Source organism: Scylla paramamosain, chromosome 6 (assembly GCF_035594125.1).
Source record: "Scylla paramamosain isolate STU-SP2022 chromosome 6, ASM3559412v1, whole genome shotgun sequence".
Taxonomy (NCBI): domain Eukaryota; kingdom Metazoa; phylum Arthropoda; class Malacostraca; order Decapoda; family Portunidae; genus Scylla; species Scylla paramamosain.
Window position 1 is genome coordinate 13499497 of NC_087156.1, and position 110000 is coordinate 13609496.

Here is a 110000-nt window from a genome sequence, read left to right on the forward strand (position 1 = left end):
GGTGATAGTGTCTGGCATGGAAGCATACATTCCTCACTCTTTTTCTCGTCGTAAACCTTCTAAACCTTGGTTTAACACAGCTTGTTCTCGTGCTATACATGATAGAGAGGTGGCCCACAAAAGGTACTTAAGCCTTCCATCAACAGAATCTCATGCACTTTATATTTCTGCCCGGAACCATGCCAAGTCTGTTCTCCAACTAGCCAAAAACTCCTTCATTAACAGAAAATGTCAAAACCTTTCAAGATCTAACTCCCCTCGTGATTTCTGGCATCTAGCCAAAAATATCTCTAATAACTTTGCTTCTTCTTCTTTCCCTCCTCTATTTCAACCAGATGGCACCACTGCTATCACATCTATTTCTAAAGCTGAACTCTTTGCTCAAACCTTTGCTAAAAACTCTACCTTCGACGATTCTGGGCTTGTTCCTCCCTCTCCTCCACCCTCTGACTACTTCATGCCACCTATTAAAATTCTTCGCAATGATGTTTTCCATGCCCTCGCTGGCCTAAACCCTCGGAAGGCTTATGGACCTGATGGGGTCCCTCCTATTGTTCTCCGAAACTGTGCCTCCGTGCTTGCACCTTGCCTAGTCAAACTCTTTCAGCTCTGTCTGTCAACATCTACCTTTCCTTCTTGCTGGAAGTTTGCCTACATTCAACCTGTTCCTAAAAAGGGTGACCGTTCTAATCCCTCAAACTACCGTCCTATTGCTTTAATTTCCTGCCTATCTAAAGTTTTTGAATCTATCCTCAACAGGAAGATTCTTAAACATCTATCACTTCACAACCTTCTATCTGATTGCCAGTATAGGTTCCGTCAAGGCCGCTCTACTGGTGATCTTCTGGCTTTCCTTACTGAGTCTTGGTCATCCTCTTTTAGAGATTTTGGTGAAACTTTTGCTGTTGCCTTGGACATATCAAAAGCTTTTGATAGAGTCTGGCACAAAGCTTTGATTTCCAAACTACCCTCCTACGGTTTCTATCCTTCTCTCTGTAACTTCATCTCAAGTTTCCTTTCTGACCGTTCTATTGCTGCTGTGGTAGACGGTCACTGTTCTTCTCCTAAATCTATTAACAGTGGTGTTCCTCAGGGTTCTGTCCTGTCACCCACTCTCTTCTTATTATTCATTAATGATCTTCTAAACCAAACTTCTTGTCCTATCCACTCCTACGCTGATGATAAGACCCTGCACTTTTCCACGTCTTTTCATAGACGTCCAACCCTTCAGGAGGTAAACATATCACGCAGGGAAGCCACAGAACGCTTGACTTCTGATCTTTCTAAAATTTCTGATTGGGGCAGAGCAAACTTGGTATTGTTCAATGCCTCAAAAACTCAATTCCTCCATCTATCAACTCGACACAACCTTCCAGACAACTATCCCCTCTTCTTCAATGACACTCAACTGTCCCCCTCTTCTACACTGAACATCCTCGGTCTGTCCTTTACTTATAATCTGAACTGGAAACTTCACATCTCATCTCTAGCTAAAATAGCTTCTATGAAGTTAGGTGTTCTGAGACGTCTCCGCCAGTTTTTCTCACCCCCCCCAACTGCTAACTCTGTACAAGGGCCTTATCCGTCCATGTATGGAGTATGCTTCACATGTCTGGGGGGGTTCCACTCATACTGCTCTTCTAGACAGGGTGGAATCAAAAGCTTTTCGTCTCATCAACTCCTCTCCTCTAACTGACTGTCTTCAGCCTCTCTCTCACCGCCGCAATGTTGCATATCTAGCTGTCTTGTACCGCTATTTTCATGCTAACTGCTCTTCTGATCTTGCTAACTACATGCTTCCCCTCCTTCCGCGGCCTTGCTGCACAAGACTTTCTTCTTTCTCTCACCCCTATTCTGTCCACCTCTCTAACGCAAGAGTTAACCAGTATTCTCAATCATTCATCCCTTTCTCTGGTAAACTCTGGAACTCCCTGCCTGCTTCTGTATTTCCACCTTCCTATGACTTGAATTCCTTCAAGAGGGAGGTTTCAAGACACTTATTCATCAATTTTTGACCACTGCTTTGACCCTTTTATGGGACTGGCATTTCAGTGGGCATTTTATTTATTAGATTTTTGTTGCCCTTGGCCAGTGCCCTTCCTACATAAAAAAAAAAAAAAAAAATATATATATATATATATATATATATATATATATATATATATATATATATATATATATATATATATATATATATATATATATATATATATATATATATATATATATATATATATATATATATATATATATATATATATATATATATATATATATATATATATATATATATATATATATATATATATATATATATATATATATATATATATATATATATATATATATATATATATATATATATATATATATATATATATATATATATATATATATATATATATATATATATATATATATATATATATATATCACATGAATACAGCATACTCGCATACAAACATACACATGCACACACATAAACTCTTACACAGTTGCACTCATACACATATATCTTATACTTTTTTTTATTTTTCTTTATTTTTTTTTTCTTTAGGCTACTCGGCACTGGCGCGCTTTATATACACCGCAAATCGTTAAAACTAGTTCCTTCTCCCCAATTACACACCACTTTATTTTTAATACATCTCTAAAAGTTTTTAGCTTTTGTCTTTACTCAGGCTGATCTTGAAGATTTTAGGTAGTTATCTAGTTAGTTTTCGGGTTTCAAAACAATAACACAGATTTTCTGTATAATTACAACAATTAACATTTCATATAGCTCTACAATTTATCTTCAACATTTTGAGAGAGGGAATTTTTACATGGCTTGTATAAAAAATCCTTGAGCAACCTTCGTTTCTTTATCCAAGAATCAGCAGCGTCAACGGGAATGAAATATGCCTCCGCGCCAAGGGGAGATTTTTAATATATATATATATATATATATATATATATATATATATATATATATATATATATATATATATATATATATATATATATATATAGATAGATAGATAGATAGATAGATAGATAGATAGATAGATAGATATACACAATGATCCATTTCAATGGGTCGTCAAGGATATGTGCACAGTTTTATTCCCAACATACCTAGCAAAATGTTATCAAAGTACCAATCCTGTGTATAGAATATCTAGCACATTAACATCTAAGGCTAAGCAAATCATAAAGACAGACAATTTAATTGAGGTAAAAAAAAAAAAGTCTACATCTGCTCTTGTCTTTCAAATATAATTTAAACTTTAAATAAAAGAGCGCTTATGAAGGAATATAGGTCGGCATGGTCAATCTGGACAGGAATTTGGGTCAGCCAAAAAAAAAAAAAAAGCGGTTAAGAACCACTCCTTTAAGACAATCCCTTGTTTTGTTTTTTTTTGTGATTGTTATAAAATGGAGTTTTTATATTTTTTTAAATTTAATTCTGTTTCTTTACTTTTTTTGTTCCATATATATATATATATATATATATATATATATATATATATATATATATATATATATATATATATATATATATATATATATATATATATATATATATATATATAGTCCTTGGTAGTAGTAATAGACGGTAAGGATGAATTGAAATCCCACACGATCCTCCATTCAAAACTCGCGCCCTCTAGACCATCAAGCAAGAAGCGACAGTGTCAAATGTGATAATGATGGATGGTGTAGTATGGATGTGTGCGTCCGTCAATCATTCGTAACTACGTCTTTCCGTGAGGCGGCTGAAGCAGGAAATCGCCGAGCCGTGCTGCAGAGAGGTGAGTACATCCTGACCAGGGTGAGGACGAGGCAGTGACGTGTGCAGTGTGCTGTGCTGCAGAATCAAGGGATGCGGCGGGAGGGTCAGGCTGTTATGGCGGTAACCTCTCGCGGTCTTGGGTACTATGACCAGGCCACAAAGTTTCATATCCCATATCGTAGTTTCCGGGGGTTGATATGCATGATGGAAACGTGGAATGTAACTTGTGATGATCAGTGGAGCTTTCATGGCGATACTACTACCATGACTGAAAATTAGGGAACTAGGATTGCCCGATTAATCCTCTCTCTCTCTCTCTCTCTCTCTGGAAGCTTATTTGTGCTCACTTACCTGATGGACTGAGTTTGATTGAATGACCGCAGTGAGGGCAGTCACAGATAATAGTGATGATGAGCCGTGGCTCCACACAGTTCATGGAGGATAAAACACGTATTTTTGGCCAGGCAACCCCAACCACCCATGCCATCCTGGTGCGTCCTCCCTGTCGGCTGGGTTGTGGGCACGTGTGTGTGTGTGTGTGTGTGTGTTAGAGTTTCATTAGAGTATGAGTAAGTGTAGTGCATAAATTTCGTTTGGTGCAAAGAGCGAGATTTTCGAATTGGAATCGTAGCTCATTGCGACTCAGGTGCAGAATACTGCGTGACGAGACGAAGCTGCTGATAGTTTCTTGTGTAACAGCTTTTGTTTTTGTAACACATCTTATTCTGTTTTTATTACGTTCTTCTTCCTTAAGCAATTAACTTCGTGTTATTTACGTCCAAACATCGAAAATTCAAGCCCCAACTTTAAGCATAATTTATAATGATGAACAGAATGTATTAAATTCTTTTAACCAGAACCTTTCAGATCAAGATATTGATTGACAGCTGCCAGGTACTGCAGGCCACTTATGTGAATGCTCTCAAAAATAATTTTAATTTTATTTTTAGTAGTTTTAATAGGTGAATAATAAATAACTTGATATAATATTAAAGTTTTATTTATATTAGTAGTATAACAGTAGGTATTCTGAAATGTTAACAAGTATGTGCTGCTTATAAAACATGGAAAACAGTACAACACATTAGGTGTGTAACACAGGGCAGAAAATAAAACCAAGGCATTACCATGAAAGACAGCAACATTCATAAGAGTTTTTTTTTTTTTTCCCACACATGCACAGACATTTGGCAACATCAAGGTGTTTATCAAACACTAACGCCTTACAAGACAGAACACATGGTTAGTTGCATTAAGAGATCACACAAAAGTCATCACTGTCCTATAGCATACATATATAATATACAGCAGCATCAAGAGACATTGCAATATTAAAAACATAGAAAATAAGGGAAGCTGCAAGAAGCGACCAGGCTTACACGTGGCAGTCCCTGTATGAAATATACCTACCTTTTTCCACCTATCATCCCCATCCATAAACTTGTCTAATCTTCTCGTAAAGCTCCCTAATGTCTTAACACTAAACATGATTACTGATTCTTTTCCACTCATTTACGACTCTATTTGAGAGCCAATTTATTCCTGCCTCTTTCTTAAACCAAAAATTTTCAAGCTTGAACCCGTTATTTCTTGTTCTATCCTAGTTGCTGATCCTAAGAATTTTGCTTACATCCCCCTTGTTATAACCCTTATACCACTTCAAGACTTCTGTGAGGTCCCCGCTTAATCCACTTCTCTCTAAAGAATGTAAATTTAACAGCTTCAGTCTTGCCTCGTAAGGAATACTCCTCATCCCCTTTTAGTCATTGTCCTCTGTACTGATTCTAATATACCTATATCTTTCCTGTAATGTGGGGACCAGAACTGCACAATGTAGTCTAGATGAGGTCTGACCAGCACCAAATATAACTTTAATATTACTTCAGGCCTTCTACTTTTAACACTCCCAAAAATGAATCCTAATACCCTATTTGCCCTGTTTTTGGCCTCTGCATTGCTTTCCTAGATGGAGTTCAGAGCTAACTATAACTCCTAAATCTTTTTTGTATCCTGAACCTACCAGAGTTTCCTTGTTTATTGTGTACCTACTGTGTGGGTTTCCTCTACCTATGCTAAGTACTTTGTATTTGTTGATATTAAACTGCATTTGCCATCTGTCCGTCCATTCATTCATCCTATGTAAATCTGCCTGCAAGGCGATGGCATCCGATTCTGACCTAATTAATCTACCTATCTTTGTGTCATCTGCAAATTTACTAACATTACTACTAATTCCACTATCCAAGTCAGTGATATATTTTAAAAACAACAGTGGCCCTAGTATTGATCCCTGTGGCATCCCAGTAATTACATGACCTCACTTAGATGTAGAGCCATTTATTATAACTCTTTGTCACCTGTCGCTTAGCCATGACCTTATCTAGCCTAACTCTTTCCCATCCATCCCATGTGCCCTAACCTTTCTCTGTAGCCTCTGATGGGGTACCTTGTCAAAAGCTTTACTAAAGTTCAGATATAAGATGTCATAACTATCACCATTATCTAGTGCCTTGTACACTTTACTGTAAAAACTTAATGAGTTTGTTAGGCAAGACTTCTTCGTGAAGCCATGCTGTGACTGATTTATCAAGTTATGTTTTGTCTAAATGCTCCCTTATGTTCCTTGCTGTTATTGACTCCAATATTTTACCCACAACTGAAGTTAAACTGACAGTTCTATAATTAGATGCTAAACTTTTATCCCCTTTCTTAAAGATGGGTACTACATTAGCCTGCCTCCACATTACTGGTACCTCACCTGACTCAAGTGATTTCCTAAAGACAGAGACTAACGGCTCACTAATAACCTCTGCAATCCTTAAGTACTCTGGGATATATTTCATCTGGTCCTGGTGTCTTGAACTTTTTAGCCTATCTATCTCCTGTTCCACTATCTCCTTAGTTATGGAAATATCTGTCAGCTTCTCATTCTCATCTGCTCTAAACATCTGTTCACTATTTGGCATATCCTGCATGTTTTCCTGGGTGAAGAAAGTTAAAAAATACTCATTCAGAATTTTACTTATCTCCTCCCCAGAACTAACTAGCTCCCCATCTGCTGTCTTTAATGGACCTATAGTATCCTTATTCTTTGTCCTGTATACCTGATAAAATCCCTTGGGATCTGTCTTCACCTGGGTGACTACCTTTAATTCATAATTGCCCTTGTTAACCTCCAGACTGTTCTAACTAATTCATTATATTGTGGCCTTAAAACCTCTCCACCTGCCCTTAATCTCTTATATATAATTCTCTTCCACCCTATATAATGTTTTAACCTAGTAGTCATCCATTTAGGGTAATTTTTCTGTGATCTTATTGCTCTATATGGGATGCTTGCTAACTGACATGTATGGAATTTATCTACAAAATATTTATACATCATTTACTTCGCCTAATCCCCACATTTCGGCCCCTTCCATCCTCTCCACTCTCTCATCTACTCGCCTCGACCTCACCTCTCCCATTTCAGCATGACCTGACCCTCCAACATACTCACACCTATCTCACCCTCTCTCTCTCCTCTGCCCCTTCCGGACACATCTTCCCTCTCTTGTCCTACACCCTCACACCTCACCTCACCTCTCTCATTCTGCCTTCTCTCTCTCAGCTCGGTTCTGGACCTGACCTCACCCTGCATCCGTTGCCAGTCCACTCCTTGGAGGTACCTTTTTAATTCCTCAAAATCTGCTCTCCTAAAGTCAGGTATTTTACTAGTGTTTTTGCTTCTAAAAATTTCTTCTCATTTTAATTTGTACCTAATTTCTCAATGGTCATTGTTACCTGGCTGTCTTCCAGCCTCTATCTGCATGACTGCTTCCTCCCTGTTAGTAAGAATTAAATCTATGGTATTGTTCCCCCTTGTGGGCTCTATGACTACCTGTTTTAAAAAATTGTCCTGAGTTACCTTAAGAAATTCCTCTGCTTCCTTGTTACCCACCATCAGGCTCCAGTTGATATTTATAAAATTAAAATCTCCTACCACACATACCTGACTGTACCTTCCTGCTCTGTTCATTTCCTGCCACAGTGAGGTGTTAATTTCCTTTGTACTGTTCAGTAGCCTGTACACTACTCCCAGTACTACTGACTGTGATCCTTCCTTAATATCTACCCATATCAACTCTGTTTTGAATGTACATGAGGAGGTAACGGAGTCAGCATAGCAAGGCTACACCACCTAACAGAGAACACAAAGACTTCCATATCAGAACAAATAACATGGCAACTCAATACTGCTTACAACAACAGCAACAACAACAACAACAACAACATTAAAGTAAGGATATACAGTGGGCATATGCCAGCTAAAGATAACCAAAGAAAATTTCAGAGAAGAGAAGCATTTATGTCCTGCATATGCTATAACAAAGAACACAAACCTGATGGAATGATGCATTACATGAAAAAAATAAGAGGACTGATATCAAATGCTACTGTAAGATATATCTAAAATTACACATATTGTGAGAAAGTATATTGTGATAGATATCTTTTATATATATATATATATATATATATATATATATATATATATATATATATATATATATATATATATATATATATATATATATATATATATATATATATATATATATATGAATAATGCATCATGATAAAGTGAAGAAAACATTATATGCAGGACAAAATACAGCATCCAGAGCTTGGACATGGGACATGCAATGAGACAGTAGGACAAGAGCAGAATAGTTTGCAAGAATACAGTGAAAAGAAAAACAAAAACCATTTGAAAGAAATTTTGTTGGCATATCTGTGTACTGTATGGAAATTTACTATTCAACTTTCCATATTTATTTCTTCTTCCTATTTCCTATTTAAGGATATAAAATAGTCCAAGTTTGATTAAACTAAAGCTTTTGGTTAATTGCTGAAACACATGCAAAGGCAACATAAACTTATGACTGGTAAAGAAAATACACTTTTTTCCTCATTGGGGAATTAAAAGGCCACCTAAATAAAAAATCTAATCTGCTTCACTGCTGCTGTCTAACTGATGGCTTGTATCTGACAAATTATCCTTGTCATGTGACATTTATGAGACTCAAAAATCTTCTTCAGGCACAGTCAGTTACATGGAAAAGATTGTGAGCTAGAAGTAGTCTGATGCCATCACTATATCTTCACATTTAGAGTTAGGAACAGAAGTCAATGGGTAATCCAAGTCTTAATCTTGTCAAGGAAGTATGTTTCATCCAATTAATAACTAAGGTAAGGGAACTGAACAAAGACCAGTCGTGCTACATCACCTGAAGTGCTGTTTTGTTAGAGTGTGTGTATGGCACAGTTTCCATGATGTCCTTGAATTCCTTGCAAATTTTACAGATTTAGCAATAAACATCATTAAAATGAAGAGTAACTAAACTATTTCAATAATGAAAAGGATCTATGCACCTGATATACATGCCTATACTGCAATAAAGACAGCTTCTTGTGGCAGTAAGCCTACCATGGAATGTGTGTCTATTCTGTTCATTACTTGAAAATCCTACACATGTTGAATTTACCAGTTAGGAGCAAGTCTCATATTTTTTAGCTGATGATCATTCAAAATTAAATGTTCAGCATTTAATTATATTACCTTGTATGTACTTTACTTTTCTCCTTCAAAATAGTGTTACTGAGTCTCTTCAAAAGCTTTGGTGAATCATATGAGAAACAGATCCATTCACCATTGACGGCAAACATGCCAAGATTCTAAGAGAAGAACATTGTATTCCCTCTTGGTCAGAGAAAGAAAAAAAGTGCAATTTAGTTACTCTAGTATCAATGTCTTAAACTTGATGAACATGTCATTATTCTCACACTCTGTATAATATCAGTCTTTCCCAGATAAAAGGAATAGCCTAAAAAAACATTTCATTTCTCAGTTCTTTAATCACAAACAAAAATTCATGGTTTCCAAGTTTCAAACTTTTGTCATGTTCACCAATATCCTTACCTCCAATAATGGAATCAGAAACCTGAACAAAATTAAACAAATCTTTGATGATACTCATTACATAAGATATATTGCCTTAAAGTAGCTTTCTTTACAGGACTGCCAGAGTTTGTTGCTCCTGCTAATAAAATGTTTCTCAGTAAGAAATGTAGTGCTTACTATAATCCTTTTAGGACTGTGATCATTTACTGCTACAGCAAGCTGCCTCCTCCACTGTCACACTCCTCCACTGTCAAAGCATATCACTGATGTCCATTGAAAAATTACAGCATCCTGGGAGGCAGAAAATCTGCTGGTCTTTGCATCAATTGCTGTAGTATTGTGCTGGTCTTCCTTCCAGATTGCTGGACTGTCTTGTGTGGTGTGGATGGTGTCCCTGTAAATATGGAAATATAGAATATGTTTGCATACTTTGTATTATTTTTATTAGCATACTAGTATATATATGCATTTATTTTCTTGAATAATGCTATTACCTCTGTTAGTAACAGAATAGGTTAACAGCTTTTCTGTTTCTATCTCACCTCTGCCATCTTAAACTTTTCCCATACCCACAACAATTGTCCTCTTCAAGTAAGTGATTAACAGCAATTATAAACCTTATATGCAGTCATTATTCCCACCACATCTTTTCCTAGCCAAAAACATCTTATAATACTTGTTCACATTGCTCATCACGTCAGTTAACATGCTTGACTCAGATGAGCCAGTTGTGTCTCCTTTCCTGCTGTAAGCCACTTTACCGCAATACAGTCTGTAAAAAGAAGCATTTTGTTAACTAGAAAGCAAAGATTGGACAAAATAAAGTTATAAATATTGTGAAATATTAGCATATAAAGAAATGTATGATTGTGTATGGACAAATGGTGAAAGAAGATAGGACTTGTTAGTAGTGGAGGCAGAAGTTGGTTTATTATATCCTCTTTATTCATATTTATATTCATATTCATATTTATATTCATATTGCTATTTATTCTTATTTATTTATTTATTTATTTTTTGGAGAAAATAACCACATGATTTCTTCCCATCTCTGTTTTTAATTCAAGCTTGATCAAGTTAGATTTAAAGAGAGGAAGGAAGTGGTTCTTAATCAGAGTGGTAGATGATGGGAGTAGGCTCTGTAATTAGGTTGTTTGTACAGAGTCAACAGGGAGCTTGAAAAGAAGATTAGACAGATTTATGAATGGGGATGATAGGTGGAAATAGATATATTTCATACAGGGACAGCTATGTGTAGCCTTGACGGCTTTTTGCAGATTCCCTTATTTTCTCACGTTCTTAGAAAATGGGTTAGATAATAGTGAAAATTATGAGATTGCTGAATGTTATCTGCTAGCAAATATGTATATACTGAAATGAAAGCTCTTCATATAATGTAATATAGTACATACAGTGTATAGGGTTCAGCAAGGTTGTGAATGTTATTAATCAATATTTAGGATGTGTTGTTTATAACCTATTTCATCATGAATGTCATTTAACCACATTTACCACAACTAAATTAAACATTACCAGTTATAACAGTTGTGTAGTCACAAAAATGGTGTGGTATGTGCCTGAAGTTCATTTATCTGCAGGAATTGGAGCTGCATTGTTCAGCAGATGTGTTGTGCTGCTGGTATGCTTGAGCTCAGAATTTTTCTTGTGAACAGACTGCTTGTGCTCCACACATAGCTTTCCCAAGACTTGGAGCCACTGCAATCACCTGGAATCATATTTAAACTGGTAAATTCTTATTTAAATTCTGAAAGTATAATGAAATTATTTTCTATAAGATAAAAAAATCATGAAAACTTGGTTCATATTCATATTCTTACTTAAATTCTGAAAGTATAATGAAAATATTTTCTATAAGATAAAGAAATAATGAAAACGTGGTTCATATTCATATTTCAAGAACCAGTAAGGGAAAAGAATTTGCAGCCCGACAGATGCCCAGAAATAGTTTTACCTACTCATAGGCTATGTTGGGGTACACATATATATTGACACCAGCTCCCACATAACAAGTTTGCTTATTCATGTAATGCCAGTCATACACAGTCACATACAACACGAATTAATATACACAAAGTACTTCCATCCTGCCTCACTAAGAATGGACATTTACCAGGTGCTCTGTACTTGTATTTCACACCACATTTTACTTGAAATTTTTTTTTACATGTTAGATATCTTACCATGTAAGACATTCCTGTTATATACAATTATTACACACGCCACAGTGTTTTAATCATCAAGCAATAGTTGTGGCTGGCAGCATCAGCTCAGTAATCGCTTCCTTAAAGACATTTGTATTTTCTGCTAATGACCAAAATATCTGCCCCACCACCCCCCCAAAAAAAAAAAAAACTACCGTCTGGCACCTCTGAGGAATAAATATAGCCGAGCCCATGGGAGTGTACAGCTTTTCTTGCCCCACACAGCAACAGAGGTGAGAGGCATTACAGAGCGGCATGTATGTACGAACACAGGCGTGGGCAGCGTTGTGATGGGCTCGGGTTTTGTTTACATGCTTTGAGCTGAGCGTTGCTGCCCTTTCCAGTTTCTGCCACGAACATACCAGGGATCGGGTCCCCCCAGTTGGGTATCCTTCCTTCCCTCCAGAACACAGATCTCTCTTTTGCATCACAGAGCGGCATGTACAGTACAGTGTACACACAGGCGTGGGCAGTGGTACGGTGGGCAAGGATTGGGTTCCTATCTTCCCCCCCCCCCAACATTAGGTAACCCTCCCCATTCTCTCCAGTGTACAACTCTCTCTTGTATTTTCAAAATAATCAATCAAAACCGTGTGTGACAACAGCTGTTTGGAGAAGTTCATCTTATCCCCATATAAGTAAAAGAGTATCAGAAAGATGCTACCACACACACACACACACACACACATCCACACACCATAATGATTCCTTCCATGTGCATCACCTGTTGTTACTCTTCCCTCCTACTGAAACTACGCAGTCTGAAACGAAACTGAATAAAGTGAAAAAGATATAAGAAAAAAGTATTAGGGGATAAAAATTAAATCTGCATGAGCTGTTAAGCTGCCTGATGCTGTGAATGAATGAATGAATGAATGAATGAATGAATGAACGCAGTGCTGCTCATCACTCCCCCCCTACACACACACACACACACACCTACACACACCATTTTTCGTGCCGTGAACGTACATACATTCCACATGAATTTTTCCACCCATTGTATACTGTTTGTGTGTATGTGTGTGTGCATTACTTGCCATGACAATAGAGTAGACAAAAAAGGGAATATAACAAAAGGTGAGGTGTCAATCCACCTTACATAAAGTATATATTTTAAAGTGTTGAATATTACCTTGCATTTCTTGACTTTACTGATTCTTGTTGAGAGACAAGGGAATGGCAAAGACCAAGAAGGGTGAGGAATCACCGTAAAAAAAATCACATTATGTATTTCCTTTTGTATAATTATCACCAATATTTCAAATGGAGCAGATTTTAAAAGGAGACTCGAATGTACACCATAGTATTCAGAAAATAGATGAAAGTTAGGTATTGTTTGTCACGACTGAGAAACACATCAAGATTACTTATGTTATTCGGTATTCTCATCTTCCTCCTCGTCTTTGTTGTCATCTTTACTAATCTTGCCCTCGTCCTCATTTTTGTTACCTTGGTTATTCTTATCATTCTTCTATTCCCTGTTCGCAGTCTTTTTTTTTTTTTTTTTGTCTTGATTTTTACTTCACTTCCTCCTTTTTCTTGCTTATGGTCTCATTTCCATTAATGGTAATGCTTCTATTGTTCGTTCTTCTTCTTGTCCTTCTTCTTCTTCTTCTTCTTCTTCTTCTTCTTCTTCTTCTTCTTCTTCTTCTTCTTCTTCTTCTTCTTCTTCTTCTTCTTCTTCTTCTTCTTCTTCTCTTTCCATCTTTTTTTCATTTTTATCTCCTTTTCTCCTGTTGTTGTTGTTGTTGTTGTGGACGTCTTGTTAGTGGCAGATGTTTCCATTGTTCTTTTTTTTTCTTCTTGTTTTTCTTGTTCTTTTTGTTCTTTGTTTTCTTTGTATTCTTTTTGTTGTCGTCGTTGACCTTTTACATATTTCATCATCATCATCATCATCATCATCAGTGTTTTTCTTCCATGGCCAAGACTGTTGATTTACATACTGTGTTTATATTGTTCAAAGTTTTATTGTCTTACCCTCAGGAAAGTTTTCCTGGGAGCTATAATTAATTTTTGTTTGTGATTCTCTCTCTCTCTCTCTCTCTCTCTCTCTCTCTCTCTCTCTCTCTCTCTCTCTCTCTCTCTCTCTCTCTCTCTCTCTCTCTCTCTCTCTCTCTCTCTCTCTCTCTCTCTCTCTCTCTCTCTCTCTCTCTCTCTCTCTCTCTCTCTCGTAGAGAGTTATCAAACTTCAACATCAAACATATCAAAAAGTTAGTAACTTTTTGATATGTAAATGTTGTATTGAAATGCATTTCATGAATTTGCAATTACAGTTAGGATCTTTTACTTTATTTCAACTTATATTCAATTCCTTTATAGTGTATGACGATAATACATAACTTCAAAACAATATGTTATCCAAGAATCCTCTTGAAATTTAGAGCACATTTCGTACTATTTTTCTGTTACAGTTTTGTGTACATGCATTTTTTTTTATCATAGGAAATGAAAATTTCTCTGCTAATATAAATATTACATGTTTTAAATATTAAAACGTGCACAACACCCACGACTCTGGGAAATCCAAATGTTTAATTTTTTTGTATTTACAAGCCCATTTATTGTAAAAATTAAATGAAGAAGGACTCCTAAACATGTGGGAAGTGCCTGACAACCTACTATGGAGGGTGTGCTGCGTAAATCATGATTGTATAGGAGTGTGATGTAACCTGTTCACACTAATATCACTTACAGACAAGCCTTCAAGTACCTTGGTATTTCGTAGTAGTGTTTTAAATAATGTTTTGATTTGTTTAGATAATCATCAGAGAGAGAGAGAGAGAGAGAGAGCGGACAGGTAGACAGGAAGGCAGATGGTCAAACAAACAGGCAGGGAGGCAAGCAAGCAAGCAAGCAAGCAAGGAGGCAGACAGACTAACGGGCGGGGAAAGAGGTGGATGGACATACAAAAAAGAAAAAGAAAGCAGGCAGACAGACAGGGTGACAGGCAAATAGTCAGCCTAACTTGAAGAGGATAGGCAGGCAAAGAAGCAGGCAGACAGGCAGGCAGGCAAAAATAGAAGGCAAGCAAGCAGACAGAGAAACAGACAAATAGACAGAGGGACAGATGGATGTGCGGGCAGACACAGACATGGACAAAGTAGTTTTAAATAGCGGCAGAAACTGGTATATTTCATTCTAAAGAATATATTTGCACAATTTTTTTGTAAAGCACTTTAATAAATATTTTACCATGCCCTGCAGCAACTACTTAACCAAAAGTCCAACTGAATTAGTCAGTGGGATATTAATACAGTACAATGTTTGCATAATATAAACGTACGAGTATGCCTCTTCTGTTACTCATATATTCTTTCATGATAACAATTACTGTAAGCAAAGGAAATGCATTCATAGTGACCTAACTATATTTTTTCTCTCATGGCCTCGTATTTACGGTATGTAATTTTTCAGGCACAATACGTAGTTGTCATTGATCTCCTAAAACTACTAAATATACCAGAAGACAGAGCTACTGACCCATACTCGTAAATATTGTTCCACTCGCAGTGTTACACCAGACACACACACACACACACACACACACACACACACACACACACACACACACACACACACACACACACACACACACACACACACACACACACACACACACACCATTAATATAAATAGATGCGCTGCAACAAAGCAACTGAGATTGGGATACTCATTCTTACAGAACATTATAGTGAACATGTGAGGCAGAGATAAACAGACAGACGCAGACAGACAGATTGATTTAAAACAGTAACATGTTCTTGCTATAAGCAATTCTTAGTGACCATTAATTTTCTGTTCATTCCCATTCATTCAAGCATTTCAGTGTTGAGACGCAAAGGTAGTGTAAGTGTTAAGGCAGCGGTGGTAGTGGTCCCTTCACCTTGCAGCGAGGCAGGAAGGTGAGGCGAGGGACACCAGCAGTGACTGGCCTGAAGGCGCTTTGCGTCCCGCCTCCTCTGTGCGACACTCTCCCTAGATTGCCTTCATCCGTCAGTCGCAACATGACTTGTGCTCCTCCTCTTCAGTCTCACTTAACTACCACCTTCATATTCTAGACACACTTTACTTTTTCTCCTGGCTTCAGCTCAAGGTTTTCCAAGGTCAGTTGAATTGCTCATCTTCTCAGACTGATGCTAACAGAGGTAATCCGTGCATGGCTTAGCAGTGTATCCTTTGGACTGTCGGCTTTTCTCTCATCCTGGTACACACGGCGATGGTACCAAGGGAATCATTGCCTTGGCGGAGTGTTAGGGAGGGTGAGGCGAGGCATCTCTTGACTGGAAACCTTAAGTAGGGTAATCGAAGCAAAGTTGAACTGGATGGTTTGCAATAAAATTAGTGTTGCTACTCAAGCTGAAGAGGATTGTTAGGATGTTACTTCTTAGAAAATAGCTTTACTTACTGAAATATAGTAAAGATGGGTAAAAGAGAGGTGAATTCTACTTGGGAGCGAGATATGGTTTGAGAGAGAGAGAGAGAGAGAGAGAGAGAGAGAGAGAGAGAGAGAGAGAGAGAGAGAGAGAGAGAGAGAGAGAGAGAGAGAGTCCTAACAGTGAAAGCTTTAAGTTCAGTGAAATACGCGTAGCATCATTATTCTTCATTGACACTCTTAAGCTGCAGACGCTAGAAAGAACTCAGACACAACCCAGAAGACATGATATAGAAAAGTAGATCCAACTGTTTCCATATTTTCGCTTGAATATAAAGAACAGATAATAGATTGACAATAACGAAATGACAAATTATGTATGGTAAAATGAAGCAGGTTAAACAGAGAGGTAGTTGTAGAATTGATTTACTCATAAGAGGCTTTACTGGGGTGGCTTGGGATGAGAGGAGATTAGGGAGTCCTGTTCTGGAGTGAAGCCATAAACACTGGTGATGTAGAACTGAAATAAGAATTTGTCTCATTGTTCTCTCGTCAACAGCATTCAGTAACGTTCCTTTATAAACTTAATGAAATCCCACTCTTGTTTTAATACTAAGTAGGATAAACAGAAGCATAAAGTAGAACCATTCATCTAAATATTTCAAATAAAAATGAAGTCTCATACATATTAGTCTAAGTGGACCCAAGTTGAAAGTAACTGATCTGTATGACTGTATAAAGAACTTTTCAGCCAATGAATGTACAGTATCTCCGAAAACTATCTTTAAGGTGTGGTGCGAACTGTGGGCATAATGAACATAAGAAACCCGCTGCCTGATCACGTGTCGCGTCGGTAAGGTTGGTATGCATGGCTTGACGTGATGCTGAGAAACCTCTCTATTTGTTAGGTCATATGTAATATACCGGAACCATCCTTAGTGTGCAGGGCTACCACCAATTGTCACTGGCGTTATCACTAAATGTGTCAAATAATATAGTCCATTGTGTCAGAATGTAGATCTCTTAATTTTATAGATAATTTGGTAAGTACTGTACAATATCTGCTTGGAGAGAGAAAGGGACAGATACCGTCAAAACATCCATCCCACCACATTCTCAGCTCCAGTTAATGCTCTGCCACCTTGAGCAGCAGCCACGCAGATTTACAGATTGCTGGGAAAAAAAAAAAGAAAGAAAATAGGTAATTGTGGTAGATGTACCTTTGGTATTCCTTTAGTGCAGAGCCGCGTGTGGTGACTGTAGTCTCCTGTATGCCCTTAAGAGGATCCTAGCTATGAATAATTTGGTAAAGCTGATGGACATAGTCAAACAACTTTTCTTGGATACTGTGTGTGTGTGTGTATTTGTCTGTTAGTCAGTCATTGCATGTGCTGATGGCACCTTCATTAACAACCAAAGGCTCATTGTCATAAAATATTATTGCAGAGAAGCACATCAACATAAAAGCACTCGCACAGTCTGATTGGGCCAAGTCTTACGGCCACAGAATGCCTCGAACCTGCTATTTTCTATATTGATAGTTCTGGAGAGAGAGAGAGAGAGAGAGAGAGAGAGAGATGTACATTGAAAGTGTATTTGCATAAAAAGTCGATAAGTGGCATAAATATTCCAAGGGCTCGCTAGTCTCAAGTGTGAGTAGCAAATAAAGGGGCTTGGTGTTCATTAGCATGCCTTCATCAGACGTGTGATTACTGGTGTGGTCAGACGACGGGAGATTGAATTACACATAGTAAATGCTTTTAATGAGGATATTTACTTATATATTTGTTTATTAGCTGGTCTTTAGATGAGAGAGAGAGAGAGAGAGAGAGAGAGAGAGAGAGAGAGAGAGAGAGAGAGAGAGAGAGAGAGAGATTAGTAATTAGGAGAATAATATCTGCAATTTTTTCTTTTATAATGCAAAGCTTTTAAGAATATCAAAGTGTTCATTAATTAACCTGCACTCTTTTCAGTTACACGTTTTCGTATAAATTGTTTTTGCTTTGAAGAGAGCAATGGTGATAGGATCTAAGCAGATGCTGTCATGTTTGTTGTTTTGCTGCTAAAATTTTTTCTATATGTATGTGTAGTGTTGAAGTAGCAGAGACATCGTAGAAAACACTAACATCTAGAGCTTCATCACTATGTTTTCAGCGAAAATATGAGAAAATCTTGCTGTAGTAGGAAAGACGGCCTCCTGCGGGACCTTATCAAAAGAGCGTCTGGCATTGGTTTGGTAAGCGGTGGGACTAAAAAAAATAGGATGCCTTTGGTAATGCTTATATAGGAATATTATTGCCAGCGAAACACTACCTTGGCTTTGCAGTGAAGCTTTGTAGACACAACTATACTAGGCAGGTCCAGTGAAAGGTATCACACTAAATGTATTACTTCATCCAGACGAGTTAGCAGCACAAGCATGAAGGAGGGTGATCTCACAGGTGTTCACTTTTGTTGAGATCCTTACCAAGAAGTGGTGACATCCAGAACCAACAGCAACTACGATATCTTTGTGGTCTCTGGAATCTTTGTTGTTGTTGTTGTTTTGTTGTGTAAGACATTATAGGGAACATCATGTGTCCTTGCAGTAACCACACGAAAAGGCAGGTATCTAACTAGGAGTGGTCAGTGTTGTTGTTATCAGAACCACAAATGGATGAAGGTGGATGTGTTGTATTACTGAACCACAATAAAGAAAGAAGATTAGATAAGTCAGGTCACCTTGGCAGAAATACTCAAAAGGGATTTTCATGTTTTGTGCCATGAATACTTTTTATGGCTAGACTGAAGTGGTACTTATTATTTTCTAAGTATATCCTTGCTGTTGTTTTCAGGTTTGTACCACTAAATGTTGGGAAGCTTTGCATTTATTATTTTTGCTTCTTTTTTTTCTTATTTGATCTTGTTATATATGTAATAGTGTTTGTTCGTTTTATTTTGTTGCAGCTGTTGTGTATATTTAACATTCTTAGCATTTCAAGTGTGTTCTGTTTTCAGTGTTGTTTTTCATGCATCCATGTGTTCTTGCTTTGAGGAATTTGGCACGTTTTATTGATGACATTTCATGTTTTTCTTCAGTATTTATTCTTTCCTTTTTTGTTCATGTGTATGTTGTAACTCATGCAGTAAAGGATTTGTGGTGATTCTGTTTATGATGCTTCATTTTTAGCTCTTTTTAGAATAGTCAAGCTGCATCACTTTTTTATGTGGATGTTTTGATATTTTCAGGAAAGGATGGCAGGTGGTGCCACGGTGAACACTGCCAACACGTGCAGGAGGAAAGTGAGTACCTGCTTCATTACATCATGTGCACTCTGTTTTGGAACTCGCTGTTAAACTTTTTTTTTTTTTTCCATGTCAACTGAAACCTGTCACTGTTGCCTGCCTTTCTCCTGTCAGCTTCCCACGAATCTTTGAAGGAAAGAAAGGATGTGCTTCCATGGTATCGTGTCAGTAGTATTATCCATTGAAGGATTAGTTTAAATATTTTTCCAAAGCGTTGTTTTGTCTCCCATTTTTCTGCCTTCCTAGGGTATATATATGAAAGAAGAAAGAATGTAAATTTAGTCTATAATGTTCATTGCAACATCTCACAGGGAAAAAGTCTTTAGTGGATTAACCGAGAATCTTTTTCAAAACTATAATTTTTGTATTCCAGTCTTCGTGTGCTTATTTAAGTGTATGCATAGAAAAAAGAAGGATACGAAATCATATATTTTCTATAAAGGTGTCATCTTGTTGGTATAAATATTTACTTGGAGATTCAGTTGAAACCTAACAATTAGCTATCATTTTTGCGTTCATTTTTTTTTTTTTTTGCTCATATATATCTTTTTTTTATGTACGAATATAATAATAATAATAATAATAATAATAATAATAATAATAATAATAATAATACTTTATTGCTCTTACAGAGAATTTGTCTTGTGCTTGCCAAAGTATAAAAGAGAAATATAGAAGTATAAAAATTCTTAAAACTATCAGTTACATCTATTAAATTCTCAATCATAAACTATCAAAAATAGACCACATTAAAATATTAAAAAAACATTAAAAGTATTGCTGATGTCCCTGAGTGCTGCCTTCTTTTACAACTGTTGATTCCCATTCAATATCCTGATACTAGATGGAACATACGACTCCCTATACCGAGATGTTCGGCCCTGCACAGATCTCCATCTTCTGCCAGATGGTAACAATTTGTAACATGTGTGCAATGGGTGACTGGGGTCTTTTATTATGATATTGCTTCTCTGAATAACCGCTCGTTTATACAGTTCCAACAATGGTTTTGTATTTTTTACTTTTAATCGGCTACATTTCTTTATTATCTTGCTTAGTTTACTTTTAGATTCCACAGTACTATTTCCATACCAGCAACATATAGCAAATGAAAAAACTGATTGTAGTATACTACTGTAGAACAAATCCATTATCTTACTACCAACTTTTAACTTGCATAGTTTCCTAACAAAAAACATCCTTGAGTTTGCCTTCTTATATATTTTATCTATGTGAGAGGAAAAGTTGAGTTTATTGTCTATGATCATTCCTAAGTATTTGTATTCTTCTACTACTTCAACAGTTTCATCATTGATTTCCAAAGGTTCATGTTGTACGGGAGTCTTACTAAAATCAATAATCATCTCCTTATTTTTGTTAGCATTTAATTCTAAAAAATTATCCCTGCACCATGTACTAAAATTGTTAATTTCTTCTCTATAAATAACATCATTATTTACACAGAGACAATGGCAGTGTCATTTGCATATTTGAATATCTTAGTACACTCATTTTGACTTCTACAGTCATTTGTATAAAGAGAAAACAGTAGTGGTGACAATACGCAACCCTGGGGCGCACCTGTGTTTGTTACAATTGAGTCAGAGATCTGGTCCTTAAGCTTTACATATTGCACCCTTCCTACCAAAAACTCGCGTATCCATAGAACAAGTGGTGGACTCACGTTAAGACTTATAAGTTTTTCCATCAACACATGAGGTTGTATTGTGTTGAAAGCACTTGAAAAATCAACGAACAACACCTTAGCAAAGTGTTTACTGGATTTGTTGTTTACATTTTCCAGAAATTGAAGTATATGATTTATAATTGATAACATAGCATCTTCCACGCACCTATCTTTCTTATAGGCAAACTGATAAACATCCATTTGGTCTTTCACTTCAAGAAACAGGAATTTTTTAATAACACTTTCTAAACATTTCATAAATATACATGTCAAGGCTACAGGTCTGTAATCATTATAACCTTTAGGGGTTTGATGTTTTGGCACTGGAATAATTTCAGATGTCTTCCACAGTTTAGGTATATAAGATTGATCCAAGGAACTCTGAAAAATTCTGCATAAAACTGGAACCAACTCGTATTTACAAATGCTTACTACCTTAGCACTTACTCTATCAGGCCCTGCTGCTTTATTGCTCTTAACTCTTTTCAAACTTTCTAGTACATCCTCACACGTTACAGTAAATATTCCATGTTCCTTGTTATATAAAAACTCAGTAAGGCTGTTCTGTTCTGAAGAATAATCCTGGACATCAAATCTACAATAAAACTTATTTAATTCATTGCAATAATCCTTTACATTTGTAATATCTGGACACACGGATTTCTTAGTCATCCCAGTAATGTTACGCAAACCTTGCCAAGCAGCCTTTGTATCTTTCTCAAACCAATGTTCTATTTTCCTTTTGTATTTTTCTTTTTCCATACTAATCATATCATCAATTTTCTTCTGAATGATTCTTAAGTTGACTCTATCATTTCGTAACCTACATTGTCTTTTCTCATGTAGCAAATTTTTCACACTTTTCATAAACCAGGGCTTATTGTTAGGGTAGCACTTAACACTCTTGACAGGCAAAATGTTTTCCACACAAAAAGATAAATAGCAATTTAAGACATCCACATTCTCGTCAATACTAGCATTTCCATCATACAGTATGTTCCATTCTGTCAATTCCATACAGCCTCTCAGAGTATCGCTCACTTTGTCATCCCACTCATTTATTTTCTTAATGACAGGTTTACAAGTTTTCAATTTTTGTCTATAAATAGGTGTTAAGAGGCACATTTCATGGTCTGACAAACCGAGGGGCTTCATTTTACTTGCCTTATAACTATTCTTTATGTTACAATAATAATGATCTAATATTTTCTCCTCTCTTGTAGCAAAGTCAATATACTGTTGATAATGAGGAACATAACTGAAATTTAGAACCATTGAAATCTCCTGTTATTAATTTAACTGCTTCAGGTGACATATTTTCAGTCTTACACACAGCATCATATAACAGACTTTCTGCATTTTTTATATCCACATTTGGAGGAATATAAACTACTATTATAAAAATCTTGTTAAATTCTCTTGGTAAATAGTAAGGTCTCACGGAAAGTGTCATGTATGTTCCATTCTGTCAATTCCATACAGCCTCTCAGAGTATCGCTCACTTTGTCATCCCACTCATATATATATATGAGTGAAGAAAGGAAAGATGCAGTTATGAAACTTTCCACAATACCAGGAATATTCACTTGAGGACTTTTTAAGGTAACAAATATCAGATCTTTTAATTTATCTGTTTATTTATCTTTTACTGCTTTTTACCATTATGTAGATTAATAATATTTTGCATATTATGATAAAGTGTCCTTGGAAACTATTACTGTAACAATTTATATTTAGTGTGAATTTGGTTTTCATGTAAAAAAAAAAATATCCTTGTCTGGAGAAAACATTTACATTTTCTTTGTTCAATTGGTATTGATATTATTTTTAACTCTGATTTCCTGGAAAGCGTTACCACCATGATATTTGCGACCTAACCTAAGGTAACTTTTTATTGTCATAACCTTTGTTGCAGTTTTATTCAAGTAAAATCAAAGAGAGGAAAGCTTGTATTGTTCTGTGAAGTGTTGTTATTTGTCTCTGTGTGTGTTGATTGTCACCTTGAAAAGTCAAGGTGACGTGGGCCTTGATGACTAGAGCCAGCCCACGCTATTTGTCTCCCTTTTTTTAGAGGCTCGTCATTGTAGATTTCTGAAAATATTTGTTTCATCACGTTTTTATTTTCCTTGTCTGGGAATGAAAGAAAATTTATAATATTCTTTATCATTTAGTAAAGTATTAAATATCTTTTGAAGGATTATTCCCCTAGCAGAGTGAGGGGTTTATATTTTTGTTACCGCACATCTCTACACCCCACTGCTCCCGCCTGGTCTTGGAGGGTACAACGATGATTTGGCCAGGACCACCATTTGGTTTCCATCGCACATAAAAATTTTTATTTCAGTTTTGGAAACACTTCTTGGTTGGTAACTTTTGAATGCGTATCTTATTTTATGTAATTTCTTCGTCAGACTCACCTTTTTTTGCTGTATTTTGCACATTTCAATTTATAGGCATGTGGGCGAAGATTTCTGCCTCACAACTCTCACAACTATCATCTCATCACTACAGATTGAGCTCTAGCGTGAAAATGAGTGAATTATTTGCCATAACTCACTTCTTATACGGGATAGCTAGTCTTGGTTGACACCATCAGACTCAGCAGTGACTGTAGAATGGAGATGTGTTGGAAAAAAAAATTGACAAAACAAAAAAGAAAATGGTATTACAATGAGTTGACCTGTGAAGATGTTAAAAAAAATGTTCATAACATGTTTTACTTGTGCCTGCTATTTTCAAATGTTAATCAGTGAATTGAATACAGATAGCAAAACAGAGTCGATATGGGTAGATATTAAGGAATGATCACAGTCAGTAGTAATGGGAATAGTAACAAGCCACCGAACAGTACAAAGGAAATTAACACCTCACCGTGGTAGGAAATAAATAGAGCAGGAAGGTACAGGCAGGTATGTGTGGTAGGAAATTTTACTTTTTAGGAATATTGACTGGAGCCTGATGGTGGGTAACATGGAAGTAGAGGAATTTCTGAAGGTAATTCAGGATAATTTTTTAAAATAGGTAATCGTAGAACCCACAAGGGAGAACAATATTCTAGATATAATTCTTACTAACAGGGAGGAAGCAGTCACATAGATAGAGGTTAGAGGACAGCTAGGTAATAGTGACCATTGGGAAATTAGGTACAAATTAAAATGGGAAGAAACTTTTAGAAGCAAAAACACTAGTAAAATACCTGACTTTAGGAGAGCAGATTTTGAGGAATTAAAAAGGCACCTCCAAGGAATTGACTGGCAATGGATGCAGGGTGAGGTCTGGTCAGGGATGGAGTTGAGAGAGATAAGGAAGGATGAGAGAGGTGAGGTGTGAAGGTGTATGACAATAGGAGGGAAGATTTGTCCATAAGGGGTGAAAGAGACAGAGATGGGGAGAAGGTGAACGGTCGAGGTGAGTAGAATAGAGAGTGGAGAGGATGGAACTGGCTGAGATGAGGGGACTAGGTGAAGTAAATGTAGATGAGTTGTATAAATATTTTGTAGATAAATTCCATACATGTCAGTTAGCAAACATCCCTATAGAGCAATAAGATCGCAGAAAAATAACACTAAATGGATGACTGCTACAGTCGGCGCGAAAAAAATGTCCCCACCTGCTAACAATAACAATAATAACACAACAACATTAACAATTCTACCATTCTTTACCTTATCATTTTTTAGGGATAATAAAACACTAATATTACGGCATTTATGCGACTTGGCATACTGTCAGATAATTTTTTGAAATAATCCAAGTCAGTTTCATCCCACAGCACACGAAGTTTTTCCGTTATAGCGCCGACAGTGTTCACTGAGAGTTTGCCAATTTTTCTTTTTAGTTCATTCCACAAGTTTTCTATTGGATTTAAGTCTGGACTGTGCCCTGGCCACTCAATTAACGAAACATTGTTCTCTGTAAGCCACTCCATCACACGCTTTGCCCGATGGCATGGAGCACCGTCCTGGAGGAAATGAGCGTTCTCGTGGGATTCATAAAATGGGAGCATGTGATCTGTCAGCACGTTCATATACAGCGCAGCATTCATGTTCATGTTTTTGTCTAAAAAGTACAAGCCCCCACTACCTTTCTCACCACTGAAGCAACCCCACACCATCACACCTGCTGGAAACTTAACCGTCTTTACCGTGTACTTGCTGTCAAAACGATTCGCACCCACAGGACGTCGCACGGTTCTCTGTCCTTTTGAAATAGTTTTGAAGGCAGATTCATCACTGAACACAACTTTTCGCCAGTCTGCTGAAGTCCAGTGCTTGTAGCGTCCGCAGAAATCAAGCCGCTGTTTTCTCATTTTTTCGGTGAGGAGAGGTTTGTGAGCTGCCCGACGACACGGTAGCTTGAAATCTTTCTGTAGCCGCTGTTGAAGTGTTCTCACTGCCACATCTCCCAGCACATCTCTATGCATTCCTTTTAATTCCTTGGCGGTGATGATAGGGTTCTTCAGCACCTCACGTCGCAACAGCATGTCTGTCCTCTGGCCTGTCTTTCGTTTCCTCCCTGACCCCTGCTTTCTCTTTTGAATAACACCGCCGTGGGCACTGGTTGCTTTGATGACATTACGGACACACTTCGCTGATCTTCTTGTCCTTCTTGCCACTTCTCTTTTGCTGAGGCCTTCGCGAAATAGAGCCAGTATAGCACCTTTCTCCTCCATTCTTAGCTTGGCAGGCCCCATTCTGAAGCAAAGGGTGACCGATATCACGAGGAGAGGCGAGCGATATGTGAGGAAACGGGAGCAGAAGCGGGAAGTACCTCTCCGTGACAGGAGGGAGTAAACACCCTCCCTCACACACTGCCTGGCGGTTACTGAATCTCGTTAATCTGTCACATTATTAAATTGAAAGCATGGAGATGCCAGATGTTCATTATTGGCCGTGACAAGTGTTTTCGTGTCCGCTGGTGGCTAAATAAACCTAAATAAACAAGAACGTAATGTTGTGTTGTTAAAACTTAATGATACAGCAGGTGGGGACATTTTTTTCGCGCCGACTGTAGGTTAAAACATTATATAGGGCAGAAGAGAATTATATATAAGACATTAAGGGCAGGTGAAGCTGTTTTAAGGTCATAATATAATGAATTAGTTAAAACAGTCAGGAGGTCAACAAGGGTAATTATGAATTAAAGGTAGCCAGCCAGGCGAAGACGGACCCCAAAGGATTTTATCAGGTATACAGGACAAAGAATAAGGATACTATAGGTCCATTAAAGGCAGCAGATGGGGAGCTGGTTAGTTATGGGAGGAGATTAGCAAAATTCTGAATGAGTATTTTTAACTGAATGAGTATTTATTAAACATGCAGGATATGCCAAATAGTGAACAGATGTTTACAGCAGATGAGAATGAGAAGCTGACAGATATTTCCATAACTAAGGAGATAGTGGAACAGGAGATAGATAGGCTAAAAAAGTTCAAGGCACCAGGACCAGATGAAATATATCCCAGAGTACTTAAGAAATGCAAAGAGGTTATTAGTGAGCTGTTAGTCTCTGTCTTTAGGAAATAATTTGAGTCAGGGGAGGTACCAGTAATGTGGAGGCAGGCTAATGTAGTACCCATCTTTAAGAAAGGAGATAAAACTTTAGCATCTAATTATAGACCTGTCAGCTTAACTTCAGTTGTGAGTAAAATATTGGAGTCAATAATAGCGAGGAACATAAGGGAGCATTTCGACAAACATAACCTGATAAATCAGTCACAGCATGGTTTCACGAAGAAGTCTTGCCTGACGAACTTGTTAAGTATTTACAGCAAAGTGTAGGGGGCAGTAGATAATGATGATAGTTATGATATCTTATATCTGGACTTTAGTAAAGCTTTTGACAAGGTACCTTATCAGAGGCTCCTCAGAAATGTTAGGGCACACGGGATAGATGAGAAGGTGTTAGGATGTATAAGGTCATGGCTTAGCGACAGGCGACAAAGAGCTGTAATAAACAGCTCTAAATCTGAGTGGGGTCTTGTAATTAGTGCGGTGCCACAGGGATCAGTATTAGGGCCATTGTCGTTTTTAATATATATCAATGACTTGGATAGTGGAATTAGTAGTGATGTTAGTAAATTTGCAGATGACACAAAGATAGATTAATTAGGTCAGAATCGGATGCCATCACCTTGCAGGCAGATTTAGAGAAGATGAATGAATGGACGGACAGATGGCAAATGCAGTTTAATATCAACAAATGCAAAGTACTTAGGGTAGGTAGAGGAAACCCATACAGTAGATACACAATGTTTTAAACAACGAAACTCTGATAGGTACAGGGTATGAGAAAGATTTAGGAGTTATAGTTAGTTCTGAACTCTGTCTAGGAAAGCAATGCATAGAGGCCAGAAACGGCAAATAGTGTATTAGGATTAATTTTTTAGGAGTGATGAAAGAAGATGGCCCGAAGTAATATTAAAGTTATATTTGGTGCTGGTCAGATCTTATCAAGGCTACACTGTGCAGTTTTGGTCCCCACATTACAGGAAAGATATAGGTCTATTAGAATCAGTACAGAGGAGAATGACTAAAAGGATACAGGGGATGAGGAGCATTCCTTATGAGGCAAGATTAAAGCTGTTAAATTTGCATTCTTTAGAGAGATGTAGGTTAAGAGGGGGACCTGATAGAAGTTTTTAAGTGGTATAAGGGTTATGACAAGGGGGATTTAAGCAAAATTCTTAGGATCAGTAACCAGGATAGAACAAGTAATAATGGGCTCAAGCTTGAAAATTTTTCTGAAAAAGTTCTCAAATAGAGTGGGAGATGAGTGGAATGGACTCAGTAATCATGTTGTTAGTACAAAGACATTAGGGAGCTTTAAGAGAAGATTAGACAGGTTTATGAATGGGGATGATTGGTGGAAATAGATAGGTATATTTCATACAGGGACTGCCATGTGTAAGCCTGGCCGCTTCTTGCAGCTTCTCTTATTTCTTATGTTCTTATGTTCTTATATACTGAAATATATTATTACTTTAAGTGGAAAAACCCTCATGAATAAGGTAGCTTGATCAGAATGCAGATAAAGCTCAACATATTGAAAACACAGAATCATTTATAGCATTACGTCACTCACCGCAACCTTCACAGCGGTGCGACGTTATGCTTGGCATGTGCAGCTGGGCTCTGTATGACGATGTCTGTGACGCATCTGAAAATTAGAACCAGCCACTGGAGGAAGGTCCTTTAAGTTGCTCTGCAACTTAAAGCACCTATTACCTGGTTATTTATTTTATGAGAAGTCAAACTTCCTATTGTCATTTTTAAAAAAATCAAACATTTGTCTCCAAATAATCTTGCGCATTTCATTGCATGCATTGTTATTATTCATTTATTTTCTTCTCATATGAAACCCTCACTTTGTATGGTTTTTAAGTTCTCTTCACTATATTATCTCAGGTATTTTATTCCTTTCAAAAATTGCGATTGATGCACAATTTATATACTGTACAAAAAAATTAAATTAATAATTTATCAAAAAAATACACACGAACACTAATTTGATAATCTAATTACATATTCATATTTGCGTCCTCTTTAATAAATCATCCACAGTAATGTTTTTTCTTGATGCCTCATCCTCTCAGAATCCTCACACTCACATCACACTCCCCTCATGCTTACCTCTCTGCATCTCAAACATATTTCTTTCAAGGTTAGCATTCCAGTGAAGGTTATGCATGTCTGTGTGCCTGTATGTACGTATCTGTGTATTGTTGTTGCTATTCATGGTCTTCTTGTTCTTCTCCACATTTTTCTTCTTTCTATTATTGTTCATGTTGCTAATTTGTTGTTGTTGCTCCTGCAGTTTTTTCTCTATGCTGGTGTAATCTGGTAAGTTTTCTTTCTTTTATTTGATCATCATGAACAATATTTTGATTTCATTAGAAGTAGAAATGCACTTTTTTCATCTCAGAGTAATGCCTTATATCTTCTTTTGCTCTCTCTCTCTCTCTCTCTCTCTCTCTCTCTCTCTCTCTCTCTCTCTCTCTCTCTCTCTCTCTCTCTCTCTCTCTCTCTCTCTCTCTCTCTCTCTCTCTCTCTCTCTCTCTCTCTCTCTCTCTCTCTCTCTCTCTCTCTCTCTCTCTCTCTCTCTCTCTCTCTCTCTCTCTCTCTCTCTCTCTCTCTCTCTCTCTCTCTCTCTCTCTCTCTCTCTCTCTCTCTCTCTAGAGAGAGAGCATTTTTACTTCTAATGAAATCAAAATATTGTTCATGATGATCAAATAAAAGAAAGAAAACTTACCAGATTACACCAGCATAGAGAAAAAACTGCAGTAGCAACAACAACAAATTAGCAACATGAACAACAACAGAAAGAAGAAAAATGAGGAGAAGAACAAGAATAAGAAGAATAAGAATAGCAGCAACAGTAACTGCAATAACAACAACAATAGCATCATCAACAACAATAACAACAAAGGGAATAAATCTCTTTGTATCCAACAGGAGCAGAAAACATCATGGCTTTACCATCCAAGAAGTGTGGATGTCTCAAGTTACAGAAATATTAATATAAAAGAAACATTTTTAAAGAAATAGTAAATATAAGTAATTATTCATACGATAAACACAAAAATGGAAATTAATGATTCAAAGTAAATATTATGAAGAGATTAGATAAAGATATGAATAGGTGTAAGAGAGAAATTTGAACAACAAAAGTGAAAAACAAGTAATTCAGTTAAGCATAACAAAATAATCAAAATTTGAACAACAAAAGCAAAAAATAAGTAATTCAGTTAAGCATAACAAAATAATCAAAGCGTCAGCAAATATAGAGAGATGTAAATAATAAAGGGGAGAAATAAGCATACATTATTATTACTATTATTTTTTAGTTAACAATTTAATACAGGAGCATCATATCATTTGAGAGAGAGAGAGAGAGAGAGAGAGAGAGCGTCGCAGTGTTCGTTCATCTTGCATATTAACGAAGAGCTCAAGGGCATGATGGCGGATTACAGGGAGAGAGGCGAGGGAGAACAAGGGTGAGAGGAGAGAGAGAAGAGGAGAGAGAGGGAGAGGTAGGCTGAGGACAGAGTGAGTGCAGGGTGTGGAGAGATGGGGAAGAGTAAGTGAGAAATAAGGTGAGAGCAGCGTATATGAGAGAGAGAGAGAGAGAGAGAGAGAGAGAGAGAGAGAGAGAGAGAGAGAGAGAGAGAGAGAGAGAGAAAGGGTGATGGTTACTATAAAGACAACAGAAAAAGAATGAAGGAAAAAATAGAGTGAGGAAAGAGTGAGGGAAAGTGAGAGGAACATTAAGGTGTAGAGACAAAGGGTGAGGGAAGGCACGGGAGATCAGGAAGACTGATGCAAATGAAGAACAGGAAAAGAAAAGTAAAGAAAGGGAGGTAAGACTCTTGTTTAAGTCATGCTGATACAGTTTGGTCTGGCTGGACAAAGCCTGTGATAACTTGTACTGTACAGAAAATGAATGAGTCAGGCATGACTTTCCCTCCTTTATTTCAGTTAGATGGCACCACTGCTATCACATCTATTTCTAAAGCTGAACTCTTCACTCAGACCTTTGCTAAAAACTCTACCTTGGACGATTCTGGGCTTGTTCCTCCCTCTCCTCCACCCTCTGACTACTTCATTCTACCTGTTAAAAATTTTCACAATGATGTTTTCCATGCCCTCACTGGCCTAAACCCTGGGAAGGCTTATGGACCTGATGGGGTTCCTCCTATTGTTCTCCAAAACTGTGCCTCTGTGCACAGTTTCACCTTACCTAGTCAAACTCTTTCAGCTCTGTCTGTCAACATCTACTTTTCCTTTTTGTTGGAAGTTTGCCTATATTCAGCCTGTTCTTAAAAAGGGTGACCGTTCTAATCCCTCAAACTACCGTCCTATTGCTTTAATTTACTGCCTATCTAAAGTTTTTGAATCTGTCCTCAACAGGAAGATTCTTAAACATCTATCACTTCACAACCTTCTATCTGATCGTCAGTATCGGTTCCGTCAAGGCCGCTCTACTGGTGATCTTCTAGCTTTCCTTACTGAGTCTTGGTCATCCTCTTTTAGAGATTTTGGTGAAACTTTTGCTGTTGCCTTGGAGATATCAAAAGTTTTTGACAGAGTCTGGCACAAACCCTTGATTTCCAAACTACCGTCCTACAGCTTCTATCCTTCTCTCTGCAATGTAATATCAATAAATGCAAAGTACTTAGCCTAGGTAGAGAAAGCCCACACTGTAGGTACACATTAAACAACCAAACTCTGGTAGGTACAGGGTACGAGAAAGATTTAGGAGTTATAGTTAGCTCAGAATTCCGTCTAGGAAAACAATGCATAGAAACCAGAAACAGAACAAATAGGGTACTAGGATTAATTTTTAGGAGTGTTAAAAGTAGAAGGCTGGAAGTAATATTAAAGTTATACTTGGCGCTGGTCAGGCCTCATCTAGACTATGCTATGCAGTTCTGGTCCCCACATTACAGGAAAGATATAGGTCTATTAGAATCAGTACAGAGAAGAATGACTAAAAGAATACAGGGGATGAGGAGTATTCCTTACGAGGCGAGATTTAAGTTGTTAAATTTACATTCTTTAGAGAGATGTAGGTTAAGAGGGGACCTGATAGAAGTCTTTAAGTGGTATAAGAGTTATAACAAGGGGGATGTAAGCAAAATTCTTAGGATCAGCAACCAGGGTAGAACAAGAAATAACGGGTTCAAGCTTAAAAAATTTAGGTTTAGGAAGGAAATAGGATAAAATTGGTTCTCAAAGAGTGGTAGATGAGTGGAATGGACTCAGTAATCATGTTGTTAGTGCTAGGACATTAGAGAGCCTTAAGAGAGGATTTGACAGGTTTATGGATGGGGATAATAGATGGAAATAGTTAGGTATATTTCATACAGGGACTGCCACGTTTAAGCCTGGTCGCTTCTTGCAGCTTCCCTTATTTCTTATGTTCTTATGTTCTCTGTAACTTCATCATCACCTGGTATTGTTCAGTGCCTCGAAAACTCAATTCCTCCATATATCAACTTGACACAACCTTCCAGACAACTATCCCCTCTTCTTCATTGACACTCAACAGTCTCCCTCTTCTACACTGAACATCCTCGGTCTGTCCTTTACTTATAATCTGAACTGGAAACTTCTCATCTCATCTCTAGCTAAAACTACTTCAATGAAGTTAGGTGTTCTGAGACGTTTCTGCCAGTTTTTCTCACCCCCCCCCCCCTAGCTGCTAATTGTACAAGGGCCTTATCCGTCTATGTATAGAGTATGCTTCACATGTCAGGGGGTTCCACTCATACCGCTCTTCTAGACAGGATGGAATCAAAAGCTTTTCTCCTCATCAATTCCTCTCCTCTAACTGACTGTCTTTAGCCTTTCTCTCATCACCGCAATGTTGCATCTCTAGCTGTCTTCCACCGCTATTTTCATGCTAACTGCTCTTCTGATCTTGCTAACTGCATACCTCCCCTCCTCCCGTGGCCTCGCTGCACAAGACTTTCTTCTTTCACCCCTATTCTGTCCACCTCTCTAATGCAAGAGTTAACCTGTATTCTCAATCATTCATCCCTTTCTCTGGTAAACTCTGGAACACCCTGCCTACTTCTGTATTTCCACCTTCCTATGACTTGAATTCCTTCAAGAGGGAGGTTTCAAGACACTTATCCTTCAATTTTTTATTACTGCTTTGGACCCTTTTCTGGGACTGGCATCTCATTTTTTCATTTTTTTTTATTTTTTTTTTATTTTTGCCCTTGGGTAGTCCCTTCTACATAAAAAAATATAAATATGGTATAGAACTAAATTTTAATATGTAATATATATATATATATATATATATATATATATATATATATATATATATATATATATATATATATATATATATATATATATATATATATATATATATATATATATATATATATATATATATATAACCCACTTAGGCTTTTTTTTTATGCTAACCCTGAGTCAGGATGATAACCATGACCAGAATTATTTTTAGTTGGTGTTGACTGTTGTGCCACTACACTTATTGAACACCATTTGCTCCTATCGAAGAAAACTTAATATGAGATCATCGATTATGAACTGATGCTAAGAGTTTTGTTTTCTAACTTGCCTCGATCTATAGAATTGTTCAAATTTTCTAAAGTTACAAAATTTACTGAGGCCTGTGAGATTTTCAGTTTTTTTTTGGAGGGGTATTTAATAATTCTAACAAAAACATTAAAATATAAAGTATTGACAATTTTTTTCTAGTCGCCTGTTTTAAGAATTTCAACATACGTTAAAGTGAAATATACCAGTCATTTGGTTACTTTATGCAACTAACAATTGTAATAAAAAAAATCAAACTGGCATTATCCAACTAGGTTGACTTTAGAAAACAGATTGAGAAGAATTTATGAGTAAATGCCATTGGTTGATTGACAGTCATTGACCTCTCGTTAATTACAGGGAAGGGAATTTTTTTATTTTTATTTTACTGATCATGGCGAGTAATAGTAGAAAAGTTTGGCTTAATATAAATGTATTCATGTGTTTTCTTGTTGCCATTATAAGTTAATTTGTTAATTGCTTCAGTCTCTCTCTCTCTCTCTCTCTCTCTCTCTCTCTCTCTCTCTCTCTCTCTCTCTCTCTCTCTCTCTCTCTCTCTCTCTCTCTCTCTCTCTCTCTCTCTCTCTCTCTCTCTCTCTCTCTCTCTAAAGCATTACTGTGTGTGGTATAATAAATATTAATATTTTGCTAAGATGTATAGGCATATGTATGTAACCAGTGATTAAATCAATGTATAAATAATAAGCAAATAAATAGATTAATAAACTAGAAAATGATATGGTTATATATATATACAGTATTTACAATAGAGGTCATATGTATCTATATGTTAAGTTCACTGGAGGTCAGACACGACCATATTTTTGTGTCTTTCTTATGGAGGGTTGAGAGTCTGAAGGCGTAACCACTTGTGTGTGGACACTTTTGTCTGCTGTGTGGATAGACGTCGTACGTCCACCACAGCTGTGAGGGTGTTCCACCACACTACAGTGGCGGAGGAGAAGGCCCGTTGGTGGGTGCTGGAGCGAGACCCTGCCACCTCCAAGAGGAGATTGTTGCTCAATACCATTCTTGTATTGCGCTCAGATCTCCTCCAGCTAGCCCTCAGGTCTGCTAGGAGAGGAACATTCTGGATTTGCGCCTTATGAAGCACTGTCAGCACTGCAACTTTCTGGCAATGATCCAGAGTGTCCCTCAGCACCGGCCCATCCTCCTGTATCTGCTGCTGCTGCTGCTGTTGTCCCTGCCGCTACGGTTGCTGGCGAGGCTGCATCTGTTTGGCGCCACTGATGAGGCACTCTGCCCTCCTTTGCACTTTGTCCAGCAAGTTGAGATGACATCGGGCACTGGACATCCACGTGAGCGGCACCTACTCCATGATGGGCCTGACCTGAGCCTTGTACAGGGTCAGGAGGCCATCGGAGTCAAGGAGGTGCCTCAGACTCCGCAAAAGTGTCACCTTCTGAGACGCTTTTCTGGCCACGTTCTCGAGGTGACGGTTAAAGAGCAGCCGCGAGTCCACCTCCACACCAAGGATGTTTACGCTGTCCTGTAGAGGGATGTTGTTGTCTCCCACCTTCAGCCTTCCACGCACCTCACGCATGTCCTCGTGAGAGTGGGATACCACCATGGCCTGAGTCTTTTCGGGGGCAAACTTGACTTGCCACCGGTCACCCCAGGCCATGATGTCTGAGAGCAGTGCATTAGCAGACTGCACTGCGGCCTGCGCCTCCCCTCTGTCGTAGGTCAAAGAGAGGGTGCAGTTGTCTACGTACGCACTGGCTGAAGGAACACTCTGCAGGAGGTCATTGAAGTAAATGTTCCACAGTATGTGTTACTGTATGCAAAACATATGTACCTCACGTCATTATTCCTCGGCATTTATAAGTGAAATGTTCAATAGTTTTCTATTTGCATGAAAACATGTAATATGTGTAAGTATCAGTATTCAATGCTATATTAAGCACCGAAGCCGATGCTCACTTGTTGGTAGTGTGGGGTTAACCTGCTGGTCGCCTGCGGGCATCACTCACGGCCAAGTCACGCTCAGACAAAGACGGGCAGGATGGTGACCGAGGTAAATACTTTAATTTTGCAGTAAAAACTGATTGTCATAGTGCCAAGTTAATTGCATGTATTGTTAATGAATATTGTAATATGTTGAAAGTGTTTAATATCAGTGTATAATGTTATTTTGTAAGAAATTGAGACCAAAAACTTGTTCGCAGTTCTTACGGTATTGCCTACCTCATCAATAAATGTATCAGGGAGAACTGCCTTTCCTCGACCCTATGATGATGGGTGTGATCAGTAAAACAGATCACCTGAGAGCCAATTGATGCCCAGCCGGTGCGGCTACAGTAAGAACTCGACCTACAAGCAAGAAATTGGCTCCATGTGAAACCGTAGCAAGAGTGAGTCACAGGACGAGGGGACGCTGACGTAAGCCTATAGGTAGACCTCTGAGGCCCGGGGCCAGCTCTACCCTTGACGACAACCACTCCCTTCTACCCACTGTGCCTCGCCACCATTTTGTAGAACCCATGGTCACAGGCAAGAAAGTATAATAGTATGTTTGTGCACTGAATTGAGTAGCCTAAGTGAAAATTACCCACAATTAGCTAGTATTAAGAGTGGTAATTTTAATTGCTCTTTCAGTGTCTCAGTATTGACACAATTAAGTTGTTAGATACATATGTCTGATACTGGGGAAATTAATGCCGTAGATGGCCTTAGGGAAGGTGAGGGTGAGCAAGTGGACAAGGATCAAACTTGTAATGAAGAAGTTAGTGTCAGGGAGCGAGTGCTGACTGACAAAGGAAGAGAATATCAAGTCATTGTAACCAAAGGAAGAGCAGAGTCCTGTAGCGTAAATGGAGCAGTGTTACCAGCAAAATTAAAAAAGGACTAAAAATTGTAATTAGCCCCTTTGAATTAGAGCCCACGTCAAGTGAAGTAATAGAGGCATTTCATCAGTATTATGTGGAATACACAAAACTGGTGGAACTAGAGCCAGAAAAGTCAGAGGAGCTAAATGAAGAGCTGGAACGCAATCAACGAGTTCACCATGAAATATTAGAAAGTAGAGAATGTAAAAGAAAAGAGTTAAAGAATGACAAAGGATCAATTTGTTCTAGCAAACGGTCTAGACACTCTAGAGTCTCATCTACTTCATCACATTCATCAGCACAAAGAAAGCAAGAAGCAGCAGCAAAGGTAGCCAGACTTAGAAAGGAAATGGAATATCATGATAGTTTAGCAGAGGCAGAAGTTAGGTTAGCTAGAGACCAGGCAATGTTTGCAAAGAAAAAGAAAGAGAGAGATTTAGCAGTTGCTAGTGCAGAACTTAATGCTCTTAGCTTAGTTGAAGAAGTAAAAATGCTTCCAGGTAATGATGAAAGTGTAGAGAAGCAAAGTTATCTTCAACAATACATAGAGTCACAAAATGAAATGAAAGCACAAGTAATTGCAAATCAACAAAGTGACAATGCCATGCCTCATAAATATGTTACATTCCATGACCCACAGGAACCTTCTTGTAATAGAGATAATGAATTGATGACAAATGAAGTAGATGGACAAATATTTAGTGAACCTCAGGTAATAAATCTCAACCCTACAGCTCAAAGTCTTGTACCAAGCTCTCGTAGACACACTCATAATGTCAACATGCCTAATAATGTGAGACAGAATCATCAATCCTTTTCCCATCCTGGGGGAACCTTTGCAATCAACATACCTAATCCCAAGTGGAGCCTCCCTCCAATAGAACCTAACACTTTTAATGGAGAACCCATGGAATTTCCAAGTTGGTTGAAAAACTTTGAAACTTATGTAGAGTCTAAAACTTCTATTGGTAGAGAGAGACTTGCCTACTTAGACAGGTATACAACTGGTGAGGCAAAGGATGCCATTAAAATGTTAATGCACTTTAACTCTGATGCTGACTATGTGCAAGCAAAGAAAATTCTTAGGGACAGATTTGGAAACAAAAGTATCATAGCTGATGCTTACACAAAAAAATTAATGAATTGGCTACCAATCTCTCCACATAATGGTCCAGCATTAACAGCATTCTCAGATTTTTTGAAGTGCTGCTTAGCTGCAATGAAACACACTTCTTATTTGTCATTTCTGAATGACCCTAGAGAGCAGAGAAAGGTGCTAGCAAAACTCCCTGAACATATTGTTCATGACTGGAGAAAGCAAGTAATGATATATCTTGATACTAACAGTAATATCAACACCTAGTAGCAATGAAGAGCACCACCCACCCTTTGAAATGTTATGTGAATTTGTCCAGAAAGAAGCAAAAGGAGCAAGCAATCCATTTGTTTCCTGGAATTCAGTAAGTAGGGAAGTAAATGACTGGATCAAAACTCAAACAAAGGCAACCAATTGGAAGCCAAGGGAATCAAACATCATGACAAAGAATAGAGGGAGTAGAACTTTCATGGGTAAAGCAATTGAGGAAAAACCAATGTGGTCATTCCAAAGTAAAGTAAATGTACAAGCCAACAAACAGTATCCCAAGGACCTGGAAAGGAAAGGACAATTCTGTCACTACTGTACAAAGGATCATGATTTAGATGATTGCAAGGAATTTGCCAAACTTGATGGTAATACCAGGTACAAATTTGCTAAAGAAAAATGATTATGTACAGGGTGTCTAAAAATGGGTCACAAAGGAAAGGATTGTAGAAGAAGGAAAGTTTGTAAAGTATGTCAGAGATACCATCCCACAGGTCTTCACAATGATGATATGACAAGAACTGAGAGCCAAAATGTAGCCGCACCGGCTGGGCATCAATTGGCTCTCAGGTGATCTGTTTTACTGATCACACCCATCATCGTAGGGTCGAGGAAAGGCAGTTCTCCCTGACACGTTTATTGATGAGGTAGGCATGACCGTAAGAACTGCAAACAAGTTCTCGGTCTCAATTTCTTACAAAATAACATTATACACTGATATTAAACACTTTCAACATATTACAATATTCATTAACAATACATGCAATTGACTTGGCACTGTGACAATCAGTTTTTACTACAAAATTAAAGTATTTACCTCGGTCACCATCCTGCCCGTCTTTGTCTGAGCGCGACTTGGCCGTGAGTGATGCCCGCAGGCGACTAGCAGGTTAACCCCACACTGCCAACAAGTGAGTATCGGCTTCGGTGCTTAATATAGCATTGAATACTGATACTCACACATATTACACGTTTTCATGCAAATAGAAAACTATTAAACATTTCACTTATATATGCCGAGGAATAATCACATGAGGTACATACGCTTTACATACAGTAACATGGCTCCCCTAAATTGTGTAACAATTTACCTTAAATTAAAATTAGCATGTACCTTAAAACTAGGATTAGCACATAATATGTTTTGTTACACTGGCTCCTTGGCGGGGATGCTCCGGTCTATTATTATGCATTACCTTCTAACAGCAATACTAGACTATGTATTGGCCTCTCTATGATGGTCCTGTTTGCCTTTATGTGTCTTCCCTGGTTGTCGAGATTACAGTCTGAAACCAGGACCTTAACCTTTCTTACTAGGCCATCATGATCAGGAGATACTTCTGTTACTCTTCCCAGTTTCCACTGGTTCCTTGCTAAATTCTGATCTTTGATGATAACTATATCATTTACACTGAGATTCCTCTTTGGTGTTGTCCACTTATTTCTAAGTTGTAGGAATTGCACATACTCCTTTTTCCACCTGGACCAGAACTGGTTGGCCCGGTATTGTGCTCTGCGCCATCTCTTTATGCAGTACAGGTCCTTCTTAATGAAAATGCTTGGAGGAGGCAGTACTACCTTTGTTTTCATAGTTAACAAATTACTGGGTGTCAACGGTGTAAGACTTTCTGGGGAGTTAAGATGGTCCACAGTTAGGGGACGACCATTAACTATATTTTCTGCTTCAACTAGGAAGGTTCTCAGATCTTGGTCATCTAACTGGGTACCATGCTGATCAAGCAACACGGAAAGTACATTTCTCACTGTGTGTATCTACCTCTCCCAAACACCTCCCATGTGACTGGAATTGGGTACATTCATGTTAAAAACAATCCAGTCACACTGATCTTTCATGAGTTCTTGTCTGACTTTATTGTTATTTAATTCTTTTAAGCATTTCTCATACTCTGATTTGGCTCCTACAAAGTTAGTTACTTGGTCACATCTCAACTGTCTTACGGGCCCTCTTCGTCCTACAAAGCGACGGTATGCACTTAGGAAGGAACTTGTATCCATGCTGTTGGCTATCTCTATGTGCACAGCTCTACATGCCATGCAAGTAAAGAGCACTCCATATCTTTTAAGCTCTTTACGCCCCTCTTTGACACAGAAAGAGCCAAAGAAATCTACTGCTGAGTATGTAAAAGGAGGTGATGGTTCTAGTCTGTCAATAGGCAGGTCTGCCATCTTCTGTCCCTGTGTTGTACTTCTAACTTTACGACAGATAATGCACTTTGAAATGTGCCTTGATACTAGGAATGATCCTCCTACTATCCAGTATTCACATGACCTGATTTCATTTAAAGTTATGCCCCTGCCTTGATGATTTGTCCTTTTGTGATGGTGGCATATTATCAGCTGGGTTATGTGAGATGTTTTGGGGAGGATGACTGGATGTTTGGATTCATATGTCAGATTAGAAAGCCTCAATCTTCCTCCTACTCTCATGATACCATTTTTGTCAATGAAGGGATCTAACTTATAGAGGGAACTGGTCTTGTCTATCACTTTTGTTCCCTTGCCATTGTCTCCTTTAATTAAAGAATTATGGTTAGCAGATGATTCCAGTACATCTATCTCCTTTTGGAATGCCTTTGATTGCAGTTGTTTTATAATTACATTTTCAGCTTCTGACACTTCTGCTACATTTACTGGCTTATATGTGTTTCCCTTTACTTTAGTAGTGCCATCACCTTTTCCTCTGAAGCTGTTCAGAAGCTTGAGGCATACAGCAATCTGAAAAATACTCAAGTCTTTCTAGTATATCTGTGGGCTGTTGTGTACCTACAGCATGGCATACAACTTTCTTCACTTCTGGATCATTCTCATTTATGACCTTGTACTGGGAATGGCTATCCATTTTGCTATGTTGCCAAAGGAATTCTGGGCCATTCCATCAGATCTTGCTATTGCACAATTCATCTGCTGTCATGCCTCTAGATGCATGATCTGCTGGGTTATACTGCATCTCTACAAATTTCCACTGATCTGGTGAAGTGTGATCTCTTATTGTTTCTACTCTATTTGCAACATATACATGGAATCTCTTTGCTTCATTTGCAATGTAACCAAGGACTACTTTGCTGTCTGTCCAAAATACTTCTTCCACATTATTATACTCAAGTTCTCCCTTCAAGAGTTTATGGATTCTAACTGACACCACTGCTGGTGCTAGTTCTAGTCTGGGAATTGTCATGGTTTTTAGAGGTGTGACACGTGACTTTGCCATTACTAATGCACAATGAATTTGACCAGTCTTGCTAATTAATCTAATATATGAGCATTGGCCATATCCCTCTTGACAGGCATCTGAAAAGTGATGGAGTTCAACCTTTTCTACTTCCCCAAAGTCATCAGGTTTGTAGCATCTAGGTACCTTTAACTGATCTAGTTTGTGCAGCTCATCCTTCCATTTTAACCATTTAGGTTTGACATAATCTGGCACCTCATCATCCCATTCAACTGCATTCTTACATAATTCTTGTAAAATTTGCTTTCCAGTCAGTATGAGAGGTGACACTAGACCTAATGGATCATATATAGAGCTCACTGTTGACAGAATGCCTCTCCTGGTGAGTGGCTTGTCTTTCAGCTTTATTCTAAATTGAAATGTGTCAGATTCTATGCACCACTCAACTCCCAAAGTTCTTTCTATAGGCAGTGTGTCTTCATTCTTACTAAAATCCAAACTTTTAATTCCATCTGCTCTCTCATGAGGAGAAATTGCAGCTAATACATCTTTGTTGTTTGACAAGAACTTGTGAAGGTTAAAACCTCCCTTGTAACATAATTCTTTGCTCTGCTGAATAAGAGTGACAGCTTCATCCATTGTAGCTACTGACTTCAAAACATCATCAACATAAAAGTTGTTTCTTACAAAATTGGCTGCATCAGATCCACATCCATAGTCATCTGCAGCTTTCTTAAGAGCAAAGTTGGCTACACTTGGAGATGAAGTAGCTCCAAACAGGTGACCTGTCATCCTGTATTCAGCTATCTCATTATTAAGGTCACCATTTTCCCACCAAAGGAATCTTAACATGTCTCTGTGTTCTGGGTTGACCTTCACTTGATGGTACATTGCTTCTATATCACATACAAGTGCAATCCTTTCTTGCCTAAACCTACACAACACTCCAATAAGTTTGTTGGTAAGGTCTGGGCCTTGTAACAGGTGACTGTTTTATGATTGGTTCCTGTAGTTTGCACTACAGTCAAAGACAACTCTCAACTTCTTTGGCTTTCTTGGATGATAGACTCCATGATGTGGAATGTACCAGACCTTGCCATCATTGCTAACTAAATCCTTTGTCGGTACAACCTCTGCATAACCTTTTGTAATCATATCATCCATGAACACTTTGTAATCACCTTTGTGTTGATTATCCTTCTCAAGTTTAGCTCTTAACTTCTTGAGTCTCTGCTCTGCTAATAGTTTGTTGTTTGGAAGCTTGACGTTATCATCTTTAAGAGGAAGGGGCAACTCATAATGGCCATCCTTCAGCTGATGTATTCCTTCTTTCATCTTACTCATAAACCTTTTATCTTCATATGATAATGGAGTGTCAGCTGACTTTCTATCACTGAAGTCAAGTTCAAACATATCTCTCACTTGAGAAGGATTAATCATATCTTTGGTTTTAGTATGAACCACTAAGAAATTAACCCTCTTTTCTTCATTGATTTCTACTTCTTGTGTCACTGTTCTGTAGACTACCACTGTACTCGTATCCTCCAATGGACTTGAATGGCGTGAGATTTTACCAATGATCCCCCAACCTAGCTCTGTCCTACGGGCATAGGGATGCTTCTTGCTATCACCAGGAAAGGAAAGGACGATTCTGTCACTACTGTACAAAGGATCATGATTTAGATGATTGCAAGGAATTTGCCAAACTTGATGGTAATACTAGGTACAAATTTGCTAAAGAAAAATGGTTATGTACAGGGTGTCTAAAAATGGGTCACAAAGGAAAGGATTGTAGAAGAAGGAAAGTTTGTAAATTATGTCAGAGATACCATCCCACAGCTCTTCACAATGATGATGTGACAAGAACTGAGAGCCAAAAGGTGCCAGCACAAGCAACTCAGCCTAAAGATGATAAACCCACAGTAGTAGCAAATAAGGTCAAAGTTACAGAATCAGTGACACATGACATGCACACCATGATAGTTCCTGTATGGTTACATCATGTTAGTAATGAAGAGAATAAAGTTTTAGTGTATGCCCTGCTGGATGAGCAGTCTGATGCTTCATTCATCAAGGAAAGCACTCTGAATAAATTGGGAGTTAGCGGACCATCAGTGTCACTTAATATCCACACAATAAGTGGAAAACAAATCACTGATTCTATCAAAATTCATGGACTTAAAGTAAGAGGTTATAATGAAGAAGTGGAAATATCAATCCCTTCAGCATATTCAACAGAAAACATTTCAGCTGGACGGAGTCAGATACCAAGGCCCGAGACTGCTTGTGACTGGCCCCACTTAAAGGCAATCTCTGACAAACTAATGAAATATGACCCAAACGTTGACATAGGACTCCTCATTGGTTTTGATTGTGCAGAAGCCATTATGGCAGAAGAGCAAATAGCAGGTGATTGCAAGAAGCATCCCGATGCTCATAGGACAGAGCTAGGTTGGGGGATCATTGGTAGAATCTCACGCCATTCAAGTCCATTGGAGGATACAGTGGTAGTCTACAGAACAGTGACACAAGAAGTAGAAATCAATGAAGAAAAGAGGGTTAATTTCTTAGTGGTTCCTACTAAAACCAAAGAGATGATTAATCCTTCTCAAGTGAGAGATATGTTTGAACTTGACTTCAGTGATAGAAAGTCAGCTGACACTCCATTATCATATGAAGATAAAAGGTTTATGAGTAAGATGAAAGAAGGAGTACATCAGCTGAAGGATGGCCATTATGAGCTGCCCCTTCCTCTTAAAGATGATAACGTCAAGCTTCCAAACAACAAACTATTAGCAGAGCAGAGACTCAAGAAGTTAAGAGCTAAACTTGAGAAGGATAATCAACACAAAGGTGATTACAAAGTGTTCATGGATGATATGATTACAAAGGGTTATGCAGAGGTTGTACCGACAAAGGATTTAGTTAGGAATGATGGTAAGGTCTGGTACATTCCACATCATGGAGTCTATCATCCGAGAAAGCCAAAGAAGATGAGAGTTGTCTTTGACTGTAGTGCAAACTACAGGAACCAGTCATTAAACAGTCACCTGTTACAAGGCCCAGACCTTACCAACAAACTTATTGGAGTGTTGTGTAGGTTTAGGCAAGAAAGGATTGCACTTGTATGTGAGATAGAAGCAAGTACCATTAAGTGAAGGTCAACCCAGAGCACAGAGACATGTTAAGATTCCTTTGGTGGGAAAATGGTGACCTTAATAATGAGATAGCTGAATACAGGATGACAGCTCACCTGTTTGGAGCTACATCATCTCCAAGTGTAGCCAACTTTGCACTTAAGAAAGCTGCAGATGACTACGGGTGTGGATCTGATGCAGCCAAGTTTGTAAGAAACAACTTTTATGTTGATGATGGTTTGAAGTCAGTAGCTACAATGGATGAAGCTGTCACTCTTATTCAGCAGAACAAAGAATTATGTTACAAGGGAGGTTTTAACCTTCATAAGTTCTTGTCAAACAACAAAGATGTATTAGCTGCAATTTTGCAAAGTTTGGATTTTAATAAGAATGAAGACACACTGCCTATAGAAAGAACTTTGGGAGTTGAGTGGTGCACAGAATCTGACACATTTAGAATAAAGGTGAAAGACAAGCCACTCACCAGGAGAGGCATTCTGTCAACAGTGAGCTCTATATATGATCCATTAGGTCTAGTGTCCAGTCTCATACTGACTGGAAAACAAATTTTACAAGAATTATGTAAGAATGCAGTTGAATGGGATGATGAGGTGCCAGATTATGTCAAACCTAAATGGATAAAATGGAAGGATGAGCTGCACAAACTAGATCAGTTAAAGATACCTAGATGCTACAAACTTGATGACTTTGGGGAAGTAGAAAAGGTTGAACTCCATCACTTTTCATATGCCTGTCAAGAGGGATATGGCTAGTGCTCATATATTAGATTAATTAGTAAGACTGGCCAAATTCATTGTGCATTAGTAATGGCAAAGTCACGTGTCACACCTCTAAAAACCATGACAATTCCCAGACTAGAACTAGCACCAGCAGTGGTGTCAGTTAGAATCCATAAACTCTTGAAGGGAGAACTTGAGTATAATAATGTGGAAGAAGTATTTTGGACAGACAGCAAAGTAGTCCTTGGTTACATTGCAAATGAAGCAAAGAGATTCCATGTATATGTTGCAAATAGAGTAGAGACAATAAGAGATCAGACTTCACCAGATCAGTGGAAATTTGTAGAGACACAGTATAACCCAGCAGATCATGCATCTAGAGGCATGACAGCAGATGAATTGTGTAACAGCAAGATCTGGTGGAATGGCCCAGAATTCCTTTTGGCAACATAGCAAAATGGATAGCCATTCCCAGTACAAGGTCATAAATGAGAATGATCCTAAAGTGAAGAAAGTTGTATACCATGCTGTAGGTACACAACAGCCCACAGATATACAAGAAAGACTTGAGTGTTTTTCTGATTGGTTTAAAGCAAAGAGGGCAGTTGCTGTATGCCTCAAGCTTCTGAACAGCTTCAGAGGAAAAGGTGATGGCACTACTAAAGTAAAGGGAAACACATATAAGCCAGTAAATGTAGCAGAAGTGTCAGAAGCTGAAAATGTAATTATAAAACAACTGCAATCAAAGGCATTCCAAAAGGAGATAAATGTACTGAAATCATCTGCTAACCATAATTCTTTAATTAAAGGAGACAATGGCAAGGGAATAAAAGTGATAGACCAGACCAGTTCCCTCTATAAGTTAGATCCCTTCATTGACAAAAATGGTATCATGAGAGTAGGAGGAAGATTGAGGCTTTCTAATCTGACAGATGAATCCAAACATCCAGTCATCCTCCCCAAAACATCACACATAGCCCAGCTGATAATATGCCACCACCACAAAAGGACAAATCATCAAGGCAGGGGCATAACTTTAAATGAAATCAGGTCATGTGGATACTGGATAGTAGGAGGATCATCCCTAGTATCAAGGCACATTTCAAAGTGCATTATCTGTTGTAAAGTTAGAAGTACAACACAGGGACAAAAGATGGCAGACCTGCCTATTGACAGACTAGAACCATTACCTCCTTTTACGTACTCAACAGTAGATTTCTTTGGCCCTTTCTGTGTCAAAGAGGGGCGTAAAGAGCTTAAAAGATATGGAGTGCTCTTTACTTGCATGGCATGTAGAGCTGTACACATAGAGACAGCCAACAGCATGGATACAAGTTCCTTCCTAAGTGCATACCGTCACTTTGTAGGACGAAGAGGGCCCGGAAGATAGTTGAGATGTGACTAAGGAACTAACTTTGTAGGAGCCAAATCAGAGTATGAGAAATGCTTGAAAGAATTAAATAACAATAAAGTCAGACAAGAACTCATGAAAGATCAGTGTGACTGGATCGTTTTTAACATGAATGTACCCAATTCCAGTCACATGAGAGGTGTTTGGGAGAGGCAGATACGCACAGTGAGAAATGTACTCTCTGTGTTACTTGATCAGCATGGTACCCAGGTAGATGACCAAGATCTGAGAACTTTCTTAGTTGAAGCGGAAAATATAGTTAATGGTCGTCCCCTAACCGTGGACCATCTTAACTCCCCAGAAAGTCCTACACTGTTGACACCCAGTAATTTGTTAACTATGAAAACAAAGGTAGTACTGCCTCCTCCAAGCATTTTCATTAAGAAGGACCTGTACTGCATAATGAGATGGCGCAGAGCACAATACCTGGCCAACCAGTTCTGGTCCAGGTGGAAAAAGGAGTATGTGCAATTCCTACAACTTAGAAATAAGTGGACAACACCAAAGAGGAATCTCAGTGTAAATGAAATAGTTATCATCAAAGATCAGAATGTAGCAAGGAACAGTGGAAACTGGGAAGAGTAACAGAAGTATCTCCTGATCATGATGGCCTAGTAAGAAAGGTTAAGGTCCTGGTTTCAGACTGTAATCTCGACAACCAGGGAAGACGCACAAAGGCAAACAGGACCATCATAGAGAGGCCAATACATAGTCTAGTATTGCTGTTAGAAGGTAATGCATAATAATAGACCAGAGAATCCTCGCCAAGGAGCCAGTGTAACAAAACATATTATGTGCTAATCCTAGTTTTAAGGTACATACTAATGTTAATTTAAGGTAAATTGTTACACAATTTAGGGGAGCCACGTTACTGTATGTAAAATGTATGTACCTCACGTCATTATTCCTCGGCATTTATAAGTGAAATGTTCAATAGTTTTTTATTTGCATGAAAACGTGTAATATGTGTAAGTATCAGTATTCAATGCTATATTAAGCATCGAAGCCGATGCTCACTTGTTGGTAGTGTGGGGTTAACCTGCTGGTCGCTTGCGGGCATCACTTACGGCCAAGTCGCTCTCAGACAAAGACGGGCAGGATGGTGACCGAGGTAAATACTTTAATTTTGCAGTAAAAACTGATTGTCATAGTGCCAAGTTAATTGCATGTACTGTTAATGAATATTGTAATATGTTGAAAGTGTTTAATATCAGTGTATAATGTTATTTTGTAAGAAATTGAGACCGAGAACTTGTTCTCAGTTCTTACAGTCATGCCTATCTCATCAATAAACGTGTCAGGGAGAACTGCCTTTCCTCGACCCTATGATGATGGGTGTGATCAGTAAAACAGATCACCTGAGAGCCAATTGATGCCCAGCTGGTGTGGCTATAGTGTGGGTCCCAGAACTAACCCCTGTGGAACAGAGGCCTCTACAGGAAAGCTGGCGGAGGTGTGGCTGTTTACCACAACAAGGAGACTCTCTCTCTCTCTCTCTCTCTCTCTCTCTCTCTCTCTCTCTCTCTCTCTCTCTCTCTCTCTCTCTCTCTCTCTCTCTCTCTCTCTCTCTCTCTCTCTCATCACTTTATTGGCGCTCCCTCCACCTCACTCACAGGGCGCAGGGCGAGGTGGCAAGCAGGGCACCAGAGAGCAAAGAAAGATATGAAGACAGAAAATTAGTTTGGAAAAGACAGTGGTGGGTCGGCGAACGGTGGGTGATGAAGGCAACATGAAGGGAAGAGCCATGTGTGGAAGGCGTCTTCGAGGAGACTACTTGGCCGCTCATAATTTAAGTCTGAGCTGGGAGAAGCAGTGAACCGAGAAATAGGAGCAGTGTAGGGAGGAGTGAATAAATAATTCAAGATGCACAGTAAGGTGCATTGTAGGGAGGAGTGAATAAATAATTCAAGATGCACAGTAAGGAAAGGGGAAGGATGTGTGGGGATAGAAAGGGAAGAAGGAAGAGGCTTAGATTAAAGAGTAAAGATGAGGCATCTTCTTTTCGTTATTTATGGATTATCACTGTTATGATGAGTAAAAAGAAAATATATAGGTAATAACTTATTGGTGATCAGTAATATTAGTAACACGTTTACTTAAATTAAACCACCACATGCTTCTTTCTTTTATACGAGTATTGGCGTCTGTTGAGGGTGGCTAGGAGCGATCACACTTCAGGCTGGGAGGCGAGGAGCCAGCATCTTTGCCTAACTTATAGCCCCTCTTTGTTTTAAGGTGCCTGGAGACACAAATTGCATAAATGTACATTTTTCTTAAACGATTATAAAATGTACACTATAAAAAATAATCTATAAATTTTACAGAAAATTAACTGGCAACCAGGCTGCCAAACTTTTCTCTAAAATTTATAGTTATCTCTAAACAAGATTTTCTGTAAATTTTAAATGTTTCTGTATTTTTTCCTTGTAAATTATCACAGGATTTTTCTGTATACCATTTACAGAAATTACTTGTCAAAAAAAGGGGGAAAATGTATTTCTCAATTTTAGTCTATCTTACTGGAACAGTACTGGCAAATAGTATTTGTCAAAAAAAAGGGGGAAAATGTATTTCTCAATTTTAGTCTGTCTTACTGGAACAGTGTTGGCAAATAGTATTTGTAGTTTACATGAACTTGTGAACAACTTAAACTTAACAGTATCAATTTCTTAAGAAATTTCTAGTTAATATCCATACTGTGTACACTTGATGATAGCAGTACAGCACATAGATCCTTCACATATCAAACCAATTTGGAAAGTCTGGGTTAATAAAAAAAAAATAAAAAAAATACACATCTAATGACTCGTTGGCATCTGACCCTTCTTTTTTGTACATGCCAAATTTTCTCTGTACATCATAAAAAAAAAGTTTGTATACTTGTGTATGTGTACTACTGTATATGCAATTAAGACAATACAGTACATACATATCAAATTATGACTTTAGATACAAATGGTGGACATTGCAATGCTGCTACTCTCACTACACATTACTGTTTACAGTTGCCAGCTGATCACATGCCTGAATGCCTGCTGGCCATCTGAACCATGCACTACATTTTAATAAAATGTATTCAGTATACATTGAGCAACAGTTCAAAAGGTCGACTGTCTGGCAGCCAGGCAGGAGTATATTGTTTCCTCCAGATGATCAGCATGTAAACAAAAGGCACACTGAGAGCAGTGGGCAAGTGTTATACACAAACTTTTTTATGACAAACTGAAAAGTTTGCTGTATGCAGAAAAGAGCAGATATCAGAAGAAACCAGTGTTTGATAGAGCAAATTTGATATATTGATGTTATATCCTGAATCAACAGCAATGTTTTAATTACAATAGTAAAATGCTCTAAACTCTCCAATATCCATCCTAGTTATTATCCAAAGGCCCACCCGGAGACTGCAACGTCTGGAAAGGGGTTTCCATGACTGTAAAACATCCGGATAATGACTTACTGTCTGAATATTGACCCTTACCCTACAGATAACAACTCTTACTGTCACGATAGCCAATCAGGCACTTGTCTGGATAATGATGAATCTGGATACTGACAGTCTGGATATTGGAGTGATTGGCATACTGCGGAAATGCGACTATTCAGCACTCGTAAGATTTTTTACATTTGATAAAAATTTAAGTAAATAAATACTAAAATCATAATTGACTCAGTAGAACTTATATTTACTAGGGCACTTTGAGGACTTTTTTTTTATGAATATTAAATATTCTTTTCTATATGAATAGATCTTGAGTATATCACATATCTACCTGATAATGTACAAAAGTAAAAAAATATTTCATTACTTCTGTCGGAAATCACTTCACCTGAACCAAAGTATATGAAAATAAATTAACTGCTTCCAGTATCTGAAACATTCTTGGGAAAATAAGCAAGGTATCATTTAAACTGTATGTGTTTATTATAGAAACACAGAAGGAATGCAAGGACTGAAATGTGTAAGGAATCTGATAACCAAGCTGAATAGAAAAAAAAAAATAATAATAATAATTATCATAAAAAAAGAAAAAAACATCCTTTATGAAAAAGCACAGCATCAGTAATAAGAAACATGGGAACCTGAACGCTGTCCTACTGCCCATGGAAAAGTTATAAACGTGAGAAAATTCATAAGAGAAAGATTTTATTTAACAATTTAACACAATGTATCCAACAGCACATCGGGTTAGGGCATGGACAACTTACATTTTCCTCATATTTTCATATAAAAGATGAACTAGATAAGAGGCTTCAAAATCAAAATAAGGCAAAAGGAGAAATTACCTGAGCACATTTTTAAAACTAAAAATACATTAGACAGACTTGCAAAAATATTTCCGCAAAACCACACTATACAATTTAATCAATTACTTGACACTTCATCAAAGAGCATTCCTAAAAAGTAATAAATAAATAAATAAAAATAATAATGAATCTAAGCATTTCACTACATCACCAAGCATGGAGAGAACTTTACATTATCATCATTATTACACTTCATTAAAAGAGAATTCCAGAACAAAAAAATCATAATGAACCTAGGCATTTAACTATACATCAACCAGCATGGAGAGAACTTTACATCATCAGCATCATCATCACCATTATAATCATTACATACACCAATAAAAAAGAGCATTCCAGAAAAAAATTGAACCTAGGTATCTAATTTTACACCACCAGTCATGGAGAAAACTTGCATTATCATCATCATCACCACCATTATAATCATCATTATACTTGCATGGAGAAAACTTTACATCATTGTCATCATCACCATTATAATCATTACACCATTAATAAGAGCATTAAAAAAAAAAAAAAATATATATATATATATATATATATATATATATATATATATATATATATATATATATATATATATATATATATATATATATAAATATATATACATATATATATATATATATATATATATATATATATATATATATATATATATATATATATATATATATATATATATATATATATATATATATATATATATATATATATATATATATATATATATATATATATATATATATATATATATATATATATATATATATATATATATATATATATATATATATATATATATATATATATATATAATGAACCTAGGCATTTAAGTACATGACTTTTACAGCATCACCATTATAATTGTCATTTGACACATCATTAAAAAAAGAGCATTATTTAAGTACATCACCAAAACTGGAAGAGAAGTTTTATCCACTTGAGTATCACAATTCTAGTTTCCTCCCTTCTAGTGGCTGACAGCATCTGCAATAATTAAGATAATGAAAACATGATACAAAAGTTGCATTGTTGTCTTCATTCTTGAATGCACAATACAAGTACTTTATATAAACAGTAAGGTATATACTACAGGGCAAATGGTTTAGTTCTACTGAAGTCAATGGTAATAAATAAATTAAATAAATGATGGCCCACTAAGTTTCCAAATAGGGATGACCAGCCCCTTTCTCCAGGCACAAGCACATTGAAGCAATGTAACCGTCATAACACACTCATAGCATCTCTAATAAAATTAGTAATCAAACAAATAAATTTTTTTTTTGTGAGGTAAAATGAAATGGTAAATAAGACACTGTAATACATGTGACTTCCTGGAAGCTTATTTTTCACTTAACAAAAACCCGATATAAGTGTTCCAAGATTTCTTAAAAGAAAATAATAATGATTAATCTCCATACTGATAAAACAATGTTTTCATAAGTAATAAACATTACCTGGTGGGATTTAGCTCCTCCAGTCTACATCAGCAATACCACTAATCAGGGACAGGATCTCCAGATGGACTTCAGAGTGCCTTTTGCAATGTTTTTTTTTCACTTCTATCTTGCTCCCGCATTTGGGATTGATACCAACAAAACATCTGTAGTGATGGAGGGTAATGTACTATTTTGTACACATTGTAAATAATGTAAATTTTGTCTATATCCTTAAAAATTGCAATTCTAATGTGCAAGCTGTAACTATGTACCACAGAGCTACATGAATCTCAGCTTAGTAATTTTAGCAAAAGAAAAGCAATATGTCTTGACTGTTAACACTGGAGGTTTTCTGGACATATTTATCCATGTGTTTATATATATATATATATATATATATATATATATATATATATATATATATATATATATATATATATATATATATATATATATATATATATATATATATATATATATATATATATATATATATATATATATGATACTGATAGTGTCTGGCATGGAGGCGTACATTCCTCACTCTTTTTCTCATCCTAAACCTTCTAAACCTTGGTTTAACACAGCTTGTTCTTGTGCTATACATGATAGAGAGGTGGCCCACAAAAGGTACTTAAGCCTTCCATCACCAGAATCTCATGCACTTTATATTTCTGCCCGGAACCATGCCAAGTCTGTTCTCCAACTAGCCAAAAACTCCTTCATTAACAGAAAATGTCAAAACCTTTCAAGATCTAACTCTTCTCATGACTTCTGGCATCTAGCCAAAAATATCTCCAATAACTTTGCTTCTTCTTCTTTCCCTCCTCTATTTCAACCAGATGGCACCACTGTTATCACATCTATTTCTAAAGCTGAACTCTTTGCTCAAATCTTTGCTAAAAACTCTCCCTTGGACGATTCTGGGCTTGTTCCTCCCTCTCCTCCACCCTCTGACTACTTCATGCCACCTATTAAAATTCTTCACAATGATGTTTTCCATGCCCTCTCAGGCCTAAACCCTCGAATAGCTTATGGACCTGATGGGGTTCCTCCTATTGTTCTCTGAAATTGTGCCTCCGTGCTTGCACCTTGCCAAGTCAAACTCTTTCAGCTCTGTCTGTCAACATCTACCTTTCCTTCTTGCTGGAAGTTTGCCTACATTCAACCTGTTCTTAAAAAGGGTGACCGTTCTAATCCCTCAAACTACCGTCCTATTGCTTTAATTTCTTGCCTATCTAAAGTTTTTTAATCTATCCTGAACAGGAAGATTCTTAAACATCTGTCACTTCACAACCTTCTATCTGATTGCCAGTATGGGTTCCGTCAAGACCGCTCTACTGGTGATCTTCTGGCTTTCCTTACTGAGTGTTGGTCATCCTCTTTTAGAGATTTTGGTGAAAATTTTGCTGTTGCCTTGGACATATCAAAAGCTTTTGATAGAGTCTGGCACAAAGCTTTGATTTCCAAACTACCCTCCTACGGTTTCTATCCTTCTCTCTGTAACTTCATCTCAAGTTTCCTTTCTGACCGTTCTATTGCTGCTGTGGTAGACAGTCACTGTTCTTCTCCTAAATCTATTAACAGTGGTGTTCCTCAGGATTCTGTCCTCTCACCCACTCTCTTCTCATTATTCATTAATGATCTTCTAAACCAAACTTCTTGTCCTATCCACTCCTATGCTGATGATACCACCCTGCACTTTTCCACGTCTTTTCATAGATGTCCAACCCTTCAGGAGGTAAACATTTCATGCAGGGAAGCCACAGAATGCTTGACTTCTGATCTTTCTAAAATTTTTGATTGGGGCAGAGCAAACTTGGTATTGTTCAATGCCTCAAAAACTCAATTCCTCCATGTATCAACTTGACACAACCTTCCAGACAACTATCCCCTCTTCTTCAATGACACTCAACTGTCCCCCTCTTCTTCACTGAACATCCTTGGTCTGTCCTTTACTTATAATCTGAACTGGAAACTTCACATCTCATCTCTAGCTAAAACAGCTTCTATGAAGTTAGGCGTTCTGAGATGTCTCTGCCAGTTTTTCTCACCCCCCCAGCTGCTAACTCTGTACAAGGGCTTTATCTGTCCATGTATGGAGTATGCTTCACATGTCTGTGGGAGTTCCACTCATACTGCTCTTCTAGACAGGGTGGAATCAAAAGCTTTTTGTCTCATCAACTCCTCTCCTCTAACTGACTGTCTTCAGCCTCTCTCTCTCACTGCCGCAATGTTGCATATCTAGCTGTCTTGTACCACTATTTTCATGCTAACTGCTCTTTTGATCTTGCTAACTGCATGCCTCCCCTCCTCCCATGGCCTCGCTACACAAGACTTTCTTCTTTCTCTCATCCCTATTCTGTCCACCTCTCTAATGCAAGAGTTAACCAGTATTCTCAATCATTCATCCCTTTTTCTGGTAAACTCTGGAACTCCCTGCCTGCTTCTGTATTTCCACCTTCCTGTGACTTGTATTCCTTCAAGAGGGAGGTTTCAAGACAGTTATTCATCAATTTTTGACCACTGCTTTGATCCTTTTATGGGACTGGCATTTCAGTGGGCATATTTTTTTATTGGATTTTTGTTGCCCTTGGCCAGTGTCCTTCCTACATAAAAAAAAAAAAAAAAAAAAATATGAATTACCTTTGAATGAACTTGAGTGTTGATGCAGAATCCATGGGGTACCTTATACTGAAGTTGTAATAGGAGGCCAACAGCATAGCTAGGCCAGTGGTAAATGTGGCAATATGCTCAGTGACAACAACACCATCAATTGACAGCATTATCTTGTTGTAGTAAACCTTGATTCCCCTGAAAGTATAAAAAATAAATAAATAAATAAAAATAACATAGCCACCTGGTAAGGATTTCATGACTTGTCTCTAGCATCTTCACCCCTTCCTCACCAATCAATGCTTGTGGCAGAACTGCAGTAGATATTTTACCTCTACCTAAAGCCTCTCCCACAAAAGACCAGGTAATAATAATGATAACATATTTTTTATAGACCACAAGATACTTCTCTATCATATTTTTTATAACAAATACCCACACATCCCCTTCCTGTTCATTAAGTATGAAGGAACCAATTAATAACTTTGTCAAAGGTAAAATGATAAGAAAACTACAATTATTTACACTGCTCCTGGTTGCAATATTACACCTCCTTTGGTTTTATATATATATATATATATATATATATATATATATATATATATATATATATATATATATATATATATATATATATATATATATATATATATATATATATATATATATAAATGATAAGCTGGTCCCTTCCAAGTCATAAATGTCATTTCTTGTTGTACTGGATACCTCCTAACTTGGTGACAAGTCATCACAAAGGTCTGAATTTGATGAGTAGATCATTTCAGTTGGCAAGTCCTTAACTGTTTGATATGTGTGATGCCTACTTATGTGTGATTTAAATGTGGTTGTCTTTGAGAACATTTTGGAGCACTGATTAAAGGGGCACTGAATCCTGGTGCCATCATCAATGTGCTGTCTCAAATGCTTTAATAAATTCTTCATTCCATCACAAACTTGTTGGCACAAAAGAGTTTTACACTGTAATTTCAAATGGAGACTTAAGATCAGCAATTTTTCATCACTTTTTGACCTACGTTCTTGGTGGTCTCAGTATATATGAGCCTTTAGCCCTGCATATGATGAAAGTGTCCATTTACAACCCCCAAATGGGCATTTGATAACTCTCTTGTATTAATTTAAATGCAACAGGCAATGATTTACATAATTTTTCACTGACCTTGATACATGATTACAGAGAGGACATGCAAACTCTGAATCCATGACACAAAAGTAATTACTAAAAAATCAGTAGTACTTAGCTGTGCTTGCCCTTCAGGTATTCAGGGATTATTACAACACTTAAGAAACATACTTTTTCTAAGAGTGGTAGTGGACTCATGGAACAAACTGCACTACATTTTCACTCATTCATCAGTCTTCCACTCACCCGTGGCCACCAGCTGGATGTAACAGACTACCACTAGGTAACCAACCTAACAAACTAATGAAACTAACCACCATAACCAAACCAAACCAAATTAGCCTGACCTAACTAACCTAACCTAGCCAAACCAGCATAATTTAACATAAGTATACAATCAAACTAACCAAACTAAGAGTGCAGCTGAGGCCCCATTAGTTAATAATTTAATTTACCACTGACTTCATGCATAAACATAATTTATATTAGGTAGGCAAAAAAATGAGTATACATCATACACAAATAAACACACTTAGTAATGACATGGCTTACAAGCTGAGGTTAACCAACCATTGAATTGTCACTTACATGCGAGAGAGGAGACCAGGAATGTTGTTGGATGCAAGGCCCTTAGGCCTTAGGGTCTTAGGAGGTAGGTAGGAAGAATACTGGCTGGCTATGCTCTTTGTGGTGTTTTTGTTGAGGCTGTATAGTTAAGCCTTAACAACAGCGTCAACATAGCCTCTAGTGTCCCAGGAGTGCAGTAAGCAGATAGTATCAAGCTTGATGAAAGTACAGGCCTGGGTCTCACTCAGTGCAAGATAAAAAAGGTGTAGCTACTGGTCTTGTACTGGTGTTTGGCGGGCACCTCATATTCATAAACATAAAAATTGGTGGTTCAACAGTTGGAAGTCTCGATGTGCTTGTAACTACTCCTATGCTTTTATTATTCTTTTCATCATACTTCCTCAAAATTTCATACTACTAAATGTTTCAACTGAGATAACAAAATATATTTCTTACCTTGCATGTCTCTCCAGATATTCCATCTGCTTACTGAAGTTACTAGGTCAAAGTAACCTTGCGTCACCAAAATATTATATAGAACGTCTGAGCTTTTCATTTCATTATGAATAATTTTCATCATCACCATAGGTAAAAATATTTGTATACGATAAATGCACATCGACATACAAAGGCGCTACATGTTTTCAGTAACAGTGCCATGTGTCGCAATAAACAATACGCATGACCAATAATATAGAAAAAAAAAATTTAAAGCATGTTTTTAAGGCTATTGGTATAACAGCAATGAATAAGTATTACATTTGAAGTATTTCATAAAGAATTATATCGAAGACAACCGCTTAGCAACATTTACAGACACCCTGTTGCTTCGATTTACAGTGCTTATCTGTATTTAATTCTATCTCGATAAAATATTATTTAGATAATATGGAGGCTTATGGTTTCTTGGCACACACTCAATATTGCCTATTATGTAAATGTTAACAAGGACTGAGCCAAGAAATTCAAGACATCACAACCAAAATGCACGTCACATACAACAGTTGGATTAGTAAACTTTGGTTACAATTATTTCCTGTTAGTATTTATGGGAAAAATACTGTAAAAACAAGTTATTTTTTACAGTGTAGTAAGAAAGTTCCCTTAAAGACACCTAATGAGTAAGACTTTTGCACACACACACACACACACACACACACACACACACACACACACACACACACACACACACACACACACACACACACACACACACACACACACACACAAACACGCACACACGCACACACACACACACACACACACACACACACACACACACACACACACACATACAGACACACACACACACACACACACACACACACACACACACACACACACACACACACACACACACACACACACATGGTGTTTGGGGATAAAGAGAAGACCATATCAAATAAAGTTCTAAGAGAAAGAGAAGAATTACAAAGAGCAAAAGAAATCATTGGGAAAATTGTAGAAGAAGGAGATAAAACGGATATACAAATAGAAGAAGTGTACAGGATTGGGAAATATTCAGAAGGGGGAAAACGTCCCATGAAAATAAGACTTAATACCCAAGCGGCAGCCGAATACATCTTGAGAAGAATGAGTTTGTTAAGAAAGATAGAGGGTATGAAGGATATATATATAAGAAGAGAAATGAATGAGGAGGAAAGAAACAAGGTGAAAGAGTTAAAAGAGGAGGCCAAGACAAAAAACGAAGAGAGAACACAGGAACAGGCAGAAAGGTATATATGGAGAGTGATAAACATGAAAATGAGGAAATGGTGGTTAAAGAATGTGGGGCAAGAAGTAAGACAACAAAGAGAGAACACAAAAGAAATGGGTCCACAATAAATAAAATTAAAGTTATGTATACAAACATAGATGGATTAGTGTCCAGCCTAAGGGAACTAAGAGATTATTTACATGAAAAGAAACCAGAAGTGGCATGCATTATGGAAACAACTAACAAGGGAGATTAATGTTGAATTTGAAGAAGAAGGATGTAACACATGGAGAAGAGAATAAGGGAGGAGGAGGAGTGACGATTCTAGTAAGAAAAAACATCTTGATAGAAACAGTGGAATATGGTGAAGGGAGGTCAGAAACATTGAGTGTGGAGATCAAGATCCAAGGACAAGAAAGCAGAAAAATTATTGTTGCATACATGCCTCCAAAGACCAACACTTGGGGGACTGATGATTATAAGCACATGCAAAGCGAGTTCATAAAAAGTATAGATGACATGTTAAAGATAAGAAACAAGGTGTTACTAGTAGGAGATTTTAATAGCAAAGAGATAAACTGGGGGTAGATGGAGGTGACAGGGATTGCCAGTACATGGAGTGAAGAATTTATACAGACTATGATGGTAAACACGATGGATCAATGGGTGAAAGAAAATACTAGGTACAGAGGGGAAGATGAACCATCACTACTAGACTTGGTTTTTACAAAAAAGCCAGAAAATGAACCAAGTATAGAATATTTGTGTCCAGTGGGAAAAAGTGATCATGTGAAGATGGAGATAGAGATCAAAGAAGAAGTGCCAAAATTCAATGAGGAATATAAAAATGAGAGAAAAAATTATGCTAAGGCAGACTTTACAGGGTTAAAGAAATTCTACGGAGAGCTTGATTGGAATAATTTATTAAGAGGTATGGAGGTGTAGAAAAATATGAAGTGTTTTTAAGCAAGTTTAGAGAAGGTGTTGAAAGATATGTGCCAAGATATAAGGTAAAAGAAAATAAGAAAGTGTGGTTTAATGCAAAGTGTGCAGAAGCAAAAAAGAAGAAGGAGAGGGCATGGAAAAAATGAGGAAACAATGGAATGAGATAAATAGAGAAGAATACAGGACAGCTAGAAATGATTATGTTAAAATAAGAAGAGAAGAAGAAAGAAATTTTGAAAGAGATGTAGTTGGAAAGTGTAAAGAAGAACCCAAACTTTTCTATAGATATGTAAATGGAAAAATAAAGCATAGAGATACCATTACAAAGCTGAAGAAAAATGGAGAAATTTATGAAACCACACAAGAGATGGCTGAGATACTGAATAAAAGCTTTAAGTCTGTATTTACAAGAGAAACTGTCTTTGCATCACTGGGAGATGAGGAACAACAGAAAGGAATAGAAAACATACAAGTGGAAAGAAAAGAAATTAAAAGACTACTGGAAGAGCTAGATACTAGGAAGGCGATGGGACCAGACGAAGTAAATGGATGGATATTGAAAGAATGTAGAGAGGAATTGGAAGGTCCAATATGGAAGATAATTAACAGTTCTTTGAAGGAGGGAAAAGTACCAAAGGAATGGAAGAGAGCAAATATAGTACCATTATACAAAGGAGGTAATAAAATGGAACCACTGAATTACAGACCAGTCTCACTCACGAGTATTGTAAGTAAACTCTGTGAAATAGTCATTAAAAACAGATGGATGCAATATGTTGAACAAGAAAATATAATAACAGAAAAACAGTTCGGTTTCAGGAAAGAGAGATCTTGCGTAACAAACTTACTGAGCTTTTATACAAGAGTAATAGATAAACTACAAGAGAGAGATGGTTGGGTTGATGCAGTCTATTTAGATCTGAAAAAAGCTTTTGATACAGTTCCACATAAAAGTCTCATATGGAAACTGGAACATTGAGGACGGCTAAAAGGAAAAATACTTAAGTGGATGAAGGATTATCTCCAAGGTAGGGAAATGAGTACAGTAATCAGAGATAATAAATCAAGTTGGTGCGAAGTAACAAGCGAAGTACCACAAGGGTCTCTGTTGGCACCTATAATGTTTCAGGTCTATATTAATTATATGACGGTGGGTTTAAATAGCTACATTAATATGTTTGCAGATGATGCAAAATTGATGAAAGTAATAAAGAACCAAGAGGATTGTGAGGAACTACAGAGGGATATTGATAGAATTTATGAATGGAGTAAACGATGGAAATTAGAATTCAATATAAAGAAGTGCCATGTAATGGAGATGGGAAGAAGTAAAAGGAGACCTTCATGGGAGTATAAGTTGGGAGGAATCACAATACCAAAGAGCAAAGAAGAGTAATAATTCAAGACACGCTATCACCAGAAAAACACATCAATGGAATATTTGGCTCTACATATAATTTGCTAGCAAATATCAGGGTGGCATTTAATTACCTAGACAAAGAAATGATGAAGAAAATCATAACACACATGATACGCCCCAAACTGGAATACACAGCAGTGGTATGGTCTCCACACAAGAAGAAAGATATAAGGAAATTGGAAAGAATACAAAGAACAGCTATGAAAATGATACCTGAATTGGAAGACCTAAGTTACGAGGAAAGACTGGAAGAAATTGGATTACCAACACTGCAAGAAAGAAGGGAAAGAGGAGACCTGATAACAATATTCAAATTAGTAAATGGCATGGAGAAGAGAGACAGAGATGACCTAGTTGTAAAAGTGGAGGAAGGAGATAGACGTACAAGGGAACATATGAAGAAATTAAAGAAGAGTCATTGTTTGGGAGATATTAAGAAATACAGCTTTCTGCATCGAATGGTTGAAATATGGAATAACTTAAAAGAAGAGGTGGTTGCGGCAAAGAGTGTGCACATGTTTAAGGAGAGATTGGACAAATTCGGGTATGGAGACAGGACTAATTGAGCTTTGGCTCGGACCCTGTACTATACAACTAGGTAAATACAACTAGGTAAATACACACACACACACACACACACACACACACACACACACACACACACAGACACACACACACAGACACACAATATGGCAGCAGCAAGAGCAGAAGCAACAGCAGCCCAGACTTTGTTTCGTTATTGGTGAAGAAACGCTATTTTTTTCTCTTTGTCTTTAGGTTTTAACACGGTCCTCTGATTTTGTGCTTGCCTTGTCGGATGCAGCAGCAGCGGGACCTTTTTCCTTCCTCGTGGCCAGACGACGAAGATTGGCTTTTTCCTTCTCCTCCTGACACACTCACAATTTACTGGTGAGTGACGGGGACGGAGCTGTTTTTGTAGCGCAGTGTATGTCCTTCCATTTTTAGGTTTACATTTAAGTGAAGCCTGTAATGCTTGCCTATGTTATTCCATGTGTGCATGTAAGGTAAGGCTGCTTGACAAAGTGTCTGACTCACTGCAGACACTTGCTTTATGCTGTACTGTAATTTCTCAATGTAAAGGAACAGTGAGTCACAAAAGTACCTATCAATACAATGTGGTAATGAAAAGTAGAATATGAAATAAATAGATAATAAATAAGTGAATAAATAAATAAATAAATAAATAAATAAATGGATGAATTAATGCATACCCTAGAGAACATTTCATACCTACTGAGCCTACCATAGCAAATACACTGATATGCTACAAAAAATGCACACAAGTATATGAAGATGGAAAAAAAAAATGGGGTAAGTTTGTCTTGTGTTGTTATTTCTATGGTTACTGCTCTTCTGAATTTGCCATCAGCTTGCGTCTCTCCTTCCCCACACTGACACTACACAAGACCTTCCACAAGACTTTTACACAAAACTTTATTCCGTTCCCTTTCAGTAGTCCAGGAGTTAAGCAATATCTTCATTCTTTCATCCCCTTCATTGGTAAACTCTGGAATTCTCTGTCTGTTTATTTTCCCCTTCCTGTGACTAGTTGTTTTAAGAGTATTGAGGCACTTCCAGAAACATATTTAGATTTTTTATTATTGACTTTTTTTTCTCTTTTTTTTTGTCTGTATGTATGGAAGTGGCAACTGAAAAGATATTTTTTTGTTTCTCTGTTTGCCATTCGCCAAGAAGATATGAGAGTGTGAGTATTAGTAGTGGCTATATGCAAATGTTAGAGTATCATTTTATACTGACTCTAAATTAAACATGTATTGCATTGTTTACTCCAGTGTTTCAAGTTGAGCCGTCCAATATCTTTTGCATCTAATTGATATTTGTGTTCGGCTATTTGAATTTTTATTTCCAAATGCAGTTCCATGTTTTTAAGAAGCATAAAGGGTTGGAGAAAAATAAAGCTTTCCTGAGTCGTAATAGGTGTTAATGTTAATAACAGTAGTAGTAGTAGTAGTAGTAGTAGTAGTAGTAGTAGTAGTAGTAGTAGTAGTAAAGAGCAGGATTATCAGCTGGAGTGACACCAATTCAGTTTTTCTATTACTTATGTTTTCTTAGTATTATTCCACACCTTGTCAATCCACGCAAGAAAAAAAAAAGAAAAGAAAAAATAAAACGTACATTAAAAAAGTGAGAGGCAAGACCAGCAAGTGAAACACACCCTGCCTTCTCCATAGACTTCACGTGTTTACTGCTGCCCTTCCTGCCTGAAAACTACACAGTCTTACGCTGGAGGCGCTTAATGTGGTGCATTTGTATGAAAGAATTTACCTTTTGCCATTAATGTCTCTCTCTCTCTCTCTCTCTCTCTCTCTCTCTCTCTCTCTCTCTCTCTCTCTCTCTCTCTCTCTCTCTCCTCTCCTCTCCTCTCCTCTCCTCTCCTCTCCTCTCCTCTCCTCTCTCTCTCTCTCTCTCTCTGTGGCGTGCAGCAGTGTGGGTGTCGAGAGCAGAGCAAACAGCCAAATGTACGGCTACGGGCTAGTGTTTGCATGCGCCGCTTGGGGCGTGCAGTTTGTATGTAATAGAGGTAGGCAAGTGGTCGGGTGGGTACAAGGAGGAGGAGGAGTAGGAGCAGGAGGAGAGGGAGGAGGAGGAGGAGGAGGAGGAGGCGGCGGCGTAGCGTAGCGTGGTCTGGATGTCTTGCAGGATTATGTGACGCTCAGAAGCAGCTTCCCTACACTGTAAGCCTCTACTAAAGTGAACCACGTGACGGGGTGCGCTGTCAGGGTGATTGCTTGTATTCTATGTAGCCTGGCTGGGCTGTGGCACTCCCTGCAGGTTACTGGCTCAGGAGGGTGAGGTAATGTCGGATGTTAGTGTGGTACTCTGCTGTGGATAATGAGTTGTGTTTGTAAGGATACAGCGCCTAAAGTTTGTTAAAGTGATGCAGCTTTGTAGAGCATAAATACAATAACATCATCACCACTATAGTCTCTCCCTTTACGCTGTGACGGAATGATGTAGTTATGGCGATGTAGTCTGGGATAATGATGTACACTAGAAAAAAATATATAAAAATCCCAGTAATATCAACAGTTCTATTCTCGTGAAAGGTTCAGTGTTCCTCCATTATTTTGTTTATCTTCAGCATTTCCACTTTATATTCACTTAACTTGACAAGTGTGTTCCATGTGTGTCCCTAGGCGAAAAAAAAAAAAAAAAACGTACCATTTTATACTCCTTTTTCATATCTTGATTTATACAAAACTTTTTTTTTTTTCAACGATATACTCTGTACAACACTATTCTCTTTTTTGTCTGCCTTCTTTTTGTTATTATATGTTTCTAGCTACAAGCAAGTTTCTCCAGAAAAGAAAAGAAAAAAATATCATACTGTTATTATATTCCTTTTTCACATCCTCACACAGAGAACAATTTTTTTTACAATAAATAGGGATAAATTTTAGCTTCACCTCCTCCGTCTTCTTTGAATTTGTCTGTAGAAAGGAAAAAATAAATTTTTTTTCCATATTTTCATTCATATAGACCATTTTTTGTCTTTAATAATGTATAGGATTAAAACATAGCCTCATTTCCTCTATCTCCTTTTTGCCATGATATGTTTTGACCCTACACCCTGGTATGGTCCGCCTGCCCCTCTTTCCCGCCCCCTTCCCCCTGACAGACCCGCGTGTGGCCGTGGAGTGTGGCTCCCCAAATGGTCATCCAGTATTGCTCTTAAAAATTATCCCGTGATGTGTCAACAGAATGGTTGCTTAAAGTGTGTTGCTGGGGTGGGGGGGGGGGATGGGGGGAAGGAGACTGATGTGGCTCTCTGGCCTAGAATCTCTCTCTCTCTCTCTCTCTCTCTCTCTCTCTCTCTCTCTCTCTCTCTCTCTCTCTCTCTCTCTCTCTCTCTCTCTCTCTCTCTCTCTCTCTCTCTCTCTCTCTCTCTCTCTCTCTCTCCAGAGAAATACAAAGGAATGCAACGGAATACCAAACCTTGAGGTATTGACGAGGCTGTTTGGATAATTATTCTACATTAACTATTATTGGGAGATACAGGATAGTACAGAAGGTTCCTCCCCACCAATCCCTCCAGCAGAAGCTGACAAGATACAGGAATTGATACCATGTGGTATAGAAAAACCACATAGAACTTGAGAGAATAGTGAGGGAAAGAGTTGTGGTCTGTCTACTTTTGTTTGTGAGGGAGACTGTAAATGCATGATAGTTGTGTGATGTGGTGTGTGCATAGCGCAGATGAAGGCACAGTTTGGTTGTTGAGGGGTGGTGCAGCATCCTTGCGTTGCACTTTCCAGGGAGGCGGCAGTCAATCAGGCCACAGCTTCGGTCACTGGGTTTGTGTACCTTCCCTTTAGGGGCTGCATACACAGGTTATCCCCTGCAACTTTGACCTCTTGTACTTAAAATCACAAAGTTGATCAATAACAGGAGAATGCAGACGAAGAAAATGAGGATTACATGTGATTACATAGGATAACCAAAACAGAAACACTCCCACAGGTCTTTACACATCGCTTTGGAATTAATTTATATTAACTACCCTTTAGTAAAGTAAGCTAGAGCAGTGTATGACTTCTGCCAAACTGACGCTCCCTCGTGCTTGTGCTGGCGTGGGAAAACCATCGTGCAGTGTGGGGAAAACTGGCTGCATTTTGATTGGAAAGAATTAAATGAGATTCTATTATTATTCCTATACAAAAAACGAGGAGGAGGAGGTGGTGGTGGTGGTGGTAGAGTTCATATTTTTTTTCTCTTCCTTCTCCTTAGGGTGAATTGTAGATTTTTTCACTCTTCTGTGCACGTTTTTTTCCTTATTGCACAAAATATAAAAAAATCAATATTTCCAAAAAGACGGTATTCAAATTTAAGAGAAAGAAAGCTTTTTCACTTGTCTTATTCATTGTGACATAAAATTCTGAGGTAATTTGTGCGCCCAAAGGCAGAGACAGAGGGGTGTTTGAAGTGGACGCTTTTACTAATCCCGTTATTACCCTCTAGTGCAGTGGTTTTCATCTCCTTTCAGGCCACGGGCCGCTAACAAAAACAAAAAGAAAATGTGGACCTTTCAATTTTGGTTTGGGTTGTAATATAGCATCTTTTGTCATCAACTTCACACATTGACATAGTACACCAAACACCATAATAAATGACCACAAATCAAATTACACGCCCATACCTGTAAAAGAGATTGGACAAATAATACAACTAATCAACACTGCAGTTGAGAACCATTTCTCTAGTGTGATTGTCTTATGTGGAAGGATCAAATAATTTAAAAGGACTCTTGAGAACTCTTCAGGATTGAATATAATGCAGGTCTTGCGAGTGATGGTCGTCAGAGGGAAGCATGTGTTCTTTAAAATTTCAGTACTTTTTATTTATTTATTTTTTTCTGTGCGTTGAGTTAGGTATTCATTTACTTTTATGATCAAGTGTCATCTGACTACCACTTAATGCTTCCTTGAACTGCCTTACTACGGTTCTTTTCATGGATAAAAATTCCAAATAACGTGTTTCATTTCATCAGTGGCATGATTTCCCTTTAAAATGAATGCAAAGCAATCAATGTGGCGCGTTCCATATCCATCATTGTGTCACTTTATTATGCATACAAACACTCCTATTAACGTATCACATCCCACCCCTGGTGTGATTCCCCTCACCATGAATACAAAGCAATCCAAACACTACAGTTCAGCCCTGCTCATGAAACACACGCTCTGATACAACTAGGCTTTTCACTTACTTTCAGCCCTTGTTTTCTCTTTAATAGTGAAAACTTTCAGCCCCTGTTTTCTCTTTAATAGTGCTAGAGTTGACTGGCCTCTTCACTCTTTGATCCCTTTCACAGTTAAACTTCGTAATTCTCCCTGATTTTTATTTAACTTCCCAAACTTCTTATGACTTGAACTGATCATATATGCTTACTCACCTGCGTATGACTTGAGTTGCTACAAGAGACGAGCATCAAGACACCTTCCTAACTAAATGAACCAACGTGATTTAACCTTCTTTTCCATCCACTCTTTACCATGCGGAAATTAAGTGGTATTGTAAACTGTAACCAAATTGTTACCCTTATGATCTATTCTAGACTCTAATAAGTGATCTGGAGACTATGATAGTAACACGCTCCCTCCACTGCACACCAGCTGTCCGTAATGTATCATGTCCAGTGGCTGTTAATATAAACTGACGCTCTATTAACCTGTCATCACTAATCAGTAATCATTCACGCACAAGCTCATCCTCGTCACCACAACATCACCATCACCATCATCATCCCCACAGCTTACACTCCACTCCACCATGATTCTGTCCCATACCTCACCCCCGCCACCACTAATCATTCCTAATTAATCCCCCGTCCCTCACCACCACCACCACCACCACCACCACCTCCATTACACCTCACTCTCAACTTCTCCCATTTTCACGAGTTCCTTTCTTCTCTTCCCTCACTCCACCATCTTTCATCCTCCCTCCCTTACGTTCCATCCTTCTTTTTGCCGACATAATGCTTGGAACAGACGCCCCTCCTCTTCCTCCCCCTCCTCCTCCAGTCCCGTAGCATTAGCAGGGCCTTGTCTCCCCTTATAAGCAGGGAGCTGTGGGAAGAACTGGAGGGATGCTTAGTGGAACATGTCGAAATAGCGTTGCCTAGCCACCGCCGAGTATAGGAGTGTATTGAGGGTGTCTTATCTTGGTACAGTGGCGGTGAACGGGAGATGGATCGGTGAGTATGTTCAGGCGCAGATAGAGAAATGTGTTGTTGGTCTGACGAATTGATTAATGAATAGGTATCTGGTTGAACAGGTAGAGTTGTAGATAGATGGCTGGATGGGTAAATGGTTAAATAGATTGACTGGCTGATAAATAGATATATAGACGGACAGATGGATGGATAGATAGATTGATAGATAGATGAATAAATGAATAAGTATTTAATTAGATATAAAAATAAATAGATGGTTAGATAAACAGTTTAGTAAGTAGAAAATAGATTAGGTAAATAGACAGACAGATAGACAGACAGAGAGACTGAATTAACGTGTCATGTTCCGAGATATTGCAAGGAATTGGTTTATAAATGCTACTGTAAAACTCACAAACATTTTTCATATTTTGATTAATAACTACTAATTACTTACATTTCTTACAACTCAAAATTTCTCACTCGCATTCATCTTCAAATCATTCAAAGTTATTAGATGTTACCTTATATCGCTTCAACATATTCATTGATCAACGCAATCATCATGCAAAACACAGACAATATCACATGCACAAACACAACAAATATTCAGTCGGCGTCATTAATGTTCAGTGAGAAAAACACACATGATATCAGCAACACATCAATCACTATAAACATTCTATTTCTTCTTTCTTCTGACTTATTTTATCTTCACTTCTTTCATTTTCCTTATTTTGTTTTCTTTCGCGTTTTCTTTTTTTTTTCCTTTTTTTTTTTTTTTTTTTTTGACTGTACAGTATATATTGTGGTATGGGGATCACCACAAACGCTAATTCTTCAAATTAGATTGATGTAAGTAGTGGCGTTCCTAAGTGTTCAATCTTAGGACCGATCCTCTTCATAATATATACATATCAATGACAGACAAAGGAATCAGAAGTAAACTGTCAAAATTCACAGATACTAAAATTGCTAACAAAACCAACATCAAATTTTGCAAATTGATGTATACACTCTCATTGAATGGTGTGAAACGTAGCTTATAACTTTAATTTTGATAAATGCCACATGTTAAATATAGGAAATGGTAGTCTGCTGGAAAATTATGGAGTAATCCCCCCATCAATAGTTTGGATCCTGAGAAAGATCTGGGAGTTATAGTGACAGCAGATCTTAAACCAAGCAAACACTGCACCGATGTCATTGAAATTGCCAATAAATTAATCGTTTTCATTAAGAAGGTCTTTCACCTTCAAATCTGAAAAAAAAAAAATCTGGCCTTGTACAACTCACTTGTACGTCCTCATCTTTAATACAATGTACAGTTTTGTCATCTTACTACAGAAGAAATATTGAGAAATTAGAAAAAAAGACAATATGAAGTAGAGTAACGAAAATTACTTGAAAGCTTCGCAATTAACCCTACAAGGAACGTCTTAAAGAACGAGATTTGTTCTCCCTATCCAAACTTAGGCTAAAAGGGGATCTGATATTGCTTTGCTAAACTTTTAAGGCTTTCACAAATATGAGACCCGAATTCTTCCTAAGACTCAACATGTCTAATATTACAAGAAACAATAGCAAATAATAGGTGAGCGATTTCAAACAAATGAAGCCAAACATTTTACTTCAATTGACTTCCAGCCTCCGTTGGTCCCCCTACTCTCTCTCCCTTAATCCCTCCCAACGCCGCCCTTCCTCCCACTCGGAAGCTTTCATCCTCCTGATAGGTAGTAAAGTCTGTGTGAAGAAGTGAGTGCTTCACCAGCTTTTTTCAATGACATAATTTGATTGATGCTATGTTGAGAGTGGACGTGAATTACGAATAAAGCAATCCATGGTTCTCTGGGCTGAGTCATTCTCGTGCTGCAGGATGGACAGGTGTAATGGTGTGTTGTTATTGTTGTTGGTGATGGTGGTGGTGCAGCACAGGGGAGGGCTCCAGGAGGCGACTCCAGACACAAGGAATGCCCTCCTCTGTAAAGTTCTCTGATCTCACCTACTGCTATTTGCACTCCACGACATACTCCCACAAGTCAACAATTATCTAATTATCACTGTGGGAATGAATGCTCACATTAAAATCAGCAACAGTTTTTCTTATTGAACTTTTGGTGCTGCATGAACACTGGAGGGGAAATCATTTGTTGAAATATATCTTGTTTACCGTTGGGGTTTCGTGGCGTAGTGACAGTCTTGGGAACCCAGTGTGTGTGGGATGCCAGCGGTCATATCCCATAGAAAATACAATAAATAAATAACGTGATGAAAAATAATTCACATCATAATTTTTAAATATATACTGGCGTGAACATTAGATGGGGAAATAGAGCAACTTTACAAAAAAGATTGGGAAGATGGGGAAATAGACCAACTTTAAAAAAAAGAAAAAGGGCCCTCGTGGCCCAGTGGGCAGAGTGATGCACTTGGATTTTGGCGTGAGAAAAGTGAGGGGCGCGCAGGTTCGAACCCCCCTCTCGGAACTCACAAAAACCTTCAAAGAGCATCCCTCCATCACCATGTGTGCCTCAAACACACAGGTACGATGATGGAGCTGACTGACCCTGACTAACTGACCCTGGCAGCTCAAAAAAAAACAATCTGCCTGACTTACAGATATGTAATCACCAAACTGATTGGCCCTGGGGAGCATGTGAGGTGAGTGAGCAGCATCTCCCTACACTTCCCAATCTCCCAGTTTGACCTTACTCATCCTGGCAACTTCTAAGAGCAATTCTCTGACCCACTGTGACTCTGATCCCTACATCCCTACATCTTACCCTGTCCTGGGTAGGTGAGTGCGTAGCACTTCCCTAACACCAGCCAGACTGACTTTGGCAACTCTAAAACCAACCAACAACCAACCTGACTGACTTACAAATCTTACTCTAATCTGGCAAAAGACCACCAAATTGACTGACCCTGGGGAGTATGGGAGGTGAGTGTGCAGCACCTCCCTACCCTTCCCAGTCTCCCAGTTTGACTTCCACCACCAATCTGACTCATCCTACCAGCTCCAAATCTACCACCACCACCACCCCTCAGATCTTGGCAAGGTGAGTGCGTAGCACTTCCCTGGGTTTGACTGACTGACCCTGGCAACTCCAAAAATAACCAACCTGACAAATGTTACAAATGTAACCTGGGGAGCATGGGAGGTGAGTGTGCAGCACCCCCCTACCCTTCCCAGTCTTCCACCAACCTGACTTGAATTATGACTGGGGAGCAGGGGAGGTGAGTGTGCAGTACCTCCTACTTTCCCCACTCTGACTACTCTACCACCAACCAACTCAGACCATCAAACTGACTGTCTTAGAAGAACAAGAACAGGAAGCAACGCCATCAGAGGAAGAAGAAGAAGCAGCAGCAGCAGCAGCAGCAGCAGCAGCATTACCGCCATCAAAGGAAGAAATCAAGAAAAAGAAGCAGAAAAAAAGAACTACCACCACTGATCTCAGAGGAAGAAGCAGCAGCGTCACCGCCATCAGAGGAAGAAACATATATATGTAAACTACGACTGGTCAAACCTCCGTTGGCGCCAGGCAAAGTTCGACCTGTGATGGGCTGTGTTTAGAAGGGGAAAAAAAAGTTCCATGAAAGGAAACTACGCTAACTCATTTAAGGGACTGACTGTGAAAGGCTGCTGCTTCAGACGTCCACACTTCAACAATGCATGCAAGAATGTCCCTGTATTATTCCTCCTATTCCTTCTTCTTTTTCTTCTCCTGCAGAAGACTGCTACATAATTTTTTTTTTCTCATAGTTTATTCAATGTTATTTATTTATTTATTTTTTTTGCAGTATTTCCACCTTTTCTAAATCCATCCACCCTTTAAATTAAATAAATTTAATAAATTTATGTACACTTGAGCCTTGGACAACTGATTACAAAAGAATTACATGAATATTTGACTTTTTTCTCTAGTCTTAAAACGCCACATCTCAAACACATGATGCGCGGGTTGCGTTTGAGTGTACTGTAATATACCAATATAATACATGAATTTGTAATACTTTAATCACAATTTATATCTTTTCATACTAAGCAGTATGGCAACTTCTTCCTCATGACACTGGTCATGTCATGTACACTTCCATGTACCCAACAATTCTGGGTAACCTTTGAAAAATACCACGCATCCTGGTGTGCACCATGCAACCTGGCTGACTTAACCTACGCCTCTGTAACCTAAGCTGGACACTTTAACAACTATAAATGCATTTTCTCTATCTTAGCTCCTGCAGGGCCGAGGTGGACAGGTGTTTGTCCAGGATGCCTCGTGTTACTTCTCATCGCGTGTTTTATCTGTTGGAGATTACACACTAAATATGCTGCTGCTCCTGCTGCTGCTGCTGGTGCTGCTGTTGCCGTCGCTGATCTTGCTGCTGTTGTTGGTATTGCTGCTTTTTCCTTCCTTCCACAACAACAACAACAACAAAAGGAGCAACCACTACTACTACAACAACTACTACTACTACTACTACTACTACTGCTCCTGCTCTGCTGCTGCTACCGCTGCTGCTGCAACTGCTGTTGCTGCTGCTGCTGCTGCTGCTGCTGCTGCTGTTGTTGTTGCTGCAGCTGCTGCTGCTGCTGCTGCTGCTTAACTTTACAAAAATCATCACTGTCGTTTTTGCCGTCGTGCGTGCGATGCCTCTAATCGTCATCGTCCTCGTTCTCATCATCGTCGTCGTAACAGTAGCATCGCCTGTCAGAGTAAAAAGACAGGCTAAAAGAATACCAGAGGTCACAGAGAACTGGAAGGGGAAAAGCAGCACATTAATTATTACCTGTGGAGAACAAAACAAAATATACTGTATACATGACAGACCAACAGCATTTCTTTAATTAACGTGTGTGTGTGTGTGTGTGTGTGTGTGTATAGCGAGGGAGAGTTACATAAAGTTACATAGAAATACAGGCCACAGCAAACCTTGTGGTTCTCACGAGATGACCTGTCCTAGGGCTACTAAGGTGATAGTAGAAGAAAAGGAAAGCAAAGCAGAAGGCTTTCTCCCCACCCTCCACTCCCTCCGGCATAAGCCATACAGGAAACAAATCTGAAGTAAATACCTTACTGGGTTAGAGAAGGAAAACCCGAAGGAAAATTTATAGGAAAGAATGAAAATAGATGAAATGAGGTGCCCTCATTTCCTGGAAGCAATGAGTTTTAATTTAATCTGTAACAAACAAACACTGTTACCCGCGGATTTGAGGTAAAATATTTATCAAGACGGCGTTTCAAATTCTCTACGGTATTGCAAAAAAAAAAAAAAAAACCCTGCCAGAAATTAAACACATGTATGGCGCTCCCTTTGACTGCGGTTCAAGGTGGAGGCGGGGACGTGCTAGTGGTGGTAGTGGTGGTGATGGTGGTGGCAGGGGCGGTGGTTGTGGCTGGTAAGTTTAATTTCGTTTTCATTTCTATATATAATAAGTTTTTTTTTTTCTTTTCTCTCTCTCTCTCTCTCTCTCTCTCTCTCTCTCTCTCTCTCTCTCTCTCTCTCTCTCTCTCTCTCTCTCTCTCTCTCTCTCTCTCTCTCTCAGGAGTTCCTTGATGAATTGCCATGTTCCCATGACTCTCTACCACTATTTATTGGTCTTTCATCTTTTTATATCCTGCATGAGTCTGCTCCCGGGAATTAGGTATGGTAGTTGTACGGTGATAAATGATATTTCAGTGCGAGCTCTCCAATATCTTCCTATATTTATGAAAGCTTTCGTTACTGTGGAGTGTGGCTTGAATATTATTATTGTTTTTTTATATAAATATTTTTCGTTATATTTGTCCAGCACATTTTTGTTTATGCGCAAAGAAAGTAAGTGATCATTTAAATCCCGAACTTTAATTTCATTTGCATAAAGAAGTTTAAATTAGAGAGTGAAATGAAGGACTCCTTAACGTGTGGGAAGTGCCTGCCAACCTACTATGGAGGGTGTGCTGCGCAAATCATGATTGTATACGAGTAGGAGTGTGATGTAACCTGTTCACACTGATGCCACTTACAGACAAGCCTTCAAGTACCTTGGTATTTCGTAGTTGTGGTTTAAATAATGTTTTGACTTGTTTAGGTAATCATCAGAGAGAGAGAGAGAGAGTGGACAGGTAGGCAGGAAGGCAGATGGTCAAACAAACAGGCAGGGAGGCAAGCAAGCAAGCAAGCAAGCAAGGAGGCAGACAGACTAACAGGTGGGGAAAGAGGTGGATGGACATACAAAAAAGAAAAAGAAAGCAGGCAGACAGACAGGGTGACAGGCAAATAGTCAGCCTAACTTGAAGAGGATAGGCAGGCAAAGAAGCAGGCAGACAGGCAGGCAGGCAAAAACAGAAGGCAAGCAAGCAGACAGAGAAACAGACAAATAGACAGAGGGACGATGGATGTGCGGGCAGACACAGACATGGACAAAGTAGTTTTAAATAGCGGCAGAAACTGGTATATTTCATTCTAAAGAATATATTTGCACAATTTTTTTTTAAAGCACTTTAATAAATATTTTACTGTGCCCTGCAGTGAGTACTTAACCAAAAGCCCAGCTGAATTAGTCAGTGGGATATTAATACAGCATAATGTTTGCATAATATAAACTTATGCCTCTTCCGTTACTCATATATTCTTTCGTGATAACAATTACTGTAAGCGAAGAAAATGCATACATAGTGACCTAACTATATTTTTTTCTCTCATTACCTCGTATTTACGGTATGCCATTTTCAGGCACAATACGTAGTTGTCATTGATTTTCTAAAACTACTAGATATACCAGAAGACAGACCTTCTGACCTATACTCGTAAATATTGTTCCACTCGCGATGTTACACCACACACACACACACACACACACACACACACACACACACACACACACACACACACACACACACACACACACACACACACACACACGCAACATTAATACAAATAGATGTGCTGCAACAAAGCAACAGAGATAGGGATGCTCTTTCTTACAGAACATTATAGTGAACATGTGAGGCAGAGATAAACGGACAGATGCAGACAGACAGATTGATTTAAAACAGTAACATGTACTTGCTATAAGCAATTCTTAGTGACCATTAATTTTCTGTTCATTCCCATTCATTCAAGCATTTCAGTGTTGAGACGCAAAGGTAGTGTAAGTGTTGAGGCAGCAGTGGTAGTGTCCCCTTCACCTTGCAGCGAGGCAGGAAGAGGAGGCAAGGGACACCAGCAGTGACTGGCCTGAAGGCGCCTTGCATACAAACTCTCCCGCGACACTCCCTAGATTGCCTTCATCCGTCAGTCACAACATGACTTGTGCTCCTCCTCTTCAGTCTCACTTAACTACCACCTTCATATTCTAGACACACTTTACTTTCCCTCCTGGCTTCAACTCAAGATTTTCCAAGATCAGTTGAATTGCTTGTGTTCTCGGATTGATGCTAACAGCGCTAATCCGCACATGGCTTAGCAGTGTATCCTATGGACTGTCGGCTTTTCTCTCATCCTGGTACACGCGGCGATGGTACCAAGGGAATCATTGCCTTGGCGGAGTGTTAGGGAGGGTGAGGCGAGGCATGGCGGGGTATCTCTTGACTGGAAACCTTAAGTAGGGTAATCGAAGCGAAGTCGAACTGGACGGTTTGCAATAAAATTATTGTTGCTATTCAAGCTGAAGGAGGATTGTTTGGATGTTACTTCTTAGAAAATAGCTTTACTTACTGAAATATAGTAAAGATGGGTAAAAGAGAGAAGGTGAATTCTACTTGGGAGTGAGATATGGTTTGCGAGAGAGAGAGAGAGAGAGAGAGAGAGAGAGAGAGAGAGAGAGAGAGAGAGAGAGAGAGAGAGAGAGAGAGAGTCCTTACAGTGAAAGCTTTAAGTTCAGTGAAATAGCGTCACTATTCTTCATTGACACTCTTAAGCTGCAGACGCTAGAAAGAAATCAGCCCAGAAGACATGATATAGAAAAGCAGATTCAACTGTTTCCATATTTTCTCTTGAATATAAAGAACAGATTGACAATAACGAAACGATTTACTCGTAAGAGGCTTTGCTTGGGATGAGAGGAGGTTAGGGAGTCCTGTTCTGGAGTGAAGCCGTAAACACTGGTGATGTAGAACTGAAATAAAAATTTGTCTTATCGTTCTCTCGTCAACAGCATTCAGTAACGTTCCTTTATAAACTTAATGAAATCCCACTCTTTTCGTAATACTAAGTTGGATAAACAGAAGCATAAAGTAGAACCATTCATCTAAATATTTCAAATAAAAGTGAAGTCTCATACATATTAGTCTAAGTGGACCCAAGTTGAAAGTAACTGATCTGTATGACTGTATAAAGAACTTTTCAGCCAATGAATGTGCAGTATCTCCGAAAACTATCTTTAAGGTGTGGTGCGAACTGTGGCATAATGAACATAAGAAACCCGCTGCCCGATCACGTGTCGCGTCGGTAAGGTTGGTATGCATGGCTTGACTTGATGCTGAGATGCCTCTCTATTTGTTAGGTCATATGTAATATACAGCAACCATCGTTAGTGTGCAGGGCTACCAATTGTCACTGGCGTTACCACCAAACGTGTCAAATAATATCGTCCATTATGTCAGAATGTAGAGCTCTTTAAAATAAAGATAATTTGGTACCTACTGTACTATATCCACTTGGAGAGAGAAAGGGACAGATACCGTCAAAACATCCATCCCACCACACTCTCAGCTCCAGTTAATGCTCTGCCACCTCGAGCAGCAGCCACGCAGATTTACAGATTGCTGGGAAAAAAAAAAAGAAAAGGTAATTGTGGTAGCTATACCTTTGTTGTTCCTTCTATAGTGCACAGCCGCGTGTAGTGACTGTAGTCTCCTGAGTGCCCTAAAGAGGATCCTACCTATAAATAATTTGGTAAATCTGACGGACACAGTCAAGCAGCTTTTCTCGGATACTGTGTGTTTGTGTGTGTATGTGTGTGCGTGTGCGTGTGCGTGTGTGTGTGTGTGTGTGTGTCTGTGTATCTGTCTGTCGGTGAGTCATTCCATGTGCTGATGGCACCTTCATTAACAACCAAAGGCTCATTGACAAAATATTATTGCAGAGAAGCAGATCAACATAAAAATGCTCACACAATCTGATGGGGCCGAATCTTACGACCACAGAATACCTCGAACCTGCTATTCTTTATATTGTTAGTTCTGGAGAGAGAGAGAGAGAGAGAGAGAGAGAGAGAGAGAGAGAGAGAGAGAGAGAGAGAGACGAAGCTGATTTGATAGATCAATTAATACGATTATGAGCATCGGATCCCATGAAGGGCGACTAGAGGGCCAGGAGATGGTAAGGTACTCACGCAAGCCCTTAGGTAGAGGAAGTACTGGAGGCTTGGAATAAACTCTATGAAACCAGATGTACTGGAGTTTTCATTACAACTGTTTGTTATTATTATTGTTGTTATTATTATTATTATTATTATTATTATTATTATTATTATTATTATTATTATTGTTATTATTATTATTATTATTATTATTATTATTATTATTATTATTATTATTATTATTATAGCAGGCCTTAACAGTCAAGGCATGTAATGGTCATTCCTATGCAGAGATAAATGATGGGAGAGAGAGAGAGAGAGAGAGAGAGAGAGAGAGAGAGAGAGAGAGAGAGAGAGAAGCGTAAATGAAAGTATATTTGCATAAAAAAGTTGATAAGCGGCCTAAATATTCTGAGAGCTCGCGAGTTTCAAGTGTGAGTAGTGAATAAAAAGGCTCGTCAGCTTGGTGTTCATTAGCATGCCTTCATCAGACGTGTGGTTACTTGTGTGTTCAGACGACGGGAGATTGAATTACACGTCGTTAATGCTTTTAATGAGGATATTTATTTATATATTTGTTTATTAGCTGGTCATCTTCAGCCTAACATCTGGAGCTTCATTACATTATGTTTCAGGAAAAATATGAGTAAATCATGTGAGTCTTGCTGTGGTAGGAAAGACGGCGGGACCTTATCAAAAGAGCGTCTGACACTGGGTTGGTAAGCGACGGGACAAAAAAAAATAGGATGCGTTTGCTAATGCGTATATAGGAATATTATTGCCAGCGAAACACTACCTTGGCTTTGCAGTGAGGCTTTTGTATTCAGATGACCGCGGGAGCTTAAATATGTAGACACAACTATACTAGGCAGGTCCAGTGAAATGTATCACACTAAATGTATTGCTTCATCCAGACGAATTAGCAGCACAAACATGAAGTAGGGTGGATCTCACAGGTGTTTGCTTTTGTTGAGATCCTTACCAAGAAGCGGTGACATCCAGAACCAACAGCAACTACGATATTTTTGTGGTCTCTGGAGCCTTTGTTGTTGTTGTTGTTTTGTTGTATAAGAGGTTATAGGGAACATCCTATGTCCTCGCAGTAACCACACGAAAAGGCAGGTATCTAACTAGGAGTGGTCAGAGAGTTGTTGTTATTATCAGAAACACAAACGGAGGAAAGTGGATGTGTTGTATTACTGAGCAACAGTTAAGAAAGAAGAATAGATGAGTTAGGCCATCTTGGCGGAGATACTCAAAAGGGACTTTCATGTTTTGTGCCGTGAATACTTTTTATGGTTAGACTGAAGTGGTACTTATTATTTTCTAAGTATATCCTTGCTGTTGTTTTTTTAGGTTTTATTTTGTTGCAGCTGTTGTGCATATTTAACATTCTCAGCGTTTCAAGTGTGTTCTGTTTTCAGTGTTGTTTTTCATGTATCCATGTGTTCTTCCTTGGAGGAATTTGACACGTTTTATTTATGACATTTCGTGTTTTTCTTCAGTATTTATTCTTTCCTTTTTTTGTTCATGTGTATGTTGTAACTCATGCAGTAAAGGATTTGTGGTGGTTCTGTTTATGATGCTTCATTTTTAGCTCTTTTTTTTAAATAGTCAAGCTGCATCACTTTCTTATGTGGATGTTTTGGTATTTTCAGGGAAGGATGGCAGGTGGTGCCACGGTGAACACTTCCAACACGTGCAGGAGGAAAGTGCGTACCTGCTTCATTACATCATGTGCACTCTGTTTTGGAAATCGCTGTTAAACTTTTTTTTTCTATGTCAGCCGAAACTTGTCACTGTTGCCTGCCTTTCTCCTGTCTGCTTCCCACGAATCTTTGAAGGAAAGAAAGGATGTGCTTCCATGGTATCGTGTCAGTAGTATTATCCATTGAAGGATTAGTTTAAACCTTTTTCCAGAGCGTTGTTTTTGTCTCCCATTTTTCTGCCTCCCTAGGATATATATATATATATATATATATATATATATATATATATATATATATATATATATATATATATATATATATATATATATATATATATATATATTTTATTTTTTATTTTATTTTTTTTTTATGTAGGAAGGATACTGGCCAAGGGCAACAAAAATCTAATAAAAAAAAATGCCCACTGAAATGCCAGTCCCATAAAAAAGTCAAAGCAGTGGTCAAAAATTGCTGGATAAGTGTCTTGAAACCTCCCTCTTGAAGGAATTCAAGTCATAGGAAGGTGGAAATACAGAAGCAGGCAAGGAGTTCCAGAGTTTACCAGAGAAAGGGATGAATGATTGAGAATACTGGTTAACTCTTGCGTTAGAGAGGTGGACAGAATAGGAGTGAGAGAAAGAAGAAAGTCTTGTGCAGCGAGGCCGCGGGAGGAGGGGAGGCATGCAGTTAGCAAGATCAGAAGAGCGGTTGGCATGAAAATAGCGGTAGAAGACAGCTAGATATGCAACATTGCGGCGGTGAGAGAGGGGCTGAAGACAGTCAGTTAGAGGAGAGGAGTTGATGAGACGAAAAGCTTTTGATTCCACCCTGTCTAGAAGAGCAGTATGAGTGGAACCCCCACAGACATGTGAAGCATACTCCATACATGGACGGATAAGGCCCTTGTACAGAGTTAGCAGCTGGGGGGGTGAGAAAAACTGGCGGAGACGTCTCAGAACACCTAACTTCATAGAAGCTGTTTTAGTTAGAGATGAGATGTGAAGTTTCCAGTTCAGATTATAAGTAAAGGACAGACCGAGGATGTTCAGTGTAGAAGAGGGGGACAGTTGAGTGTCATTGAAGAAGAGGGGATAGTTGTCTGGAAGATTGTGTCGAGTTGATAGATGGAGGAATTGAGTTTTTGAGGCATTGAACACTACCAAGTTTGCTCTGCCCCAATCAGAAATTTTAGAAAGATCAGAAGTCAGGCGTTCTGTGGCTTCCCTGCGTGATATGTTTACCTCCTGAAGGGTTGGACGTCTATGAAAAGACGTGGAAAAGTGCAGGGTGGTATCATCAGCATAGGAGTGGATAGGACAAGAAGTTTGGTTTAGAAGATCATTAATGAATAATAAGAAGAGAGTGGGTGACAGGACAGAACCCTGAGGAACACCACTGTTAATAGATTTAGGAGAAGAACAGTGACCGTCTACCACAGCAGCAATAGAACGGTCAGAAAGGAAACTTGAGATGAAGTTACAGAGAGAAGGATAGAAACCGTAGGAGGGTAGTTTGGAAATCAAAGCTTTGTGCCAGACTCTATCAAAGGCTTTTGATATGTCCAATGCAACAGCAAAAGTTTCACCAAAGTCTCTAAAAGAGGATGACCAAGACTCAGTAAAGAGAGCCAGAAGATCACCAGTAGAGCGGCCTTGACGGAACCCATACTGGCGATCAGATAGAAGGTTGTGAAGTGATAGATGTTTAAGAATCTTCCTGTTGAGGATAGATTAAAAAACTTTAGATAAGCAGGAAATTAAAGCAATAGGACGGTAGTTTGAGGGATTAGAGCGGTCATCCTTTTTAGGAACAGGTTGAATGTAGGCAAACTTCCAGCAAGAAGGAAAGGTAGATGTTGACAGACAGAGCTGAAAGAGTTTGACTAGGCAAGGTGCAAGCACGGAGGCACAGTTTCGGAGAACAATAGGAGGGACCCCATCAGGTCCATAAGCCTTCCGAGGGTTTAGGCCAGCGAGGGCATGGAAAACATCATTACGAAGAATTTTAATACGTGGCATGAAGTAGTCAGAGGGTGGAGGAGAGGGAGGAACAAGCCCAGAATCGTCCAAGGTAGAGTTTTTAGCAAAGGTTTGAGCAAAGAGTTCAGCTTTAGAAATAGATGTGATAGCAGTGGTGCCATCTGGTTGAAGTAGAGGAGGGAAAGAAGAAGAAGCAAAGTTATTGGAGATATTTTTGGCTAGATGCCAGAAATCACGAGGGGAGTTAGATCTTAAAAGGTTTTGACATTTTCTGTTAATGAAGGAGTTTTTGGCTAGTTGGAGAACAGACTTGGCATGGTTCCGGGCAGAAATATAAAGTGCATGAGATTCTGGTGAAGGAAGGCTTAAGTACCTTTTGTGGGCCACCTCTCTATCATGTATAGTACGAGAACAAGCTGTGTTAAACCAAGGTTTAGGACGAGAAAAAGAGTGAGGAATGTACGCCTCCATGCCAGACACTATCACCTCTGTTATGCGCTCAGCACACAAAGACGGGTCTCTGACACGGAAGCAGTAGTCATTCCAAGGAAAATCAGCAAAATACCTCCTCAGGTCCCCCCAACTAGCAGAGGCAAAACGCCAGAGGCACCTTCGCTTAGGGGGATCCTGAGGAGGGATTGGAGTGATAGGACAAGATAAAGATATGAGATTGTGATCAGAGGAGCCCAACGGAGAAGAAAGGGTGACAGCATAAGCAGAAGGATTAGAGGTCAGGAAAAGGTCAAGAATGTTGGGCGTATCTCCAAGACGGTCAGGAATACGAGTAGGGTGTTGCACCAATTGCTCTAGGTCATGGAGGATAGCAAAGTTGTAGGCTAGTTCACCAGGATGGTCAGTGAAGGGAGAGGAAAGCCAAAGCTGGTGGTGAACATTGAAGTCTCCAAGAATGGAGATCTCTGCAAAAGGGAAGAGGGTCAGAATGTGCTCCACTTTGGAATTTATATATATATATATATATATATATATATATATATATATATATATATATATATATATATATATATATATATATATATATATGAAAGAAGAAAGAATGTAAATTTAGTCCATAATGTTCATTGCAAGATCTTACAGGGAAAAGAGTCCTTTATGGATTAACCGAGAATCTTTTCCAAAACTATAATTTTTGTATTCCAGTCTTCGTGTGCTTATTTTAGTGTATGCATAGACAAAAGAAGGATACGAAATCATATATTTTCTATAATAGTGTCATCTTTATGGTATAAATATTTACTTGGAGATTCAGTTGAAACCTAACAATTAGCTATCATTTTTGCGTTCATATTTTTTTCGTATGTATCTTTTGTATGTACGAATATACGAGTGAAGAAAGGAAAGATGCAATTACAAAAAACTTTCCAGCATAACAGGAATATTCACCTGAGACTTTATTAGGTAACAAATATCAGATCTTCTAATTTATCCGTTTATTTATCATTTACTGTGTTTCACCGTTATGTAGATTAATAATATTTTGCATGTTATGATAAAGTGTCTTTGGAAACTATCACTGTAACACATTTCATTTAGTGTGAATTTGATTTCCACGTAAAAATAAATAAATAAATAAATAGATAAAAATAAAATAAAATACAAATCTTTCCTTCCATGGAGAAAACATATTTACATTTTCTTTGTTCAATTGGTATTGATATTATTTTTAACTCTGATTTCCCGGGAACCGTTACTACCATGATATTTGTGACCTAACTTTTTATCGTCATAACCTTTGTTGCGGCTTTATTGAAGTGAAATCAAAGAGAGGCAAGCTTGTATTGTTCTGTGAAGTGTTGTTATTTGTCTCTGTGTGTGTTGATTGTCACCTTGAAAAGTCAAGGTGACCTGGGCCTTGATGACTAGAGCTGGCCCACACTATTTGTCTCCCTTTTTTTAGAGGCTCGTTGTTGTAGATTTCTGAAAATATTAGTTTCATCACGTTTTTATTTTCCTTGTCAGCGAATGAAAGAAAATTTATGATTTTCTTTATCATTTAGTAACGTATTAAATATCTCTCGAGGGATTATTCCCCTAGCGGAGCGAGGGGGATCTATTTTTGTTACCGCACATCTCTACATCCCACCGCTCCCGCCTGACCCTGGAGGCTACAATGATGATTTGGCCAGGAGCACCTTTTGGTGTCCATCGCATATAAAAATTTTGATTTCAGTTTCGGAAACACTTCTTGGTAACTTTTGAAGGCGTATCTTTCTTATTTTATGTAATTTCTTCGTCAGACTCACCTTTTTTGCTGTATTTTTTTGTATTTTTGCATATTTCGATTTATCGACATGTGGGCGAAGGTTTCTGTCTGGCAACTCTTGCAACTATTGCCTCATCACTACAGATCGAGCTGGAGGGCGCAAAATGCGCGAATTATTTGCCATAACTCACTTCATATACGGGATAGCCAGTATTGGTTGACACTATCAGACTCAGACACTTTTTTTTCCTTTTTGTCTTGAGGGTTTAACACAGTCCTCTGATTTTGTGTTTTTCTTGTCGGATGCAACAGCGGTGGGACCTTTTTCCTTCCTCGCGGCCAGACGACGAGGACTGGCTTTTCCCTGCTCCTCCTGACACACTCACAATTTACTGGTGAGTGACGGGGACGGAGCTGTTTTTGTAGCGCAGTGTACGTCCTTCCATTTTTAGGTTTACATTTAAGTGAAGCCTGTCATGCTTGCCTATGTTATTCCATGTGCATGTAAGGTAAGGCTGCTTGACAAAGTGTCTGACTCACTGCAGACACTTGCTTTATGCTGTACTGTAATAAACAAGTAATTTCTCAATGTAAAGGAAACAGTGAGTCACAAAAGTGCCTCTCAATCCAATGTGATATTGAAAAGTAGAATATGAAATAGATAGATAATAAATAAGTGAATAAATAAATAAATAAATAGATGAATTAATGCATAGAGAACATTTCATACTGAGCTTATCATAGCAAATACACTGATATGCTACAAATAATGCGCACAAGTATATGAAGATGGAAAAAAACGGGGGAAGTCTGTCTTGTGTTGTTATTTCTATGGTTACTACTCTTCTGAATTTGCCATCAGCATGCCTCTCTCCTTCTCCACGCTGACGCTACACAAGACTTTCACCTTTATTCCGTTCTCTTTCAGTAGTCCAGGAGTCAAGTAATATCTTCATTCTTTCACCCCCTTCATTGGTAAACTCTGGAATTCTCTGCTTGTTTCTGTTTTTTCCCCCTTCTTGTGATTAGTTGTTTTAAGAGTATTGAGGCACTTCCAGAAACATATTTAGATTTTTTATTATTGGCTTTTTTTTCTCTTTTTTTTTTTTTTTTTTTTTTTGTCTGTATGTATGGAAGCGGCAACTGAAGGGATATTTTTTTGTTCCTGTTTGGCATTCGCCAAGAAGATATGAGAGTGTGAGTATGAGTAGTGGCTATTTGCAAATGTTAGAATACCATTTGATACTGACTCTAAATTAAACATGTACTGCATTGTTTACTCCAGTGTTTCAGGTTGAGCCGTCCGATATCATTTGGATCTAATTGATTTTTTTGGTGTTTGGCTATTTGAATTTTTATTTCCAAACGCAATTCCATGTTTTTTTTTTAAGAAGCATAAAGGGTTGGAGAAAAATAAAACTTTCCTGAGCCGTATTAGGTGAATGTTAATATTATTATTTTTATTATTATTATTATTAGTAGTAGTAGTAGTAGTAGTAGTAGTAGTAGTAGTAGTAGTAGTAGTAGTAGTAGTAGTAGTAGTAAAGAGCAGGATTATCAGCTGGAGTGACACCAGTCAATTAAGTTATTTTATTATTTACATTTTCTTACTATTCTTTCACACCCTGTCGAATCACGCAAGGAAAAAAAGGAAAACGTATATATAAAAAAAGTGAGATGCAAGACCAGCAAGTGAAACACACCCTGCCTTCTCCATAGACTTCTCGTGTTTACTGCCGCGCTTCCTGCCTGATGATTATACAGTCTTACGCTGGAGGCGCCTATTGTGGTGCATTTGTATGAAAGAATTTCCACGAATATTTCTCTCTCTCTCTCTCTCTCTCTCTCTCTCTCTCTCTCTCTCTCTCTCTCTCTCTCTCTCTCTCTCTCTCTCTCTCTCTCTCTCTCTCTCTCCTCTGCTCTGCTCTGCTCTGCTCTGCTCTGCTCTGCTCTGCTCTCTCTCTCTCTCTCTCTCTCTCTCTCTCTCTCTCTCTCTCTCTCTCTCTCTCTCTCTCTCTCTCTCTCTCTCTCTCTCTCTCTCTCTCTCTCTCTCTCTCTCTTCTCTCCTCTCCTCTCCTCTCCTCTGCTCTGCTCTGCTCTGCTCTGCTCTCTCTCTCTCTCTCTCTCTCTCTCTCTCTCTCTCTCTCTCTCTCTCTCTCTCTCTCTCTCTCTCTCTCTCTCTCTCTCTCTCTCTCTCTCTCTCTCTCTCTCTCACAGAAAAATGTTTTGTGTTTGCTTTGTTGCTCTATGTCCTTTTTTGCCGTCCATTTGTCTTCCTTACCTCCGATTTCTTTTTTTTACTTCTCACCTTTCCTCTCTCCCTCCTCTCACTTTTCTTCCCTCCCCTCATCTTTCCTCCATACCCTGACTTTTCTTCCCTTCACCTCATTTGCCTTCCCAATTTACTGATTTTGCATGAATTCATTCTTTTACTCGTTCCACCTTTTCGCTTGCTTTTTGTTACCACTTCATTCTCAATTCCTTTCATCATCCATTTTCCTTTTGTTCTCCTTCCCTCCTTCGCTTATTCCTTTCTTACTATTGCCTCACCTCCAAGAAAATATTATCTTTATGTAGAGTTGTGAGTGTAGTTTTGAAAATAATGTTTGCTTGTGGTTTATTTCTTCTTACTTTCTATTTTCTTAGGAGTGTTATGTTTAGTTTTTGTTTTTGTATGTATTTCTTTTCTATGTTATTATTTTCTTTCAGCTTGACATGTTTCTGTTATGTATGTTATGTCCGTGGAGCTCCAAGTGTCATTGACTTGTTTTATTATTTTATTTAGCTTATCACTGCAGTGGTTGTGTATTTATTTATCATTATTACTCTATTATTACATTATATTATTTTTATTTATTTATTTTTTATTTATTTTTTTATGTAGGAATGACACTAGCCAAGGGCAACAAAAATCCAATAGAAAAAAAAAATGCCCACTGAAATGCCAGTCCCGTAAAAGGGTCAAGGCAGTGGTAAAAAATTGGTGGATAAGTGTCTTGAAATCTCCCTCTTGAAGGAATTCAAGTCATAGGAAGGTGGAAATACAGAAGCAGACAGGGAGTTCCAGAGTTTACCAGAGAAAGGGATGAATGATTGAGAATACTGGTTAACTCTTGCATTAGGGAGGTGGACAGAATAGGGGTGAGAGAAAGAAGAAAGTCTTGGGCAGCGAGGCCGCGGAAGGAGGGTAGGCATGCAGTTAGCAGGATCAGAAGAGCAGTTAACATGAAAATAGCGGTAGAAGACAGCTAGATATGCAATATTGCGGTGGTGAGAGAGAGGCTGAAGACAGTCAGTTAGAGGAGAGGAGTTGATGAGATGAAAACGTTTTGATTCCACCCTGTCTAGAAGAGCAGTATGAGTGGAACCCCCACAGACATGTGAAGCATACTCCATACATGGACGGATAAGGCCCTTGTACAGAGTTAGCAGCTGAGAAAAACTGGCGGAGACGTCTCAGAACACTTAACTTCATAGAAGCTGCTTTAGCTAGAGATGAGATGTGAAGTTTCCAGTTCAGATTATAAGTAAAGGACAGACCGAGGATGTTCAGTGTAGAAGAGGGGGACAGTTGAGTGTCATTGAAGAAGAGGGGATAGTTGTCTGGAAGGTTGTGTCAAGTTGATAGATGGAGGAATTGAGTTTTTGAGGCATTGAACAATACCAAGTTTGCTCTGCCCCAATCAGAAATTTTAGAAAGATCAGAAGTCAGGCGTTCTGTGGCTTCCCTGCGTGCTATGTTTACCTCCTGAAGGGTTGGACGTCTATGAAAAGACGTGGAAAAGTGCAGGGTGGTATCATCAGCGTAGGAGTGGATAGGACAAGAAGTTTGGTTTAGAAGATCATTAATGAGTAATAAGAAGAGAGTGGGTGACAGGACAGAACCCTGAGGAACACCACTGTTAATAGATTTAGGAGAACAGTGACCGTCTACCACAGCAGCAATAGAACGGTCAGAAAGGAAACTTAAGATGAAGTTACAGAGAGAAGGATAGAAACCGTAGGAGGGTAGTTTGGAAATCAAAGCTTTGTGCCAGACTCTATCAAAAGCTTTTGATATGTCCAAGGCAGCAGCAAAAGTTTCACCAAAATCTCTAAAAGAGGATGACCAAGGCTCAGTAAGGAAAGCCAGAAGATCACCAGTAGAGCGGCCTTGACGGAACCCATACTGGCGATCAGATAGAAGGTTGTGAAGTGATAGATGTTTAAGAATCTTCCTGTTGAGGATAGACTCAAAAACTTTAGATAGGCAGGAAATTAAAGCAATAGGACGGTAGTTTGAGGGATTAGAACGGTCACCCTTTTTAGGAACAGGTTGAATGTAGGCAAACCTCCAGCAAGAAGGAAAGGTAGATGTTGACAGACAGAGCTGAAAGAGTTTGACTAGGCAAGGTGCAAGCACGGAGGCACAGTTTCGGAGAACAATAGGAGGGACCCCATCAGGTCCATAAGCCTTCCGAGGGTTTAGGCCAGCGAGGGCATGGAAAACATCATTGTGAAGAATTTTAATACGTGGCATGAAGTAGTCAGAGGGTGGAGGAGAGGGAGGAACAAGCCCAGAATCGTCGAAGGTAGAGTTTTTAGCAAAGGTCTGAGCAAAGAGTTCAGCTTTAGAAATAGATGTGATAGCAGTGGTGCCATCTGGTTGAAGTAGAGGAGGGAAAGAAGAAGAAGCAAAGTTATTGGAGATATTTTTGGCTGGATGCCAGAAATTACGAGGGGAGTTAGATCTTGAAAGGTTTTGACATTTTCTGTTAATGAAGGAGTTTTTGGCTACTTGGAGAACAGACTTGGCATGGTTCCAGGCAGAAATATAAAGTGCATGAGATTCTGGTGATGGAAGGCTTAAGTACCTTTTGTGGGCCACCTCTCTATCATGTATAGCACGAGAACAAGCTGTGTTAAACCAAGGTTTAGAAGGTTTAGGATGAGAAAAAGAGTGAGGAATGTACGCCTCCATGCCAGACACTATCACCTCTGTTATGCGCTCAGCACACAAAGACGGGTCTCTGACACGGAAGCAGTAGTCATTCCAAGGAAAATCAGCAAAATACCTCCTCAGGTCCCCCTAACTGGCAGAGGCAAAACGCCAGAGGCACCTTCGCTTAGGGGGATCCTGAGGAGGGATTGGAGTGATAGGACAAGATAAAGATATGAGATTGTGATCGGAGGAGCCCAACGGAAAAGAGAGGGTGACAGCATAAGCAGAAGGATTAGAGGTCAGGAAAAGGTCAAGAATGTTGGGCGTATCTCCAAGACGGTCAGGAATACGAAGAGAATGTTGCACCAATTGCTCTAGGTCGTGGAGGATAGCAAAGTTGTAGGCTAGTTCACTAGGATGGTCAGTGAAGGGAGAGGAAAGCCAAAGCTGGTGGTGAACATTGAAATCTCCAGGAATGGAGATCTCTGCAAAAGGGAAGAGAGTCAGAATGTGCTCCACTTTGGAAGTTAAGTAGTCAAAGAATTTCTTATAGTCAGAGGAGTTAGGAGAGAGGTATACAGCACAGATAAATTTAGTATGAGAGTGACTCTGTAGTCGTAGCCAGATGGTGGAAAACTCGGAAGATTCAAGAGCGTGGGCACGAGAGCAGGTTAAGTCATTGCGCACACAAACGCAGCATCCAGCTTTGGATCGAAAATGAGGATAGAGAAAGTAGGAGGAAACAGAAAAGGGGTTACTGTCAGTTGCCTCAGACACCTGAGTTTCAGTGAGGAAAAGAAGATGAGGTTTAGGAGAGGTGGTGTTCTACAGATTGAAAATTAGATCTTAGACCGCGAATGTTGCAGAAGTTAATGAAGAAAAAGTTGAGGGGGGTGTCAAGACACTTAGGGTCGTCGACGGAAAGGCAGTCCGACCTTGGGACATTTATGGTCCCCTCCCCAGATGGGGACTCCGAGGCTGGTGTAGGTGTCGCCATGATGATTTTTAAAATTTTTGAGTGAAGGGTGTGTGTGTTATTAGGTGCTTGTAGTTTTGTGTGGAGGAAGAGAGTTGTCTTTAGAGGGCAGGCTGTGACTGCCCCCTTGTGTTGTGAGACACAAAGGGAAACGTTCAGTGAGGTCACAGCTGGGTTTAATGATAAGTTCACAGCACCCCCTGAACAGTGCTTTAGACCTCACTGGGAGTAATTATCGTTTCGGCAGGTGTCTACTGCCTCCTCCTCCTCTAAGCAAGTCTATTTTATTCAAAATACTTCTACAGAGTGTAGAAGCTTAAGCTATTTCTCACCTTCCCTATGCTAGCTACCTTTCTAGATTTAACTAATTTGTCCTTCGTTTTCTCCTCAATACCCCTTCTTCACTCCCGACTAATGAAAAAAGCGCTGGAGTGCAGTTACTTTCCGCTCGAGTGTTCCGGCCAAAACACGAACAAACCTGGCGTACAAGGTGTCCCTACCATAGAAAAGGTCCCAGTGGCTGATGAACGTCCATCCATTACTCTTACAATGATTCGCGAGCCTACGATTCACTGTAATAGCCCTGAACAGCCACTCAGCACCAACTCCCCTCCTCGGCAAGACACTACATACCACAGGGATCCCACCCTTGTCCCTAATTCTGTCCAAAGCCTGTCGAAACCTCCCGATAAGCTCCTCACTCCCAACCTTACCAAGGTCATTCCCTCTTGCACTGAGAAAAGCAATGGGCTTGGTCCCACCTTTTTCCAGGCACGTGTCTAGCCTATCAGCTACCTTCCTTATCCCGGTCCCCGGCAAACACACCCTCGACCTACGCTTCCTATCCCTAGCACAGAACGCACTAAGTGCCTAATCTGACTATATATATATATATATATATATATATATATATATATATATATATATATATATATATATATATATATATATATATATTCTTTCTTTCTTTATTTTTTTTTGCAAGCTCATATGCCGCCAATCTGTGCCAGTCTCTTGTTGTTGCTGTGGTCTTTCTTGAGATGGTGGTCGTGGTGATAGTGGTGGTGGTGGTACTGATGGTGGTAGTGGCGTTTGTGGTGCGTATATGTGGGGTAGGGGGGAAGGGTTAGCTGTCGCAGTCATCATCTTTTTATTACTGAGAGAGAGAGAGAGAGAGAGAGAGAAGAGCACACATCTTGGCAGTCTCCCATACCTCTGGGCCTCCTGCACCCCCCTAGGCCTACAGCGGTCAGTGAAGTTTCTGGACTGCTGCAGGAATGCCTTCCCCTCAACTTTAACAAGAAAAATCCAGAAACTCTCCAAGAAAATAGCAAAAAATGGCCTAATTAAGAACACTACACAGCTTCCCGCCTGATCCACCAGTGCCACCAAACGTAAACAACCCCAGGCCGCCTTCATCCACGGTATTTCCTTTCTCCTGGCTCCCGCTTGTTGCTGTTGCTGGGAAAACTCATTTTCTACTGTCATGACGCAACCCCCAAATACACGAAGCAATAGTAGGAAAAGGGACAAGAGGGAAAATATGGACGAAGTGGCAAAGAACTCAAGAGATGGCGCCACGGTCAACCACAACACAGCAGCCGACACAAACATGGGCGAGCAGAAGCAAGACTCCCTGTCAACCACCACCACCACCACCACCACCACTGCTATACCTGAAGTGACCGACATAATCTCCAGGGAACTGAAAAATGCCAACTTATCAGGTGATATGCTATCCCTAGTCAACATTATTGGTAAAGTTATTCAGTCACAATTTGACACCTACCTTATAAAACTTGACAAGCTTAATAATGCTAAGGATGAAAAGATTTCATATCTGGAATCAAAAGTCTCTGCTCTAGAAATCAAGGTTACTGAACTTCAAGACACCATTGATGATGTAGATCAATATGAGAGACGAGACACAGTCATAATTAGTGGCCCTTCCCTGCCTGATGAGTCAACACATGAAAACCCTTCTGACCAAATAGTGAACACAATAAAACAACACCTTCACATAAACATGACACCCTCAGACATAAATGTTGCTCATCGCCTGGGTCCAAAACAACAAGGTAAAAAAAGACCAATCATTGTAAAACTCCAAAACCGTGCCAAAAAGTCTGAATTAGTCCAAGCCTGTATCACAGTTAAGCCACAATTATACATAAATGAATCACTCACCCCCAAACGACGATCAATCTACACAGTGGTACACAACATTAGAGCACAACACAAGCACCTCTTCCAGCAGTGCTACACTTCTGACGGAAAGATCATTGTCAAATTAAAAAATTCCACCTCAAAATACATTATAACATCAGAATCAACCCTGGCTTCATTCCTGGAAAAGCACCCAGTATTTAAACCAGCAGCAACCTCACAAAAATCATAAAGCCATTGTAAAAGCATTCAAGTTATCAAATTGGTCAATGATACACAAGAGTGTGACATCAGTAATGATGTTTATATTACCTTTTATTGGACTATAACCCAAATAGTGCATTCCTAATGCAGACAATTATTTCTCTGCACCCGTTTTTTGTTCTCCATTCTTCTTAAAACTTGCATCACTTTATTCTTTCTAACAACCCCTACCTTTAACTTACCTTCTACCTCTTTTTTCTAATATTATACCACTCTATCCTCTCTTTTACACTCTTACCCTTCCAAATCTATATTCATACTCCTACCTCACTCACATATCCTGTATTTTTACTTCTTATCTCTCAGCTTATTCTATGAATCTACCTGACATAAATTTATATAACGCTCTCTTTGACAATGAAGAAATAAATGATAGAAACAGTATAGATCTAGAAATAATCAATGCTATGCATGAATCAATTAACATAGATAATATTTGTAAATATCATGACATTCACTCCTACAATCTATCACTTCCTACAAATTGCCCAGACTATTTGAATATATTTCATGTTAATATTCGATCTTTGAACAAAAATTATGATAAACTCATTTCCCTTATTACTTCTCTTCCTAAAATTCCTGATATCCTTTGCCTCAGTGAAACATGGCTCAGTCCGAACACAGCACCACTCCATGAAATTAATGGTTTTAAATCTTGCCACATATTTAGACCTGTTGGATATGGTGGTGTTGCCATATATGTCAAGGACAGTATCTCCAGTAGCCCACAAATTGATTATTGTATGTGTACGGACAGCATCGAACTTTGCACAGTTAAGATCACTGTTGGAAATACCAGCTACGTCATTTCTTCCCTTTACCGTCCCCATAGTAAACACCACCAAGTAAAGGAATTCACTGACCTTATGGATGAATTACTTTCACAAAATTTTTTCATGAATAATAAATGCATCATAACTGGGGATTTCAACATTAACTTATTGGAACACAATGATCATCCACCAACAAACAACTTCTTGAGCATGATGCAGTCTTGTAACTACATTCCACACATATCACGCCCTACACGATTCCCTGATGACAACTCCACAGCAACTCCTTCCCTTCTAGACCACATATGGACAAACTTTACAGCCCCTTCTTCTCCTGGGATTCTTTTTTTTCTCCCCTGAGTGACCATCTCCCAATATATCTGAACCTCCCCATCATAGAAAAGTTAAATGAGACCCACAAATTATCTTTCAGGATAAAAAATATTGAAAATTGTGCTAAATTTCAAGCTAAACTATCAGAAGTAAACTGGTATTCTCTATTAACTCACCATGATACAAACATAAATTGCAATGTATTCTTAGACACAATTTACAGCTTATATTACTCTTCATTCCCCAAAGCAACAAAGCAAATCTCAACTAAAAGACTTCAAAACCCATGGATCACTCAAGGTATTATAAAATCTATACATCACAAATATAATTTGTATATATCTTATAAATTGGGGATCATTGATTTTGATGTGTATAAAGAATTTAGAAACTACCTAACAAAGTTAATTCAAATCACAAAGCAAAATTACTACCTACAAAGATTTTCTGACTTTCGTTTAAGCACCAAAAAGATATGGCTAACTATAAATGAACTCTCTATTAAAAAATCCAGCTCTACTACAAAATCAGTTTTTCTCAATAATGAAATTTTTGACACCCAACTTGAAGTATCAGAGGCATTTAATGACCACTTTACAAATATTGCCCCAAAACTTGCTAACAAACTGCCTCCCACAGACACCTCCCCAAAATCATTCCTTCGCGGAAACTATCTTCACTCCATGGTGATGCCTCTCGTAACACCCGATGACACAATACAAGTAATAAATGCCCTCAAAAATAAAAAAAGGACATATTGACGAAATACCTATCCATATAATAAAACAATATAATACATTATTTTCCATACCCCTCACAATCCTTTTTAACCAATCAATTAGCACAGGAATGTTTCCAGAAAAATTTAAACTTGCTAAAATTATTCCAATACATAAAACTGGTAGCAAAACTGATCTTTGTAATTACAGACCAATCTCTATATTATCAAACTTCTCAAAAATATTTGAATCTTTAATGAAATATCAACTTATGCTATACCTGAAGAAAAGAGATATTTTAAATAATAGGCAGTTTGGCTTTAGATCAGGATTAAACACCTTTGATGCCATAAACACTTTCACGTCAGACCTTTATACTGCACTTAACAAAAACAAATCCATACTTTCAGTCTTTATAGATTTTAGTAAGGCATTTGACACAGTCCAATCCAGTATCCTCCTTGATAAAATGTACCACTATGGTGTCCGGGGTTGTGTCCATGACTGGTTTCGATCATATTTAAATAACAGACAACAGTACACCATTTTCAGCAACACCTCATCCTCAACTAAACCTGTAGAGTTAGGAGTACCTCAAGGAAGTATACTGGGTCCTATCCTTTTTTTTATATACATCAATGACATCTCTAACATTTCTGACACTCTCCACACTATACTATTTGCAGATGATGCCACATTCTATTTGATAGGAGAAAATCCAACAGAACTAATTAATAAGACAAATATAGAACTTCAAAAATTCTCAAACTGGTGCCTGGCTAACAAACTTACAGTTAATACCACAAAAACTCATTATATTCTATTCACTAAGACTATTACCATACACCAACCTCTACCCAACCTAACCATACTAAATGAAAGTATCTTACAAGTAGACAAAATAAAATTCCTTGGTGTAATTTTTGACAAACACCTAACTTTTAAGCACCACATCTCCAATCTCTGTCTACGGCTATCCAGAATCATTCCCCTATTTCTCAAAGTAAAACACTTTGCCCCAATTAAAATTCTTAAATGTATGTACTATGCTCATATATACCCACACCTTACCTATTGTAATCCCATCTGGTCCCAAACCTACCCTTGTCATCTATCCCAGGTTAATATACTTCATAAGAAAATTATTAGAATATTAACAAACAGTGATTTTAATGAACATACTCAACCATTATTTAAAAGTCTCAATATCCTAAACCTTGCTGATTTATCTCAACTCTCCATTGCATCATTCATGTACAAAACATTAAATTTAAGTAACTACAATACACAACCTTTACACAATTACGAAACTCGAAACCAGTATTCACTCTACATTCCCAGACCTAATTTAACACTGTTCAAACACTCCACCATGTATATAGGACCTAAGATTTGGAATTATTTACTAGGTGATATAAAACAATCAAAGAGTCTATCTTGCTTCAAAACAAAATTAAAGAGTCATTTGTTATACGCTTATTAGTTATACACATGTTATACGCTTGTTATATGTTATATGTTATACGCTAGCTCATCAGACATTACCCTCATGTACTAGTATCATCACAGTAGTCAATAATTCATGTGAAATGGCAATAGTGAAAAGTATATATAATAATATACTATATTTTCTTGTATCTTATTTATTCAACTTTCTCCTAGTATTGATAAATTCTTCATGCATTTACATTGTATTATTAGCGTCAGTATCTTTCTTCTTCTTCTTCTTCTTCTTCTTCTTCTTCTTCTTCTTATTATTATTATTATTATTATTGTTATTATTATTATTATTATTATTATTATTATTATTATTATTATTATTATTATTATGTATTTGTTAAAGTGCTATTTTATCTTCTGTTCTGTGCAATTTATTCCAAAATCAGTATTATTAGGTATTAACAAAGGTAATTTGTGCTTCATATGAGGAGTTCCTTTAGACTTAGCAACTTATTTATATTTTCATATACCCATATTATTATTATTATAGGTACAAATTTAGAAATTTAGATTCCCTGTTATTGCACAAGGTAAAAACTCAAGGATAATTCTTCATTATATGGACAAGTGTTTTATTACTCTAATATATAGGATTAAATGTTCTTCTTCTTCTTTCTTTTTTTTTTTATTTTAAGTTACTTTTATAATTAGTCCTAATATATAAATATATATAATTTTTTTTTTTTTTGTCTGCCCATAAAGCAGTTGCTTGCTAAGGGCTGTTTGTTTGTTATAAAATTATATTAAGTTCTTAACTCAACTGTAAAATGACAAACATAATAAAGTGTTTAAAGTGTTTTAAAGTGTTTAACATGATGCAGTATATTCCAGACCTCGTACTAACCCGCATCTGCCTGTCATTATATATATATATATATATATATATATATATATATATATATATATATATATATATATATATATATATATATATATATATTATATATTTTATTCTTATTGTCTTTTTCTTTTCTTTTTTAATAGTCTTTTTCTGGTGTTGAAACGCCGCGGTGTGGCTTTTTATGATTGCTTGTGCTTGTTGTTGTTGTTGTTGTCGTTGTTGTTTGGTCTTATTGCATGTTTGTACTCTTTATTGTTCCTGCTAATATGATTGTAAGGGTTGTTTTTTGTTGTGTTGTTTGCTATTGTTGTTGTTGTTGTTGCTGTTGTTGTTGTTGTTGTTGTTGTTGTTGTTGTTGTTGTTGTTGTTGTTGTTGTTATTGCTGCTGCTGGTTTTATTGCACTCGTTTTTTGCTGTTGATACCTTTGCCGTCGATGTTTACGTTACCGTTCTCGTTCCTGTCATTGGCAGCCGGTGCAACATTTCCAACAACTTATAGGAATGACACAATATGTTATTACTTGGACAGTGATTCATTCAGTCGTATGCAATACACAACGCCTTCTTGAAGTGTTCATAATTAATTAAAAATGTTTTTAGGTCTGTTGGTTTACCTGCAAAATTTGTCTCAGTGACCAGAGTAATTTTGAAAAAAGTATATCACAGTTATTGCTGAATTGAAATAAATGACCAACGGAAAATATTTCTAGGCTTGTTATGTGGCAGTATTAAAAGCTTGTTCCTTATATATTATTTTATACCATAGTTAATATTTAAGGTAATGGAAATGAGGGCAGTATCTTAACAGACGCACAGACAGACAGACAGATAGACAGACAGACACTATTAACTTGAGACTCCCCTCCGTTTTTCCTTCATTTTTTTTTTCCTCTGGGCTTCACTCATCCCCACCTCACTTCCTCTTCCAACGCTCCTGTCCCGCAGTGTTCTTCCAAGCTCCGCTACTTTCCTCCTTCCCTTCCCTCCCCACCCCCTCCATCCTTTCCTCTCTCCACCACTCATCTCCTTAATTCAAGTTAACTTTTCACCTCTATCTCCATTCTCACGTCAACGCCGAAAGAGAATCCATTTTTTTTCGTCGAAGCGAGAAGAAACATAATAGATAAAAGGATTTTTTTGTGACGAAATTTACGAAAACCTTTGACGCGAAATGAAACGGTCAGAATGAACTTTATGTGGATGGTAGTGAGATGAAACATGGTATACACACACACACACACACACACACACACACACGTTATTTTTTGTTTATTTATTTATTTTTTTACTATTATTATTATTTTTTTTTTGTCTTTCATTTTCCTGAGTTATTCCTTTCTGTCTGTCTGTATGCCTGAATGTCTTAATCTGTCTATAGAATTATCAATTTGTATGCCATTCTCTCTCTCTCTCTCTCTCTCTCTCTCTCTCTCTCTCTCTCTCTCTCTCTCTCTCTCTCTCTCTCTCTCTCTCTCTCTCTCTCTCTCTCTCTCTCTCAGTGACGTGCAGCAGTGTGGGTGTCGAGAGCAGAGCAAACGGTCAAATGTACGGCGACGGGCTAGTGTTTGCATGCGCCGCGTGGGGCGTGCAGTTTGTATCTAAAAGAGGAAGGCATGTGGTCGGGCGGGGACAAGGAGGAGGAGGAGGAGGAGGCGCAGCGTAGCGGGGTCTGGATGGCTTGCAGGATTATGTGACGCTCAGAGGCAGCTTCCCTACACTGTAAGCTTCTATTGTATTCTATGTCGCCTGGTGGGGCTGTGGCACTCCCTGCAGGTTATTGGCTCAGGAAGGTGAGGTAATGTTGGATGTTAGTGTGGTACTCTGCTGTGGGTGATGAGTTGTGTTTGTAATGATACAGCGCCCAAAGTTTGTAAAAGTGATGCAGGTTGTAGAGTATAAATACAGTGACATCATCACCACTATAGTCTCTCCCTTTACGCTGTGACGGAATGATGTAGTTGTGGTGATGTAGTCTGGGATAATGATGTACACTAGAAAAACAAATAAAAATCCCAGTAATATCAACAGTTCCATTCTCGTGAAAGGTTCAGTGTTCCTCCATTATTTTGTTTATCTTCAGTATTTCCACTTTATGTTCACTTAACTTGACAAGTGTGTTCCACGTGTGTCCCTAGGCGAAAAAAAAGTGCCTTCTCCTTATCTTGATTTATACGAAACTTTTTTTTAACGGTGTTCTCTGTTAAACACTATTCTCTTTTTTGTGTGCCTTCTTTTTGGTGTATGTTTGTAGCTACAAGCAAGTTTGTCCCGAAAAGAAAAGAAAAAATATCATACTGTTATTATATTCCTTTATCATATTCTCACAGAGAACAATTTTAAGCAATGTATAGAGCTACACTTCAGCCTCACCTCCATCTCATTTTAATTTGTCAGTAGAAACGAAAAATCTAAGTTCTTTTCCATCTTTTCTTTCATACAGATAATTTTTCGTCTTTAATAATGTATAGGATTAAAATATAGCCTCACTTCCTCTGTCTCCTTTTTGCCGTGATATGTTTTGACCCTACACGCTGGTATGGTCCGCCTGCCCCTCTTGTCCGTCCCCTTCCCCCTGACAGACCCGCGTGTGGCTTCCCAAATGGTCATCCAATATTGCTCTTAAAAATGGTCCCGTGATGCGTCTACAGAATGTTGGGTGGCTGGGGTTGGGGGGGAGGGGACTAATGTGGCTCTCTGGCCTAGAACACTCTCTCTCTCTCTCTCTCTCTCTCTCTCTCTCTCTCTCTCTCTCTCTCTCTCTCTCTCTCTCTCTCTCTCTCTCTCTCTCTCTCTCTCTCTCTCTCTCTCTCTCTCTCTCTCTCTCTCAGCTCGAATTATAATTTCACTGAATGGTTTAAAAACATATTCACGCGTTGTTCATGAGCCATCACTTCCCAGCTGCAGCATCAGCAGGAGGAGGAGGGGGATAAGGAAAGAATACAAAGGAATACAAAGGAATGCAACGGAAGACCAAACCTTGAGGTATTGACGAGGCTGTTTGGATAACTATTCTTCATGAACTATTATTGTGAGATACAGGATAGTACAGAAGGTTCCTCCCCACCAATCCCTCCAGCAGAAGCTGACAAGAAACAGGAATTGATACCATGTGGTATAGAAAAACCACATAGAACTTGAGAGAAAAGGGAGAGAAAGAGTTCTGGTTTGTCTGTTTGTGAGGGATTGAGTGAGTGTTTGTTTGTGAGGGAGAGTGTAAATGCATGATAGTTGTATGATGTGGTGTGTGCGTAGCGCAGGTGAAGGCATAGTTTGGTTGTTGAGGGGTGGTGCAGCATCCTTGCGTTGCGCTTTCCAGGGAGGCGGCAGTCAGTCAGGCCACAGCTTTGGTCACTGGGTTTGTGTACCTTCCCTTTAGGAGCTGCATACACAGGTTGTCCCCTGCAACTTTGACCTCTAGTACTTAAAATCACAAAGTTGATCAATAACAGGAGAATGCGGACGAAGAAAATGAGGATTACATGTGATTACATAGGATAACCAAAACAGAAACACTATCACAGGTCTTTACACATCGCTTTGGAATTAATTTAGATTAACTACCCTTTAGTAAAGTAAGCTAGAGCAGTGTATGACTTCTGCCAAACCGACACGCCCTTGTGCTTGTGCTGGCGTGGGAAAACCATCGTGCAGTGTGGGGAAAACTGGCTGCATTTTGATTGGAAAGAATGAAGTGAAGTGAGATTCTAGTATTATTCCTATGGAAGAAAAGGAAGAGAATTAGAAGGAGGAGGAGGAGATGGTGGCGGTGGCGGCGGTGGTGGTGGTGGTGGTGGTGGTAGTAGAGTTCATAATTTTTCTCTTCCATCTCCTTAGGGTGAATTGTAGAGTTTTTTACTCTTCTGAAAATTGCACGTTTTTTTTTTTTTTTTTGCTAATTGCACAAAATTTAAAAAGAATATTTCCGAAAAGACGATATTCAAATTTAAGAGAAAAAAGCTTTTTCACTTGTCTTATTCATTGTGACGTAACATTCTGAGGTAATTTGTGCGCCCACAGACAGAAACAAAGGGATGTTTGAAGTGGATGCTTTCACTAATCCCGTTATTACCCTCTAGTGCAGTGGTTTTCAACTCCTTTCAGGCCACGAGCCACTAACAAAAACAAAAAGAAAATGTGGACCTTTTCAATTTTGGTTTGGACTGTAATATAGCATCTTGTGTCGTCAACTGCACACACTGACATAGTACACCAAACACCATAATAAATGACCACAAATCAAATTACACGCCCATACCTGTAAAAGAGATTGGACAAATAATACAACTAATCACCACTGCAGTTCGGTGACCACTGGCCAAAGGCACGGTGGTCCACAGCACTTGAAGACTTGTGTAGCCGCGCGGAAGCTGACAAAAATCAACAGGATGACTCGTCACTTTGACGTGTACGAGTATAGTACGAGTATGTTCTCAGGTCCTAGTCTCGGATGGCGGCGTGAATCTTGAACATTCGTTGTAGATTAAACTTAGAAGTGACTCGAAGTATTACCTAACAGCTACAACTTAGACTGTCAATAGATCTCTTGAATAGAAATGTAATAAAATGAATAGCCAGTTATTTATTTTGATCAAATTGTTCATACTGAATTTTTCCTTTAATTTTTATCAGCAAATACAGTAGGCATCCTGTGGACCACCCTAAAGAGTCATTGTGGACCACCAATTGAGAACCATTTCTCTAGTGTGATTGTTTCATGTGGAAGGGTCAAACAATTCAAAAGGACTCTTGAGGTCTCTTGGGGACTGAATGTAATGCAGATCTTGCGAGTGATGCTTGTCAGAGAAAAGCATGTGTTCTTTAAAATTTCATTACCTTTTTTTTTTTTCTGTGCGTTTAGTTAGGTATTCATTTACTTTTATGATCAAGTGTCATCTGACTACCACTTAATGCTTCCTTGAACTGTCTTACTACGGTTCTTTTCATGGATAAAATTCCAAATAACGTGTTTCATTTCATCAGTGCATGATTTCCCTATAAAATGAATGGAAAGCAATCTATATGGCACGTTCCATATCCATCATTGTGTCACTTTATTATGCATACAAACACTCCTATTAACGTATCACATCCCGCCCCTGGTGTGATTCCCCTCACCATGAATACAAATCAATCCAAACGCTACAGTTCAGCCCTGCTCATGAAACACACGCTCTGATACAACTAGGCTTTTCACTTACTTTCAGCCCTTGTTTTCTCTTTAATAGTGCGAGAGTTGACTGGCCTCTTCACTCTGATCCCTTTCACAGTTAAACTCCGTAATTCTCCCTGATTTTTATCTAACTTCCCAAACTTCTTATGACTTGAACTGATCATATATGTTTACTCACTTCCGTATGACATGAGTTGCTATAAGAGACAAGCATCAAGACACCTTCCTAACTAAATGAACCAACGTGATTTAACTTTCTTTTCCATCCACTCTTTACCATGCGGAAATTAAGTGGTATTGTAAACTGTAACCAAATTGTTACCCTTATGATCTATTCTAGACTCTAATAAGTGATCTGGAGACTATGATAGTAACACGCTCCCTCCACTGCACACCAGCTGTCCGTAATGTATCATGTTGTAGCGGGACACAAGTCACCGCTCCTAGCACTCCGTTTTCTGTTGTTTTATCACCCTTCCGTTTTCACTCTCTCTATTGCACAGGCTTTTGTCTTTCATCTCTTCTTTCCTCACTTTATACATATCTCTTACTTTTACACATTCTGTGCACGCTCTTTGACACATGTGTTACACATCTTCTAAATACATCTTATTACTCCTTTCTTCACACAGACATACACACACACATACACTCTCTTTTTCTATAATTTTGTATATATCATTTATTATGTTAAGTAATTTTTGTATATATTGTTCATGTTTTTGCTGAATAAACAGAGAATACCCAGGCTAAATTTCCTTTGCCAGAGCTACACTGTTATGACACTGGAAATTGTTACCCTCCAAGGACTAAACACTGCTATGACCAAGAGTCATAGTTGGGAGCCTACACTTCTCGCTTGAGCGACTTCCGGGCCCGGGCGGCCAAGTAGCACCTCACCTTCGCTACAATTGGTGACCCCGTTGTTTTTTTTTCCGGAGTGAGCAGCCAGTGCTGCTATCCTCCAACCACCTAGCTAAGGCGACGCGGTCGGCTACAGGCGAATCTTCCGGCAGCTGCCCCTTCGCCGGTGTCGCCGCCTCCAGCAGCAGACCCCGGCCGCCACCCCGCCGGCCGCCGCCCCCAGCCGCCCATATGCTGCCCCCCGCCGCCCGGCCGCCCTCACGGCGCCCCCCCCACCCCCCCCGCGGCACTCTCCAGCTGTCCCTCGCCACTGGCCAGCAGTCTCTCCCAGTCGCGGACGCTCCTCCACGTAACTTCTGCTGGTCCCTCCAGTTTCCTGCTGTTACCTGGAGCCCTCCCACTGGCCTCGTCCCGCCTCCATCTTCACTGTCAAGAACAAGCTCTCAGTAGACGAGCTTGCCACTCTCGCCGATGAATTCATGGCTACCCTTCCACAAGGTCAACCAGCTGCAGTAGCCTCCATCTCAGCAGAAGACAGTACCAAGCAACTTGTTGAGCTCGTCTCACAGCTTAGACTTGAAGTGAGAGATCTTCGGAGAGAGGTCAGAGAACGCTCATACTCACGTTCGCGTTCTTCCTCCAGACACCACTTCCGGCGCCGCCAGCGTTCAAACAGTAAGACGCCGGAGACTTCTAGTTTCTCCTATTACCATGAAGAGTTCGGGAAAGACGCAAGAAATTGTAAGGCTCCCTGTACCTTCGCCAAGTCTTTAAACCCCAACAGCGAGCACTAGCGGCGCATAGTGTTCGCGACACCTCGTCTGCGCTACTGAAGTTGTATGACCCTCTCTCCCGGACCAAGATCCTCATCGACTCTGGTGCAGACGTCAGTATCCTCCCCGCCCCTGGTGTACACCGGACGTTGCCTCCCCTCCCTCCTTCACCTTCACGCCGCCAATGGTACGGAGATTCCTGTGTACACGCGACGCACCTTGCAACTTCACCTGAACCTCCGCCGTACCTTCGAGTGGACGTTCTACATAGCAGCTGTCACGCAACCAATTCTAGGTGCTGACTTCCTCCGACACTTCGGTCTCCTAGTGGACATCAAGGGTCGGAAGCTGCTCGATCCTTTCACCTCAGTCACAACAAAGGGACAGGTCACTCATGTTGATAGCACACAGATCTCCCTCGTCAAGGCAGACCACCAGTTCTCCTCCCTGCTGAAGTCCTTCCCTACGCTGACGCAGCCGTACTCAGCCAGCAAGCCGGTCACACACCACGTCTCGCACCACATCGAGACCAAGGGACCTCCTACCCACGCCAAGGCCCGCCGCCTAGCTCCAGAGCGCCCCAGACAAGCCAAGGCAGAGTTCGAGTCCCTCATTCAGCAAGGCATCATACGGCCCAGCTCCAGCAACTGGTCTTCCGCTCTCCACATCGTGCCTAAGAAAAATGGCGAACTACGACTATGTGGAGACTACCGCGCTCTCAACTCGCGCACCGTCGAGGACAGGTACCCAGTGCCTAACATCCAGGAGTTCTCTTCTCAGCTCTCCGGATGCACCTACTTCTCGAGGATCAACCTTGTGAAAGCTTTTCACCACATCCCCGTCCATCCAGCGGACATTCCGAAGACTGCTCTCATTACACCCTTCGGATTGTTCGAGTACGTCAAGATGCCCTTTGGTTTGAGGAATGCCGCTCAAACCTTCCAACGCTTCATTGACGAAGTCCTTCGAGGTCTCCCCTTCTGCTTCGCGTACATCGACGACCTCCTCATCGCCAGTCCTAATGCAGAGACGCACCAACAGCACCTCCAGCAAGTACTCATCCGTTTGTAAGACTACGGGGTGCAAGTCAACGTCAACAAGTCTGTGTTTGGGGTCCCCTCCATCACCTTCCTTGGCCACACTGTCTCCTTGGAAGGCATCACTCCACTGCAAGAAAAGTGCGAGTCCATCCAGAACTTCCCCAAGCCTACAACACAGCTCCAACTCAAGCAATTCCTGGGGATGCTGAACTACTACAACCGCTTCATCCCCAGCTGTTCACTACTTCTTCAGCCGCTCTACGTGATGATCAAGCCTTGCAAGAGAGGACATTCCATCTCCTTAGTCTGGACTCCAGCCACTGAGGAAGCTTTCACAGCAGCAAAACAAGCTCTCAGCTCCGTCTCACCTCTCAGCTTCCCTGCCCCAGATGGCATCATCTCTATCGCCACAGACGCTTCTGACATCGGCATCGGAGCAGTTCTACAGCAGTATGTCGACGGAGGTTGGAAACCGCTCTCTTTCTTCTCAAAGAAATTTAACAAGGCGGAATCGAAGTACAGTACTTACGACAGGGAACTTCTCGCCGTCTACAAGGCCATCAAGCGCTTCCGGTACTTCGTGGAAGGTCGCAACTTCCATGTATACACCGACCACAAGCCACTCACTTCGAAGTCCCTGCACATCAAGACCTCCTGTTCACCGCGACAATTGCGTCACATCGACTTCATCTCGCAGTTCACCACGGATTTGCGCTACGTCAAAGGTGAACACAACGCCCCAGCTGATGCTCTCTCGCGCAACATCTCTGCTGTGTCATCTTCTCCCATCGACTACACTGCCATCGCTGCTGACCAGGCCAACGATGAAGAGCTGCGGCAACTCCAAGACAACCCCGCACTACAGATGAAGAAGATACAACTCCCAGGAACCACAGTGCATGTTTACGCTGACACTTCCACCGATTCCTGTCTGCCCTACCTGCCGAAGACCCACCGGTATCGTGTTTTTCGTCAGCTGCACGACCTCTCCCACCCTGGCATCCGAGCATCTCAGCAGATGATGACCTCACGCTTCATCTGGTCTGGCATCAACAAAGACGTCAGGCTGTGGACCCGCACATGTGTCAAGTGCCAAGCCTCCAAGGTGTGGCGACACACACGCTCTCCTGCGGCCGCCTTCACTCCAGTCTCTTCACGGTTCGACCACGTGCATGTCGACCTCGTTGGACCACTACCCTACTCTGACGGTTACCGGTACCTTCTCACCTGCGTCGACCGCTTCACACGCTGGCCGGAAGCTGCACCTTTGGCTGACATCACAACGGACTCCGTCGCACGTGCCTTCATCACTACTTGGATCTCCAGGTTCGGTGTCCCTCTCAGCCTCACTTCTGACCGTGGCAGCCAGTTCGAGTCCAGTATGTGGTACAAGGTGATGTCACTATTAGGCATCCAACGCTTCAGGACAGCCAGTTACCACCCGCAGGCAAACGGCACCGTTGAGAGATTCCACCATCAGCTGAAGTCTTCCTTAGCTGCCTCTGCCACACGTGCAGACTGGTCCCAGGCACTTCCTCTCGTCCTCCTTGGCATACAGACATCACTAAAGGAAGACCTACACCACTCCTCCGCCGAGCTCGTTTATGGTACCAAGCTCAGGTTACCTGGCGAACTCCTAACTCCTGCACCTCGCTCTACTCCTTGCAGCGTTCAGGACTTTGCTGCCAACCTCTCTGACTTCATGCAGCGTCTGCAGCCTGTCCAGCCTCACACGTCTCCCTCCAAGACTTTTGTCAGCCAGGATCTGGACACTTGCATGCACGTGTTCGTCAGGGTTGACGCTGTGAAGAAGCCCCTGCAGCAGCCCTACCAAGGCCCCTTCAAAGTCCTGAGCAGGAGGAGAAAGACGGTCACTGTGGACAAGGATGGTAAGGCTGACACCATCTCCATCGACCGAGTCAAGCCTGCCTACCTCCTTCACAGTGACCCGGCCGTCATCAACACCATCGGCCAGAACGTCGCCACCAACACCACTCGGCACCAGAAGACGGTTACGTTCCTCCTCCCTCGTCACTAGGGGGGGAATACTGTAGCGGGACACAAGTCACCGCTCCTAGCACTCCGTTTTCTGTTGTTTTATCACCCTTCCGTTTTCACTCTCTCTACTGCACAGGCTTTTGTCTTTCATCTCTTCTTTCCTCACTTTATACATATCTCTTACTTTTACACATTCTGTGCACGCTCTTTGACACATGTGTTACACATCTTCTAAATACATCTTATTACTCCTTTCTTCACACAGACATACACACACACACCTACACTCTCTTTTTCTATAATTTTGTATATATCATTTATTATGTTAAGTAATTTTTGTATATATTGTTCATGTTTTTGCTGAATAAACAGAGAATACCCAGGCTAAATTTCCTTTGCCAGAGCTACACTGTTATGACACTGGAAATTGTTACCCTTGAAGGACTAAACACTGCTATGACCAAGAGTCATAGTTGGGAGCCTACACTTCTCGCTTGAGCGACTTCCGGGCGGCCAAGTAGCACCTCACCTTCGCTACAATGTCCAGTGGCTGTTAATATAAACTGACGCTCTATTAACCTGTCATCACTAATCAGTAATCATTCACGCACAAGCTCATCCTCGTCACCACAACATCACCATCACCGTCATCATCACCACAGCTTACACTCCACTCCACCATGATTCTGTCCCATACCTCACCCCCGCCACCACTAATCATTCCTAATTAATCTCCTGTCCCTCACCACCATCACCACCACCACCAGCACCACATCTCACTCTCAACTTCTCCAATTTTCACGAATTCCTCTCTTCCCTTCCCTCGCTCCACCATCCTTCATCCTCTCTCCCTTATGTTCCATCCTTCCTTTTGCCGACATAATACTTGCAACAGACGCCCCTCCTCTTCCTCCCCCTCCTCCTCCAGTCCCGTAGCATTAGCTGGGCCTTGTTTCCCCTTATAAGCAGGGAGCTGTGGGAGGAACTGGAGGGATGCTTAGTGGAACATGTCGAAATAGCGTTGCCTAGCCGCCGCCGAGTATAGGAGTGTATTGAGGGTGCATTATCTTGGTACAGTGGCGGTGAACGGGAGATGGATCTGTGAGTATGTTCAGGCGCAGATAGAGAAATGTGTTGTTGGTCTGACGAACTGATTAATGAATAGGTATCTGGTTGAACAGGTAGAGTTATAGATAGATGGCTGGATGAGTAAATGGTTAAATAGATCGACTGGCTGATAAATAGATAGATATGTAGATGGACAGATGGATGGATAGTTAGATTGATAGATGAATAAATGAATAGGTATATAAGTAGATATAAATACGAGTATATATAGATGGGTAGATAGACAGTTCAGTAAGTAGAATATAGATTAGATAAATAGATAGACAGACAGACAGACAGACAGACAGACAGGGATAATAAGTAGATAAAAACATCGACGAATGGATAGGTAAGTGAAGAAACACAGGAAGATAGGATGGTTGAAGAGTGTCATGTTATTGGCCGAGTTTACCTTGAAAAGGAAGACGTTTTCTTAGTGTCCCCCTTGTTCCGGTTACCTGCTTTTCGGACATTATCCTTATTATTGTTTATAAGTAGTGTAAGGCTTATTTACTCATTTTATATCATGTAGTATTGTTCTCTTCATAATTTATTTGTATCTTTGTATGTATAAGGGAGGAAGTATAATTGAGGTGGAAATAAATTTTAAACGAGGGGAGCTTGAGTGGGCAACAACACATTCCAAGGAGGGGAACGCAGAGCGCCTTAGGTCGTGAGGTAGAGAGGAAGGTGGCATTTCTCAGGGAAGGATCTTGGAGTTGATTGGTGATGGAGTGAGTTTGTGGAGGTAGTAGTGGTGTAGCGGTATAACCTTGATATCCAGGATCAGGTTAGTGAATCTTTTGTGGTACCAAGAGCTCTTGTCCGCTGAAATTCGGTTGTTGAGTTGTGCCTGTGACGCTGTTCGAAGGGGTCATAGGTCAAACTGGCAACTATTTTGTGAGTGGAGGTTGTGGTGTTGACCTTGGAAGCTGGTGTTGTGGTGTATTGGTGATTTTGGGGATGGTGTTATGGTGTTATGGGTGATCTTTGGTGATGATAGTGATATCCTGTGAGGCTTGAGGAGGCGAGATACGGGAATTATTGTCTGGAGACGCGGTAATGGCTTCTGAGTAAATTCCTGCGATTGAGGGAAATATTTCTGTGACTGGTGGAGGTGTAAACGGGTTCTGGTGTTGTGTAAAGCAACGAGAACATCATGTAGTAACATGTACTACCTCATGTTGTTTGTGAATTATCATTAGTATATATATATATATATATATATATATATATATATATATATATATATATATATATATATATATATATATATATATATATATATATATATATATATATATATATATAATATTTTTTTTTTTATGTAGAAAGGACACTGGCCAAGGGCAACAAAAATCCAATAAAAAAAATGTGCCCACTGAAATGCCAGTCCCATAAAAGGGTCAAAGCAGTGGTCAAAAATTGATGAATAAGTGTCTTGAAACCTCCCTCTTGAAGGAATTCAAGTCATAGGAAGGTGGAAATACAGAAGCAGGCAGGGAGTTCCAGAGTTTACCAGAGGAAGGGATGAATGATTGAGAATACTGGTTAACTCTTGCATTAGAGAGGTGGACAGAATAGGGGTGAGAGAAAGAAGGAAGTCTTGTGCAGCGAGGCCACGGGAGGAGAGGAGGCATGCAGTTAGCAAGATCAGAAGAGCAGTTAGCATGAAAATAGCGGTAGAAGGCAACTAGATATGCAACATTGCGGCGGTGAGAGAGAGGCTGAAGACAGTCAGTTAGACGAGAGGAGTTGATGAGACGAAAAGCTTTTGATTCCACCCGGTATAGAAGAGCAGTATGAGTGGAACCCCCACAGGCATGTGAAGCATACTCCATACATGGACGGATAAGGCCCTTGTGCAGAGTTAGCAGCTGGGGGGGGGTGAAAAAAACTGGCGGAGACGTCTCAGAACACCCAACTTCATAGAAGCTGTTTTAGCTAGAGATGAGATGTGAAGTTTCCAGTTCAGATTATAAGTAAAGGACAGACCGAGGATATTCAGTGTAGAAGAGGGAGACAGTTGAGTGTCATTGAAGAAGAGCGGATAGTTGTCTGGAAGGTTGTGTCGAGTTGATAGATGGGGGAATTGAGTTCTTGAGGCATTGAACAATACCAAGTTTGCTCTGCCCCAATCAGAAATTTTAGAAAGATCAGAAGTCAAGCGTTCTATGGCTTCCCTGCGTGAAATGTTTACCTCCTGAAGGGCTGGACATCTATGAAAAGACGTGGAAAAGTGCAGGGTGGTATCATCAGCGTAGGAGTGGATAGGACAAGAAGTTTGGTTTAGAAGATCATTAATAAATAATAAGAAGAGAGTGGGTGACAGGACAGAACCCTGAGGAACACCACTGTTAATAGATTTAGGAGAAGAACAGTGACCGTCTACCACAGCAGTAATAGAACGGTCAGAAATAAACTTGAGATGAAGTTACAGAGAGAAGGATAGAAACCGTAGGAGGGTAGTTTGGAAATCAAAAGCTTTTGATATGTCCAAAGCAACAGCAAAAGTTTCACCAAAATCTCTAAAAGAGGATGACCAAGACTCAGTAAGGAAAGCCAGAAGATCACCAGTAGAGCGGCCTTGACGGAACCCATACTGGCGATCAGATAGAAGTTTGTGAAGTGATAGATGTTTAAGAATCTTCCTGTTCAGGAAAAATTCAAAAATTTTAGATAAGCAGGAAATTAAAGCAATAGGACGGTAGTTTGAGGGATTAGAACGGTCACCCTTTTTAGGAACAGGTTGAATGTAGGCAAACTTCCAGCAAGGAGGGAAGGTAGATGTTGACAGACAGAGCTGAAAGAGTTTGACTAGGCAAGGTGCAAGCACGGAGGCACAGTTTCGGAGAACAATAGGAGGGACCCCATCAGGTCCAAAGGTGGCATGAAGTAGTCAGAGGGTGGAGGAGAGGGAGGAACAAACCCAGTATCGTCCAAGGTAGAGTTTTTAGCAAAGGTTTGAGCGAAGAGTTCAGCTTTAGAAATAGATGTGATACCAGTGGTGCCATCTGGTTCAAATAGAGGAAGGAAAGAAGAAGCAAAGTTATTGGAGATATTTTTGGCTAGATGCCAGAAGTCACGAGAGGAATTAGATCTTGAAAGGTTTTGACATTTTCTGTTAATGAAGGAGTTTTTGGCTAGTTGGAGAACAGACTTTGCATGGTTCCAGGCAGAAATATAAAGTGCATGAGATTCTGGTGATGGAAGGCTTAAGTACGTTTTGTGGGTCACCTCTCTATCATGTATAGCATGAGAACAAGCTGTGTTAAACCAAGGTTTAAAAGGTTTAGGACAAGAAAAAGAGTGAGGAATGTACGCCTCCATGCCAGACACTATCACCTCTGTTATCCGCTCAGCACACAAAGACAGGTCTCTGACATAGAAGCAGTAGTCATTCCAAGGAAAATCAGGAAAATACCTCCTCAGGTCCCCCCAACTAGCAGAGGCAAAACGCCAGAGGCACCTTCGCTAAGGGGATTCTGAGGAGGTATTGGAGAGATAGGACAAGATAAAGATATGAGATTGTGATCGGAGGAGCCCAACGGAGAAGAAAGGGTGACAGCATAAGCAGAAGGATTAAAGGTCAGGAAAAGGTCAAGAATGTTGAGCGTATCTCCAAGACGGTCAGGAATACGAGTAGGGTGTTGCACCAATTGCTCTAGGTCATGGAGGATAGCAAAGTTGTAGGCTAGTTCACCAGGATGGTCAGTGAAGGGAGAGGAAAGCCAAAGCTGGTGGTGAACATTGAAGTCTCCAAGAATGGAGATCTCTGCAAAAGGGAAGAGGGTCAGAATGTGCTCCACTTTGGAAGTTAAGTAGTCAAAGAATTTCTTATAGTCAGAGGAGTTAGGAGAGAGGTATACAGCACAGATAAATTTAGTATGAGAATGACTCTGTAGTCGTAGCCAGATGGTGGAAAACTCGGAAGATTCAAGAGCGTGGGCACGAGAGCAGGTTAAGTCATTGCGCACATAAACGCAGCATCCAGCTTTGGATCGAAAATGAGGATAGAGAAAGTAGGAGGGAACAGAAAATGGGCTACTGTCAGTTGCCTCAGACACCTGAGTTTCAGTGAGGAAAAGAAGATGAGGTTTAGAAGAGGAGAGGTGGTGTTCTACAGATTGAAAATTAGATCTTAGACCGCGAATGTTGCAGAAGTTAATGAAGAAATAGTTGAGGGGGGGTGTCAAGACACTTAGGGTCATCGACAGAAAGGCAGTCCGACCTGGGGATATTTATGGTCCCCTCCCCAGATGGGGACTCTGAGGCTGGTGTAGAAGTCGCCATGATGATTTTAAAATTTTTGAGTGAAGGGTGTGTGTGGTGCTTGTAGTTTTGTGTGGAGGAAGAGTTGTCTTTAGAGGGCAGGCTGTGACTGCCCCCTTGTGTTGTGAGACACAAAGGGAAAGTTCAGTGAGGTCACAGCTTTGTTTAATGATAAGTTCA

General features: G+C 39.2%; 1 long non-coding RNA gene across 2 annotated transcripts; it reads left to right on the plus strand.

Moving 5' to 3' along the window:
* The first annotated feature begins 3613 nt into the window (after positions 1-3613).
* LOC135101309 (uncharacterized) lies at positions 3614-78110 on the plus strand. Of its 2 annotated transcripts, XR_010269200.1 has the most exons (4): positions 3614-3794; positions 7386-7480; positions 19545-19598; positions 77850-78110. It is a non-coding gene; the product is annotated as an uncharacterized LOC135101309 (long non-coding RNA). The 2 variants fall into 2 exon arrangements; XR_010269201.1 differs by lacking the exon at positions 7386-7480 and having other exon boundaries at positions 3632-3794.
* Positions 78111-110000: the final 31890 nt, after the last annotated feature.